The sequence below is a fragment of the Tursiops truncatus genome, chromosome 1 (genome assembly GCF_011762595.2).
Source record: "Tursiops truncatus isolate mTurTru1 chromosome 1, mTurTru1.mat.Y, whole genome shotgun sequence".
NCBI lineage: Eukaryota > Metazoa > Chordata > Mammalia > Artiodactyla > Delphinidae > Tursiops > Tursiops truncatus.
Window position 1 is genome coordinate 8,572,759 of NC_047034.1, and position 123,922 is coordinate 8,696,680.

Here is a 123,922-nt window from a genome sequence, read left to right on the forward strand (position 1 = left end):
GTGTATTTAAATTTAGACTTATTACTCTATTATAAAATCACCTAGATAAGAACCTTTATTCTTTCAAGAATAAAAAAATAAATCTCTGACATGCTTTCTTGTTTTGGTAAATTAAGGTGCACTTGAAAAATAAAGCTCTAAGAAAAAACGTGTGTACGGGATACTGCTTTGTCTTTCAACTTACCAGAGAAAGAAAAAATATGTCAGTGAGTCAGAAAGATTGTCCTGAGATATTTGCATAGTCTGTTATAGACAAAATTGGTTGGATAAGGAAAAAAAAATTTAGTAACTTCTGTGTGAAGTTGGCTATAATCTCATGGATCAATATCTCTTTATGTAAAATTTTATTAAAATGTATTCATTATTACAAAGCATACTTATTTATTATAGAATAAAGTAGAAAATTAATTCAGTTAAGAAATCTATAATTTCACCACCCAAAGGTTAACCTCTAATCCTTTGATTATTTATTACATACCTTCCACGTAATTTTTAAGCCAAGATAGTATCAAGAGTTATAGTATTTTACCCTGATTTTAACTTTTTAATTCAACAGTATTTTGCTAACACATTTCTTTTCGATAAATGTGTCGTCATTATTATTCTTGATGGCTGCACTAGTATTTCACTCCATGGATGTGCCGTACTTTGTTTAACCACTAGGGATTGTTGGCCATTATACTCTGTGGTTAAGCAATCCTGAAATAAACATCCCTATTTGTAACATTTTTGAGTCCTTGCCAAATTCTTTCTTTAGGATACATTCCTAAAATTAGAATTTCAGGATTAATGGTATACATTTTAAGTGTTTTGACACACTCTAAATTTATCAAGTGAGAATTTCTTTCACCTTAAGGACATTTTCAGGATCCTTCTTGTTATTTGATCATTTTGTACTTTGTAATATAGACAGCTCTCATTTCCCATGCCAATGCGTGTCTTGGATGACCACTAGAGGTCATCTAGGAAATTAAATACCCTACCTGCGACTCAAATTTTTCAGTCAGAGGTTGACCTTTATGGAAATCAAAGAGAAAAATAGTCTTAATGCTTGCTAACTAGAGTAATATTATTAAAGTCAAATCTCTTTCCTTCTGCCATACCACCACCTGCTTTAAAAAAAAAAAATGACTATGTCTGTGGAAGACTCAGCAGCGTCAGATTGTATTTTCTTTGTGGTTGAGAGGTAGTTTATGGCCTTATGCTTAGCACGTTTATTTTTCACAGATTTCCCTGTTTCTTTCACGTATTTTGCTCTTTTATACTTATTTGAATTAGTTTATGTCAAATAGTGAATCTAAGAAATCTTGGAATCAAAATGCCTGGTATAAGGTATTCTGATCCTGTTTTCTTAAGGTGGCAGATATTTTTGCTACTGTATTCTTCCTACCCCTCTGCCATGATGTAGATTATGCATGGATGTGCCAGAGTTTGCTCAGCAATTGGTATTGTTCTGTTAATATACTTTCATCTTGATGGTTATGTCATCATCATTTTCATTCTTGAAGGCTGTGTTAATTATACTTTTTAAACCATTTAGCATACAAATAAAAAAACTGAAAACAAATTTTGTTCTAATAACCTTCTATGGTTACTTTGAAGATAGACTAGAGATAGCAAACTCCACTTAAATATACATGTTCTATACAGGGTATTAGTCTGTATTCTGAACATTTATGTAGCTACTTATGTATCAAGAACGTTGCTACACTGATCAAGTGAACCTCTTAATTTTTCTTCTCTGTCAGACTTAACTTTATTAGATTTATATACTATCTATATCTATCTCTATCTCATAGTATGTAACACATCCTGATATAATATAAATTACATAAAGATTTCATCATGGTTACATTTTTATTATACACATACACGTACAATTTTTTTTAAGTTAAAGGCTATCACAGTTTGTGGTAAGCTAAGTGCTTCATCCTCTTTCAGGGCACTCTGTGGAAGGGATTTTTTGACAATCTTTTACAATATGGACTCATTAAAACACATGCAATAGAACGTGATAAAAGCATTCAGCTTCTCACATTCTAATTCATACTTCACTCCAACACAATTAAAAAAAAATCACACGGTATCACCTGACAATAATCCCTTGGAAGGTCCTTCTTCATGGAAAAGTGGCTTCAGTTTGGGTGGATGCAGGGATGAAAATGACACTGAATTTCAGGGTACCCAGAGAACAGTCAGGCTAAGTTAGGTGCTCATTGAAAACCACTGTGGCAACATGGATGGACCTGGTGATTGTCGGCCTGAGTTAAGTGGTTCAGACACAGAAAGACAGGTGGCATGTGATGTTGCTTATATGTGGAATCTTAAAAAAAAAAAAAGGGTACGGATGAACTTATTTGTAAAACAGAGGTAGTCACGGATATAGAGAACAGACTTGTGGTGGCCAGGGGCTGGTGGTGGGAGTATAAACTGGGAGATTGGGATTGACATATGTATACTACTTTATATAAAATAGATAACTAATAAGAACCTGTGTATAGCATAGGGAACTCTAATCAATGGTCTGTGGTGGCCTATATGGGAAAAGAATCTAAAAAAAAAGGGGACATGTCTACGTGTGTAGGTGATTCACTTTGCTGTGCACCTGAGGTTAGTACAGCATTGTAAATCAAGTATACTCCATAAAAATTAAAAACAAAACACACACTTCTTGTGTGATCTTGTTTTCTCCCCTATGCTCTTCTACTGACAGTGGCATAATAGTATGAATGTTCTTCAAAGTTCTCAAAATTTTTTTCTTAGGATCTCCCTAGACTCTTAAAAATTATTGAGGCCCCCCAAAAGCTTTTGTTTATGTGTATATTATATCTAGAGATTTTTAGTGTATTCACTTATATCTGAGAAAATTTTTAAATATAAGGATAATTTATTTAAAATAACAAACCCATTACATGTTAACATAAATGACATTTTAATGAAAAATAATTTTGGGAATATTCTGGCGGTCCAGCGGTTAGGACTCTGAGCTCTCACTGCTGAGGTCCCAGGTTCAATCCCTGCTTGGTCGGGAACTAAAATCCCACAAACCGCACAGTGCAGAAAAAAAAAAAAAAAAAAAACCTTATTTTCTAAAACTAAAAAGTAACTTTAGTGAGAAGAGTAACTTTTTTTTTTTGCAAGTTTCTTTAATGTCTGACTTAATAGAAGACAGCTGGATTCTTATATCTGCTTCTGTATTCAGTCTGTTGTGACATCACAGGTCACACAGCCTCTGGAAAACTTTACTGTGGGCTCATGAGGGAATGGGAATAAGACGACAAGGAATGTCTTTTTGTTATTATGAAAATAGTTTTGACCTCGTGGTCTCCCCGAAAAGATCTTGAGCACCCCCAGGAGTTCCCAGATCACACTTTGTGAACCACTGTGCCAAATTATAAAAATACGGGTATCCTTATATGTACATCTTTCTTGTGGAAAAATAACATTTATGGGAACTGTTATTGCAGGGCGGTATTGGAAAGTCACAGACTAGGGTTTGAAGAGCAGCTCTGCCATTCAGTTGCTTTGTTGTCACAGGAGAGTCACACTTCTCAACCTTAGTTTCCTCATGTCAAAAATGAATATCATAATATTTACTTCATGGAGTTGCTTTCAAGGACAGGCATCTAAGCTACCTACTATCGCCTATGTTTTTTGCTATTACTGAGAACCTGGTGGGCTCTGGGTTCATTGATAAAGACCCCTTTCTGGTTCTGCAAAGTAGAAAACCTGGTCTGTATTGTAGTAAATTCAGAGAACAATTGATTGGCTGGATGTGTGACATTGGGACATGTGCAGATAAAGCGAGCGCTGCTGCTACGTTATCCCCGTGCTGGCGGGAAGACGCACAGGGGTCACGTCCCTGGGGCACGGCCAGAGGCAGCAGAGGTGGGATGAGAATCTGCAGCTCACCCCCAGATTGTGCATCCCTACCCTGTACCATGCATAGCTTCTCTAGCTAGCATTTTGATGTCATACTTCAAATTATGGAATCTGAATCTACAGTTTGATTCTTGTCATTTTCTGAGTACATTTTACATTATGGAAAAATTATTAAAATTTTCATCAATCACTACTTTGTGTACTCATGGATATTGCTGTATTTACTTTCACTGTAATTGCTTTTTTTTTTGCATCTGGTTTGATTTTGTCAGAATTTTATGTTACTGATTGTGTAGCTATCTTCTCAAGATGTCCTTTCTATAGAGTGTCTCACCCTCAATTGTGTAAGGAATAATTTTCAGCATGATTATTGTCCAACCAAGATGCGGGTTTCTCAATTTTTAAAAATTTATTTTATTTTTCTTCCATTTTTATTAAGATATAATTGACATACAACACTCTATAAGTTTAAGGTGTACAGCGTAATGATTTGATTTATATACATCAGGGAACGATTACCATTTTAAAAAGTTTTTTAATTAATTTTTATTGGAGTATAGCTGCTTTACAATGTTGTATTAGTTTCTACTGTACAGCAAAATGAATCAGCTATGCATATACATGTATCTCCTCTTTTTTGGATTTCCTGCTCATTTAGGTCACCATGAGCATTACGTAGAGTTCCCTGTGCTATACAGTATGTTCTCATCAGTTATCTATTTTATACATAGCATTAATAGTGTTTATGTGTCAATCCCAAATGACTTTATTACTTTAAATAAAGAGAATTTTTTTCATTTGTTGGATTTCACGAATGAAATACCTCAAACATGTTTTCATTCATTTAAAATAATTTTTAACTGTACTGGACCACCCTATGGTATCAGTGACATCATTCTCCAAAGCAATTGACATTAGGGCAATAGATTTAGTTTGGTTACCTCCAACATATATTCCATACAAAATTGTATTTTTACATTTATGTAGCAATTACACAGCTAATTCAGATCTCAGTGTTTAAGAGTCAGATTAATATTTTTTGATGAGTTTTCTTTTATCAGAGAAGAAACTTCTGTGTACAGCTGGACTGTTAATAGTCATTGTTTTTCTTAGATAAAACTATGTGGCACCATTTAGGTGATAGGTGCGATTTAATTTGCGTTAATAAGGGTCAGCATTGCCATCTGGACCATAAGGAAAGGCCACCTCTTGAGGAAAGAAATGATCTCGTTTCTAAGCTCATTTTAAGAGTTTCCTTTTAACCACATTTATTTAATTATGATATTGAAGGGGAATTTCATTCTTCGAGAGGCAGTTTTAAAAATACTTCATAGTTAAAGTTGGCACAGACGCTATGAAATCACATCGCTTCAGCAGTTTTAAGAAAGCACTGAACAAAGTGTGAGAAGTTAGAGATTGATCGTGGTTCCTGTGCTCGCCGACTCCCATGACTGAGAGAATTTCTGCCTCTCTTTGTCACCCCATCTCCTCTAAGCATTTTGCTTTTAATTTCTTTTTAACCCTGAACTTTCTAAGTCTCACCTCTTCAAGGTTTCTCATTGATCAAAGGCATCAACTTCTTTCTTCCTCTTTTACTAATCCTCTCTAAAACAGACAGACCCCTACCAGGCTGAGTCCAGAAGGTTTCCGGATCATTTGTTGCATGTTTCCGTTTCTCAATGCCACGCCCTCTCCTTCACTGCTCCCAGTCAATCTCCATCCATATCTGCTATAAGGAAGCATTCCCTTTTTGTGTTAAAATTAAAACCCCATTTTATAATGTAGTTTTTTTTAAAAATTGCAGTTTGAAGTATAATTCTTTGTTGTTGTAAACAGGAATCCTGATGGCCCCCCAGTGAGGTGACATAAAATCTTATCTATCAGCCTCCATAACTGGTAGAATAATTACATATCATTTGTATATTTCTGGGGATTAACAAATCAAACGTGATTTTAAACAATTTCAAATATAAGTGATTTTGAATAGGGCAGTTCTAAACATTCAGCTTAAAGAAATATTGAAAAATCTCCCTCTGATGATTTGGTTTACATATTGGTGATTGGTTTTAATTGTAATAAATTATTTCAGCCCCAGACTAGACAGTAAGAAAGACAACACAGATGGCAGGAGACAGGAGACTGTGCAGATGAACAATATTTTTGATGTCCTGAAAGGATTACTCATTTTACACCTGGGAAAATGACTAAGGATTTTAAAGATCTCTTTTCCCAGGAATAGCAAGAAGAATTGCCTTTAGAAGAGCCATGCGGAAGGCAGGGATTTTAGGATTTCTCCACTGAAATCCCAAGGGGAAAAAGGACACTAGGCACAGTCTTCTAAAAGCTATAATGCAGGCACAAAAATCACGTCTTAGATTAACACAGCCTTCCATGAGTGGGAGTCAATGTCTTTAGTGATTACAATTGCAAACAGTTTATTCTGTCAGATAAATGCGTTTTGACAGGGTGAGGTGTACAACGAATTTTTCCTTTGGGTGGCTCCTTAACTTGTCCTGATAGGTCTGAAATAGGAAGGAAATGAGAATTGTCACATAAAGACTGAATGGCTCAAATGGAGTCAGTATGTTTCCTCCTAAAATACTTCCAGATTCATAAACTCTTTTGAAGTACGAGAATATTCCAAAGGGTCCTTTCTTCATGTCCAATCCAGACTGAATTGAGAACATCCTAGAAGGAAACACTGATTCTTTTTTGGGAGGAAAAAGACATCTATTGTTGATTCATCAGTTAATCTATTCTTTCAATCAACAGCTATCTAGTGAGAACTTACTATCTACCAGCCATTTTTCTAGTGCTGGAAGATACAGTAGTGGGTAATAGACAATACCTCTGCCTTCTTTTGGCTTAGTTGAGGTGACTGGATGCTTGATGGGAGAAAGACAACTGGGTTGTTGCCAGTTTCTGACTTCAATAAATTGTGTTGCTATAAAAATTCTTGTATGCAGCTTTTGGTTAACATATATATACATCTCTTTGGGGATTATAATTAGGAGGAAATGTTCAGGATTGTGGAGAAGATGTATGTTTTTAGCTCTAGTCAAAGGAAAGATGTTCAGAAATTTCCTCTTCAGTGATGTCACATTGGTAGCTTGAAATTGGCTATCAGGGGAGTATTTACATCACAGGCAATACTACAAACCAGCAGACCCCCAGCCCCGCCCAACACTCCCCTGAGAATCAGGTGTTCAGTATTTACTGGCATTCCACTAGCTTTAGTAGCTATTTTCTTACAGTTTTCCAAATTTGTATTTACCAGTTTTCCAATTTATACTCCCATAAACAATACAGAATTCATGTTGTTCTACATTCTCACCAACATATATGATCTCAATTTTAGTTTTAGCCATCCTGGTGGGTATGTAGTAGAATGTCAGTTTGAGTTTAATGACACTTGGAAAAGTTTTGAGTTATTTAAATTAGCCTGCTATCTGGATTTGTGAACCTAGACGTAACTTTTGTGGGCAGACGCTTCTCAATGAAAAAAGGAAAAGTTGAACAAATCATTGAACAAACAAAATTACCTGAAACTCATGCTAGAGGAGAAATGCTTTTCTTCTACAGAAGGTTAGAAATGCTCCTTAAGCTTAGATGTTGTCATTCATTTAGTGAGATTTAAAACTTCATTTTAAACTTTCTCACTACTTCTTTTGCTTAGAAACTTCTGGATTTTGATATCAAATGAAAGCTACAAATGCCCATTTTAAAAAAAGACATGGTGTGATGTCAGTATAAAAGACGAATTTCTTCTTTACTCCTACTTGTGTGGTCCAGCGGGATGACAGATGACCTGAACAACAGTGAGCTACTGGCAACCGCATTACATTGCGGTTGCCAAACCACGGGACATCAACTTTTTCATGGGTTTTTCTGGGGGAGAGGGGACTTTTCAGCCTGTGTTACTGCTGCAAGCAGCCTTCTAACTGGTGATGTGTGGTGATTGCTCCAGCTGCTTTAGCTTTAGCTAAGTTATATGTTCTTCCACACGAAGCAACTGACTGATGGTAGCAGAACTTAAAATAACTCAGTGCATTTGGAGTTGAACAGTTAAAACCTCTTTTAAACTGAAACAGCATTTGCTACTATATTTGAAAATGATCTATCTATCCAGTCGGACAAACACAGCATATGCTTTGTGTTACATCTCCTATTATTTCTTTCTTAATTTAGTAATGGAAAGTAAGTGAAGGGATATAGGAATATATAAATATACACATTTTCAAAGAAGGGACACATTCGACAAAGCACTGGGGATATTATATCCAAGAAGGAATTTGAATGCCACACTGATATGAAAAGTGGAAGTGGCATGGATGGAAAAATAAGTTCCAAGACCCTGGTAATATAATAAAAAGATACTGAGGAAAAACGTATGGAAAACTATATGTAGCGATTCTGGATCTTGCCACTTTCGGTGGGGGGCACCTTTAATTTATCTTTTGTCCTAAAACGTTTTGCTTATCACATTATGTTGTATAAATAAAATTGCAGGACAACTCTGTTAAAAAAAAACACAAAACCTCTATTGACTTGGCTGTGCCGTCTTTGCAAACACTTGTGTATTTAGGAAAGTAAATTATTTACATGGAATTCTTAGGGATTTTAAAGCAGATGGGATGTGTCAATGGTTTGAATCTAGAAACAGATTCAGGAGCTAAAGTGTTAATGAACATGAAGGCATAGCTCAGAGATTCTGAGGTTAAGAGGAGGTGAGGGTGGTAGAGGACAGTGTTTTCGAAGCTTCTACCAGTAACTGCACACCTTGACCTGTGTCCACACAATCTTTTTTCCTATCTTGTCTCTCAATCTTTCACTTGTGCTCTGGGCCCCATCCATGCTTCTCATCAATAACTCCTCTCCCCTGGACCAATCCCTATCAGAATACAAACATGCTCTGATCTTTCCTGTCTTTGGGAAAGAAAACCCAAACCTTCTAGGTTTCCTCCACCAATCTCCCCCTCTTAGCTGAATTTGAGCGAGACAGAGATGTGTCTTTTTCCCTGCTGGCTGTGTCTCCTACTCATCCTAGCGGGAGTCGATATTGACTCTTCTGTACTATTTTCCTGAAATTAGCTATAGCAAGCGACACCCATTACATTGTGGTTGCCAAACCACAGGACATCTTCTGCCCTTATTTTCCTCTGCTTTCTCCACAAGATAGCACAAAAGGCCCTCATGGTCTGACCCCTATGTCTTTCTCCAGCTCATCTTTGTTCTCTCCTCTTTGATCACCAGGCTCCAGCCACACTTGTTTTGTCTTAGATCTTTGAACAAGTCTGGCTCTTTCCCTCCTCAGAGCCTATACGCTGCTTTCGTCTTGGCAGGAGAGAGCTTCTTTCCACTCTGTGCATGATAATTTCTCACTCTTAGGTCTGAGCTTTAATGCCGTCTTCTTAGAGATGCTCCCCTGACCATTTTATTTAAACTCATCCCCCTAACTCTTCTCTCTCTTAGCTACTTGTTTCTAGGTGGCACTTACAATTTACTTTATATACTGTGTATTTATAGTCATGTGCTTACTTCTCATTTTCACTATCTTCCTTACTAGAATATAAACTCCATAAAGACAGGAACCATATCTATGCATTGTTCACCGTGGTATCTTTGTTACCTAGAACTGTGCTAGGGATTATCTATGAATGAGTAAAACTGGAACGAAATTAATTACAGTTTATATTATTACCATGCTATCATTCCAACAAATAGGTCTTGTTTTGAATTCAAATAGTTAAATGAAAGATGGTATTCTCAACCATTTTTTTAAAGTTTCATTTTTCTGGGCTTCCCTGGTGGCGCAGTGGTTGAGAGTCCACCTGCCGATGCAGGGGACACGGGTTCGTGCCCCGGTCCGGGAAGATCCCACATGCCGTGGAGCGCCTGGGCCCGTGAGCCATGGCCGCAGAGCCCGCGCGTCCGAAGCCTGTGCTCCGCAACGGGAGAGGCCGCAACAGTGAGAGGCCCACGTACCGCAAAAAAAAAAAGTTTCATTTTTCTTATATATGATACTTCTATAAATAAATTGTCTTTTCATTGAATTTTCATCCAAAAAATTGGGGTAACATTTAAAAAGCTTTGGATTTCATCGTAACACCCCACTTAACTGAATCTGAGTGCATTCAATTTAAATTAAGTAAAAGTGTGCACATTTATACACTATGAAAGATGCTAAAATCCCCTCACTCTCAAATCCACTCCTCTCCACTTGGTGACTTTGAGTTCTGCCTTCCTTCTGAGCTTTAATGTCACATGATTTGGGTCACTCCCCTAAGTCTTCTTAGCTTGCAATTCCCGGTGTAATTGCAGCCAGAAGTTCAGGGTAATTTGAATGCTTTTGACAGGAATAGCTTTGGATAATCTTTTATTAATGTAATTAGCTTGGCTTAATTAAGGGTCAAATCTGAGGGGCTTTTCCAACCATTGCTATTCTATATTCTGCTTTAAATGCTTTTAGTCTTTCCCAGGGTAGTTCCATTCCAGGACGGATAAATCCCGGCAGGACGTTCTGATCTGGTTCTGCCCCCAGAACACACAAACAGATAAATTCAACTTCAGCTCCACAGTCCTGGTGTTTTTGACTTAATCTTTTCCAAGCCTGCATTGTAGAGACGTTGCTTCTGCCCTGTTTTCATTTTATTCTCTCAGCCCCTTATTTTCTCTCTCTCTCTTTTTAAGCGCTAAAATCAGAACATTATCTTCAAAAGCTATTGATAACTACATAATATGTCCAGGAAGAGAGGAAGACTCTGACTGGGACACAGGGATTTTCCATTACTCCTCTCCTTCGGCACAGAAATTCTTAGAAAAGAGCTTCTTATCAATTAGAACTTTTAGTAAGCGTAGACAGTTACAGGATAGGAAACACATGAAAGAGTCTTCATAGATAGGGGAAGAACCTGGGCTGCTGAGAAAAGGAGGGCAGGTTGAAAGACCATTGAGAACAAGAGTTTGAGAGCGGCAAATTAATAGGAACACTTGGAATAGAAGAGAAGGTGAATTGCTGTGTTGACGTAAATAATGAACATGTAATATACTCATTCTTAGAGTTTCTTTGTCTTCATTTTAGTCCTACCATATACCTATGACACTGCGGACCATGTCCAGATTTGGTGGAGGACTTTCTTATTCACGGGAAGAAAAAAAATGTATGATCCTGATGAAATACTCCTTGCCTTCATGTCTTTTCCCCTCCAATTCATATTGTACCACGATTACTAAAACATGCCTTTCATCACGTCACTTTACTATTTGAGAATCTATAATGGTTCCTGTTGTTTCTTGTATAAAGTTTAGCCATATAATCCCATACTTTAATCACATCTAGCATTATTTCCCACTGCTTTCCAAATATACTCTTTGCTATCTCCCTTACTCCGGACTACTTCTTGGCTTTGTATTTCTTTCACACACACGTATGTTTAATAGCAACAATAAGATCACTGGTAACCTACAGTGGATGACACAAATATAAATAAGCTATGTTTAATAATTTAGTGGGGGGTAAAAGTCCTAAAACTACACAAATAACTATTTTCATGTAGTTCTTTGCCTGGAAGATCTTTCTTTTCTATTTATTATCATTATAATGTGAATTCATAGTGTTCACAGTTTTTAATCCTTTATGTTGTATGGTCTGTGATGATGCTTCTCAAGCTTCCATATGGGTAAGAATCATCTGGAGAACCTAAAAAAGAAGAAATTTCTGGACCTTACTTCTGAGGATTCTGGGTCAACATGTGTGGGTTGGGAACCTAGAATCTGGATTTCTAACAGGTTCCCAGGTGATGCTGATGCTAAGGGTGCAGGGGCCATACTTTGAGTCACTCTAGTTTATCCAAGGACACTAAGAGGTAGATGGTGTTATCTCCAATATTCAAGTGGGAGAAAGATGCTCAAAGAAGCACAGTTGACTAATCAATGATCCTATGACTGATAAATGACAACATGGGGACACAGGTACCCTGAGCTGTGATCAAGTGTTACATTCCAACAATTTTGAACTATTTCTACTGCATCCTACTGCCTAGGCACAGTTTACACAGCTTGGAAAACTTAACTCTTATTCAGCTAGGCAAAAAAGTAAAGGCTTTTGTTTGTGATCATTTTATCATTTATGATACTTACTGCCTACATCAGTAGTTCTCAGAGGGCAATTCACAGAACCTGTAGGCTATGGAAATCCTTTCTGGGTGTCTTAAAGGGCAAAGCTCTAATAATAATACTAAATAATACATAATAGTACTAAAATATTATTTGACTTTTTCATAAGGCTGACACTTGCAAGCATGGTGGAAAAAAATGGTGAGTAAAACTACTGGCACCTAAGCATGAATACAGGCAGGGGTACCAAACTGTACTAGTAGTCGTTGTCTTTTTAATTGCCTACACTGTGGTTAAAAAATGCCGGGTATGCCTAAGAATATCTTTATAAAGCAGTAAAGATTATTAATTTTATTAAATCTTGACCCTTGAGTGCATGTCATTTTAACATTCTGTGTGTCAAAATGGGAAATGGGCATAAAATAATTTGTGCTCCACTCATAGAAAGAGACAGTAGATTGGTAGATGCCAAGGATGGGGGGGATGGATGGGGGAAATGGGTGAAGGTGGTCAAAAGGTACATGCTTCCAGTTATAAGATGAATAAATTGTGGGGAGGTAATGTACAGCGTGATGATAACGATAGTAGTTAATGACACTGTATTCTATATGAATAATTTGTGGGGGGGTAACGTACAGCCTGGTGACTGTAGTTGACGACACTGTATTCTATATGAATAAGTTGCTAAGAGAGTAGATCTTAAAAGTTCTCATCACACACACACACATTTTGTAAGTATGTGAGGTGATGGATGTGTTAACTAACCTTATTTTGGTAATCATTTTACAATATATACATGTATTAAATTATTACACTGTACACCTTAAACTTATACAATGTTATATGTCAGTTTGTTTCAGTGAAGCTGGAAAAACATAAAATACTTTGGTTGCATACTGAAGTATGATGGTTGTCTCGAAGAAAAGTACTTATGTGTGTTTGAGTTACCAGCAGAACTAGCTGCTTTTTTCATGGAGCATCCTTTTCACTTGCAGGAACAACTGTCAGGCAAACTAGAGCTATTCTGATTTATTAGGCAGGCATATTCTTGAAAATATATGAAATGAGTATCATTTTAAGAAGCAATTGACATTGTTCACAATGAAAAAATTTGAGGTTTCACACAAAAATTAGAAATTTAGAAAATTTGTATTCATGATCATTAGCTATAGTTTGCCAATACCTAAAGATTTTTCTAATGAGACTGGTAGTGATATTAATGAATGTCATCTTTTGAAACTGAGTAATGAAATGAGTCAGCATTTGGAAGATCTGCATAGCTCAGTGAACCAGTACTTTTCAAGTGACTAATGCATTATGTTACCAAATCATGCACAGTTCTTGAAAAGGTCCATTCAAAGTACAAGATAGACCAATGACTTCTAGTGTAACAGAACAGAAAAAGTTCATGGATATGATTTCCAATTTCACATTTTGGTGTTGTGTCAAAGAAGAATAACCACAATTATCTGAAAAGGCTATTAAAATACTTCTTCCTTTTCTAACAATGTATCTGTGTGAGGGCACATTTTTACCCCTACATTTCCAAACAACATATCACAACAAACTGCATATAGAAGAAGATATAAGGAATGAACTGAATTCTATTAAAGCCAGAAGTTAAAGAGAATTGAAAAAGTGTTCAACAATGACACTCTTCTCGCTGATGTATTTTGTTTTGGAAAATGTAGTTGTTTTAAAATAAAAATATGTTATTTATCACATACAGTTGGTTTATTATTGTTATTTTAAGTCAGTCAGTAAACAAATATTTTAAGCTCTTAATTGTTTTTTAATTTGACAAATATCATTAACTGAAACCTAACAGTATAATGAGGTTTTTAGACGAAAACATTTGAGAATTGCTAGCCAATTCTATGAATTTTGGTCATTAATTACACCCAATATGTTAGTAACAGGAAAGTAGAAATATCCTAACTTAAAAAAAAATCACTTAGATTTAGTCTTTGTGAAAATTAAAAGGAATTTTTGGTTGTAATGATAATTGCCTAGAATAAAGAATCTATTATGTAAAATACTTTTAATCATTTTTAAATTTGTCTTTTTAAATTAATAATACAAACACATAAATTTAAAAAATAAAATTATAATTTGAGTCCTGTCCTAATCTTTACTACTCCCAACTGCATTTTTAAAGAAATTTAGTTAATTTTATTATGATATATACTTGCAATAAAATCCTATGCAGCCATTAATGTTTTTCCTGTAGGGAAAAAAAAAAAAGGCAATTAGGTAACAAGTATTTTGCCTATGTTTTCCTCTAAGAGTTTTATAGTGTCCGGTCTTACATTTAGGTCTTTAATCCATTTGGAGTTTATTTTCGTGCATGGTGTTAGGGAGTGTTCTAATTTCATTCTTTTACATGTAGCTGTCCAGTTTTCCCAGCACCACTTTTTGAAGAGGCTGTCTTTTCTCAATTGTACATTCTTGCCTCCTTTGTCATAGATTAGCTGACCATAGGTGCGTGGGTTTATCTCTGGACTTTCTATCCTGTTCTATTGATCTTTCTGTTTTTGTGCCAGTACCATACTGTTTTGATCACTGTAGCTTTGCAGTATAGTCTGAAGTCAGGGAGCCTGATTCCTCCAGCTCTGTTTATCTTTCTCAAAAATCTTCAACAGAATACTGGCAAACTGAATCCAAAAACATATTAAAAGGATCATACACCAAGATCAAGTGGGATTTACCCCAGGGATGCAAGTGTTCTTCAAAATATGTAGATCAGTGTGATACACCACATTAACAAACTGAAGAATAAAAACCATATGATCATCTCAATAGATACAGAAAAAGCTTTTCACAAAGTTTCACAACACCCATTTATGATAAAAACTCTACAGAAGTGGGCATAGAGGGAACATATCTCAACATAATAAAGGCCATATATGACAAACCCACAGCAAACATCCGTCTCAACTGTGAAAAACTGAAAACATTTCCAATAAGATCAAGAACAAGACAAGGATGTCCACTCTCTCCCCTTTTATTCAACATAGTTTTGGAAGCCCTAGCCACAACAATCAGAGAAGAAAAAGAAATGAAAGGAATCCGAATTGGAAGAGAAGAAGTAAAACTGTCACTGTTTGCAGATGACATGATACTACACATAGAAAATCATAAAGATGCTACCAGAAAACTGCTAGAGCTCATCAATGAATCTGGTAAAGTTGCAGGTAAAGTTGTAATTTTATACAAAATTAATACACAGATATCTCTTGCATTCCTATACACTAACAACAAAAGATCAGAAAGAAAAATTAAGGAAACAATCCCATTTATCGTCACATCAAAAAGAATAAAATACCTAGGAATAAACCTACCTGAGGAGGCAAAAGACCTGTACTCAGAAAACTATAAGATACTGATGTAAGAAATCAAAGATGACACAAACAGATGGAGAGATATAACACATTCTTGGATTGGAAGAATTAATATTGTCAAAGTGACTCAATTTTGACTCAGATTGACTCAAAATGACTCAGATTCAATGCAATCCCTATCAAATTACCAATGGCATTTTTCACAGAATTAGACCAAATAACCAACCCCTCAGGGAAAAACACATGAAAGGGTCTGCTTTCTGAGGAACCCAGGTTAAGACTCTCTGTATTTCTAAATAACTTGTTCAAACTTATATCTCCTGATTTTTCACTTTAAGACATTATGAATTGACTTTTTCATGAAAGATGAGGACCTAGTGGTTTTACATTTTCATTCACCACCCAATATATTTTCCCCCACTATCCCCTCTATATGTTCCATATGAATATCAGTGTTTATATTATTATAATTACCAAAATATAATTCATAGATGAGTCATATAGTATATTAGAATATATTTCTTTTCTTTTAAGTTACTTAATTTTTATGTACCTATAACTAATTAAACCCCACATTCTCTGATAGAACATTAAAACTAATTTCAATAGAGTCAAACACACCAAGGAATCTATTAGCTCAATTTGTGTGTGTGTGTGTGTGTGTGTGTGTGTGTGTGTGTGTGTGTGTGTGTGTAGGCTCATCCTTTCTGGAAACCTTCATATCCTCTTGCTCAAGTCAGAACTTGCTCTCTAGGTTTGCTGCTGAGCTGTCAGACTGGAGTATATTTTCACCATCATTATTAGAACTCATTTCACCCTTGTTTCTTAGATACTCTGTTTTCTGAATTTTATGTTGTCATCTTTCTTGGATTCTTCTCTTGCTTTTGTAGAACATATATCCAGTAACTTCCTGAGAAAGTATCTGGGAGGTAAATCTTTTGAGATTGCACAAGTCTGCATAAGTCTATCTACATTTACATGTTGATGGTCTGGCTAGGTATAGACTCCTAGGTTGACCATGCAGAATTATGTAGGCTTTCCTCCATCATCTTTCTATATTCCTCTTGAGAAATTTGATGGCATTCTGACTACTGGTTCTTTGTAAGTGACTATTTTTCTCTCTCTGCAAGCTTTTAGAATCTGCTCTTTACCTCAGGTGATTTGAAATATGAGGGTATGCCTTAGTGTGTGACTAGCTGTCTACCAAAATCCGTTCTTCCCTTCCATGTATAGAGTTGAAGCTGCAAAGAGGCTGATAGACGAGAAACCTCACTTTCCAGTTCTTTGTGAAACTAAGTGTGGCCATATGACTAATTCTCACTAATGTGTATGTTAGCAGAAGTGATGTGTGCTGTTTGGGGGCCAAGGCTTTTATGAAATAGGTGTGCTTTCCCTCTGATATTTCTTTCCTTTCCCATAGGCTGATGGCAGTGGTGAACTAGGGGATGGCAGAGCCACCAAATGGAATGACCATGGATGCCTGAATCATCCCATGGAGTAGACCTCCTCCCCCTCCTTGGCCTCCTATGTGACTGCGATATAAACTTCTATGTGTTTGAGCCATTATATACAAGGCTCAGAAACATACACAGATGGTCCTTGACTTATGGTTCAACTTGTGATTTTTTGACTTTACAATGCTGTGAAAGCGATACGCATTCATTAGAAACTGTACTTCGAATTTTGAATTTTGATCTTTCTCCAGGTTAGTGATATGTGGTACAATCCTCTCTCGTGATGCTGGGCAGTGGCAGCCATGGGTCCCAGTCAGACATGCAGTCACGAGGGTGATTAGCCAATACACTTACAGCCATTCTACTCTTCACTTTCGGTACAGTATTCAATCAACTACATGAGGTACTCAACACTTCATTAAAAATAGGCTTTGTGTTAGATGATTTTGCCCAACTGTAAGCTAACGTAAGTGTTCTGAGCCCTTTAAGGTAGGCAAGGCTAAGTTGTGATGTTTGGTAGGTTAAGTGTATTAAATGCATTTTAGACTTACAATATTTTCACCTTAGGATGGGTTTATCGTGAGCCTAACCTCATCGTTAAGTCAAGGAAGATCTGTATGTATATTCAGTCCAAAGCTCTTCCTGGGCTACTCATTCTTCATGAAAAAACTTTCTGTTAATTTCCCTGGAAAGTAACATTAAACTTTAAGATACTAAATTCTTCACTTAATCTATAGAATGTATTGCTCATATAAGTTGGAAACAAACTATGTGAATCAGATCCATCACTAAATTAATTGCTTAAGCTCTCCTGCCAGTTGGAAAAACCTCACTCCTGGACCTAGTTTTCCTCCTACCTGACCTAGTTTTCCTCCTAATTCAAATTAAAGAAGAAAAATGTTGGCTGTAGTGGATTAGAACCCAAAACACAACTTGTCTTTGTATTGTTCCACACAAATGTCTTTTCATTAATTCACATTAAGTTACTTGAGGCAGAAGCTATGTTACATACTTCTTTTGTGTACCCTATCACCCCTCCAGGAGTAGTTTTTGAAGTTTTTTTCTAACCCATCAGTAACAGAATCTCCTGTCAAATATGCACACTTATTGAATCAGAATATCTGTGGAAGGGCCTTGGAATCAGACTTTTAAGTGTCATCCAAGGTGATTCTCATTGCTATAAAATTTGAAACCCACTGCCTTACGGGGTGCTAGGTAGTTTAGATACTTTTGAATCTTTGTTTAATTAAGTTAACATTAATCCTAAAATATATATCACTGAAATTTATTTATGTAAAAAGAATTATGACAATTAATAATCATTAGGCTTTGATAAGCAGAGTCTCCCATGATGCCTAAGTAATGATTTATATAGCTTCAGAGAAAATTCTTCAAAAATTGGGGCAGGAGGCTTCCGGGAAGATGGCAGAAGAGTAAGACGCGGAGATAACCTCCCTACCCACAGATACACCAGAAATACATCTACACGTGGAACAACTCCTACAGAACAGCTACTGAACGCTGGCAGAAGACCTCAGACCTCCCTAAAGGCAAGAAACTCCCCACGTACCTGGGTAGGGCAAAAGAAAAAACAGAGACAAAAGAATAGGGACGGTACCTGCAACAGTGGGAGGAAGCCGTGAAGGAGGAACGGTTTCCACACACTAGGAGCCCCTTCGCGGCCGGAGACTGCGGGTGGCGGAGGGGGAAAGCTTCGGTGCCATGGAGGAGAGCACAGCCACAGGGATGCGGAGGACACAGCGGAGAGATTCCCACACAGAGGGTCAGGCCCGACCGGCACTCACCAGCCCGAGAGGCTTGTCTGCTCCCCCGCCGGGGCGGGCGGGCGGGGCTGGGAGCTGAGGCTCGGGCTTTGCGCCGGGAGAGGACTGGGGTTGGCGGCGTGAACACAGTCTGCAGGGGGTTAGTGCGCCACGGCTGGCCGGGAGGGAGTCCGGGGAAAAGTCTGGACCTGCCGAAGAGGCAAAAGACTTTTTCTTCCCTCTTTGTTTCCTGGTGCGCGAGGAGAGGGGATTCAGAGCGCTGCTTAAAGGAGCTCCAGAGACAGGCGCGAGCCGCGGCTAAAACCGTGGACCCCAGAGACAGGCATGAGACGCTAAGGCTGCTGCTGCCGCCACCAAGAACCCTGTGTGTGAGCACAGGTCACTCTCCACACCCCGCTTCCGGGAGCCTGTGCAGCCCGCCACTGCCAGGGTCCCGGGATCCAGGGACAACTTCCCCGGAAGAACGCACGGTGCGCCTCAGGCTGCTGCAACGTCACGCCGGCCTCTGCCGCCGCAGGCCCGCCCCGCACGCCGTGCCCCTCCCTCCCCCTGGCGTGAGTGAGCCAGAGCCCCAGAAGCAGCTGCTACTTTAACCCCGTCCTGTCTGAGAGAAGAACAGACGCCCCCCGACGACCTACATGCAGAGGCAGGGCCAAATCCAAAGCTGAGCCCCTGGGAGCTGTGAGAACAAAGAAGAGAAAGGGAAATCTCTCCCAGCAGCCTCAGAAGCAGCAGATTAAAGCTCCACAATCAACTTGATGTACCCTGCATCTGTGGAATACATGAATACACAACAAATCATCCCAAATTAAGGAAATGGACTTTGAGAACAAGATTTATGATTTTTTCTCCTTTTCCTCTTTTTGTGTGTATGTGTATGCTTCTGTGTGAGATTTTGTATAGCTTTGCTTCCACCATTTGTCCTAGGGATCTATCCGCCCGTTTTTTTTTTCTCTTAATAATTTTTTTTATTTTAATAACTTTATTATATTTTATCTTACTTTATTTTACTTTATCTTCTTTCTTTTTTTCCTTCCTTTCTCCTTCCTTCCTTCCTTCCTACCTCCCTCCCTCCCTCCTTTCTTTCTTTCTACTTCTACTAATTCTTTCTTTCTACTTTTTCTCCCTTTTATCCTGAGCCGTGTGGATGAAAGGCTCTTGGTGCTACAGCCAGGAGTCAGTGCTGTGCCTCTGAGGTGGGAGAGCCAACTTCAGGACATTGGTCCACAAGAGACCTCCCAGCTCCACATAATAACAAATGGCGAAAATCTCCTAGAGATCTCCATCTCAACACCAGCACCCAGCTTCACTCAACGACCAGCAAGCTACAGTGCTGGACATCCTATGCCAAACAACTAGCAAGACAGAAACACAGCCCCACCCATTAGCAGAGAGGCTGCCTAAAATCATAATAAGTCCACAGACACCCCAAAACACACCACCAGACGTGGACCTGCACACCAGAAAGACAAGATCCAGCCTCATCCACCAGAACACAGGCACTAGTCCCCTCCACCAGGAAGCCTACACAACCCACTGAACAAACCTTAGCCACTGGGGACAGACACCAAAAACCACGGGAACTACGAACCTGCAGCCTGCGAAAAGGAGACCCCAAACACAGTAAGATAAGCAAAATGAGAAGACAGAAAAATACCACAGATGAAGGAGCAAGATAAAAATCCACCAGACCTAACAAATGAAGAGGAAATAGGCAATCTACCTGGAAAAGACTTCAGAATAATGATAGCAAAGATGATCCAAAATCTTGGAAATAAAATAGACAAAATGCAAGAAACATTTAACAAGGACCTACAAGAACTAAAGATGAAACAAAAAACGATGAACAACACAATAAATTAAATGAAAAATACTCTAGATGGGATCAATAGAAGAATAACTGAGGCAGAAGAACAGATAAGTGACCTGGAAGATAAAATAGTGGAAATAACTACTGCAGAGCAGAATAAAGAAAAAAGAATGAAAAGAACTGAGGACAGTCTCAGAGACCTCTGGGACAACATTAAACGCACCAACATTCGAATTATAGGGGTTCCAGACGAAGAAGAGAAAAAGAAAGGGACTGAGAAAATATATGAAGAGATTATAGTTGAAAACTTCCCTAATATGGGAAAGGAAATAGTTAATAAAGTCCACGAAGCACAGAGAGTCCCATACAGGATAAATCCAAGGAGAAACACGCCAAAACACATATTAATCAAACTGTCAAAAATTAAATACAAAGAAAACATATTAAAAGCAGCAAGGGAAAAACAACAAATAACACACAAGGGAATCCCCATAAGGTTAACAGCTGATCTTTCAGCAGAAACTCTGCAAGACAGAAGGGACTGGCAGGACATATTTAAAGTGATGAAGGAGAAAAACCTGCAACCAAGAGTGCTCTACCCAGCAAGGATCTCATTCAGATCTGATGGAGAAATTAAAACCTTTGCAGGCAAGCAAAAGCTGAGAGAGTTCAGCACCACAAAACCAGCTCTACAACAACTGCTAAAGGAACTTCTCTAGGCAAGAAACACAAGAGAAGGAAAAGACCTACAATAACAAACCCAAAACAATTAAGAAAATGGGAATAGGAACATACATATCGAAAATTACCTTACATGTAAATGGACTAAATGCTCCCACCAAAAGACACAGATTGGCTGAATGGATACAAAAACAAGACCCATATATTTACTGTCTACAAGAGACCCACTTCATACCTAGAGACACATACAGACTGAAAGTAAGGGGATGGAAAAAGATATTTCATGCAAATGGACACCAAAAGAAAGCTGGAGTAGCAATTCTCATATCAGACAAAATAGACTTTAAAATAAAGACTATTAGAAGAGACAAAGAAGGACACTACATAATGATCAAGGGATCGATCCAAGAAGAAGACATAACAATTGTAAATATTTATGCACCCAGCATAGGAGCACCTCAATACATAAGGCAAATACTAACAGCCATAAAAGGGGAAATCGACAGTAACACATTCATACTAGGGGACTTTAACACCCCACTTTCACCGATGGACAGATCATCCAAAATGAAAATAAATAAGGAAACACAGCTTTAAATGATACATTAAACAAGATGGATTTAATTGATATTTATAGGACATTCCATCCAAAAACAACAGAATACACATTTTTCTCTAGTGCTCATGGAACATTCTCCAGGATAGATCATATCTTGGGTCACAAATCAAGCCTTGGTAAATTTAAGAAAATTGAAATTGTATCAAGTATCTTTTCTGACCACAACGCTATGAGACTAGATATCAATTACAGGAAAAGATCTGTAAAAAATACAAACACATGGAGGCTAAACAATACACTACTTAATAATGAAGTGATCACTGAAGAAATCAAAGAGGAAATAAAAAATACCTAGAAACAAATCAGAATGGAGACACGATGACCCAAAACCTATGGGATGCAGCAAAAGCAGTTCTAAGAGGGAAGTTTATAGCAATACAATCCTACTTTAAGAAACAGGAAACATCTCGAATAAACAACCTAACCTTTCACCTCAAGCAATCAGAGAAAGAAGAAAAACAAAACCCCAAAGTTAGCAGAAGGAAAGAAATCATAAAATCAGATTAGAAATAAATGAAAAAGAAATGAAGGAAACGATAGCAAAGATCAATAAGACTAAAAGCTGGCTCTTTGAGAAGATAAACAAAATTGATAAACCATTAGCCAGACTCATCAAGAAAAAAGGGAGAAGACTCAAATCAATAGAATTAGAAATGAAAAAGGAGAAGTAACAACTGACACTGCAGAAATGCAAAAGATCATGAGAGATTACTACAAGCAACTCTATGCCAATAAAATGGACAACCTGGAAGAAATGCACAAATTGTTAGAAATGCACAACTGGGCAAGACTGAATCAGGAAGAAACAGAAAATATGAACAGACCAATCACAAGCACTGAAATTGAAACTGTGATTAAAAACCTTCCAACAAACAAAAGCCCAGGACCAGATGGCTTCACAGGCGAATTCTATCAAACATTTAGAGAAGAGCTAACACCTATCTTTCTCAAACTCTTCCAAAATTTAGCAGAGGGAGGAACACTCCGAAACTCATTCTACGAGGCCACCATCACCCTGATACCAAAACCAGACAAGGATGTCACAAAGAAAGAAAACTACAGGCCAATATCACTGATGAACATAGATGCAAAAATCCTCAACAAAATACTATCAAACAGAATCCAACAGCACATTAAACGGATCATACACCATGATCAAGTGGGGTTTGTTCCCGGAATGCAAGGCTTCTTCAATATGCACAAATCAATCAACATGATACACCATATTAACAAGTTGAAGGAGAAAAATCATATGATCATCTCAATAGATGCAGAGAAAGCTTTTGACAAAATTCAACACCCATTTATGATAAACAGCCTCCAGAAAGTAGGCATAGAGGGAACTTTCCTCAACATGATAAAGGGCATATATGACAAACCCACAGCCAACATCGTCCTGAATGGTGAAAAACTGAAAGCATTTCCACTAAGATCAGAAACAAGACAAGGTTGCCCACTCTTGCCACTCTTATTCAACATAGTTTTGGAAGTTTTAGCCACAGCAATCAGAGAAGAAAAGGAAATAAAAGGAATCCAAATCAAAAAAGAAGAAGTAAAGCTGTCACTGTTTGCAGATGACATGATACTATACCTAGAGAACCCTAAAGATACTACCAGAAAACTACTAGAGCTAATCAGTGATTTTGGTAAAGTAGCAGGATACAAAATTAATGCACAGAAATCTCTGGCATTCCTATACACTAATGATGAAAAATCTGAAAGTGAAATCAAGAAAACACTCCCATTTACCATTGCAACAAAAAGAATAAAATACCTAGGAATAAACCTACCTAAGGAGACAAAAGACCTGTATGCAGAAAATTATAAGACACTGATGAAAGAAATTAAAGATGATACAAATAGATGGAGAGATATACCATGTTCTTGGATTGGAAGAATCAACATTGTGAAAATGACTCTACTACCCAAAGCAATCTATAGATTCAATGCAATCCCTATCAAACTACCACTGGCATTTTTCACAGAACTAGAACAAAAAATTTCACAATTTGTATGGAAACACAAAAGACCCCGAATAGCTAAAGCAATCTTGAGAACGAAAAACAGAGCTGGAGGAATCAGGCTCCCTGACTTCAGACTATACTACAAAGCTACAGTAATCAGACAGTATGGTGCTGGCACAAAAACAGAAATATAGATCAATGGAACAGGATAGAAAGCCCAGAGATAAACCCATGCACATATGGTCACCTTATCTTTGATAAGGGAGGCAGGAATGTACAGTGGAGAAAGGACAGCCTCTTCAATAAGTGGTGCTGGGAAAACTGGACAGGTACATGTAAAAGTATGAGATTAGATCACTCCCTAACACCATACACAAAAATAAGCTCAAAATGGATTAAAGACCTAAATGTAAGGCCAGAAACTATCAAACGCTTAGAGGAAAACATAGGCAGGACAATCTATGACATAAATCACAGCAAGATCCTTTTTGACCCACCTCCTAGAGAAATGGAAATATAAAGAAAAATAAACAAATGGGACCTAATGAAACTTCAAAGCTTTTGCACAGCAAAGGAAACCATAAACAAGACCAAAAGACAACCCTCATAAAGATGTAAAAAAAAAAAAAAAAGAAAAGAAAAGCGAAGACGTGCCAGCTCGCACCTCCTCTTCTCCAAGGCCTGCTTGATAGTTGATGGAGGAGAGGTGGGTGTTCACTCTGCTATGATTTGCCTACAATTCACAGACATGAGAACAGCCAAGTCCTAAGGAGTTTGGAAGTAAGAAAACCAGGCAAAACTCAAACTCATTCTAAAATTTCTTCTTAGATTTCTGTCTTTCTGTGGAGAGAAGATATCCTACTAATTCCATCCTTAAGGATACGGGAGCATCTCTTCTTGACATTAGGATTTTCCCAAACCCAGGAGTTATATGTTTACTTACTTTCCACTTCCCATATGTTGCTTAAATTTGCAGAATCAAATGATAATTATTAGCTAAACTTCACTCTCATTATAAGAAATCTAAATAAGTATTACAAAGCTTCAAGTCAACCCATAATGTTTATTTAGCATTTATTTGACTAACTGCTGTACTGTACTTACTTCACACGTTACAAATTCTCTATCACAGAACACAGGTCTTTGTTTAAAGTTCTTGGTGCATTTTCCTCAACCCAGGTCACTGGGGAGAAACATTCTGTGGATCCTCAAGATAAACAATCTTATTTGGGAAAGGGATTCTTAGCTGTAGTCATTCTCTAAAGCCTGGAGATGTGATTTCCCTTCTCCATCTCTTTTTTTCCTTTATAAATTCCTCTCTTTACCCTGGAATTCAAGAATTTGAGTACCTTCTCCAGCCTGTCTGACCAGCATCCCAAAGTCAACATCCCAGTTAAGCCCGATTCCCTACGGCTTAACTGCTGCCGCCCCCCAACGGGACCCTCACACAATCTGTCCTGTTAACAGGAAGCAGGAGCTCCGTGCTTTCCAGCTACGCAGGCAGAACCAAACAAGCAAGCGAACTTGTTGCCTCTATAACTATCACACACCATACCCAACCATCTACTTTCAAAATATTCCCAGAATTTGACCGCTTGTCGCTCCTCCACTGATACCACACTGCTCGAAGCCCTTGTCATTTCTTATCTCAATTCCCGCAATATCCAGTGATCTGGTCTCCCCGCCTCTGCTTCTACTGCGTACAGCCTATTCTCCAAGAGCAGAGAGACGCTCTTAACACGTAATTCACCTGGTGTCCCTCCTCTGCCCCAAAACGCTCCAGGTCTCCCGTGTGTGTCAAAGGCCTCACACCTGCCTCCAGCGCCCTCTCAGCCCTGCCTGTTGCTGCGGGCCCCCTCATCTCTGACTGTGCTCGATGCCTCGTCTCCCCTTGAAAGAGCACGCAGGACACTACTGCAGGGTTTTCTTGTTTCCTGTATGGAGTGTTTCTCCCCAGATATTAACAAGGCCAACTCCCTTGTTTCCTTCAGGTTGCTGCTCCCATGTTACCTTGCCTGAGACGTCTCTGACCACTTGCATAAAATAGCAAATCCTGCCTCTACAGGATTATCCCAACACAGCCTAGTCACTCTACTTTGCTTCATTTTTTTTTTTTTCCTGTATCACTTATTCCCGTCCATCTCATCCCATTCACTGAGGGATGGCCCAATGCTTTGCTCACCCTGTATTCCCTGTGACTAAAACCATGCTTGTCACTGGCACGAAGTAGATAATAAATATTTGACCAAAACGTCTGCCAAGTGTCTTTTACCCCCCGATGTTGCCTGGAACCTACATAGTAAGAGCCCTTTCAAACTAGTGAAATTTTTCCCTAGTATTTAGTGAGTGTGCCTTCCTGAGTCTGTTTCCATTTTTTCCCCTATGGTTCTTCACATTAAATATCCTAAACTTGTCTTCGAGGTGCTTTCATTTTTGCTACCATCTCCATATCTTTGGGTTTTGCTTTTCTAAAGATAAATAACGACTATGACACATATTCCAGGCCACTAATCTGGTCCTCGAGAGGGGCCATTTCCCTTTTTCCTACCACACTTCAGTGCGTCAGGTTTTTAATTTCTGGAAAGTTTATCTTACACCAATTTCCTCACGTGCTTTTTCAAAATTAAAGTTGTCCTTGATCTCTACAGCAATTCTTTTTTTACCACTACCCATTTCTGAGGGTTCTTTCTCTCTAGATACCGGCTACTTAAGTTTTATGTAGACTATTTTCCTTTGTCAACTCATTCACCCTTCGGCATAAGTCAAACTGGGATACTCTGAGTGCCGTAAACCTGTGAGCAATAGAAGCCAGTGACCTGGGCTTCCGCGGGCTGATGGGGGGTTAGCCAGCAAACTGTCAGCCCCCAGCAGAGGCAGGAGGTCAGTCTCCTCCAACTCATTTCCTCCGTCTACAAGAACCTCCTCCTCCCAGCCTCGCAGGGAGACACGGAAGTGAGTCCGCCACGCAGCAGCCCAGCAGGGGCTTGGGAGTGGAGTCTGCCTGGTGCCACCCGTGTGGACTACACCACTTTCCAAGTCCAGGGAACTCTGAGAGCGAGGCTCTCACATCTTCAAGCCATACCCCTAGAACCGCATTCACGTTGAAGATGAAAGGTGCAACCAAGTTTAAACGTGGGTGGCAAGGGGTAAGTACAAGGTGACAGGATGAAGATGCAAGCTAGGGAGTAAACAGTAAGAACGCAAAACTCACGACACTGGGGGAGGTTGTAGGAGAACGCGTATGAATGGGCAGTTTCCCTGATGGGGGGCAGGACGTTTAAACCATCGTTGACAGGAGGGAAGAAAAACAAAGAATGCTTATTATTGTGCACACTTGTTTGTGAGATACAGTTCCGGAAGTTCATGGCTTCTGCTTCCTCTATCAAGAAGAGGTAGGGTCACTTCTGGGTAGAGACAATCAAGTAAAGCAGGATCACAGCTGGATCATACTTAACTAAAGATTTGGTGGGAGACTGAGGAAGGAGGAAAAACTTGCAATAATATCAAGAGAAGGCATAAAACCTCATGCTAACAAAGAAACCGAGGAAAGAAACAGATTCAGGCAAGATTTAGATTAGGCTCAAATGAGCATCGAACCCACTTCATTGTAGGAAAAGAAAGCTGACATCATTCGAAGAACCCTCATCCAAAATCCATAACAAAGCAAACTGAGGAAATAAAGAGGCTCCCATAGAATAAAAACAATGAAAACCCCTCAGGAATGAAAAACCCCTTCCAACCACGAGTATCCCCAGGGGTTCCTTCTCCCAGCACCCTGCATACAGTCTGGGAACTGATCCCTGTGCTCTCCCTTAGTAGGGAGCTGCGAGTACCACCGCAGGGGGTGGGGGTGGGGGTGACCTCGGAAGAGGGCAGAGCTCAGGTCTTCCAACAAAGATTTTACCATCCTCAGGATTGCTGGGCTCCAGAAACTAGGAGAACTAGCCTCACAGGGGAGCAAAGAGGGGCAAGTCTCAGAGTAGGCAGGAAGCCCACAGGCAGAATTTGCACTTAGGAACATCAAAGCTCTCATAATCTGTGCTAATGGGACAAATACATAACATTTTTAAAGCAACTTGGAGGGGGTGTTGAAATGATCTATACCTTTTTATTTTAAATCTCAAAAAAATACCTAAATGTACATTCACTGATCTCTTGATATAATGCCAAGGTTTTTGTTTGCAGCGTGGATTCTTTAAAGCTTGTGCACGATCTTCTTGCCATCAACGTGAGTCCCTAGCCTGTGGCTGTCCTCCCTGTCACCCCAGTTCTTGTCATTCTAGATTAGTTCAACACTCACATTAATAACCATTGCCTCACAGATCCTTGACTCTTTATCTCAAAGATCTCCTCCTATCCCGGCTTCTTCCAAGGTCTTAACTTTTTCTCATCAATATTCTATCACCTCTGAAATCTTGATTTCACACATCCCATCCTCTGGCCTTCTCATCTTTCAGGCTCACTTTTAGCTTCATTTCACTAAAGGTTTCAGTTCACGGTCGGTGCCACTTTCCCCAATCCACTACCTCCTTTCCATCATTTATTCCTTGAAGGGCTTACTTAGATCCCGTGTTCTGGTCCAATAATCATCACCTTGCGAGCATCTTTAACTCCCTGGCCTGCTTCTACTTCCATCAAAAGTTAAAAATCTAACTATTTGCTTTCTCTACACCTGCAGGTAAATGCTGCTGGAGGGGTGGGGGGAAATATATATCTCTCTCTCTCACCTTACAGGTCTTTGCCTAGTTTCACTTAAATTTATGACTGAAACCCCAAAAGGATACATCACTGCCCAAATCCTGCTATATTTGGAGTTCCCAAATAATTTCTTCTTTCTCCTCAAATTCCTACATCAACTTGCTTTAAACTACATTAATGCTCCTCAATTTATTTTATTTCATCATCAGTAACTCTTATTCTTCCTTTTTGTACTCAGTGGTGCATTATGGAATAAAAATACATAACTAAGAATACAAATTCTTTAAAATCAAGAACACCATAAACATTAGCGATGCCCAACTGTGCTAAAATAACTGAACGAGCACGAACAAGCTCATCTGATCTCCCCCAACCATCAACACTGACTTGACAAACCTTCACATTATTCCATTTTAAAGAGAAACATGTTCATATTATTTAACAAATTTAAAAAGGAAAATCGATGCCATTACCACATTTACATCTTTAACACTGTGAACTGCAGGATGGCAGCTCTTCTGTGAGTATACATTACCATATTTTATCACAGTGAATGTTGTATGACCAAATGTGTTTCCATTTGGATTTTTTGTAGCAAATGAAGCACAGCCCAATAAAACATCCAAATGTGATAAACAGAATCTCTCAGATGCCTTCTGTTTCATATGGCCTCAGCCCTACTGACATCAGTTACGTGATATAATTCAACATTCTATAGATGAGGGTGAATTATAAACTATTAATAATTCTATGCCAAAGGACCTACAAATAATGATGAGACAGACTCAACAACACAGCCTTCTCCAGAGCTATTTTTTAATGTTTTTTATGGTCATTTAAGAAAATTGAGAGGAAAAGTCTTCTAACCCACCATAAATGCTGATCATTATACAATCAAATAGGAAAAGTGTTTTAGAAAATGACAGAAAAAAAGCTTATTTGGCAATGTGCTGTTATTTATATACTAGTACCTTTAAGCCCTAAAAAAGTTCAACATTTACAACTCAGGCTATATCTATTTTAGTTATGTGAAAGCTCACCCAAGAGCAGATGATCAAAGGAACAGAGAGCAGAATAAAATACATATTTAGTGGGCACTTATGAATTGGATGGAAATTAAGTTCGAATATGGCCCATTAAACTCTTCATTAAAGAAATTTTGCTGCAGAAGATTCACATATTATTACTGGCACCGCCACTATGCTGCTGCTGCTGCTGATTTGATTATGTGGGAGTACAGTTTGTTTTGAATCTATTAAATGTTAAAATCAGGATGCTCAAACTGTAAAGATAATGTCATTTACCAGGATACACTCTTAATTCTATTACAAGGATATAGGAAATGTGACCATAACCAAGCTATAAGTTCAGCCGAGCACATAGCTTATCTTTATGAAGAACTACGAGTCTCTGTATTATTTAACTCATTAACAGAAAAGGTGACTATAAATGTACTTAACTCAGTAGTTTTCAAAGTGAAAACTTACTGTATTTATTTCCGAAACAGAGGAATACTATGCCTGAAAAATCCGATGAATCATTTTATGTAAAGACTTTCATCATCTACACCCTACCCCGCAGTACAGTTTCTGTCTTCTTGGCTGAATGTGATTCTTCTGGTGGGGCATGGGGGCACGGGGAGGGTAGTATTAAAGTACCACAAAATGTTTTATTCACAATTAAACAAGAGACTTAAAAATCCACTGATGTTAAATCAGAATGAGTACAACACTTTACCAGGTTACACTGCCCAAATTTAAACTCTACTCAAGAACCACTTTGCTTGAGAAATAATAAAATCGGTGGCTAGACAATCACTTCTAGTGCCTACACCATGTACATGAACCACATTACATATTAAAGCACTTTAATCAAACTTGGAGGTTAAGTAGCTTTTAGTAAATGTAAAGTGGATAGAAATGGAATTCAATGGCAAACAAAATTCTCAGAGATAGGTCATTTACTTAAATTTGACATAGTATCACCCCACTTTTTGAATTTTGGCAATAAAACTGGTTTTATTTCATTAGCTTTACTCATTTAAATGGCACGCATTTATAACTCCCAAGATACTCGTATAAACACTACCTAAAATAATACATAAAAAACCAAACAGATCAATAACCTGAAAGTGTTATTACCTATTATGCATTTACTAAATATAATTCTTTATACATCTATTATACATTTTTAATTTTTCCTTAGTTATTATTCCAACATATGAATATAGAAACCATGCTGGGGTCAATATATATCCAAATGTGGCAATGAGTTGGCCAGAACATATAGGACATGACATTTCAAAATTTCTAATGCAATTCTTATGTCAAATTCAGTCATTTCTCCCCTTTTTATTTCTAAAGTTAATATACCATGGTTAGAGTAATCAGTTGAATATCAAATCCAAGTGAATCATAAAAGTTCAGTCACGTAATATTAAGGCTAATGTGATTAAATTTATTTTTCATGTTTCCTTTAATTTTGACCAGCTTTTGTAATGGCTGCATTTGTAATATTATAAAGTAAACTGTTGGTCTCAAAAAATTTTATAAACGAATTAGTTTGACAACTAAGACTCATATAATAGTTATCTGGCAAAGTGGCACTTTATTCCTGGCCACATATGTATATCTTATCATCACTGTTCCTACTGTTGACACCAATAAAATGAAATTGTTATGTAGTAAGAAATATGGCAACTAAATACCCCTCCCCACCCTCCAAAAAAGAACAATGTCATCACTTTAATTTTATTAGGAGTCACAAAATTTTTTATTTAGGAAAAATATTTCCTTCAATGTTTATTAGATAATGAATCTTATTTAAATGAATAATTTACTTTTACTTTTCTGTGTAGACCAATTAAAAAGTATGCCTCTTTCCTTTCATAAGCAAATTCTATTTGTCTAATTCTGCATGGCAGATAAGAAATTAATACTTTATTTCCTTCTACCTTAAAAATTAATTATGAATTTTCCTCATTATGAATTAGTTATTTCTGTATGGACTGTTGTCACGCTGCTGTTAAAAAAAAAAGTTAGTAAAGGATATGAACACATGGGAAACAAACCATAAACTATAATACTAGTTTATAAGGAAATATATTAAACATTGTTTAAATATTAAACAGCAAAATATTCGTATATTAAATAAATAAGACTTGAATTTGTCTTTTGGAACTATAGGCCAATACCACCAATAATGGGGATGGTCTAGTGCAAAAGGTGGCCACAAAAGAAAAAAAACACAAAAAACAAAAATAGGAGGAGACGACACAACATTTAATACTGGCATTGTTTTCGTAACAAATTGAGCCAGTGATTTTCGATCCTTTCTCAACATAAAATACCTGAAGAACAACTTTTTAAAAATACTGATGAACAGGTCTCATCCCATACAAATTAAATCAGAAACAGGATTCAGGCAACGGAATTTTTTAAAGGCCCCCAAATGATTCTAACGTACAGTCAGGGTTGAGAGCTGCTGACTGAAACCCACAAGCTTCTTACTGTTGCCTGACTCAGAAAAGGTGTCCTACGAATGAAGAAAAGGCGCTTTCTTTTACTGGTGAGACAAGACAAGGGTGTCTCCAGTTACTTATGGGTAAGTCAAACTTACTAATGCATACTTCCTTTCCATTAAAATATCTGCATAGGACTCTTCATTCCCTACAGGGAATTACAATTACAATTCTGTATTTTTAAACTCCAAGACCAAGTAGAGTCAAAGTACTTTTTTGTAATAAATCAGTTACACTGAGAATCCATCACTCATTCGTGCACATAAATATGTACTGAATGCCTACTGTGTGCAAGGCACTGTGACAGGTGCCGCTACAGGACCTGGAGCCATGAGAGGATGAAGAGTGATGGGCTGGAAGCTTTTTTCCTTAGAATTAACGGCTATAAAATGAATTACATGGACCTAATTAAGGGAATGAAGGTCAAAAAAAAAAAAAAAGGAAAAGACAAAAAGTACATACTAAGGGTTTGATTTTCAAATACATGAAACAGCATATTTGTACTTTTCCTAATGTTATTTCCAGAGCCTCTGAATACACGTAAGGCAAATTCAAGATAGAAAAATAAACCCTGTTTAAAGTAGATGTTCCCAATTTTAACCACACTCTATAAATTTCATACATAAGTATAAATACTAAAAATCTTTATAGAAAGGTAGTTCATGTCCACTTGTAGTAGTCTTAACAAGTAATCTTACATTAAAATATTACAGATTCTAGTCCTTGACTATTTCATCACGGAGAAAGTTTATACAACACAATTTATTTTGAAAACAGATTTATATGCTGAGAAATTCTAATGTGAACAAATTTGAGTTTTCTTTTCAAGAAGAGAGGATGCAGAGAAGGGAAGAAAGGGGTGGGGGGCAGAGTCTGTTCAAACCTTATAAATATCCTAAAATCTAATAATTTAAAACGCTGACTGCTTTCTTCCTCAGGAACCTAGTGAATTCCATATGAATAAATACTTTTGCTGTTCATTATTGGCATGGACTTTTTTGGTTACTTAAAAAATAAATATTAAGTGCTTCTCATTTTTACGATAGCATTAAATTTCAAAATGAGGCTAGGTAATGTCAGCTTAACATAAGAAAGAGCTAAATGTATACATAAAATATGTTAACCTATGAGAGATTCCTGGGGTGGGAAATGACATAAGATGAATGATCAGCAACAATTCTAGTGGCAAAAACTCTTTAGGGGAGTAAAGGTTCCAAAAGCTGCTTTTAAGTAATAAAAGGTGGATCAAGACTCAAGAAAAACGCTCATTCGTTTTACCTTGGATGCAACACTCTGTCTAACGTACAGAAGTAGTAAAATATTTTACTAAGTTAAAATATAGGTTTTATATTTTATACGATATTGAATACGCACATAAAAATACCAGTGTTTTTATCTTGTTTCTGTTCAGACACTTAATTAAGCAAATATGTTCTTTGGTGTCTGGGAGAGTTTATCAATATTTAAAGATAATGGAAGATAAGAACATGCCTAGAAACAGAAGACTCAAAATCCTATACCATACAAAGAATCAAAGGTGGACTTATGAGAAAAGACAGAGTTACACTGCAGTAGGACTAATACATTTCTTTCCCCCAAATCATACTCTGGCTCCCAAAATAAAAAGTACTATAGCCTATAAGGTTTTTAATCTGTGTTTTGAGATTTTTTCAAGTGGAAAGATATCACAGATAGAAATATATCATTCTAAGTTTTAAAATTACCAAAGTCAGTGAGAAGAATGTACATTCATTAAATGTATTCATTTTAAGTAAAGAAGTCTTGAAAAGCCGAACAGTTCAACCAAAGGTGATGAATTGTTCTTGATTTTTCATTATTCCTTTTTAAATAGAGAAAGTACAGATATAGTACATATACAGGCTGACATTTTGATTCATTCAAAATAGTCACATCCCTTTGCTTGGTTTTGGAAGTTCCAGAGATTAAAATTAATACCATTCATAACACACTATTCTCAATAAAAGGAATTATAGAGCAATGAAAAATCAGAAGATGGCTTAGAGAGCCTTATAACCTCTACATATACACACTTTTGTAACCTGTATTTATTTTCTAAAGAAACAAATTTTAAGTAATGCTATTTTAACCAATGGAGAAAAAAATTCTATCAAAATATACAATTTCCATTACAGACTAGAAGGCTAATATTAAAAAAATAGTTGTAAGCCAAAAAGTTTGCTTATATGACAGGCATCATCCCTTTGAAGCATAAATCATCAAATAAGGTTTTATAAAAGATCGATCTGTGACCTTCTTCATTGATAAATTCATAAAGCTTGAGTCCCAGTCTCTAGATCACGGTGTATCCATGCTTCTTAATCCAGATTTCCAGAAAAGCGGGAAAACAAGTAATTCAGAATCTCAAGTGGGATTTGTGCTTTACCATGTACCTGAAAAATAATATTATAATAGGTTATAACGATTATAAGAATTCTAGAAGTTTTAGAATATTACATGTAAAAATAAGTTGACATTTTTTAAAACTTAAAATCAACACTGGAATAGGATGTTTTGCTTTCTAAAAAATGGATACTGTAACCTTTGGGAATATAAGGATTTCTGAAGTAAGCCAGAAAAAACACTCCTCTTAATAATTTCTATAATCTAAGAGCTTCTGGCTAGAATAATAAATGATTCTCTTTAATATATTATCAATTATAACCACTGGGTTAACTCAATCACCTATGACTTCGAGGAAACCCATAATATTCGGTGAGAGACCAAGAAAGTTACAGATTTTACAGAGCACCTGAAATGAGAACCACAGATTCAGTGGTATTGTGATCACATGCTGTTGTTAAATTTCCAATTATAAAACTGATATTATTGCAAAGGTCTTTAAGAACTCAATTTATACTAGTAATTAAGATATATTCAAAAACTGAACTCCTTTCATGAGCAGCCAGCTACCCATAACTCAAGTCCAGAGTCAGAGACCTTTTGGTGCTGGCAAAATACGAAGGGATCACTTACTTAGTCCAAGTTCCCTGGACAGACAGAAAACAAGGTTCAGAAAAGTCACATGGTTCATTCAAGCCGAATCACAAAATCAAGACTAAAATCTAGGTCTTCTGACTCAGATTTAGTGCTCTTTCTACTATAAGCCCTTTCTCCCTTTGTTCAAGTCAGTATAACCAAGATATTGGTTAATTATCTATTTTAGATCAACAACAAATTAGGCAATGTCTTAAAGGGGCTTTGGGGGATACGGTTCACAACTTTAAGGAACTTAAGATCCAATAAGGAGGCAGGAAAATTACTAAAATAAGGCAGAAGTTAAGTGCATTTTAGGATCAGGATTACCTATCCAGGGTTTCCCAGAATCGTAAGAAAACTGGTCTATCCAGATGACGTTTGTGATAGCTGAGTTCTAATACTGTTACATCCCATTTCTGAACATTTGGATCCAGACGAACTTCATCATATTTGAGATGGAAGGCTTTAACTACAGGGGGGGAGAAATAATACTCTTTATTCAAACTGCAACCAAAATTATAAAAATATTTTATAAAAGAATAAAAATACCCAAACACAGACATTAATCAAAAAAACTTAAAAAAAAAAAAAGTCAACCTTTCTTCCACCAACCAAAACTGTATTATAACCAAAGTGATCTTTGAAATAAGAGGCTGAGCACTGTAGTATCTCCCAAAACATTCAATTCAACAAAAATTTACTGAGGCTTATACATGCCAGCCACTGGGGACTGAAATAAAAAATGAGGTAAAATAAAATGCATATGATCCAGTGAAGGATAAGAAGAAGAAAAAGACTACTCACATACAGTATGATAAAGGTAGTAGAATATCATAGGAACACAAGAGAATAGTACCTTTCCCACATCCTGGGATTCAGAAAAGGCTTAGATAGGCAAGGTGGAGTAAGAATTACACATAGGCAGGGTGGAGTAAGAATTACACATAATTACACAGAAAAGTGATCCAGTTAACAAAAAGAACATGCTCAAAGAGAAAAAGGTTTAGTCTAGGAACTAAAGAAATTTAACAAAATTGCATCATGCAAAGTAAGGTAGGGAGAAAAAAAAATAACACAGGGAATGAATAAAAGCTAAGACCATAGAAGTTCAGAGCAATGCTGGCCTTGTAGGCCATATTCAGGAGTTTGGACTTTTACCTAAGAGATGTAGGGATTCACTGCAGAGTGTATAGCAGAGACTGATGATACAGCATAGTAATCTAGAGGAGAAAGAGATTTGCTCTACTGGGAAGAAGATACACATATGACAAGAAAGATTCAAGAGATAATTAGCAAGTGAGAACTAATGGAACTTGGTGAGAAATGAAAAAGGAAGAAGAAACAACTGGAAGGTCTCTGGAGAAGGTTATCTGGAAGTAGATATTTGCATGATATAAAAAGAGAGTCTAGCAAAGATCTAGAAGAGGAGGATTTCAGGCAGAAGGAACAGCTGATACAAAGGCCCTTAGAAGCAAGCTTGGAATGCCCTACAAACAAGAACAACTTTTGTAGGCAACGTCCTATATGCAGAACCTATTCAGCTATGATAAGAAATCTGAATTTTATTCCAAATGTGATAGTAAACCACTAGATAGTTTGGAGCAAGGAGGTGAAATTATCTGATTTTCGTTTTCAAACGCTATCTCTGGTTGCTGGGGAGATTAAAGACTCTAGGACTAAACTTCCCAACAAGTGTCTGCTGCCAAACGTTAAAAGGTGACCATAAACACTGACTTTGAATCTTCTTCCTTGATCGTCCCGCTGGACCATCCTCACCAGTTTATTATTGTATTTGCAATCAGTTTATCATCAGTGGAGTGTTAGTTTTACTTGTGTACATGGAAGATGTTTACCTTTTCTTTCCATTTTTTACTTTTTTTCTAACATATAAGATATGATCATTACTATCACCATTATCATCTACTATTAGGAGTTTCTAAAGAGAAAATGATTGTTAATTTTTTTAAGTAGTTGATTTACAGATTGCTTGTTCCATACTGCTTGCAGACTTACTGGCTTTTGATGTTAACTACTCAAGGTCTAATTCCTTGATGGAAATACAAAATAAACCATTTGTGCCCCCAAAAAACACATAAATATTACTTCTAAATTATTTGCTTTCATAAATAAAGGTGTCCTCATTGAGCACATTTATTTTGAATTTAATTCAAATTAATCAATTTAAACCAATTCATTTAAAGGGACTATCCGTTATGGATTCAGAAAACTCACTTTCAAAAAAATTATTATTTATATGTGTAAAAAATATTTTTTAAGTTTCTTTAAACTTTTAAATTAAATGAAGTCAATATTTGAATACTCTCTATTGTGCTTACTACATGTTTCTCTTTTCTAATGTTCTCAGTATGATTTGCTTTAAAAATCATTCTTAAAAATACATGAGTTATAAGTTTTAAAATGACTTACCTAAAGCCTTATATAGGGCTTCCCTGGTGGTACAGTGGTTAAGAATCCACCTGACAATGCAGGGGACATGGGTTCAAGCCCTGGTGCGGAAAGATCCCACGTGCTGCGGAGCAACTAAGCCTGTGTGCCACAACTACTGAGCCTGCACTCTAGAGCCCATGACTCACAACTACTGAGCCCACGTGCCACAACTACTGAACTGAAGTCTGTGCACCTACAGCCTGTGCTCCGCAACAAGAGAAGCCACCTCAATGAGAAGCCCACGCACTGCAATGAAGACCCAATGCAGCCAAAATTAATTAATTAATTTAAAATAAATAATAAAGCCTTATATAAAGGCCTATAATCCCCTTTACTAATTTCAGTAAATTTAGTTTACACAGTATTTATTTTTCCAATAGAATACACAACTTTTTAAATTAAAACAATATCAGAGTCCAAAAAGGTTAAGTCACAAATGAGGAAACATATGGTTTCTCTCATCATACAAAGTATGTTATTAGCATGAAGCAATGGTGGCAAGCAAACTTACACCAAGACACCATAAAACATCTTTTTTTTTTAATTTTAAGGTTTTATTTAAGCTAGTTTATCTAAAATGTATTTTACCATGTAATCAATATAAAATTATTGATGAGATATTGTATTTTTGTCCTGTATAAGTCTCTGAGATCTGGTGTATATTTTACACTGACAGAACATTTCAATTTGGACCACCCAAATGTGGCTGGTGGCTTCTGTTTTGGGCAGTGCAGGTGTAACCAACCCCAGCAAGAACTCAGCTGCCAGTCTAGGGAATTCCCTGGAGGAATTCCAGTAAGTCCAGTCATAAAAGACATAATTTTTAAGCCTCAGCAAAAATAGAGGAAACAAAGTTCTTCTTATAAGAAGCCAGTTATCTGGGGAAACAATGAACACTAAAGCAAAATACTTCACACAATTCAGAATTGTTCATTTTTTGCAAACTGCATGAATGTTGTCAACGCTTTTTTGCAGGAACAAAGAAAGAAAAGAAATAGAAAGGTGCTCTTAAGTAGTATTTCGGTAGATAAATGATGGCATGTCAAATGACAAAGGGACAACATAATACAGAAGATTAAATGAAAAAGTTTTCACAATGATTAACTCAAAAATTTGAAGAAATCATCATTTAAAAATCTTGATCAACAAATGTATGTAACCATTTCAAGCATAAGAAATAATATTTTGGGGAATTCCCTGGTGGTGCAGTGGTTAAGAATCCGCCTGCCAGTGCAGGGGACACGGGTTCAAGCTCTGGTCCGGAAAGATCCTGCATGCCGCGGAGAGCTAAGCCCGTGCGCCACAACTACTGAGCCTGTGCTCTAGAGCCCGCATGCCGCAACTACTGAGCCCGCATGCCTAGAGCCGGTGCTCCACAACAAAAGAAGCCACCACAATGAGAAGCCTGCGCACCGCAATGAAGAGCAGCCCCCGCTCGTCACAACAAGAGAAAGCCCACGTGCAGCAATGAAGACTCCATGCAACCAAAAATAAATAAGTAAATAAATTTTTTAAAAATAATAATATTTTTTAAAAGCTATATCTGGTTACAAGCTCAAATCTCTCATAATTTTGAAAAGATTTTATTTGGAAATCTTATACAATCCAATATTTAAAATCTTTTCTAAACCTTTGTATTTTCTTACTGTGCAATATGAAGAAAATATAATTTTTTTTTACCAAGTACCCTCAGTTTACTCCTATGCTATATAGAGATTATCATTTTCTATGTGGGTTATGGGGAAAAGGTGAGGAGCTAGAAGAGTCAAGAGTTAAATGCAAGGAGACCAGCTAAAAGCTAAGAGGTAACATATTTCTAAATTTCTGGCTTAGGCAAATTACTAAAAAAAAATTGACTCAGGCAAAGAACAGCTTGGGGATTACAGAGGGTATAAGACAATAGATTCCACTTGGAACAGGTTGAGTCCTGATACACCGATGGGACTTCACAAGGAGTCACCTGGTCATCAGCGAGATAGGCAGACCCAGAATATCAAGCCAGAGACATAACTTTTATAAACAGAGGATACAGATGGTAGCTGAAAGCTATCAGATCTCCTTGAGAGAGTATGTGTAATTATAGGAGAAGAGAAGCGGGAACACAAATATGTCACTGAAAGCCAGAGGAAGAGCAGCTAGTGTCTGAGAAAATGTAACAAGCCCTCAGAAAAGAACATTTAGAAAGGAGGAAATGGATCGAGAGTAAAATTCTGATAAGGAGATCAAAAGTATCCAATATTTGGGTCACTGGTGAGTCTGGCGGGAACAGTTTAGTGGGCAAGCAAGAGAGCACAACTACAGTAGCCTGAGAATCAAACAGAAAGTGAGTGAGTAGAGACAATTCTTTCAAAGGCTTGGCTGTAAAAGGAAAGGAGAGCCAGCTAGAAGAAAAGGTGAGGTAAGAGGAAAGGGTTTTGTTTCATTTTATGATGCAAGGGGCAAGAGTACTTTCATTGTAAATGCTGATAAGTAAAGAAGGAAGGCTGAAGAGAAAGAAAACTTCTTGGAAGAAAATTATTAGTGTTAACTTTTTAAAAAATCTCTAAGTTCTTATCTAAATTTCTGAAGACTAACAATCTGAACAAAACAACAATGAATTTAGAGAGCATTTATATCTTGAAGACATTCTAATCATTTTTTATTACAGTATTATTCAACAAGGCAAGCAAGTAGGTAAAACACAACAAAATTAGTGTTCACTGACATTTTGCTTTCATTAAAACTCCCATTCTCTCTACATCTTTGACTTCTATTTATCAAACCTGTGCATTACTCAGGTTTCTGAAATAACATAAAAAGCTACCATCATATTAGAATTCATTTTTAAAACTGAATGAAGGCAGGAGAATAAGTGATTAAAAGTTTTCAAGCCTGGGCAGTTTCCAGCCTGGAAGAATGGTGGTACCACTAACAAAAACTAAAATTGATTAAAAAAAAAAAAAAAAAAAAAGCTGGGTTTCACAGTAGCATAATCTACATTCATAATAAGTAAAGTTGTTATTTCTAACAAACATACCTGTTTCATGAGGATGCTTTTTAAAAAGTAATTTTACTAATGTTACTAACTTAAATGGGTACTCAAATTAAATGATAATCAGACTATCCCTACCAATAAAAAGACAAGCTTAGGGCTTCCCTGGTGGCGCAGTGGTTGAGAGTCCGGCTGCCAATGCAGGGGACACAGGTTCGTGCCCTGGTCCGGGAAGATCCCACATGCCGCGGAGCGGCTGGGCCCTGTGAGCCATGGCTGCTGAGCCTGCGCGTCCGGAGCCTGTGCTCCGCAACGGGAGAGGCTGCAACAGTGAGAGGCCCGCGTACCGGAAAACAAAAAAAAAAGACAAGCTTAAATTCATCTACTTTTGGTATATCAATACATACCAAAATATGGTCAATAAAAGACATAAGACACATGAAATCTATCCATTTAACAGGTATCTACTGAATGCTTCCCAACGCCATGCTCTCTTCTGTGCTGATGATACAACAGTGAACGAGGCAGATAAGGCTGCTCCCATCCTGGAACTGGCATTCTAGCCAGGGAAGACTACAATACAGATATGAAAATAAGATAATGTCAAGCAACAGTGAGTGTTACCACTGCAGTAACTGGGAGGAAGTAACGGCTACTTCCAGGGTGGTCAGAGAAGGGCTCCCTAAAGGACAGAGTACTTACTTGGCTGAGACCTAAATGAACAGAAAAAGGCCAGTCGTGCAGCAACCACTCCAGATAGTGGGAGTAGCAGGCGAAAGTCAACCCATTTAAAAACTGGCTAACAAAGTGAATAAAAGTGTAGGGACACGCAACAATATTAATGATTTATTAATGTTATGGGATAGGCAATATCACTGTTAGATATAAGTACACAGAAAATATTAATGTTCCAAAAAGGCTTTAAAATATTTCACAGGGGCTTCCCTGGTGGCGCAGTGGTTGAGAGTCTGCCTGCCGATGCAGAGGACACGGGTTCGTGCCCCGGTCCGGGAAGATCCCACATGCCGCGGAGTGGCTGGGCCCGTGAGCCATGGCCGCTGAGCCTGCACGTCCGGAGCCTGTGCTCCACAACGGGAGAGGCCACAACAGTGAAAGATCCGCATACCGCAAAAAAAAAAAAAAAAAAAAAATTTCACAGGTGCTTAAAAATTAAAATATGTGGTACTTAACAGGAATCTTCTGGTATACACATCACATGTGCATAGCCGGGAGGGAGGGAGGGAGGAAGGGAGGGAAGGAGGGAGGGAGGGAGGGAGGGAGGGAGGGAGGAAGGAAGGAAGGAAGGAAGGAAGGAAGGAAGGAAGGAAGGAAGGAAGGAAGGAAGGAAGGAAGGAAAGCAAAAGCATTTCTGTATTAGATAAGCAGTAAAAATAAAGAGACTCTTACTTTTAGCAAATATGTCGACTGGTGATCCATCAGGCAAAAGCCACGGCCAACCTTTGAACTGCCATGCAGGACCTTGCACAAAAACTGCTACAACCCGGTCCCTATAAATAGAAAAGAGGGAAGGGAAGAGTGGAGGCTGAGTATCTCAAATATTCTTGGTTACTATAATCCTTATGGAAAGAGTCTCATCATTATTCCTGCAATAGTCTCCTGTCAATACTTCTGTGAGGCAAACACAGTACTGCATTACCATAACTTTTCATTATAATGTTACCATTAGGGTACATAATGATTGCTACATTTCCCATGTGTTGTTTTTTACACCTAAGTCATTTAAACATAATTACATGCACAGTCCTATACGTGACCCTTTTAGCCTTTTATCTCTGCCCCTTCTATTAATTAAAGGGCCCATTTTGCTTATGCAACAGGTAACAGTAGTATATCTGTTAATTGAAAAAGTTAGTTTTAAAAGAAAATCATTTAAAATTCAAATGCATCTTAAATATTTCACTTTAATTAAAAATGTTATAAATTATAATAATTTGCTAACCATTTTATAAAGCTCAAAGGCCTTATTTTGAGTTCTGATTATCTGGAAAATAATCTGAGTACAGAAATTACCTAAACTTTTAAACGTTTTCAATTGTTTTATAGCTGTTTCACTCACCCTAAATTCTCTAAGTTTTTTCTAAAGCAACTTGTTTTTCCCAGCCATTCAACTTCATTTTCCTAAAAAACACAAATCTCTTTCTAGGCCCTCATATTTCATTAGCTTCCAGAAAATTTAATTAAACTGAGAAATTGTAATAAGTACAAAAGCCATACACAGTATAAGCCTACAACTAAAGAGGTGGGAACAAAATCATAACATCAACAATAATAACTAACACTCATTAGATTTACTACGAGCATTTACTATGTGCCAGTGATGGTCTAAGCAGTTTACTTATGTTAACACATTTAACCTTCAAAACAACCCTGTGAGGTAAACTATTATTACCCCTATTTTACAGAAATGCACAAGCATACTAGAGAACAGTCCACTAGCCAGAAGAGAGAAGGAGGGAGGGGAGGAGTGTGGAGAAGAGAGCAGAGTGGGAGAGAGGGAGGGAAATCAGTGATTGATCTTGTGCACTGGTTATGCTATTGTCCTGTATGGGGGCTAAGAAATCACATGAATAGCCAACTCAGTGTTACAATGGAAAGAGTTCTGACCTTACAACTCCCTGAAAGGGTCCTGGGAATGCTCAGAGGTCCACAGACTACACTTTGGTAATCACTGCATTAGATGGAGACTCTGTACATCCAACAGAATATTAAGCCAAAGTTACCTTCTATTCAAGTTAAAGACTTACAGCAGTGATCAAAGTTACTATGAAAAACCACAGCTTAAAATTCTTAACCTGCTCAAAATCTCTAAGGCTAAAATTCAACCTTAAATTAGAAAGTTCCTCCTTCATGGGATATATGCTCCATACTGCCTAAACCATCTTTGGTAATGGAGCACACTATTAAATGGCCTCTTAATTTTATGATGTAACTTGCACCATACAATAGTTGAAGGTCCAAGGTACCTGCCAAAGTAAAGAGGATTTGCTAGACAGAGGTCCCCTAGATCCTAGTGTGTCTCATAGGGTTAGCAGGTGAGCTGGATAATAAAAATACTATTCCCAGTGAACTCCTGAGAGGACAATTAACAGAGAACAGAAGAAAGGTAAGGAAAATGTTATCCCTGGGTTATGACACCAATGGCTAGGACCTCATATATAACTCAAAGTATTTCTGTTAGGTACTAAAGGAGAATTCTAATACAAGAACCCTTGATTCTTTAGTAAATTTTTAACATACTAATATTCTCGATGGCTTGACTTCCTAACATCTGAAGACTAATAAGTACTTCAAAGGTAAATTTCAGCTAATGCATCAATGTGTTACACTCTCTATATCAGAGAGATGCACACTTAGACTTTGTATTTTTACTCTGGCTTAGATTAATTAAACAATTTAAGGTAATTCATGTATCTGAATTTATACGCACTTTATATTACAAAGATTGGGTTGGCCAAAAAGTTCGTTTGGGTTTTCCGTAACATCTTACAGGAAAACATGAACGAACTTTTTGGCCAAACCAATAGCTTAATATTTTATTAAAGGACATTTTAATGCAATAAAAGAGCTGAACCGGGGTGATGTTATTATTTTTGTTAAATTATTTCCTTACAATAAAAGTAACAATGCTTTCACTTATCACTTCTTACTAAAAAATTTGAATTCTCCAAATCAAAAATCTAAAACATAGGCCCTCTAAAACAACATTAGTCTATTTGAAAATTTTGTTCTAAAAGCTGATCCAGAATAAATGGACAAGTGGAAAGAATTTTTACTCTCCAAGTTTTCCAGAAGTTTGTGTTTCTTATAAGTAAAATAAAGTTTAGACATCCAAAATATATTACTTAGGTATTACTAGAATGTTAACATTACTGATGACCAAATTAGACATTAACACAGGTTTCAAGGATAGGTTCTATCTAGAACTCATGATAAAATCTGATACTTGTTCATTACACAAAAAATTAATGACTTTAATGACTATGTGAAAAATACAGATTAATTTACCAGTCTTGAGGCATTAGTTTAAGGGGCTGGTCTACTACTCTGTAAGGAACTGTGACACTAATTGCAGTGCCCCCTGGTTGCATCTGGTCTTTTCTTCTCTGTATTAGAGTTTCATTTTCTCGTTGGCAGCCTTGTTTCTTCTTTTCATCTGATGGGACAAACCTTTCAAAAAACAGAAATGATTCCACAGGAATCGTTAAAAAGAAAAGAAATCGTATTTTGAAATGATTTTTTAAATAATGATAGTTTTAAACCAAAAACATTATTTTTTGATATAAACCCACTCCACATGTACAGATCATAATGCTTGAAGAGTATGGGTCTTTACTTCCCATGCCAAGTAGAACTCAAGCTCACTTAGGCCAGAAGTCAGTATGTGTGTGTGTCAGTCTCCCACACAGACACCCAATTTATATTCCTTCATCTAGCATTTAGTATTCCTCAAGATTAAACAACCACACTAATCCTTGATTTCTCAAATGCTAGTAAGAGGCAAATTTTACTATAACTCAAAGGTCACTTGAAATGGAGTTGACGTGGCTAGCTAGGTGACTCAGTCTACCCAGGAGCATCAGCAAACACCCCTTGCCACATGGTAGCCACCACTCCCATCAGGATACAGAACATGTGCAACAGACCAGAAAAGTTTCCTCTTGTACCTTTCAGTAAATCCCCATCCTCCTCCCCCAACAGGAAACCATACAATTCTGCTTTCCATCACCACAGATGAGTTTTGCCTGTCCTACGAATTCATATATGCGGAATCGTACAGAATTGTACTCTTCTTTGCCCAGCTTCTTTCATTCAATTTAATGTTTCTGATATTCATCCATGCTGAGGGGTATATTGGTAGTGAACTAGCAATGAATTCTTTTTTACTGCTGAATAAGATTCTATTGTATGAATATGCCACAATTTGTTTATACATTCTCCTGTGGTACATTTGGGTGGTTCCAAAATTGCGGTTATTACAAATAAAACTACTATAAATACTCTGGTATAAGTCTTTTTGTGGACGTATGTTTTCACTTCTCTTATATAAATACCTATGAGTGGAACTGTTGGATCATTGGGTATGTTTAACTTTAAAAGAAACTGTCAGAAAGTTTTCCAAAGTGGGATAAAGTATGAAGAACATTCTAAAGGCATCTCTGAGCTAGCTAGCAAGAAGTAAAGAACTCTTGGGCCAAAGACTGAGTAAAGTAGGGAACTCAAAGAGGTTAGAATAACACTGCAGACTTCTTTCCATCCACGGAAGGCACTGGCAAACTAATTAAACTTAAGCTTTGTCTTTTATTGACACTATATTTCACTAGACTCCTGGAAGAGGAAACAAGGCCCATATTCTGCTCAAGGTAGAGAATCTAACAGAAGTTCCTTCTTACATAAAGCTAGGACTCTGGGGGTTAAGTTCAGTATAATATAAATAATGTAAGCTAGAAATAAACCCACTGCCCACCCGTTTTCCTGCCCCCCATGTCCACCCCAGCCCTAACCAACACCCTGACAAGTGCAAGAATAATCAAATCTCGGAATTGCAAATTGGACCTCACTTGGAGTTAAAGCAAGAGTTAACAACCCTGACCACAGTGACTGGTTCAGAAATAAATGTGTTATACAAGCCAGGCAGATAAGACTTAATCCTGGCATTTTTGGTAACCTGGAGTTTCTGATGGTCATCTTTGCCCCTGAAGCAGGAGAACCTGCTTAAGAGACAGAGAGACTAACTCCTGATCACTTCATTTAGCACTGAGTCCAGCTGTGTCAGAAGCTAGGACTAGTTATATTGAGCTAATAAATTATTTTTTGATAAGGCTACTTTGAGTTGGTTTTTAATACTTACAACAAAAAGTGCTCTAATGAATACAACCAGCAATGATACACAACTGATTGGATGGATATTTGTGATCTGGAGAAATATTTTGATATCCACTGACTCATCCAATATTTGCAATTTATTTATTCCACTTTGCATTCTATGAGGGTGAAGGAGTATGGGTGATATGATTAAAGTCATTACTGTTTAAACAAGAACAGTTCTAGTAAAATAATTTTCTTAGTATAAAATGCAAATGAGTTGATATACTGAGGTTAAGTTCCAGATTTTAAGTTTACGTTATTTTGAAAAACAGAGCAATTTTATGGATATGTCACAGATTAAAAATATAGTTTTCAGGAATTCCCTGGTGGTCCAGTGGTGGTTAAGACTTCACCTTCCAATGCAGGGGTTGCAGGTTTGATCCCTGGTTGGACAGCTAAGATCCCACATGCCTCAGGGCCAAAAAACCAAAACATAAAACAGAAGCAATACTGTAACAAATTCAAGAAAGACTTTAAAAATGGTCCACATCAAAAAAAAAAATCTTAAAAAAAAATATATAGTTCCTTTCTCCTAAATAAAAGAAGCTGAAATCGGGGTGGGGGTGGGGGGGAATTAACAATAATTTCTGAATGTTAAACCTCAAACTGAGAATTTAACTTAAAGCAATGTTAGATTGGCTATGCTCCCAGGTGCTTAGCAGACACAAACACAAATCTTCATTCTGGAACTCAAAGAATTTCCACAAGAAAAAAATTCCAAGGAAAATGAACAGAAATTACTAAATGAAAACCATTAAATGAATATTAAAAAAAAAAACCAAAACTAAACACACAAGGAAATGAGGTATAATGAATGAAACAATAATCAAAAGAAAATGATTAGTAAGGACTTCCAGTGATGCAGCTATCAAAGACCAAACCTGTAAAACAAGCCTACAAATACGTACAGGGAAAAAGAAATTATTTTTAAAAAAGAGAGAGAGACCAAAGATTTGAAAAAGAACTAAACAGGACCACTAAAATAGAAAAAATAAGATATCTGAATTTTAAAATGGAATGACTAGACTAGGGGATGGTCAAAGAAACAAACTACAAGTTATACCTACAGAAATGATCAAGAATGCAGGTGACAGAGCAACAGATGGAAAGTAGAACTGTTTAAGAGACATGGATGATGAAATGAGAAAGTCTTAAAGTATGTCTCATTTAAATCCCAGAAAGAAAGAAAAAAGGGGAGATGAAGGGAGAACACACAGGTAATATCTAAAGAGATAAGAGCCAAGACTTCCCAAACTGATGAAAAACACAAATCCATAGATTCAATTCTGAATCCCAAGGTGGGATATATAAGAAATCTACACCTAGGTACACCAGATAAACAAATTTAAAATGATCTTTAAAATAATAAGATAAAGCAGATTTCTTTAAAAGGACTGATTACCACAGCTGACCTCTTCATCATCAACAAAGGAAGCTAGAAGGTAGTGCAATAATACCTTCAATGTAATAAGAAAAAAATTAACTCCTCTATGGTTTTCCAGAGTGGTTGAATCATTCTGCACTGCATGCGGCAGCAGGGAACACGAACTATTTATGGTCCAGTGTAAGCTCCAGTAAGCGTTCTGCCTGCTCTTCCCCAGGCCTTAAGTGGTTCCCTCACATGTGTGTGCTGAACAGTATTTGACTAATGCAAGGGGAACCCTCTGCCTATCTCTGGAGCACTCTCTCCGTGCAATCTTTCCTCTTTGGAACTCTGCCCTGTGAGAGGACCATCGTGGCCAGAGTCACAAGTGCCATCCAATCAGTTTATTTTAAATAAACTTATGGTCCCAGTGAAACTTCTCTCAAGATCATGTTTTAAAATGTAAAATGTGCTTTTTCATATTTCCATGATACAACCTTAATTTTGTTATTTAAAATGTTAAAGGTGAAGGCAGGTTTTATTTTATTTCGTTTCATTTACTTAATTGAAGGGCTAGAAAACTGAAGAATCCTCAATTTTACATGAAACCAAACAGAATCTATGCCAACATGAGCTATGGGTTACAGCCAGTACTATAATTGTGTGGAGGAGGTTTCAATTATGCATTAATTACATAGCAAAGCCTCCAGCTGACTCAAGCTGCAGGGGAGATGTCAGCTGCAATGAGGTGTTAAACAATGAAGGGAGTGTTTTAAACTGAGGAGAAAAATTAGGCATGATCTATCCAAAGAAGGTAGTCTTGTTAAATTGTTTGGCTTCTCTGTAGTAAGGCTAAAGAGAAAGATGCTAAAATTTAGTTTGTGATTTCCATGCACTACTTGCTATCTTTATTATAAAATAATATTTTATATTATCAGATCTATTTAAAGAGATGGGCCAAAATAATTATATTTCATATTCATCCAACTGTAGATTACTTGAGGACCTGCAGACTGTAGATTATCTGAGTAATCCACAACACTGTCGGAATACTAAACTTCACAAAAAAAGCCTAATAAAATATAAAAATATAAAACCTAAAAATTCCTTCTTTCCACATTGTTATTAGGGAAAGGTTCACTGAAAATTTCACTCAAAAGTACTAAAGAAAAAACACTATATGAATACACTTGTATGTGCCAGTTACTTAGGTTTTTATACAGCTATTTAAGTCACAGGCACTCAAAATTCAATTCTGCATTTGGTAAAACCTGGAATCAGCAAGTATTACAACTTATTTTGTTACTCATTTTTAATTAGTCATAAGTTATTTAGAAGCAGCATGATTTTCTTTTTGGAGGTGAGGTTGTTTTGTTTCTTTTTTAAGAATCGTCATCGTTATTTTACTGAGAAAGTTAAGCATCTGGAAATTTTAACACAGGATATAGATTTCCTCTTCACTTCTTCAACTATCTTTTACTGATGTCTAGGTTAAAAAAGTATGGTCCCTCCTCCTCCCTCTAGGACGTATATACATCTAATTATTTAACGTTCATATTACTTTTTTGGTTCTTTAACCAGAATTTGGAAGTGAGGAGAAGACAACCTGAATTTGTTTTAGAACCTCTTCAAGCTCTTCAGCTGGAGCAAAATAATTCACGTTAAAAATTAATACAATAATACCTTCTTCGTTAAAACTTTAGTCAGAGTTTCTATAATTTTCCCCACAGTATTGATATAAAAGAATATACTGTTTTGAAATTTATATTTGAGACTATCTGTAAAGCCTATAGCACTGAAACTGAATTTTTGCTTTCTCAAAATAAATACTGCATTAGTAACACTAATTCTCAACAATAGTTCCATGTCCTATGAAAAGAACAGTTTAAGAAATTACTTACTTCAGGTCCTGTAGAAGGTCCTTTGCATTAAGCATGGTTATTAAAGAGGTGGTAGCTGCAGGAATTATGATAATGGGTGTTCGAGATCCTATAAGGACAAAATTTTAAAGGAGCAAATATGTTATTCAAAGGAATTATAGTTACTTTCCTAATTATAAGTTAAAAGTTTGTAAATTTGTAATTTTAACTCCTTTGAGCTAAAAAATATTTTAGTCAGCAGTGATACTCAGAATATTTAATGATCAGGATGACTTGAGCACTGACTACTCAGAACAGACACCAAACACAAACATTTGGTATAAATGCACAAGCATGCAATCAGCCCTGATTTTGTAAGCTAGCTTACTCACGTTTACTTTTTTAAAGTAAGTTTAGAGTCACAGGCACAACCTTACCTTTCTTCTGATTTGGGGGAGGTCTGGCTTGAGAAACTGTAAGAAAGAAAAAAATTCAAAATGTTGTTATGAAAATCACATTCTTATTTTCAAACCTACAAAGTAAATAAGGCCTAAAATATCTGTATTTATATATGACTAGTTGTAGAATTTTTAAATGTATTGCAATCTTCTTAAATAATATTAAGTTATTTCTCTGCTTCACAAAACCACTACAGTGCCTTAGCACTTCAACAATCAGTGGTCACAAGGAAAGGGGATACATGGGCATTGGTAGGCACTGAGTATCTACATTCATGGATGCTTGGATCTAGAAAAGGAAGCAAATAAATAACTTCTGAATTAACTGATTATACTGTAATAAATGCAAAAACAGAGTACTACAAGAGCATCTAACTCTGGGGGAAGGGCTGGGAGAGGGAAATGTACTTAACCGCTGTGGAGGAAAAACAAAGACATTACTGGGGACTAAGACCTAAAATATTTACCTTTTTCTCTCTTTTTAAAATTTTTTGGGTTTTTATTAGCAGAAGAAAACATTATAGGCAATGAGTCATGTAAAGGTCTTTATTCTGGAATTGCCCGTATTATCAATAATTTTGAATACATGTTATAAAAACATGAATATTTGTATCTTTTCATTATTTGTATATACAATGGACTTTATAATACACAAAAATATTTGTTGGCATAATAATGGCAATATCAGCCTAGTTCAAGATTAACATATTTTACAATAAAAAGTGATGTATGTTCAATTTTCAGTATTTATTCATACAATAAATTTTTATTGACTGCCTTCTACATGCCATGTGCTGTGCTACAATTAATTTTTTTAAATCACACACAAAAAAATTCAACAATTTAAAATTCTAATTCAACATTAGTTCTTAGAGATACCACTTTTAAAGGAAAGCACACACATCTTTGGAATATGTTCCATTTTAAAAGCAGTAAAATGCTAAATTTTAACTAATACTTTGTACTCCTTTATATAGCTATTTCATTGTGAGAAAATATTACGTAGTCCACAAGTATGATTCTTCTAGCCACAGAAAGCAGAGAAGGATATATACAAATACAAGTTCACACACATATTTATTATGGTGTTCTCATCTTTCTTCTTCCTGAGAAAAAAATACTAAAACTTTCTTAAATTATTTTTAGAAATAGTACTCATGGATACATCTGACATGTATACATGGATACAGCTAGATAATGTCATCTGGAATGTAATACAATCTCAATAAATACTTTGAGTTTGCTGGCGGGATACAGGAATGATGGGATGGACAGAGAGATGGATAAACTGTAGACGGGAGCTGCTGAATGACTAAGGAGAACAAAGAAATCTTCAACTGAAGTACCACTGATTTGCTAAGGGAACCCACAATGGACCCTGGAATATAGGAAAAGATTCTCTCAAATCAAGGCTGAGAAGACTTAATGTAGCAAAAACACAAAGTATAAAAGCTCACATATTAAAAATAAACTTTAGGTGTTTAGTAAAAAAACAAATACAATTAAGGACCAAGACAGGGACATGAAGATGAACATGCTAAGGATAAGCTTGATTTAAAGGATGGGGGAGCAAAGAGCAGAATAATACGAGTCCACAAGGAGAGTGATGGAGAGCAAGAGCCTGTACTCGGATGATCTCGATTCTATCCCCACTGTGCTGCTTCACAGGCAAATTACCCCAGCACGCTAAGATGAATGCCGCTCAGCTTCAGTTGTCCCCAACCATAAATCAGAGATAACAATTTCTACATCTTGATTCTGTTTTAAGAGTCTTAAAAACATCAAGGCAAGTTGTCCAGGTCCTGGGCCCTGGGCATATTTACCATTCACTGAACCTCGTGGCCCCCGCTGACGTAAACTGCCACTGCTGCTTGTGCCTCTACCACTACCACTGCCTTCCGCAAACGCAATGACCAATTGTTTACAAGCTGAGAAGAGGCAACTACTGTTACTATGTTTGATTTCAAATATAATTAATATTCTTTACTTAAATATTTATTCACAGCCTATGTACAAGGCACTCTGCTAGGTTCTTATTTTTATGATGATAAATAAAACAGAAATAATCCCTGCCCTCAAAGACTTTTCAGTAAAATAGGGGAACCAGACCATAACAAATAGGCAAACAAACACATATAAACAAATTTGAATACATAATATTAAGGAGCAAAGAGAATATACACTGATATTAAAGTGTCCTTTAGACAAAATGCTTAGAAAAAGCCTCTCAAAGGAAATGGCATTTAAGCTGAGGTTTGAAGGACAAAAAAGAGCCAACTTGCAAAGAACAAGTGAAAGAACAGTCTTGGTAAGAGGTAGGAATGTGGGCAAATGCCAAAGGCAGGAAGAAACTGTCATGCTTATGGAACTGCAAATGTGCAGACAGACCATGGGGACAAAAGGAAGAGTGGCAGGAGATGAGGTTAAAAATACACATAGGAGCCACTTTATGTATGGCTTTCTAGGCAACGTTAAGTTTGTTATTTAAGTGCCACTGGAAAACCCTGTAACTTTTAAGCCAGAAAGTGACATAATTTGATTTTCACATCACACCTTCTGTAAGGGAAAAACAATAAATTTAGATAAGGGATCAAAAGGGGGACAACCATGGGGCTTCCCTGGTGGCACAGTGGTTGAGAGTCCGCTTGCTGATGCAGGGGACACGGGTTTGTGCCCCGGTCCGGAAGGATCCCGCGTGCCGCAGAGCAGCTGGGCCTGTGAGCCATGGCCGCTGAGCCTGCGTGTCCCGAGCCTGTGCTCCGCAACGCGAGAGGCCACAACAGTGAGAGGCCCGCGGACCGCAAAAAAAATAAAAATGAGAGGGACAACCGTGAAAGCAGGAAGCTCAGTTAGGACTATCACCGATATTCTATAGTGGTGCTACCCAAATTATGTGCGGTTAAGCATAAGGTTTTTCTGTAAACTTTCCAAGGTCAACTAAATAAAATACAGTAACAATGAACAGGTAGAAAACTGGCCATGCACCTGGATGTTGTGCCAGTACTGTACCCTCAATTCCTATCTGTATCTTGTTAGGGACCAGAACTAAACAGGTAATGGACTAATAACAATACTTTAAGATGCACTAGTCTACAGAAATGCTGGTGGCTTAGACTTAAGTTGTGGCAGTGGAGATACAGAGAATAGATAAATCTGAAATACAGAAAAGGTAAATTTGACAGAACTCACTGACATATTAGATGAGAGGAATAAGCAAATGTGAAAAATAAAGAGTAACTCCTAAGTCTTGGACTTAAGAAACAGAGTTGATAGCAGTGTCATTTATTCATGAAGAAGCAGAAGAATGTGAAGTAAGACATCTTGGGAAAAATATCAAAGAGCAAAGGTTTTAAGGTTTAATCAGTTTTAAGATGCCTACAGCACATCCAAATGTTAAACAGTTAACAGATGATACCAGAGGTAGGAAGAATTAGGGACAGAAGTTTGAAAATCATCAGCACATAGATTTAAAACTATGCAATGGGGTAATCCAACCAACACCTAGGTTACAAAGTGGATCACTGAACAGGGCTAACTCTCTCTCTCAATCTCACATGAGCAGTAAGCAGATAAACTAGAGTTACAGAGTCATGGGTACTCACCTACCCATTTCAGAAGACCTATGAAACAGAAGTAAAGAATGAAAGATGGAGAAGTGAAGTATGTGATGTACACGCATTAGAAAGAGGCAGCAAGAGCAGGGATATGTGCAAGAGATTCATGTGGCTATAAAAGGAAACAACATTAAGTTCCAGGACTGTAGCTTATCAAAGGCTTGTGTTTCTTAATTCACTGGAAGGCATGTGCCTCTTGTTAGTTATATTCCCTAAATGAATGTTTAGAAGTTGGGAATAATTGTAAACACTTTAAAATATTAAATTGACCCAGGGACTTGCCTGGCACAATTAGTGCTAAATAAATATTTGATGAAAGAATAAATAAGAAAAAATGATCAAAAATGGAACACCATGGGACTTCCCTGGTGGTCCAGTGGTTAAGAATCCGCCTTCCAATACAGGGGGTGCGGGTTCAATCCCTGGTCAGGGAACTAAAATCCCACATGCCTTGCAGCACAGCCAAAAAGAAAAAAAAACAAAGGAACACCATCCTTGAGTTCCTTCACTGAAGGAAAAAAGAATAGGTAGTTCAGTCCCCTATTTCCAAATAATTCAAACTCTACCTAACAAATAACAGTATAGATCTATGCTGTCTCATGTATAACGTTACATTGCCAGAAATGTTTTGTGTGGTTTTCTTTTATTTTTCAATTTAAAAAAGATAATCCAGGTGAACATGCCATATATTGCACAATATGCCTTCAAAATTGGGCATCAGCAAATACATTTAACAATCTGCAAAACAAAAATTCACTGATCAAGACAAAGATGACAAACTGCTAACACCCACTCAAGTCAGGTCTTACTGACAAATGAGCATTAAAAACTTATAAAATAATAAATCACTGCTTTTGGAATGGTGGGTAGGGATTGTGGACCTATGGGAATCAATCAGTGAGTAAAAGAAGAGGAGACCTCACATGGATGGGCATCAGAGTATTTGTTATGAGACATTAGATAAGATTAATTTCAACCATTTTAATCACCATGGCAGAACAATCGAAAAAGAAAGATGGAATATTAGGAGCTGAAAAGACCCACAGCTCCTTACCTCACATGTGACCTTCCCCAGGACCACATAACTAACTAGCTGGTAGAACCCACCTCCCTTTGCTTTATTACATGGCACATTTGAACAAACGGGTTTACTCAGGTATTAGTGCCACCCCTACCCCTTTCCTTTGTCTGCCTAATGATTTTGAGAAAATGTGAAATGGAGACAGTTATTTATCACACAGCACAAAACAGAGTTAGAATCCTCAGGTGGTGATTTCTTCCTTTTTATACCATTTCTGAATTTCTCATGTGATCTTCTTTAGATTGACCAACTACAGCCTGCCATCCCCCCCTTCCAAGGGAAAACAAATAATTCTGTATCTATCATTCAACTGCCTTCACAATATTCCTCTACTTTGCAGGCTATACTCCTTGGGTCCAACTCAGTCTGCCCATTCTTATTTCCTTGAATTTTTTCTTCATTCCTGAAAAGAGCTCCTTTAGCTTCTCCTAGTTTCTGGCACTGAGTACATGGAAGGCATTCAAATAATATTTATTAAATTTAATTGCTCTTCCTTATATTCTCATTAACAGCTTTTGGTATGGTCTTCTCTACTGAAAAATAGTGCCATGGTCCTGTCATCTGAAAGAAATTACATCCAATGTGCTCCAAATTTAACAAAGATTTCAAACAAACCCGTCATTTAAAAAAAAAGTAAATACTAGTCATGTCAAGACCCAGGTTTATGGATCCAAGACACAGTGAAAGAGCCTACAAAACCATCCCAATATAAACCTCTTAACATCATGCTTTTAAAGTGCTTCCAGAAATTTGAATACCTGTAATCTACATAATTTTAGAATTAGCCTATGTGCGAATGTACTATGAATAAAAAGATATACAAATCTGCACTACTGACACTAACAAACTGAAAAGGAAGATCACCCAGTCAAATTCCTGACTGTGCCTTTCAATTCTTTTCATTTTCTTCATAGCCACTTTTAACAGCACTGATACTATGCTAAATGTAAAAATAAAACAAATGAACACTAAAATCAAACCCAAAACACCTAAAATGAATATAGCGTTCATATCTACATGCATTTATAAAGGTCAATCTTTTTAGGTACTAGGAAGAGGAAAAGAAAATACTGCTAACATACTGGGTTGCCAAAAAGTTCGTTCAGTTTCTTCCATAAGATGTTACAAAAACCCGAACAAACTTTTTGGCCAACCCAGTAACTTCAATACTACCCTTGCTTATTAACATACATATTTTAAAAAATGATTATGGAACCTAATATGCTCAATAACACAGATATCTGAAAATCTAAACATCAAAGCTGCTTATCAGTCTATTAAAATTATGGTTCTATGCTTCTGTAGGAAAAAACAAAAATCACATCCACCATACTATCATGGAATTCAAACAAGGAATTTGATGGGGGAATGGGTACATAATAAATAGCTTTTCAAAACATGTTTTTAAAATCTTAAAAACCTTTTCTTGAAAATTTTCTTTAACTCTTCAACTATACCTATTTACTCAAGTAAATGTTCTTATACTAGTTTTGAAGTATTTTACATAAAATTTCAATTCCTTCAAAGCATTATACATTATCAAAATTTTTCACTGTCATGATTATAGAAAAAACCAAAAAGTTTTATATTTTTACCTGGTCTTGGTACCGGCTGTGCTGCAGGAGTCTGAGTCTTACGGGCCGAGGCACCCTCCTTTAAAAGAATAAAAATGGGTATGTTAAAGTTCCTTTGCATGATAAACACTTTCATTTAATTACTGCAAAGAAATTCCATATCTCTCTCAGTCACTCCACAAAAAAAAAAAAAAAAAAAAAAAAAAGGAAAAACCTCCCCTTATCTTTTATGCTATTGGTTGTGAAGCAGTAAGAGAAATCTTTAGCGGGAATATATTTAAATTGTTACCATTCAGTACTTATTGTAAGTAGGCAGTATTTTTCAAATACTCAATGATTTGCTTAATTGCTGGCAATTATAATATTCTCAGAAATGTCATTACCAGTTTAAAAATCAAGTCAATCTTTTTTTCCCTTAAAGAGTCTCAAAATGAATAAATGATACATAATCTCACATGTGAAAGATGAAAGTGTTACCTTGAGTTCATTTAAAAAAATGCAAATATTTCAAATTAAATGCGTTTTAAAATATTCAGGGGAAATAATCCATTTATAAAGATGAGATTTGTTACATTTAAGAGTAGTTGAAAATATCTTAAAAACTGAATAACAAATCTCAACTAATTACTAAGCATGTAATATATACAAGGAAATATGCTATGTATTGAAGTACATCAATTATATACTCAAGAATAAATGCCTCTGAAATGCTTAAGATACTTCAAAAGTTATCTATATATTTAGTGCAATAGTTTCAATCATATTCACACTAAATTCTTCATTAAACCATTTTTCTTTATAGAAAGCTACAAGTGTAAATTTCAAAAACAACTAGTAACTCATGGAGATTTTATTCTAGTTGTATTCAAGTGAAGGAAATTTGATAAATATCATGGAAGTTACATAAATCCATAATAATAAAAATCACTACTACAACCACAGAAACATTTCTAAAGAAGTCCTGCTAAACAATGTTAATTTTAATCATATTACATTTTCTTCAAAAATTTGGAATGGTAAAATCATTTGGAATGATAAGCTATCCCAAAGCATCTTTTTTTTTTTTAATGATATAAAAATTAGTACCAACACAGAGAATGTATTTCACTTGGAATTCGGTGGGATTCCCGGCATTCAGTTAAAAAGCCAAAGAAACCATTCTTTACTGCAAAAAATAATAGCAGCAGAGGCAACTAGCAAAAACTTTTTGGGGAAAAAAGGTACCCGAAGACAGCAGAACATCCTTTTCCAATATTTTCACTGTTATGTATTTAGTTATACATTGTGTGGTTGAAACTGAGTCACTCTGGATGCCGGTTTCATGGATGTGTTAAGTTTGTGAAAATTTGTCAAGCTTACTAATGATATGGTCATTACACTACAAGTAAATTATATTCAAGTAAAATTTTAAATGTAAAGAAAGTGAGTTATTATTAAGGTGGAGAGCATATTAAACATTTAACTTCATTTAACATGCTGAAATTTCTGATTTATATTTTTCTCTAAGTTCATGTTAGGGGACACAACGGCTTTTACTCCTCTTTGTAAATCTAGTACCTAGAACACTCAACAAATGTGTGTCATATTGAACTGAGTCTAGACTTTTAAAAATCAGAAGCCAAGGGATAATCATTAAATAGAAATTAACTAGACATTATATAATAAAATAACAAGATTAAGCTTTAACCATATTACTTTTAAATCCTTATATGTAAATACAGACTCACTGGGTATGGTTTAAGTACACAGAGAAGGAAGAAAAATAAAGGAAATGAGACAGGAAAAACAATGAGCACACACATATGGAGACCTCTTTCTGTCTGCATTTGACTATAAGGCTGGTTGAATCCAAATCAAAGCCCTCTTCACCTGAATAGAGTAGACTTAGATCAAAATCACTAGAATACAGCACTAGAATGGAAAAGAAAAGTCTTTTCCATTACAAATTATTACCCTTAAGTATTTCTGTCTTCAAAACTAGACCCCTTTAAATATCAATAATGGGCATTTTATGTTTACCAAGTAAGCAATCTTTGCTTGATGACCCCTTCCCGTTCCAAATCATTCCTTTTGGCAATAATCCCCTGGTTCCTGGTCACTGGGCAAGACATATGTCCTGGGCTAGGTCTACTGAGAGTTCTTCTTTGATATGTGTTTTATAAATTGGAGCTCGCCAGTCACAAGGCTATAAGGAGGTTAAGTCTAAAATTACAGATAACCGTGTCTTTTGACCCATGGAGAAAACCCATCTGCAGAAGGACATAATGAAGTTACTGTTAGGGAAAACACTGACTGAAACCACCCACCCTGGCCAGGCAAGGACAGTAACAATCTACATGAGTTATTTTATGACAGAAGATCCTGTAAGGAACACGGAACTAACAAGACACCACCAACCGGAAGAATATGGGAAAGGTCAAAAGGACAGAGATGCCAGTCCACATGTCCTACCAACCTCCCAGAATCCTCCTCACTGGAATCCATCTTGGCTGAGCGGTTCCACGTGCCACGAGAAAGGACCCTGTGTCAGAATGATTGGCCAGAGACAACCTGGAAACTAATCCCATCACCATAAAGCCTGAAACTGCAAGCCACGTGGGAGAGCAGTCCTCCTGGGTCACCTTACCCTCCTGCTCTCCGCCAGGACGCCCCTTCCCAAGAAAGTCTCTTGCTTTGTCAGCACGCGTGTCTCCTCAGACAATTCATTTCCAAGTGTTAGACAAGAGCCCACTCTCGGGCCCTGGAAGGGGTCCCCCTTCTTGCAACATTACCAGCATACAAGAAAACACATGGAATACAATATCCCTCATAATATCTGGCCTGTAAGACCTATTCTCCTGCTAACTCTTCTTGATTCTAAGAGCCATTAAAATCCCTCATCTCATTCTATGCACCCCACACAAACAATTTTTGTCTTAACTAGTTGAGCAGAATCTGTTAATTGCAACCAGAAGAGTGTTATCTAATTTTGTTTTCTCAGATTCACTGAAAATTCTGAGTTGCCAAAAGTCACTATGGTATAACTTCGCTTAATTCTGAAGTAAACACACACAAATAAGCTCAAACGCACACAATCATACACAGCTATGACACTTCAGTAGGCTGTGGGCTCCTGGAATGAAAACCGGGAGACCTTCACTAATCACGTCGTTAGTTCATGGCCATTTCTAGGACGCCCTAGCCAATACTAAGAGCTAAAAGCTCATTCTACTCTGACCTGCATTATTTTGAAATAAATTTGTATAAGTCATTGCATAAAGGACCTCAGAAACCATATAGTCCAATCCCAGCACCCTTTACTCTAAAGATGAAGAGACAGAGGTGAAATAGTTTTTCAAAGGCTACATAGTGGTATATCTGGCATATATTAAGAAACAGAAATAATAATTGGCAGTATCATGGAGTAAACCGACAGTTCTATATTTTTAAAGATATCTGGATTGGGGGGAAAATACTACTCAGCTGGGAAAAGAAAAGTAACAGCACAAAAACAACTAAAAGAGCTGACAAGTTGTGCCAACTGGAGAGGAAAACCTGCTTTCTCTTAAAAAGTCAGAATCATTACAATTTCACTAAGACTTGATGCATTCTGGAAAAGAAGTAACTGATAAAAAGGGATGGGGGAAATAGTGATAGAATCATATTTGCAAAATGTGACAAGACAAAAACAAAGTAAACTGTTTACAGTCCTTCCTTGCCTTCTTTTAGCAAATGAGATAACCTAAAATCTTCTGGTATTGGGAGACAGAACAGTGGTATTTGCTGTTTAAACAAGTAGAAAATAAAACCATAATATAAAATATCATAAGAAAGAATATTTGTTACAAGTATCAGTATGCAAAATATACTATATTTAATTTTGAAAATTGCTATTTATATGAAACTTAATGAAATACTGAAATTGCTTAATGAGGAAAACATACAGAATATATATGCAGATTCTAGGAGTTTATAATCTACCTCTTTGACTACTGTACTTATGAGAGGAAAAGTAATATGTTTTAAAAAGTAAACAAATACTAATTTACAGTTGCATGTTTTTTCTTTTTAAAAAGTAACTCATTCCCATGAAATCTGGATTTGATATTCAGAATTCTCAAGTATCAGGATTTTTTTCTTTCAGCAACTGAATTTTTAAGTTCACTGAGTGAGTCTTCAAGTATTTTGGAAAAACTATGTACAAAAAGGAAACTGCAACTCTGAGCAAATCACAATGAGGCTGAAAAGCACTAAAGGTTTCAGGAACAAAACACTTCAACACAAATTTTAAGTAGACTTGTCATAACCTGGGGGTATATGTATACAATGTTTGCCAATACAGAAAATAGCTGACACATTTCTAAAATATAGTATAGTATATCTATATAGGCATATCTCAGAGACACTGCAGGTTTGGTTCCATACTACTGCAGTAAACTAATATCACAATAAAGTGAGTCACAAAATTTTTTGGTTTCCCAGTGCATATAAAAGTTATGTTGACACTATACTGTAGTCTATTAAGTGTGCAATAGCATTATGACTTTAAAAAATGTACATGCCTTAATTAAAAAAAACTTTATTGTTTAAAAATGCTAGCCATCCTCTGACAAGGAGGGTTGCCACACCTTCAATTTATTTAAAAAAAAAAAAAGCAAAGCACGTAGTATAATAAAACGAGGTATGCCTGTTAAATATATAGATTTGATACCTCTATCAAATTTCTCATTATGCTATATAACTACTTGTCTACTTCTTACAACCAGACCATCAATTACTTGAGGTCAGGGACTGTCCATCACATGTCCAATGCCTGTTATAGAGAGCCTGATGCATGGTATATATGCTTAATAAATATACATTAAGTAATTAATTAAAACAAATCCATACCTTAGCATTACTGATTCACTAGTGTTATACTGGTTAAACTGCTTTAATCTGTTAAATGAAGATGGTAAAAATATCACAGAAGATTACTGAAACAAAATTTATTTATTCATTCCACATACTTTCACCGAGAGCATCAAGTACCAAACAAGAAACTGGGAATGCAGCAGTATAAACAGAAGCCACGTGGTCCCTGCCCTTATGAGATTGGCAATCTAACGGAGGAAGCCAGTGACTGAATAAATGAAGAGAAGTTGAAAAATTAGAAATATAATTACATATGTATTTAATTATTCATAATGTGCATATATGTGTATTTGTCTGTAAGTGTGTATGTGTGTATTTGTCTGTAAGTGTGTATGTATGTCTGTGTGTCCAGCTCACTGCCCAAAATAAAGAGAGACTAATAACTGTTAAACCATCTTCTTTCCATAAAGAGACATTCTCTATACAAAGATAAGAAAAGAACTAGCAAACCAAATTCAGCAGCATACTGAAAAGATTATACGCCATGACCAAATGGGATTTATTCCTGGAATACAAGGATGGCTCAACATATGGAACTTAATCAGTGTAATAAATCACACCAACAGAACGAAGGGAAAATAAGCTCATGATAAAACTTCATGATCATCTCAATTAATGCAGAAAAAGCATTTGACAAAAGTCAACATTCTTCCATGATTTAAAAATTAAAACCCCTCAACAAACCAGGAACAGAAGGAAACTTCCTCAACATCATAAAGGCTATATATATATGTGTGTATATATATGAAAAATCCACGGTTAACACCATACACAATGATGAAAGACTGAAACCTTTTCCCCTAAGATCAGGAACAAGATGTCCACTTTCCCCACTTCTACTCAACATAGTACCTGAAGTTCTAGCCAGAGCCATTAGTCAAAAAAAGAAATAAAAGACATCCAAAATCTGAAAGGAATTGATAAAAGTATCTCTTTGCAGATGACAAGATGTATATGTAGAAACCTAAAGATTCCCGGGGTGGGGAGGTTGTGCAGGGAACAGATGCCCTACCACAATTAATCAACTATTTCAGCAAAACTGCAGGGCGCAAAATCAACACACAAAAACCCACTGCGCTTCTATACGCTACCAACGAGCAATCTAAAAAAGAAACGAAGGAAACAACCCCATTTGTAATGGCTTTTAAAAAATCAAATACTCCAGAATAAATTTAACCAAGAAGCAAAAAAACTTGTACACTGCAAATTACAAAGTGTTGCTGAAAGAAATTAAAGCCATAAATAAATGGAAAGACATCTATGTTCATGGACTGCTAGAATTAACTATATTAAGATTTCAATACTACCCAATGCAATCTACAGATTTAACACAATCCCCGTCAAAATCCCAAAGGTGTTTTTGCAGAAAGAAAAACTCATCCTAGAATTTATACAGAATCTCAAGGAACCCCAAGGAGGCAAACTAATTTTGAAAAAGAAAAAAGTTGGAGGACTAAAACTTCCAGATTTCAAACCTTACTACAGAGGTACAGTAATCAAAACACTGTAGTAGGGCATAAAGACAGACCTATACACCAATGGAATAAGACAGCCCAGAAATAAACTTTCACATACATGAAAAGTGCTAAGTCCATGCAATGGGGAAAGGACAGTCTTTTCAACAAATGATGCTGGGAAAACTGGATATGCACATGCAAAAGAATGAAGTTGGACCATTATCTTACATCATATACAAAAATTAACTCAAAATGGATCAGAAGCCTAAATTTAAGAGCTGAAACTTTAAGACTTATAGAAAAAATCAAAGAGTAAAAGCCTCATGACATTAGATTTGACATCAGTTTCACGGATATGATACCAAAAAGTACAGGAAACAAAAGAAAAAGATAAACTGGACTTCATCAAAATTAAAAGCTTTTATGCATCAAAGGACACTATCAACAGAGTGAGAAGTCAACCCAAAGAATGGGAGGAAATACTTGCAAATCATTTATTTGATAAGGAATTAATATCCCAGACATTTGGTTATAATATTATTCTGGATGTGTCTGTGAAGATGTTTCTAGATAAGATTAACATTTCAGTCAGCAGACTGAGTAAAGGAGATTGCCCTCCCCAAAGGAGATGGGACTCATCCAATCCACTGAAGGGCTGAACAGAACAAAAAGGCAAAATAAAAGAGAATTCACTCTGCCTGGCAGTGGTCAAGCTGGGACATGGGTATTCTCCTGCCTCAGCCTCAGATGGGAGCTTACACCAGCGGCCCTCCTGGCTCTCAGTCCTTCAGGCTCAGACTGAAGCTATACCATCCCATCAGCTTCCCTGGGTCACCAGCCTGATAACTGTAAATTCTGGGACTTTTTAGTCTCCCTAAGCACATGTGCCAATTCCTTATGATCGATCTATCTATCCTATTGATTGTTCCTCTGGAGAACCCAAACTAATACAGCAATAAAAATTTGGATCAAAAGAGAGGAAACGAGAGTGAGACAGAACACAAAATCTTTAAAGAGGTATTCTTTCATACTGGGAAAATGTCAGGTTTTTAAAAATTGTTTATCTGTAGATTAAAAAATTACATCCACATGAATGTAGATGAAATGTTAATCACAGCACTGCAATTAGAAACAAACCAAAGCATGTGTACTGATCTCCTTTAACACCAAAGTCTATAATGATCACATACTTTCTGGTACAAATGAACAATTCTTTCTCACTGAGTTTTAATAAAAGCATTATCATTCTCACTTAAAACTGGCAGAATTGTTTTTATAGTGGCAGAGGGATACGGGTAAGGTAGAAGGTCCACAGGCTCATTTGTGTAGCTTATGGATCCATGGACTAAAAACAAATACACTGATGTTAACTAGAGACAGAATAAATCAGTGCAAAAAAAAAAAAAAAAAGCTTGATTTACAAGTCTTGAGCTCTAGGTTCTAGCTTTGGCCCTGCCACATTAAGAGTAGACCTTTGAGAAAAATCACAACCTCTCAGGGTCTTAGTTACCTTGCCTGTAAAATGAGGAAACTAGATTTTTAGATGACCTCAAAGGTCCAATTCTGCTCTGAAATTCCATTATTCTAATGTAAGTAATACCTTTTCAATAGGAACAATGCCATTACAGTACAACCCGAAGGGTCCAATTAACTGATTAAGTTTGAAGACATAATTCAATGTTTCTTCAAACGCATACAGCTCATAATTTTGCTCTATAGCTTATAAATTTGCTCTTCTTTTGTTTCGTGTGAATAAATAATATTCTCCTGACCAGCTCCCTCTATCGAAGGTTACATGTTTGGAATTATATTAATTTCATTGTTTTGGGAACCAAAGATTATAGCTACTGGCAATACAGGTAGAAAGGGAAATAACAATATTGTAAGCTTTAAAAGAAAATATTCAATGTTTTACCATTTAATGATTCAAGAAACTGACTGAGGAAGCTAAAATAAAACAGAGACCTGTACATACTTAACTATCTGAAATCACACATACTGAGACAGGCAACTGAAATGTCATGAAACATTATAAATTCCAGAGATGTTAATAAATACAAATTCTGTGAAAAGTTACAGAGGAAATACAGATAAAACTCAAAGTCTACTATGAGGATATTTATGAAAAAGAAACATACTCAATATGTTAATTAATAATCAGGGAGACACTAAAAAAATGGAGGGTACAAACAGAAATATATAAATTTTCATTTTTAAAATTTTAGTTCACTAAAACTCAGGAACTGTATTATTTGTGAGCCCTCTTTTTATTTATTAAAAGGGGATAAAATATTAGAAATACATAAAAATTAAACAGATAAAAATGTAACATAAAACCAACTACAGGGCTTCCCTGGTGGCACAGTGGTTAAGAATCCGCCTGCCAATGCAGGGGGACACAGTTCGTGCCCTGGTCCGGGAAGATCCGACATGCCTCGGAGCAACTAAACCCATGTACCACAACTACTGAGCCTGCGCTCTAGAGCCCCGCGAGCCACAACTACTGAGCCCATATGCCACAACTACTGAAGCCCGCGCGCATAGAGCCTGTGCTCCACAAGAGAAGCCACCGCAATAAGAAGCCCGTGCACCGCAACGAAGAATAACCTCTGCTCGCCACAACTAGAGGGAGCCCACGCGCAGCAACAAAGACCCCATGCAGCCAAAAATAAATAAAATAAAATAAATTAATTTTTTTTAAAAAAACCAACTCCAAAAAAAAAAAAAACCAACTCCAATTGGGAATATCAAAAGTATCAAAGCAGTGAAACTGAGTGAGACCACAGTGAATTGTACAAGACAAACTCTACCTGAAGGGAAAAACTGTAAATAACTATATAACATTTACTTCTAGTTATCTGTGCCATCTTTATAATGATTTGTGTACCCATCAAGTCTAGAAATCTCTTGAAAAAAAGGAAGCTAATGATGCAGTATCTCATATGCTCCTGTAATTTGTGTATATGCTTAATGTATTTGCTGAAAGTAAGTGAATCCGTTGGGCATCCTCTAAGAAATTAGGGAGGGGAAGAAATCAAACCCTAAAGTCAACCCTTACCCCTTCCTAATCCTATAACCTTTGCCTGTCTCTTTTGCAAAGTTTTGAAAACTTTGCAAAGTTTCTTTATACTAAAGTCCCTATTGCCAACCAGACCATAAACAATCATTCTGAAGACAGCTACGTTACGTACATGAATTTAGAATCAAGTATACTCAATGTTCCCAGGTCATCTCAAAGAGGCCCTTTGGGGAAAACATTCTATTTAGTTACTTCTGTCTTTTGCATTCGTTCCTTATCTACTAAAGCTATTAAATAAGAAGCATTTTTCAATATTAATAATTTATATTTGAGTAACTATGCTTCTTTGTGAAGTTTTAGTGCACTTGTAAGTTCTAACATATTATATCTACCTGAATTTACAAACGGTCACACTTTGTAATGAATTAATAGTGTTAATATTTTTAAATACTCATGTGCTGGGGAGCAGGGAGTCAGGAGTAAGACGCCTGAAACAACTTAAAGGTGCAGACCTAGTAGGCTTCACAACTCTATGTAAGAAATATTTTACACTGACCCCTCTAACAATTTAAAATTAAATGCACAGGTAACATTAACCTATGTATGTAAAATTTTTAATGGAAACCAATATCCTAGCAATATACTCTGTATTACAATTATGCTTTAGATTCATTTAAAGAACACACACACACACACACACACACACTCTCTCTCTCTCTCTCTCTCTCTCTCTCTCTCTCTCTCTCTCTCTCTCTCTCTCTCTCTCTGAGACACTCAGAAGGCCTTGCTGTTTTCAAAGATTGTCTCCCACACTATAGACTACCTTCCCTGGCCACACTCACTAAATGCCCTTCAATTATTTTGTCAGCCAAACACACCTTCCCTCGTAAACTTCTAGAACACCTCCTAGAAAAGTAGTATCAAGCCCAGTACTGCCTTCATTGATAACCCCAGCTCTAACCTCTAAGACTATTCCATGTGTGTCAAACAACAACTGAAAGATTCTAGCTGATTCGTGCTAAAAAGAAACAGCTATGCTACTGAGAAACCAAAGAACAGGGGCTTCCCTGGTGGCACAGTGGTTGAGAGTCTGCCTGCTGATGCAGGGGACACGGGTTCGTGCCCCGGTCTGGGAGGATCCCACATGCCGCAGAGCGGCTGGGCCCGTGGGCCATGGCCCCTGGGCCTCCGCGTCCAGAGCCTGTGCTCCGCAGCGGAAGGGGCCTGCGTACCGTAAAAAAACAAAAAAAACCCAAAGAATATACAAGCAAAAAGGCATACCTCGTTTTATTGCACTTTGCAGATACATTTTTTTACAAATTGAAGGTTTATGGCAACCCCATGTTGTCAGATCATGGTTTTAGCATTTTTAAATTAAGATATGTACATTATTTTTTTTAGACATAATGCTATTATTGCACAAAGTATACTGTAAACATAACTTTTCTATGCACTGGGAAACAAAATGCATGTGACTCACTTTATTGCGATTTCACTTATTACAGTGGTCTGGAATTGAACCCCAAATATCTCTGAAGTGTGCCTTTACTATTTTTTTTAAATTAATTTATTGGCTGCGTTGGGTCTTCATTGCTGCACGCAGGCTTCCTCTAGTTGCGGCGAGCAGGGGCTGCTCTTCGTTGCAGTGCACGGGCTTCTCATCACCGTGGCTTCTCTTGTTGCGGAGCACGGGCCCTAGGCGCACGGGCTTCAGTAGTTGTGGCACGTGGGCTCAGTAGTTGTGGCTCGCAGGCTCTAGAGCGCAGGCTCAGTAGCTGTGGCGCACGGGCTTAGTTGCTCCACAGCATGTGGGATCTTCCCAGACCAGGGCTTGAACCCAAGTCCCCTGCATTGGCAGGCGGATTCTTAACCACTGAACCACAGCGAAGTCCCTGCCTTTACTATTAAAGTACTTGCCAAATTACTGCTGATTTTAGATGCTTACATTTTCCCTTAGGATCATTAACAGTTTGTATGAATTAAACCAGATAAAGGTGTCTACAGTTAGTTTTGAAAGAGACTTTAAATTTAGCTCTGCTTTCAAGTCTAAAGGAATTCTTAAACAATATGAGAAACTGCAGCACAAGCTTGTGAAAACTGAAGGAAAGAGTAAGGCAGGCAAACACTGACACTTGTGGTCATTCTGAGATTGCTAATTTGCAATCAGCTAATTCCTGCTTTGAGTTCAAAGAAAAGCAAAACTGGTTCATAAATCTTATATTAACTTCAAAGGAAAATGCCACATTCTTAATAAACACAATAATTTTTTTTCAAAAATGGAAAACTACTAATATTAAATAGCCAAAAATATGCTATTTGTCCAAATCCTTTATGCAATGAAAAAGATGTCATCTGATTTTGAGTCAAAACAGTCAAGAGATATAAACTCCAAGCAAACACTGCTACGCAAAATTGCTGATTGATCTCAATAAAATTAAAATTGGTATCTAAATAACTGTGTCAAATGGAATTTTTCAGAGTAGTACGTTGGAAATTACACCTAATCCAAAACATTAAGATTTTTCTCCAGCACTGGAAAAAGATAGCTAGTTCTTCAGGTGAAATAAATGGCTTGCATTTAGGGGCTAAAGAGTCAGACTAAAGCACAAACAGGAATGGAGACTAATGTAGGGAAAACCAGATTCATGTTCCCCTCCTCACATTACTCAAGGCTATTAGCTCATTCTCAGTGAACAGAAATCACCCACCATGGTTGAAGTGTTCTCCCCACAACCCTTTCTCCCTTGTTCTTTTTACCAAGGACATTTAGTTGAATTTATATAGATACATGAATAGTATAATACTTGTCTTTCCTATTACATATTGAACAAATCTGTACCTGATTGATCATGTAATAATCACTCAGATACTATTAACAACATGAATAAAAAAGTAATAATTATTTCTGTACCCAGTAGAAACTAAGAGTTAGGAGGCATAGCAAATCCTGCCTTTAAATTCTGGCTCCTTAGGGGATATTCTAGACATGCCCAGGAAAATCCTAAAATGAGCCTGGACAATGCTGGCCATAATGCATATATAATAGTAATATCCATCTATTTTCCCACCAGGGATGTGTTCTAAAATTAAAAAACAGACCTATGCAAGTAAAAATTACAAGACATCTATAACTATAAAACTTAACAAAATAGCTGCCAGTTTGCTGAGTCTGACAAAGAAATCTGTCACATTTACTGAGAAAGTTTAACCATAGAAATCAGATGTTAAAAGAAATCAGACTAAAGGAAGAACTTCTACAAGCTTGCCTGTCATACGATTTTTACCATTTCTCTTGGCTGGAAACATGCAGGTTGCTAGAAAAAGTCACTAAAGGAACTTTTATCTCACGTCTGCTGTTTTTCTGTAAAGTTCCTAACCAGCTTAACTTAAACATAAGAAACAGGATGCAGTTGTACCTAGAAGTTTAAAGTAAATTCTGATTCAGTACACAGGTACCCTTTCATTAGCTTTCAGGAGTCTCCTTTGCTGTGTAAACACTTTCCCATCACAAGCACAGTTGAGACAATAGTCCACTGGGAATTCAGGGGCCTAATACTGCACCTAATACTGCAGGGAACCACTAACCAGCAGGTTACCTATGGAGTTCTCTTAATAATCAAGATCCATAAGAAATCCAGTGGGCATCAAAAAAGAGTCCAATCAAAAGAACAGCCACAAATAATTGCTTTATCCTTCCTGGAGAAAGGGCAGGGAATGTAACTAAAACATCTTTGTATCTCTAACATTTAATAAGCTGTGCCTAATTGCAAATGTTGGCACACAGTAGTTGATCAGATATGTATTTGCTGATCAAGTGATTAAAGCAAAAATACAAACATCCATTTATACTGCTATGAATGATCTCTGGGTATGCTGTGCTAGTAATAGGAAAGAAGTCCCACAATTTCTCCAGCAGTGCCATGCAGCATAATAGTTAAGAAGAGAGGATAAGGACTTATTAATCTTGCTTTAATTCCCAGCTGGACTCTTTCTCATCACTAATCATCTGATATTTGGGCTTATTAGTTTACAACTCTAAACACTGGTTCCTCATCTTTAAAATGGGTATTACAATAATAAACAATTATGAGAAAAAAAGTCATTTATATAACAGCTCAAGTAGGCTTAGCACACAACATGAATTTAGTCACTGCTGCTAGTTGCATAGTCAAATCCTACGTCAGGAATTATTGATAAATAATGATCTACTACAAGCCACTTATACTTTTATAAAATAAGTTATTTTAAGTAGGCACTTAAGCATTACTCTGCCACCTAAGTCTAATTTTTTTTTAAAAAAAAAAGAGTAGTTTTTTTTTTTTTAATAAGAGTAGTGTGGGCTTCCCCGGTGGCGTAGCAGTTAAGGATCTGCCTGCCAGTGCAGGGGACAAGGGTTCGAACCCTGGTCCAGGAAAATCCCACATTCTGTGGAGCAACTAAGCCCGTGCGCCACAACTACTGAGCCTGTGCTCCAGAGTCCGTGAGCCACAACTACTGAGTCCGTGCACCACAACTACTGAGCCCGCACACCACAACTACTGAGCCCGCGCACCACAACTACTGAAGTCCACATGCTTAGAGCCCGTGCTCCACAACAAGAGAAGCCGCCACAATGAGAAGCCTGCGCACCGCAACGAAGAGTAGCCCCCGCTCACCACAACTAGAGAAAGCCTGTGCGCAGCAACGAAGGCCCAATGCAGCCAAAAAACAATAAATTAATTTTTTTAAAAAGAGAGTAGTGAGCATGTAATATGGGTGGACTTAGGGACTACATGCCAAGAAACCTAGGTTTTAGTTCTCTCCTTCACACTTAACCAGAAAGAGTCAAAGCTCTAGGCCTTACATTTCCCATTTATAAAACTCTTACTGTTCCTTCTAACATTTCTAGGAAAATCACATATACTCCTTTAAAAAAGTCTTAGGATTCCTAAAACTACAAAACACATTTCATCAGCTATACTAAAAAACATAATGAGGACAAAAAAATTTTTAATATTAGAGAAAATGTAAATCTATATTTGAAATAACACACATTACTGGGGAAGATAGGTGGGATGAAAAATATACGACTACAAATATACAGTGTAAGTTTCAAAATGGTAAATTTCTATGAGTTAAGGTCCCTAAAGTCTCAGAGGAAAAACTGATAATTCAGGTTATTTAAAAAAAAAAAAAAAAAGGACAATGCCCCAGTACTTGCAGAAAAAAAAGCAGCAAGGTGCCCAACAGACTAATCATACAAAATATTTAAGAGTGAATATCTAGTGTTTACTGAAAAATTTGCTTGATGGCAAGTTACTAAACCATCCTGAAATATTAGGACAAATAAACATGATTAGTAAAACCTCATTACCCACCAAGAAGATCCTGTACAAGTGTGCTTTATCCATTACATCATTTTGAATTCCGCCATACATGTAATTTTAAAGAAAAAGAAAAAGAAAAAATAAATGCTGACATTAAAAAGTGATTAAAAATAAAGTTTTGCTGCCTTCAAGAACACTAGAAACTGCACAAGAGTGAAAAAGAAGTGGGCTATCACAACACGTGTCAGTAAAGCAATCCACAGCAGCTGATTTACATAAATCCTAGAAAATGGTGGGGGGAGGGAGGGGGGAAGATGTCTACTTTACTGATTAAAAATGGTCTACGAGCCGCAACTAGATATTAGTAAAACGAAAATCAGAACTATTTGAGAAAAAGAACTTCAAGGGAAGGAGTGCACTGAAGGGGTTAAATTACACTAAGTTACATATCAAAGCTTATATTGCTTATGCCCTATAAAATCACGTAACATGAAAACCAACATCTAACACTGAAAACATTTAGAAAGCCCGTGCTTGAGCATAAATTAAAAAAAAAAAAGGAAATAAGCTGGAAAAAGATAAAATTATAACCATTCATTTCATAATCATCCCATTTTTGTATTATTCACTCATCACTACACTTACACTGAATATATATAATTTAGCACATGGAAGCAAATCTCTAAGCTTCTCCCTACCTTAGGTTTTTAGTCAAAATGAATGCAAACAATCACGTGGGATTCAGCCAAGCAGTGACGTTAAATTCTGCTCTGTCAGAGAGAGCATCTGTCAAGCCCACATTTAAACTGCTGCCTGCCTGTGCAGCAGCTGAGGAACCCTGGATTTCATATTACAGACTATAACCCTGGTAAAACTGCTCAAAATCCTTCCTGCAGCTGCCAGGCAACAACGAAAGAGAGTTAAATCCTGTTCTTTTCCAATACAATCGAAGCACTCCATTCTAGCTCTGGCTGCTTTTGATTGCAGCTCAGTGTTCTTACTAGAAATATGGATACTGAGAAGAGAATACAGCACTGCATTGTCCGGCCAGGAAAACAGCAGATGTAAAAAGCTTCAATGCATCAACTGTCAGCAAGAGTCGACAGTGCTCCAAACAGAACGAACAACCACAGCTCTTTTGTTTAAAGAAAGAGAAAGAAAATGAAAGAAAGGAAAAACCGCAGAAGACTAGGACCCATATGAACAAGAAGGGGAACTCGAAGACAAGCAGACAGATGGACACTCTGGACACTGTGAAAAGCAATCGCAGGAGGCAGACTGCTGGGGGAGGTGCGCATGTTCGATAGCATCTTGGCTGAAGTGATGGCGTGCCAAAAGTATCTTCAGTGGGCATAATCCTCGCCTCATAAATGCCTGACCAAGGAAGGTATGTTGATATCTTGTTTGTGATACTCATTTAAATGTCTGTTACTTTTTTATAGCCCTGGAGGCACTAATATCTAATAAACAAGTTCATACAGTTCACTGTCCTTGAAACTATGAAAGGGTTTCTAAATATATGATTTTAAAATCTGTCATTGCTTTATTCAAGTAAATATGTAGCTTGCAGTAATTATGTATTACCGAAAAGGCAAACAGTAACAAGATGTGCTTAAAGGCTTCTCTGAGAAATTAAAAATCTGAAGCCCTCTAAAGAAAACATAGCAATCCTCTATCAAATTAAGTCAAGTTGAATCCTTATCCAATAAATTAAAGTGCTCTCTTAAAAATGGCCATCGAAGAGGTCAATGCAGTGAAATTCATTAAATAGTATCAAAGATGATCTTAATATTAAGAGCTTTTTCAGTCCTTTTAAAACAAAATCTTAATATAGAACAGTTTTTAATAACAAAATGTTGCCTCCCATACCCATCTCCCTAAATAAAGATAACTTACCAACTCTGAAACTATCAACAAATTTTAAGTACCACCGAGCTGTAAGATACTATAAGGAAAGCATTTGCACAGGATCACAGAAGGCAGTGTGCATTTATGCACAGCACACCACCTCAGGAGATTTGCATGCTCACGAATACAACTTTAAACAAAGAAATATCAATACTTGCTAAAATTACCCCCTTTTAAAATAGTGAGCTTTTATTTTAAGCAACAGACTGATTCTAAATGATCAAAATATAAGACTGGTTTTGGTGATCATTTTTAAAGTGAAACTCAAAAACATAATATGAAAATACTCTGTCATAAAAATATCCATGTAACAGCAATACAAGGTCAAAAAATTAAATTTAAATGTAGCCACTGTGCTTCCAGGTTATATAAATATGTAATGATGAACTAACTGGCATAGTATGTGTGTGCAGGGCAGAAATAAATCTAATAAACTATTTTAGTAACAATCATAGAATAGCAACTCATGGCTCAGGAACTCGGGTATTTCTAAAATTTTTTACAGATCGTCAAAGATCCTGATTTTTGCTCAATTTTACAGCACAACTCAACCTATTATTTAATAATCACAAAAGGCAAACATTTTTAAGACATATGTAGGGATTCCATTCTAAAGTTAAGATTAAACAAGTCTATCAGGCCCTATTATTATTAGAGCTCAACATCAACTCTCACTCACAGTATGAATTTTTATTCCATTAAGGAATGAAACCAGATGGTATTAAACAAACAAAAAAAATATGGTTGTAAAAAACCTCAAGTCTCTCTTAGTACCTTTATCTCTCAATGTTAAAGTCACCAATTAAACATTTTTATAAGCTGGCTATCTCAAAACAAGAGTGTAGAGTTTTTTATTCAAGCACCCCTTAAATCTAGAACTGTTCCCACAGACTAAGATATTATCACTTTTAGAAGCCAAATAATAAAAACAGCATGTGTGTGTGTGTGTGAGTGTGTGTGTGTGTGTGTGTGTGTGTGTGTGTGTGTGACAGAGAGAGGGAAAGAGAGAGGGAGAAGTAACGGAACATTTTATAGTAACATCCTCTCCGTGAGCGTCAATCCATAAGATGTAAATACATATTAATCACTTGATAATATTACCATAAAAACCCATAAAAGACAAATCAAAGCTATTTCTACGCTGAAAATGTAAAAGTGCAAAACTATTTAGAATGTCAAAATATTTTAACTTTCTGGTCTTGTTCCCACTTCTTAAGAATTAATGTACAACAGGCAGTAACTGGAGAATAATTTTATCTTTTAATAAAAGGAGGAATAGTTACTTTAATTGTACTTTCTTTTTAACAGTAAAATTATGGTAAATATCTGAAAAATGTTTAATAAAGAATTTTTTTTAAGGCTAGACACATGCACTACATTTACCAACGGGAGATTAAGAAATGAGTATATATGGATTTCAAGCCTGAGCAGCTGGATATTTACAAACATACAAATATCATGAATTTACATTAAGATGCATCTCTATCACCTATCGCTACAAAATCACATAGGACCATAAACTACATGTATGCCAGGTTACAATATATAATAATTTGCTGTTTTCTGTAACATTGAAATACTTTAGAAACATCACTTCAGGTATAATGTTTTCATAAAAATACAATTTACTAATATATTTACCTTCATTCATTTTTTCAGTCCTTTATTCAAACATGCATTCAAACATCTGACCTTCTATTTATTGCTTCTTAAACCATCAAGTTTACACTTTTAAAGGATCTAAATGATTAGACTTCAACCAGTTTCCAAGCATTCTATATCAAGAGAAAGCTGACACATTTAATTTAGCTTTGGAATGTTTAAAATAGATTATCAAATAAATTTTAAAAGCAACTTTTGTTTCTTTTAAATTTACACACATTACCCTTGTATCTACTGGCTTCTTTACGGGGTGGAGGGAAATTATTACTATTTATCTAATATTTCATTTGAAAATAAAAGCTTAGAAAGAGTCTCCTCATCTAAACAGAATGGCCAACTATTTACAAGTGTAAGGAGGAGAAAAGTGAGTTTCTAAACCAGAACACTCAGCTCTGTTATTTTCAACTGAGCTCACCACAGAACTATGTTTTACTGGTATGGTGAAGTGTCTTAGTCTTCATCAGAGCAATGTGAAATTAAAATCCAGGTAAATAAATTCTAATAAATAAGTAGATTCTATTTTTTTTAAATCTGAAAACTTAAGGAAGAAAAACACTGCTCCTATCTCACAAAATGATTAATGTAATTTCTTACATTTGAGAAACACCATAACTTCTAAAAGCACTACATAATCTCAGATACTAGAAATCATCAAAAGCTAGCGCCTGTACTGTTACGCTTCAGAGATGCTCGAATCCCCACCTGCTTGCTCCTCCTAGTGGCTTCTGCTAGAACAGGAGTCTAACACTTCCCATCAATATTTTCAAAATACTTTACATTATATGAGTGCTATTCTAGTTATTCAATTATATGAGGACTTCCATGTAAATGCCATTATTTTCCCCAAATAATTGAATTTTTTACCGAGGTTAAGCAAATTTGGTATTAACCATAAACCTTTCAATATCACAGGCTACAAAAACACATTCATATGTGTATATATAATTTCAAATAAACAAACGCTCCTACAATAAATGTTTTTAATTGACCAGTTTTCTTTTACATAAAGAAACAATTTTCACAATAAAAAGTTGATAAAATTACACAAAAAGGTTTGTTTTCTCTTTTAATAGAATTCAAGCTACAGCTCCTTACCCATCCTTTACCCCCACGCCTTGATCCAGAAAAATAACAAACTGAAAAAACATGAACCAATTTGTGCTATGCACTAAAAAAACTTGTTCAAAGACCAGTTCTTAATATGTGGCATCGTGAACTTCCCATATTGACATCTCATAAATTTTTTTTTCTAAATGTAGGGCTCTAAGTGTCATGCTAGCAGAAGTCCTAAAAATGTAAAAAATTCTCTACATGCAAATGTAGAACACAGCATAACTCAAAAATCTTTTAAGATGCATTTTGTGAAATTTAAAATTTTAAATAGTTGGGGATACAATAATACCTAGTGTCTGTATTTTGTAAGAAATCTGAAAAGACTGTTCAAAGCAGTTCTTTGTTTTATTCTAACATGGAGATTCAACTGAGATACGTGATAGTACTCTGTGAAGTCCACAGATAATTAAAGATAATTAGTTGCTATATTATAAAAATCAATCATAAATCTAAGTAAGGACAATGATCTCTTGAATACCTCATGTCTGAAGTGGAAGGTTAACATGAGAAAAGAGTACTTGCAAATATCCATCATTTATTACTGTCTTAAAATCCTGCACTGAAGTTACTGAACCCTGAACATTAATTCTGACAGGTGCGTCTTCTCACTGACTTTCTCGACACAGTAGGGGCCAACGGAAACATGCCAAGCAGTGTACTGTGACTAACAAAACTCTGCCATAATCAACCTTGCACCGTCTGTCCCACAACTGATACATGACCATTTTACAAAAAAGGCCGCTGACTGTGCACCATACCACCAACGGTATGTCAAATCAATTTTAATTAATGCCAATAAATTTTCCATCTGGTCTCAGGCCTCCTTACATGGCCTCTCTCAGGGATCTAGCAGCATTTTCCTCTTCTCCATGCATACAACTTTTAATCTTTAACTTAAGTCAACAATTCCAAGTGACCAGAGCTACTGAGATAGATGATGAAATAAGTGGAAGAAAATCAATCCATTCACCTCTCTTTAAAGTGGTCACTGTGCTCCAAAGGTGTATTTTTAAAGAAATTAATCCTGTTCTCACGATGTTACGTTGCCAAGGGAAGACAAATCATAAACGTTGTTCCTGGGTTATCCTATTTTCACAGCTTAAAAATTTCCATGTGCCCTAATTTTATTAGTCTCTTTCAAGCAGTTCTGTGATATTTCCATTCTGTAAACGTTTATGCTTCATCTTTATAGAATGACTGCGAGGGAGACGACGTGACAGCATTAGAAAATGATTACCAAAGAACAGTACTGATTCAGGAGAAGAACACAATCTCAGCCACCGATCTCTCATCCACTACTGGATATTAACAACATGCTTCAGTGGAGAAGAAGACACTGCTGCTTTGCAAAGATGAGCTGGAATGCCAAGAGGTCTCTGTTCCGTACCCATCTTATTGGTGTACTTTCTCTCGTGTTTCTTTTTGCTATGTTTTTGTTTTTCAATCATCATGACTGGCTGCCAGGCAGAACTGGATTCAAAGAAAACCCTGTGACATACACTTTCCGTGGATTTCGTTCTACAAAAAGTGAGACAAACCACAGCTCTCTTCGGAACATTTGGAAAGAAACAGTCCCGCAGACTCTGAGGCCTCAAACAGCAACTAACTCCAATAACACAGATCTGTCACCACAAGGAGTTACAGGGCTGGAGAATACACTCAGTGCCAACGGAAGTATTTACAATGAAAAAGGCACTGGACATCCAAATTCTTACCATTTCAAATACCTTATCAATGAACCTGCAAAATGCCAGGAGAAAAGCCCTTTTTTAATACTACTAATAGCTGCAGAACCTGGACAGATAGAAGCTAGAAAAGCTATTCGGCAAACTTGGGGCAATGAAAGTCTAGCACCTGGTATCCAAATCACACGAATTTTTTTGTTGGGTGTAAGTATTAAGTTAAATGGCTACCTTCAACGTGCAATCCTGGAAGAAAGCAGACAATACCATGACATAATTCAACAGGAATATTTAGATACATACTATAATCTGACCATTAAAACACTAATGGGCATGAACTGGGTTGCCACATACTGTCCACATATTCCATATGTTATGAAAACTGACAGTGACATGTTTGTCAACACCGAATATTTAATACTTAAGTTACTCAAGCCAGACCTGCCTCCTAGACATAACTATTTTACTGGTTACCTAATGAGGGGATACGCACCCAACAGAAACAAAGACAGCAAGTGGTACATGCCACCAGACCTCTACCCAAGTGAGCGCTATCCTGTCTTCTGTTCTGGGACTGGTTATGTTTTTTCTGGAGATCTGGCAGAGAAGATATTTAAAGTTTCTTTAAGCATCCGTCGTTTGCACTTGGAAGATGTATATGTAGGGATCTGTCTTGCCAAGTTGAGAATTGATCCTGTCCCCCCTCCCAATGAGTTTGTGTTCAATCACTGGCGAGTTTCTTATTCAAGCTGTAAATACAGCCACCTAATTACCTCTCATCAGTTCCAGCCTAGTGAACTGATAAAATACTGGAACCATTTACAACAAAATAAGCACAACGCTTGTGCCAACGCAGCAAAAGAAAAGGCAGGCAGGTATCGCCACCGCAAACTCCACTAGAAAAGACAACTTTTTTTTTTTCCCAAACGTGCGATCTGTAAAATATTGCTAAAGCATGTATAGTTAAAACTGATTACATCCATAGGACAAGTTTTAGTTAAAACTCATCGCATAAAGGAATCCAAAAATATTTTTTTAATTTCTGAAGAAGGTAATTCTTAAAAATACAACACGATATAACAAAAAGGTATCCCAAACAATCTACTAAAAATCCACATAAGGGGATTCTGTGTATTAACATGCAATAACAGGCGTGCATACATCAATGGTTCAACTCTTACGTTAGGGGCCAAGAAGGTGTATTTGCATATGTTTTCCACATAAATTTTAATTTAAGAAATGGATACAGTCAAAAGACTTTGGATTCAGTTTTTCATTTCAATATAATTAAATGTAAATAAAACATTATTGTCAATTTTAAGGAAACTTTATAATTGTGCAAAGGACAAATTTTGACCTATTCTAGGGTTCTAAAAACCATATTCCATGCAATAAGATTTAGTTGAATTATTCCATAAACATATTTATAAAGTTCAGATGTTTCATCAATGCAGTTCTCATCTAAGTATTTACTTTTTAAAAACAATTGAGATATTCATTTTCTTTTATCAATACGCACATATACTGGGGGAATTTATTTTGACATGACGTGATAAAATGTGAAAAAAAAAATCAATGTGTCTCAGGCTCACATTTTTATAAAAAAAAAAATTAAATGTTTCAAAATAGAACATCTGTTCCCTCATTGGTGTTCAGGGCCAAGCTAGAACTTCAATGATTTACTCAATCAACCAGTTACTGCACTCTCAAGGAGCATCACCAGTTAACTTCAAGCATATCTGAAAAAATCTATCATTTTCCTCTAACTGAAGCAAAAGTGATTACTTACAGGCACAAAGAGGATGCACTGTTGAAAAAAGATAAAGGATAAAGAGTGCAGCGGCAGTTTCATTCAATACATTTTAAGATGCATGTCTGCCAAACTGCAACATATGGGAAGTTTATTTCCTGACAGCAGGTGTACACATGCCAGTACTTAATCATTTTACGGCACCTACTTCTTTCTCTGAGTGCCAAGTTTACAAACCTGCAGTTTTTAATTTGGTGGATGACAAATATTCTGCACCACTGATTAAAAACTTTCTTGGGAGGGATGGGGGAAAACTACAAATGTTTGATGAACACTTGATTCTAGGATGAACAATGTATACAACGCACTTTTATCAAGTTTTTAATAAAAAAGGTAAACAAAAAACCTTTACTGAGTGTTATGGTCCAAATGCTTCACAATTTGTATGGCTCCATTATAAATTTTAAAATCAGGAAATACTAACCCATTAATTTTAAAAAGGTGTTTTTACTTTAAACAAGTGTATAAATTTATCAATCTTGCTCAGTGAGGATGTCACTTATCCTAATTCTAATAACAATCATTTTCATCCTTGATTCTATTCTGAAGAGTTATCCACCAAAACAGAATTCTAACATGTTACAGTTCAGAACCACAGAGACTGCTTCAGTACTTATCATTTAATGCGTTGAATTCTATTTATACTCAACTTATCTCCCACTTTCAGTTCAGTTGTCTAAGTGTTCTATTCTACATAGAATAATTCTGAATGTTGAGCTAAATAACCCCCCAGCTCTTGGTAAGGTCTGTTTTTCACTTAATTTATTCTGTATGGTTATAAAAAGACTAAAATTACTAAATACCAAAATTACTAAAGAAAGGTCACACATAAAAGGATAATACCAAATTACGTAAGTGTGATGAAAGACAAAAGGAATCCTTCCCTCAGTATAATCCTCTCCTTAATACTTCAGAAGTTTTATTTCTTAAAAGTATATGTATATGCATGTATGCATCCACAGGTATGTACTCAGATACAATCCAAACACTATTGTGTACAAATTATTATTACAGTGCAGTATCTTTAAGAGATAGTATTTTCCTTCCAGAAAAATTCAAGTCTAAAAAAGATGACTTGGAATCTCATGACACTCCAAGTTCTCAAAGAGCACTGAATCAAATAACAAGTGTTTTAGTACTGCTGAAAATCTTTATTTTAAAATAAGTATTCTGCTATTAATTTATTTTTGACCTTCCATTCTGAATATGCAAGCTGACTTCAGCAAAATATGATTTTCAAATTCATATTATGATATTTAAAAATACAGTATTTAAACATCTCACCAAATATTAATTGTGCCTTATTCATGCCCAGTACTATGTAATTTTTACTATGCATGAAAATATAATTTTAAATGACAGCACTTGCATTTGGTCAAAGAAAAAAATTACAGGAAGGAACAACCATGTAATCTTTATGCTCGAAGTGTTACGAGATATTGTGGAAGATAAAAATACCAAAACTTTCAATACTTACTAGTTTATTTTGATCAAGATTATATAGGTGATGAAATTCTAATTCAAGCAAAAAAATTTTCTTTCTCCTCTGATTATACAGTACAATCACAAAAAATCAACTGGAGTCTTATTAATATCTATTACCAAAACCCCTATAAAAATAATACCAACACAGCAGCAGGAACTATTTACTGACTGAGAGTACGCTGTGTGCCTGGTACCGTGTTAAAGCACTTTACACACATATCTCGTATAATCCTTATAAGTAACACTAAGAGGTAAGAAAGACTGGTACAAGAGGTTAAATACCTAAGATCACACAGCTAGTAAAACAGCAGGGTTCCACTGCAAAGACTCTTAACCATTATGCTATTCTGCTACATACTTCACATATGACTCCTGCTAGAGGGTCTAAAAAGCTAAGCAAAAACGGCCTGTCCTCTCTTCTATTCCATGCTTATTCTTCACCTTTTGCTAGGATCTCCAGGCATCACAACTGTTTTCTCACACTGGAGGGACGCCTGATGTCAGGTGCAAATAAAGAGAAGGAGAAGGAGAGGAAATCTGATCCCTCAGTTATTTTTTCTTCTCCTTTTCAGTTGCTGATGTCTGGGGGCCAGAAACTCAGAAAAGCTAAGAATTACTGCTTATCTCTTGCTCCTTTGGGCACTGAGACACATCTGTAAACAACAGGCAGGTGGCACTTAGAAATTATGTAAAAGGTGCTTCTTTTGAAGTACAATTTGATCATTGTTAGTAGTCAAAAGTAGCACCGCATTTACTCACTCTACTGGTTAGTCGCCTACTGTTTGGTGATGAGGTGGTAAAACTGATTTATCCAGCTGGTTCAGGTTTGTTTTCAGTTTTTACTGCTTAACTACAAAATTTGACTATTAAATTAACACAGATTTAAGAAGCCAAAAAAAAAAATCTCTACCATACCTATATTCTAACACACCTCACAGAGTATCAGTGTATCGCTTAACATGACTCTCGGAAGACGGGTAATGTGCATCAAATACTAACAGGGGCCATTCTAAGTTTCGGCCAGGAACCTGTTGCTGCGCACTCCATCAGCACACACACACACGCCCTTCCCCAAGCACGATATAACTCTACACCTTACTACTTTCAAGATCCGATTTGCCAGAGAAGGAAGAAAAACGTTTCTGTATTTGCAGGAAGTGTTTCCCCTTCCTCCACCAGCAAATGCCTGAGCTAAAGGACAACTAGAGTGAAAGCAACTGCCTCCATCTGTTTATTAATCTAATTATTTCAACTTCTCACTGAAGCCTATAGATTCTCAGTCTGAATTTCACTTGAGAAAGTATCCTAAACGTTGAAAAATGAAAATAAATCAATGGCATCACAAAAAATAAATGTTAAGTAACAGAAAGCTATAACATTATATGCAAAATCTTAAATTCATGCTTGTATATGTTTTTAATTAAATGTTTAAAAGATACTAATTTATACAATAAAACTAATAAGGGTTGTTTGCTTCACTGTCATACCTAAAATGCTAGTAAAAACATATATTTGAATATAGATAATAGAATTAGCATGAGATTCTGATGGCAATGAGAATTTTCTAACATACTGGCAGATTTCCTTTGGGGAGCTACCCCACCCTCAAATAAGAAAGTTCTAGGAAAACTTTCAATCAAGACACCCTGCCTTGCACTAGCCAAGATAACCAAAGACCCTCTCTTATTGCAATCTGAATCCTGAAGGAAACAAACACACGCACACAAAGAAAATGACTGGAGCTGATTCACTTGAACTTCAGCACCCTGCAGAAACTACCCACTGATTCTTGTTCTCTAGATCCCAGAGGTGCTACGGTTCCTGTCCCTTCTACCACTTGATTCTTTAATTTTTTGAACTCACCTATAATATTCTGATACTTTTTTTTTTTGGTTTCAGTTAGTCAGAGTCAATTTTTAACCAAAGAATGCTAAGTGACAGAAAACCTACCACTAGCAAATGCTGCAGTGATAAAGTCGTTCCTAGGTTCTATGATGACTTCAGAATGCTCTATAACACCATGCCCTCTGTGTGCTTTGCCACCTGAACAAGTCAGGAGAGTAAAGGGATCCAAGAACAACTTTCTGTTAAAGAAAACAGGCTGAAAATTTTAGAGCTGTTCATAATCCATATTCATGGCCAGGCCTCACAAGAAAACAAAGTAGTTTTTGTGCATATAACATAATATAGCGGAGAGCATGTTGCTATAGATACCTTATTACTGAAGAGGGATCAGGGAAACAGGCTTGGGAGCTGTGTTTCTACAGTCACACCACAGTGGGGGAGAGGCAACGTGTCTCCCAAGTAACCACCAACACGGAAGTAACCATCAGCACAGCTGCCTGAGCCCCCTGCACTGTAAAATGCTGTCTAAGCTTAGAAATGAATGAACAGAGAAGCCTGACCATACCTTCACATCTGCTGTTTAAAACTATTCCTTTATCAGAGATCTTTTCGTCTCCTGATAAGGCTAAAGAAAAAAAAAAAAAAAACCTACAACCTTCTTCCTGGTAGATTTATGTAAAGGAGGGAAGAGAATGAATGACTCCTCTACACTGAAAAGAGAAAGCTAATAACTGGGCCAAAAAGACAAGTAAAGTTAATTTTTACAAAAATAAAATGAATTTCTTAATCAAAGTTCATAAGCATAACCCCAAATTTAAAGTATTTGTATGTCTGAGTGTCTTTAAGTACACACATTTAACAGTACATTTAAATCCAGTTATCTTCTCTCATCTCCAAATTTTAAAACTTTTAAAATAACATTTCCTGTCTGAGTGAATGGCTATATCCAGTCAGTGGCCACACGAAAATATCCAGAGTCATCCTCACCACTTCCTTCTCTTACTATCACCCGTATCACTCTATCCCCAAAACCTGGATTCACAGGAATCCACCCACTTTTCTTCATCTTACCGCTCTAGTAGTTCAAGTGAGCAAAACTTTTACAACTGGTTTCTTCACAGTCACCCAATCTGCTTCCCATATACTACTGCCAGAATGATACTTTCAAAACCACAAAACTATTCACATCATCCCAACGCTTCAATGGATTCCCAATGTTCTTAGGATAAATATCAAAATCCCTGAAATCCTTGGATAGCAGCAGGGCCCATGAATGACTCTCTTCCTTGCTAAAGTTAATTTCTCTACCCAATCTTTTGATCTTACTGCTGCCTTTTACTTCACTCCATAATGTATCCTCTCTTCCTCAAAGCAATCAACAAACAAAAAGTCCTAGATTAGAAACAGTGAACTAAAATTTGACTCAATAAAAGAGCCTCCCCTTTTTTGTTGGCAGCATTTTCATCTTATTTGAAATGAAACTTATTTTTAAGGTGTCAAAATCAATTTTTCTCTATAGTGAAAAACTGATTTTGAAGCCTTAAAAATAAGTAAGACTCAACCACTGGCTTATATATGGGCTCACCCACACTGCAAATAAAGCAACATATAAGTAAATATATGTTGACAAAAAGAAAGTACAAGTATTCTGGAAATAATTACTATAATCAGTTCCACAAATGTGAAGGTCCCTCACATGACAGTGCATTTCTAAGCAGGGACCATGATGCTGAAGAAGATCAAGAAGTGTTAACTTTCCTCAATAGAAATTCAATGCAGATGAAATCCCTAGGATCACTTCCCAAACAGACCAGTTTACCATGCTATGTTCCAGAACTCTAACACTAGGTTAATAGAAATTCTTGAGTCCAGTCCTCCTTAGCGTTGAAGAAACATCCAAAAGGCCACTCACTTGATAAATATTTACTGAGAGCCTAGGCATTAATACATGAGCTGTAGATACAATGATAAACAAAAACAATCATTAAGTTGCTGCCATAATACTCCTTTGACAGAGAAAGCCATGTAACAGATCTTCATACAAGTAAGTGGAAAGGACAACTATGATATCTGTCATGAAGGAAAGATACACAGTGCTTTGCAAGCATATAACGGGAACTGACCTGACCTATGGTCAGAAAAGCCTTCTCAGAAGAATCGTTTGTTAACATCTAAGAAATAACTAGATGTTAATCAGGCAAAAGGGGAACAATTCCAAGAAGGAACAGCAGGTACAATGGCCCTGAGGTTAGAGTAAACCATTGCACAAAAATAAAGAGGAAGATTGGTATGAGCTGATGCCAGAAAGGTAAAAAGAGAGAGAGACAGGTAAACCCTCATGAAGACTTATAGTACCTATTAAAATATGGCTTTTAATCCTGAAGCCAATGAAGATACAACAATACTTGGAAAATAGAAAAAAAAATTGAGGCTAGTGAATGCCTAACAGCTCCTCTCTTCTTTAGTGTTTGAGGCATCCTGGCTGCAACATGAGAACAGAATGAGGAGACGCATGAGTGATACAAAAACACAAACTAGGAGACCACTGCATAATCCAGGGAAGATACAGAAATAGTTGGACCAGGAAGGACGGTAGTGATCCGGAGATAAGAATTCCAGAGATGTGGGGGCTTCCCTGGTGGCGCAGTGGTTGAGAGTCTGTCTGTCGATGCAGGGGACATGGGTTCGTGCCCCAGTCCGGGAAAATCCCACATGCCACGGAGCGGCTGGGCCCGTGAGCCATGGCCGCTGAGCCTGTGCGTCTGGAGCCTGTGCTCCGCAATGGAAGAGGCCACAACAGTGAGAGGCCTGCGTACCGCAAAAAAAAAAAAAAAAAAAATTCCAGAGATGTTAGCAAGTGCAGTCCACAGGCCTTCACGACGCGTGGACACTTGCGGTGAGGGAGAAGGCATGAGTGCCAAGGCCTAAAATCCTGGCCTGGGCACTGAGGGCATGAGGAGAGAGAAGACGCTGTACGAGAACCTGATTCGCCAAGGATAACATAATAAAGAGCCACTGAAAAATGTATAGAAGGATTGTCAAATGGCACTGAGGGCCTATATATTACAAAGCATCAATAACAATAATAAATCTTAACTACTACTCTACATGCATATGAAAGGATGCAAAGTAACTAAAAATATACAGATAACATGGGCTTAAGAATCACTCATTCAGGGGCTTCCCTGGTGGTGCAGTGGTTAAGAATCCACCTGCCAATGTAGGGGACATGGGTTCGAGCCCTGGTCCTGGAAGATCCCACATGCCACAGAGCAACTAAGCCCATGCACCACAACTACTGAGCCAACGCCCCACAACTACTGAGCCCGCGTGCCTCGAGCCCGTGCGCTCCAACAAGAGAAGCCACCGCAATGAGAAGCCCGTGCACCACAACCAAGAGTAGCCCCCGTTCGCCACAACTAGAGAAAGCCCACGTGCAGCAACGAAGACGCAACGCAGCCACAAATAAATTAACTAATTAATTTTTTAAAAAGTCATTCATTCAATACTTTTCAAGCAACCCCTATGTGCCCACTACCCTGTTCTCAGCACTGGGGAGATGGTGGAGGGCAACAAGATGTGCTTCCTACCTTCGGATCTTCATATTCGAAGAAAATTGTTAATGTAAACAAATAAATAAGATTACTAGCAGAAAAAAAAGTGGGAGGTCTTCCTGGAAAAGTAACCTTTAAACTGAGATCTGAATTTTGAGGAGCCAGTCTTATTAAGAGCAAGAGGAAGAATGATCCAGGCAAACAGAAATACAAAGACAACGGCCAGGAGGTTGAGAAGAACTTGACATGTCTGTAGAAAAACAGAAAAAAGCCAGTGAAGCAGAACTCTAGAGTAGAGAGCTGTGGATAGAAATCAGAGGGGCCCCTAATATGGATGGGAAAAAAATTCACAATTTTATTTTCACCAACCTCTAACAGAAACTGACATTTCCTTCTTTCATGAATGAAGGCAACAAACCACAGTACTATTAATAACAGTTCTGACTTTGTCACCAACAGAAATCAAGTATTTTCATATCACATTACTCTTACAGATATCTTGAAATACTGTGTATGGTCATACTTTAAAATTCTGGAATTTATTAGATTTGTCCCTAGATCTTGTTATATAATGCATCAGTAAAAGCAACACGAAGTTCAATACCATGTCATAAAGTTATGTTTCTCAAAATTTTGATAATTTTATTTCAATAAATTGGTTTTCTTTGTTATCTTATGTATTTTATTTTATGCATTAAAAACATTATTCAGAGAGAAGAATCATAGGATTCGCCAGTCTACTAAATAGGTTCATGGCACCAAAAACAAAAATATATTACGAACTTCTAATCTAGAATAAAAGACATATAGGACTCCTATCAACTAAATGCAACTATTGGTGCTTGTTTGGATCCTATTTCCAACAAATGAACTGCAAAAAAAGATTTTTCAGAAAAATCAAAGAAACTGGAAAATGAACTGTGTATTAGATGATACCAACAATTAATTTTTTTTTGTTATATGCAATAATGCCTACATTAAAAAAAAAAGTCCATGTTTTTTAGAAGTGCAGAGTAAGTAGGAACAAAGTGTCAGTGTCTGGGTTTTGCTTCACAGTACTTCAGGAAAAAAGGGAGCTGTGGAACAGCTGAAGTAAAAGTGGTTAAAAAATAATTATAGAATCTGTGTGATGGGCAGATTTTAAAAATCATACAGTATTTTCTCTAATTATACTTATGTTTGAAATTTTTCATAATTAAGAAAAATGGGGGGGCTTCCCTGGTGGCGCAGTGGTTGAGGGTCCGCCTGCCGATGCGGGGGGCGTGGGTCGTGCCCCGGTCCGGAGGGATCCCGCGTGCCGTGGAGCGGCTGGGCCCACGAGCCATGGCCGCTGGGCCTGCGCTCCGCAGCGGGAGGGGCCACAACAGTGAGAGGACCGCATACCGAAAAAAAAAAAAAAAAAAAAAAGAAAGAAAAGAAAAATGGGGGGTGGAATTCAGTAACTGCTTTGCAAAACAGAGCCCCTTAGAGGGGAAAAAATTGCAAAGGGGCATTGTCTGTTGGAAGAAAATTAGAGAAAGATGCTCCTTTCTCTGGGCTGATGATGTCCTAGGCCAGGCCACCTAACTTGAGGAGGGTGCAAGCTACCTAAGGTGTTTTCCTCTTTCTTCCCCCATTACGTTCAGGGAAGACAGTAGGCATCATCAAAACTTGCTTTGACATTATTCATTATTCATCTCGTGAGTATGCACCACCTGTCTACTGGCATTTATTTCAAAGAAAAAATAACCTATTTCCCATTATATCAACTGTCCAGGCCTAGAAAATTAGCCTTTGATCAAACTAGCACATCCTGACGTTAGAAACAGTGATGGTTTAGGAAAAATAATAAGTTATAGTCTTAAGCTAATGAGCACTGATTGCGTTTAGTTTTCATACTCAGAAGAACCTGACGATTCAGAAGAACATGGTGGGGGAAAGGAGAGGGAAGCTAGGTAGTTGCAAATGCACGTAAACGATGCGTGCCAGGCCGCCGTCGTTTTCACGACTGGTAGAACGTTTAAAAATCTGGACGGGGTTGGGGGTGAGGGAATGCTGTACATATTTAAGCAATTGAACCATGCAAGATGGTTCCCAGGTTGTCAAAAAAATGACGGTAACCAAAAAGAAGCCCTCTCCATTTGTGTAATATTAAGAAGTGGACTGTACACCTCTCCAGCTTAGTGTATTTAAGGCAGGCTCTGCATCGGCAGGAAGGTGGGCTTGCTAATCTCTTCTCGGCAAGCCCGTTCCACCTTCCTGCTATCCTCACCTGTCATCTAACTCAGCACTCCCTCATCAACTGCTCCTCTGTCTTAGTAGAAGTGTTTTCTCAGCCTGACAGACAAAAAGCCTTATAACTCTGTTTCCCAAATATCATATGCTGTCACAAACCAGGAGGATGTCTTAGCAAAAACTGATACGTTCATTCATTAAGAGAAATTTTCTTTAAAAAAAAATACCAAATGTCCATTCTATTTGGCTTTAAGCAATCAAAAGTTCCTGATTACAGGGGCTTCTCTGGTGGCACAGTGGTTGAGAATCCACGTGCCAAGGCAGGGGACACGGGTTCGAGCCCTGGTCCGGGAAGATCCCACATGCCGTGGAGCAATGAAGCCCGCGCACCACAACTACTGAGCCTGCGCTCTAGAGCCTGAGAGCCACAACTACTGAAGCCCGTGTGCCTAGAGCCCATGCTCCGCAACAAGAGAAGCCACCACGATGAGAAGCCCGCGCATCGCAACGAAGTGTAGCCCCTGCTCACCGCAACTAGAGAGAGCCTGTGTGCAGCAAGAAAGACCCAACACAGCCAACAATAAATAAATTTTAAAAAAGTTCCTGATTACTGAAGTTTTATTAATAAAAATTTAATTCCTTCAGTACCAGGAGATAAATCTTACAGCTTCTCACTGCTGTCAGTCTAAAATCCAAATCCATCAGTAATAATTTTCATTTAATATTCCTGCATTTCCTAAGATAAATAGAAATAATAGTTTTAACTACAGTACACAGGCAATGGCCACTAGGCAAATGTCTCCAACATTTTTTAAATAAGTCAAATGCAACAGAATGAGATGTTAGTCCTAAAGCTGAATCAGTCATCTGTCCATCTAAAGAACTACATCGTATCCACTAGGAGATGGATTAGTCAGACACACCAATAGGATGAGAAGTCAAAGCCTATCTAAGCAGTGACCAAGACTAAAGGTTCCCTGGCCTTTGCAGTACATCTTCCTTTACTGAAGAGATGCAAATATCATTATCTCTGATCTCCAAGTAGCTTCTCTACTGGGAGAACGTGTATGTGCTGGATAGAGGAACTGAATGCCCACTGCCCTTGGCAATTACATTTCTCACTCGAAATTAATTAATCAGCATTTAGCATTTCAAATGTTACTGTTTCATAAGCTTGAACAATCAATCAATCTCTCCCGGTATATTAATATTACTCAGTTTCTCAGCCGTTCTCTGGGCCATGGCAAACTACTAAGGAAATGCCACCCTATTAGGCAACTTGGGATCCACACAACTGATCTTTGCAGGGGAGAATAATGTTCTGCACAGGTGTTCAACACCAGCTTTGATCTGTTACATCACAAAGACGGTGGTGAAAATTCTTCAGGTACTTAGAACCAGACTGTATGTCTAGGGATTGGTCTTCAGTGATCTACAAGAGGGTTCCAATGTAAAATATAAATGTAATGCTACCAGTGTGCCATACTGAAAAACGTTTTTGTAAAATCTACTAACCTGTGACCTTTACACTGATGTTTAAAGCTTTAAAAAAAAAAACTATAAAAACTTTTCAAAAATACTAATAATGACTCAGGAAGTTTAGAAATAAATCAAATGTGTATCACAGGTCTCCCCAAAATTGGCATTTATTACCTTATTAGACGGTATTAAATCAATTGTATCTATTACATTTAATCCAGATAAAGAAAGAATGTTTCCCCAAACAATTTAAATAGTTAAGCTTTTAACATTTATTTTTCCTGTTAAAGTAACTTTGGGATGGGGGGAGGGGAGGATATCATAATATGTACTAAAGTTATTGATGAATTATAATGTATCCACAAATTTACTATCAGAATGGTTGGTTATTATAACGTAGCTCTCCATGTTAAAAGCAAACAATTCCTAAGGACACTATGAAGTATTTTGTACAGCCTTTTAAAATAAATTATAATACTCCAATCATATCAGAAGCTGAATTTTTTTTGGGGGGGTGGCGTTTATAAAGAAAACTAAAAGCCTTCTACATAATAGAAGTTAAAATTCTTCTGAAAGGTCAAAGAGCTGCTTAATTTTAATTCTCAAACTTCGTATATTAAAATATATAAGGAACTGAATTTCAGGATGTTTATGGCAACACACATATAAGATAGAAATGACAAAAAGACACTGCAAGAAGACTGAAGCACCTATCTAAAATATCAAAATTAGGGGAGATAAATGATTAGTTTGATAGTGTCCAGAATTCACTGTTTGTAGATGACAATAAAATACTGAATTAACTCTTTCTGTCTTAAATGGTAATTTGTAAAAATGTTAAATTGACTTGATTTCAAAATAATTTTGTGTTTGATCTTATATACTTCTGCACAAACCTAAATGTTGAGGAACAAATGCTTTTTCAATAACATAAAATATGATGTCAACAACGAGACAATTACCTGAGTTCTATGGTATAACTTTTGTCTCCAATTAAAACAAAAATAAAAATCTTAAAAGCTTTAATTCCTTAGCATTTCAAATGAGTGTGTCTTCAACTTATTCACAGTAAAGCACCATTCTGAAATTTCAAAAAAAAACTTAGTTCTAAACAGTAAGATTTATCCGGACAAGAAGCAACTAAGAGTCTTTAAAAAACAGATATTTAGGGCTTCCCTGGTGGCGCAGTGGTTGAGAGTCCGCCTGCCGATGCAGGGGACACGGGTTCATGCCCCGGTCCAGGAAGATCCCACATGCCGCGGAGCAGCTGGGCCAGTGAGCCATGGCCGCTGGGCCTGCGCGTCCGGAGCCTGTGCTCCGCAACGGGTGAGGCCACAACAGTGAGAGGCTCGCGTACCAACCAAAAAACAGATATTTAAAATAAACGTGGGAACAGTCACTCACAGAGGAACACGAGAAGCAGGAAAGACAAGAAGAACAACACTAAAAGAAACATCCATCAAGAAAAAGACCTGGAAAAGAAACCAAAACTTAGAATTAAAGATCAAATGAGGTTGGCAGGGTGTGGGACAGAGAGGAGGGGAAGGGATGAACTAAATACACAATCCAATGAGTATTAAGAGAAAAGCACTAAGACACTAAGAAAATAAAATGTGAATGTGGGATTTATACAAAAGATTAGAAATTCATTGAAGATTTAAATCAATTTATGAAGACCTAGAAATTGAAAGAGCAAACTAAAACTCAGCCAACAACAGCCAACAGAAAAGTACCCAACAAGAAAATATCTAAATACCCAATTACAGTATGTAATTAATATACTGTTTTTTAATTATGAACAAACGGATTCAAATCATGTCATGATATTAAATATTAATCTTTTTTCCTCAAATTAATGAAGAAAAATATATAAAATAAAATCATGTCTAAGTTAAAGAACAGCAGTGGTTAGTCTAAAAATACACTGAGAAGTTAGAATTTAAAAGTGATGAAATATGTTCAATAATGATATTAATTTTGTTAAAACTGAATAAAGCTGTAGTGATGAAGGTAAATAGAAATTAGAATAAAAGACTATATTGTAGTATGTCCAAGAGAGAATATTAAATTGAATGAAAATTAAAGTTTGGTTTTGTGCACATCTGAGTCATGTATATAACTGCAGCATTTCATATGGAACTACAGTGAAAAGAATTTATATAATCAAGCTGAAATTTCATAGTATAAATTTTTATCGTATTAACAAAATACCATTATATTTCCAAACTGGCTTCTGTTTTCTCCTGTTCTCACAATAACCAATAATAAAACACTTTGAAACAAAGTGACGTTAACATTATTATTAAAAATTATACAATGGTTTTCTAAATTACTTCTAACATACGTGTCAAGAATAACTTTGTCTATGCTTCTTTCAAAATAAGTCTCAGAAATTGTGTGATCATGGCATTAAATATATGGTCACTGGTAGAATAATTTTAAAAGGTATGTTACAGGCATTATTAAAATTTTAAGGCATTTTGGATAAACCGATAATTATTCTTTAATGAAATGCAAAGCTAAATTAATGGAGTTTAACTGTATATGCTTACTCCAAAAGCACCATCCATTGTGCAATGGATTGTCAATAAATCTCAACAAGATACATAAACTGAAAGCAACAGTATAAAAAAGCAGTATTATAAAAATAACTTTTACTTTATAGGCATTAAAATTCTCTGACAATTATTAATATGATCTGTGCTATTATTCATTTTTTCTAAGTATATCAGCATCAAAATGCTGATCATATGCTGACAAAATATTAATGTAAACTGAGATTTTAATACCTTTAAGAAGGTATCAATGTAAGGAGATTAATACCCACCCAAATAAGTGTTCACTCTACATACCACCCAATTGTTTTTTATTTTCTAATTAATTTTTTAAAATTTTTATTGGAGTCTAATTGATTTACCATGTTGTGTTAGTTTCTGGTGTACAGCAAAGTGAATCAGTTATACCTATACATATATCCACTCTTTTCTTTTTTTTTTTAAAGATTCTTTTCCCATAAAGCCCATTACAGAGTATTGAGTACAGTTCCCTGTGCTATACAGCAGGTTCTTATTAGTTATCTATTTTATATATAGTAGTGTGTACACGTCAATTCCAATCTCCCAATTTATCCCTCCCCCCACTTATCCACCCAACTAATTTTAAAAAGTGTGGATGAACAGAGGCTCTGTATTATTCAGTGTAAAAAGTTCATAACTACAATTAATTCAGTGCTACAAACAGCACTGAAAGAATAATGCTGAACTAGGTACACCTGTGCACATTTGAAACCCTGAAGACCTCAGAGGAGGTTATTATAATACCACTTTTCAGATGAGAAAACCGATGCCTAATTTGCTGCAACAAACAGGCAAAGAAATCATAATATTGTATGATTACAATATTCTTCTCTCTTCTTCTGTCTCCGTTATATGGAGGTATGCGCCAAATCTACAACGAGCACAACATTATAAAAAAAATTTTTTTAACCCAAAAATCTGGAAAAATCACTTGGGGAAAACTACTATAAAAGGGATAGAAGGGAAGTTTTGAGTACAGAGAAACAACATTGTCCAGTTTAGTGATGAAATCTTAGAAAAGTCTATGAAAATGCAGATATAATAAAAAATAAACTATGCACAAAATACTAATATGTTAACAGTTAAGTATTACTTCATGTAACAGACAGTAAAAGTATAAAGTTGACTTTCAAAAGCTTAAGACATATAACGAGTTACTGACAGAAAACACACAATGTTTGGTTTGTTTAGAGGGTACACCTTTATGTTGGTCAGGCTGACATAGGACAGAACCACCCCAGTTCCCTGAAACAGCAAGAGAGGCAACAAGTTCTGAAAATTATTTCAAGTGTAATATAATATTCTCGAGCAAAATAATATGCCAATCTAAATGTAGAATGCAACAAATTATAAATTGTAGAAGTAATATTCCTACTTATAATTCTGTGACCATCTATTAAAATCTCAACAGTTACATACTTTTTGGATCAAAGTAAATAATTTAAATCTAAGTAAATGACATTTCTTCCTATATATGAGCCCTAACAAGTAAATGGAAAAGCCTAACTAGCTAAGCTGTCACACACTTAAAACGATAATGTCTTTGTAGCAATTTTCTCTCCAAGGATAAAGAACTTTACCTTAAGATAAACACACACAGCTAGAGTAAAAATATCCCAGTTACTGGAGAAGAAAAGGGTTCTCATAATGTTTAAGTAAACTAGTCTTCATAGCTTTGAATGAAAATTGTATCATTAAACATGTAATATCAAGTTCATCACTGAAGCTACAGTTGCCTACATTTACACATATGACAAGCTGAGATTATACATAAAATTATAAATTCATAATAAAAGTAGCCATTATTTATCTGTTGAGTCCTTTTTGTGTTGAGCACTTTACACAGTGCCTGTTTCACTCATCAATAATACTGTAATATAAATTCTAATATCTTTATTATAAAATAAAAACAAGACCACTGATAGAAAGGTTACATAACCTTCTCAACTTCATTAGTGGTGGAATGAGTGGAAGAGCTGAGATTCAAAGCCAGGACTGACTTCAAAGCCTTAAATCTGTGTTTCCAAGTGACTGACTTCTCTTTAACAAGCTAGCACTGCCTCTATTTAGAGCAGGGATTTCATACTGAAAGGCCAATAGGGCCTAAGAAGGTGGTGTAAATAAGTGAAGAAGGCGACAGAAAAGACCAGAGTGGCGAGGCCTGAGGCTACCGGGGGAACACGTCCCAGGTGTGGAAGGTGTCCTGCTCAGGGGACGTGGGTCTGCCACGCTGGACTGTGGGCCCAGCGCCCAGTCATGCCAGAGGCCTCTCAAAAGAAGCTGGAAATCCAGCCTGCTTACGTGACATACTCTGATTCTTTAAGTGTTAGTGAGTAAAATAAACCCTGGAATTACTACTGCAGTAAGCGTGGGGCCACATTTAGACTGGCACAACGAATGGCCCCAGAAGCGTGCAGAGAGGCCCTGGCACGCACAGACAGGCAGGCTGTACCTACCTCTGGAAAGAAACTTTCCCAGAGGCATCCTTCGAGTCCACACAATCACCAGTCTCCTTCCAAATCTTTCTAAGTGCCATGCTCTTCCCACCAGGGCATCTACTCCTGCCTTCTGTTCACTCTCCCTAAAATGCACTTTCCTGCAATCTTCAAGTCAGCCTCTACTCAAACTCTGGATCTCACTTCAAGTACTACCTCCTCAAATGAAGTGTTCCGACTCCCACAGAAAATCCTCCAACTTTAGGTTCTCACGGCACAATGCATCTGCACACACGTGGCACAGTCATAATTTCACATCTGAGTGACTGACTGATGTGTCTCTCCTCCAACAGACCATTAAAAAAGCCCATACGCATATGTCTGGTTTTCTTCATCTTCGATGTCCCTGCACCTAGCATAGTACATGGCATACAAAAGCACTCAAGAAATATCTGCTGAAGGAAGAGTAGAGGGAGGGAAGGGAAGGAGAGTCTTGAGTAACAACGTCTTAATCAGCTACCTCCATCTCCTCCTGGCCCTGGCTCTAGGCCCACCTCCAGAGAGCACTGGTACTAGCACACTCCCGTAACATTTCAAGCAGGGATGAACACGTTAACTGACCACCAAATGAGAACGAAGCAAGCTTTATAGAACAGGGAATGGGGCGGTTACTGATGTATGTATTCCTGCTTAAGAATGTAACTTGGAGGAGACTGAGATTCTGGATCCTTCTCAAAAGTGAAAGTTGACAGTGATAATATTAGACCTCTAACACAGATACTGAAAATCCACCCAAGTTTACTTACTATCAAAAAAATGGTTTCCCAAAAGAGATCATAAGAACTACGATGTCTGTTGGAGTCTCTTCAAATAACGACCTTAAAGGGAAGCTTTTGATCTGTATGATTTCAGAGTGCAAAAGGTTTCCTCAAAAATGAAGACAGCAAGGTTATCGAGAGTCAATGATATTCAGTAAGAACAGAGGAAAGAATAAACAGAGGCTAGAGCACGTGGCCTTTCCACGTGAACATCAACAAGCTAGATTGGGAGATTAAAATAAAGTAGTTCTTGATAAAGGATTTCCAAATCTTTATAAATAATAACAATGAACTGTGATCATATCTTTCTTATTCCCTCTCCGGTGGAACCACAGATAAGTTCCTTGCTACTACCTAACAAAAAAAGGTCTTCATCATCTCCCTTATTTACTATACAATGAAAAGCATTATCAAGTGGCATTTTCTTAGTCTAAAACGGCCCCTTTCACTGAAGGAATACATGAAAATATATTCTGATGTCCCCCATACTGAACGGTTTCTACTCCCAAACCACGACTCCTAAGATAGCTTCAATTAAACTGATTCTATGCAACTCTGGTTCTTTGCAGTATTCTCAACAGAAGGGAGGAGAGGGGCAAACTTGGGGGTTAAACAAGCTTGGGAAAGAGTCCATACTCCTGTGTTCCAATTAAGAGATTTATAGGGGCTTCCTTGGTGGGGCAGTGGTTGAGAGTCCGCCTGCCGATGCAGGGGACACGGGTTCGTGCCCTGGTCTGGGAAGATCCCACATGCCGCGAAGCGGCTGGGCCCGTGAGCCATGGCTGCTGACCCTGCGCGTCCGGAGCCTGTGCTCCGCAACAGGAGAGGCCACAACAGTGAGAGGCCCGCGTACAGCAAAAAAAAAAAAAAAAAAAAAAAAAAAGAGAGATTTATACATTAAAAACGATGAGATTCCTATACCACAAAATCTGCTTAATCCAGTATTTCTTAAACATTATAGAACCCAAGTGACATATTTTGGGGGAAGTGTCCCAACCCAGGAAAGCCCTCTAACTACTCTTAGAGGTGGTGTGTCTCTGTATTTCTTGGCACAATTCAAAAGCTATACTTTACAAACTTGTAACTTTAAGGTACCTGAGCTTCTGTTCCTATAATAAACTTCAACAAATTATTATCTTTACAAAGTGTTACAAAATATACTGCCTGGGCCCTAATTTCTATAGATTTCAATAACTTATGGTTCTTATGAAATATTATCAAAACACATACCCCTTCCTTCTCTGTAACAGATACAGAAAAAAACTCATTTGTATGAAAATTTTCTAGTCTGCATAACGTGACTTATTAATTTAGTCTAACATCTAAGAGAACTCTGGTGTCTTGAACTTAAAAGACATGCAGATCAATCCTAATGCAGATTGAAACTAATCTTGGTAACTCTGTACATCAACCAGGCATATCAAAACCCTGAAGAACAATGGTAGCAGAGCTGCACATAAATTAGAAAGGAAGTCACATCTGTGCAACAAAGCCTTTAACATACTCTTAACTGCTTGGTATGTCTGGGTGGATCTCATAACAGAAACTTTCTTAACTGGAGAATGAGGTAGAAAGTTGGTGAAACTTGCAAGCTCACAAACAGGTAACAGTTTCAAAAGAAAAAAAGAGGAGGAAAAAACATTACACTGAAAGGATAAGTTTGAGATTCAACTAAAAAGAAACAATTATCAGAGTAATTTCAAAGCTTTCAGGTTCAAAGTTCTCAATAACAACTGCTAAATGAATCAGGCCACAAGCAGCACAGAGATGCAAACTGGGCATTAAAATATCGGAAGTACTAACAATTTGACCATTTCTAGTCTTTCTGCTGCGTTCCTACACAGTGTCTTTTTGTGATTAGTTCTGTAAAATCACACACCATAGAACTGTTCGCCTCTTATATTTAGGAACAAAGACTTTGATAAGGAAGTAGAGCCTTATCATTCACACATTGTTTAATTAAGAAGCTGTCCTTGGATTTCAGAAAAACTGTTCTGTAAAAAGCATCTATTAAAAACTATCACTGATTTTACCAATTGCTCGGAAGCTCAGTAATGAAATCAATTTCATGGCATTTTAGATGAGACAAAAGTAAAACCAACAGCAGCAACAGTTAACCACAAAAAAACTTATTTTGATGGCTACACCAGGGTAACAACATCAGTTCCATAATTCACTTGGGGAATGGCGAGGAGGCAAGTTCTGACCCCAAGAAAAGGTCAATAAATAAATCTTTAAGAATTTAAGTTCAATCTTACAGCTATGAGTTACCTTTTGAAGTCAGGAAGACCTAGGCAGATCTCATAAAATCGGTGTACCTATTTTACCACCTTCCCCTCACCCACTCGACTCTGGAGACACTGGCCTGCATGCTGCTGTATGGGCCTCAATCCTGACCCTGCGTGTCTTTCATGGAATGCTTGTCACCAGGCTCTGGCTCAACTGTCACCTCCTCAGAGAGGCCTCTCTCACTCCTTTCTGTAAAGAGTCCTATCTGGCTTATTCACAGCAACAACCCTAGCAACCAGAACACGGTCTGACACAAATACTCATAAGCACTTGTTGAATGAATAATGCGTCCACGTACAGTTTCAATAATACAAAAACAAATCTGATGACAATTTAAAAGTAAGTGTTTTAGCAAAATACATATAAAGACAAATATCAGTGCAGAAACTAAAAAAAGAACAAAGACTCACAGATAACAAAGATTATTGCATAGATTAGTGGTTACCAAAGGGATAGGTAGTTGCGAGGTGAGTGAAATGGGTGAAGGGGTCAGCTGTATGGTGTATGGTAACTAGACTTGTGGTGGTGATCACTCTGTAGCATACACAGATGTTACTACAATGTTGTACAACTGAAACTTATTTAAAAAAAAACGGGCCTTGGTCAGATCACCTAGAAATAACCATCTTTAGGACATTAAAAAAAAAAAAGAAAGTTTGCCAAAAGTGAGCCAAAGGCTTATAATCATGGACGTCATGTATTTGGCTGTGTCAAGTATGCAACTTGCAGCATGACATCAATCACTGCAATCTGTCTTTTTAGAGCGTAAAGCGTTACTTTTTTTTTTTTGTGGTATGCGGGCCTCTCACTGTTGTGGCCTCTCCCATTGTGGAGCACAGGCTCCGGACGCGCAGGCTCAGCGGCCATGGCTCATGGGCCCAGCCGCTCCGCGGCATGTGGGATCTTCCCAGACCGGGGCATGAACCCGCGTCCCCTGCATCGTCAGGCGGACTCTCAACCACTGTGCCACCAGGGAAGCCCAGCGTTACATTTTAATAACATGAGATATTATGGCAAAGAACTCTCCCAAATTGAATCTCGTAACTCCTCACTGACTTTAAATTCTCTAACCAGGTAGCATACAATCTACTTGCAAGTTAATCAAAGCAGCTTTTCTTTACACTCAGTTTAAAAAAAAAAGACACCCATGAATCAAATAATCACCCCACAGCTCTGTCAGCACAACTGGTCATTAAAGATAAATGTATGAAATTGAAAATGTTGGAGAACAAAGATTTCCTTCAACATCTGCTACTCACATAAAATGAATGGAACAAAAGAACCTCTGCATTCAGAGTGACTTACCGTTACAGACTTCAGCGTCATACCATGATAGGTGCCCATAGTGTCAATTTTGAAGCCTTCCGTTTCTATAAAGAAAGGGAGGTTACCATTAGACTTTACATATTTCATGATAAAGAACAAACCTAAAGTAATAATCTACATTATATCTGACAGTTCAACAGAATGACAAAGCCTTGAATCTACTATAGATATAAAGTTAAATTATATACTTGTGAAGTTAGAAACTTTAAAAGGAGTACTGGTCTCCAAAATACATTCAATACACACCAATGAGCCCAAAATGCAGAAGCTGGTTAGGACTCTAAAACCATGTTCAACGGTCATATAGTTGGTTGGAAATATCAAAAATTAGATTGAATAAAATACTTTATAACCCCCAAATTATTTAGTCCTAATATTCAACTACAGCACCACTAAAAGCATCTAACACCATGAGACCTCCTTAACTTATAAAAAGCTGTGTTCCAAAATTACAATCATCAGCATATGTTATGTAACTCACAGAAAAGCAACGTTGTAAATAGCGACAGGGACTCCAGGACAGAGGCCCAATATACCTTTCTGTGATGGCTCAGATATTAAATATTTTACACACTGCAAGCCATATAGTCTCTGTCACGACTCCTGAATTTTGCAGTTGTGGTGCAAAAGCAGGATGAACAACATATGTAAACAAATGAGCACAGCCTGATTTGGCCCAAAGAGGTTCAGATTTGGTCTGTGGGCTCTAATTTGTCAACCCCTACTTTATATAATTCGTCCCAAAAGAAAAACATTGCAGTGGATAAAAGAACACATTACTGTCTTTCTACACCATGGATTCAGTACATGCCTTTATCCAGCAAATGAAACCAGCACACAAAATTCACTGTATAAAGACAACAAACCCTTTAATAAACTTAAATGGAGATTTCAGATTATGCAGGAAAAAAATCGTAAATGATAAACTTCTAGTTGCCTCTAACCCATTTTTTCACGAATGAAGTCAAGATACATGAAGATCCCAAGAGAAGTTGCGCTGACATCAGGCACCCCTCACTAGCCATCTTACTGATGCAGAAATGGTTCACTATTGAATTAGCCGTGTTAGCTATCACAAAACAAGTCCTCACATGCCTACTCTAAAATCTATGCTTCCCAAGTTCTCAATGTATACCTTTATAAATGGGGAAATATGATTTTATATATAGAATTTCCATTCTAAAATAAACTTCTGAGAAACAGAATTAAGGCTACTAGCAGTAAATATTTATAGATAGCTTATTACATATACCAGTTACTATTCTGGGGACTTCATTAACTAGTTTAATCCCCACAATAACACTAAAAGATAGAGACTACTACTAATGCTACTATTAGTATTGTAATGACACACAGGAGGAAACTGAAAGAGACTGCACTTAAAGTAACTTATCAAAATTATTCTGTAAAATGCTGGACAGTATTTTTAGGCTTTGAAGGCCACACGATCTCTGTCGCAATTCAAACTGCTGTCACAGCACTAAAGGAGCCACAGGCAACACAAAAATGAATGAGTGTGGCTGTGTTCCAACAATACTTGATTCACGAAAACATGTACATGGTGGCACAGACTTGGCCTGCAGACGTTAGTTTGCCAACCCCTGCCCCGAACACCAGGCCACAGTGCCTCTCAAGTTCAGCACGGCCACGGTAAGGGGAAGACCAAAATTAAGTAACTTGCCTTCTTTTCCTTTGAATCTTTCCTGGTCGTACCTGTTGTAGGCAGCTGGAATAGGCTGCTTGGTACGCAATGTGGGATCCTGTAGAAAAATATAATAACTATGAGTTACATGTCAATATTGTTTAAATTGTTACTTAATACTCATAATAAAAAAACACAATAAGGGTATTGTTTTCTAAGCCTTCTTCTTCTCAATATTTGAGCCAATAAGACAAAAACAAGGAGTAGACAAAAGTGGGGAATCATCTGAAGCTGATTTTCAAGATACTATTTACTGCTAGAAAATTACCATCCCTGCCAGGGACAAGGCAAAGGACCCCAAGTAAACGTGCACAAAGGCACAAAGCAAAATTCTTAGACATTGCAGAAATAAAATCGGTGTACTTAGTAATTTCATTCTAATTACTTAAATTTCTTCACAAATTAATAAACTGTCTCCAGTCATGAATTATTTTTCTTTAACAAAAAAAAATTTTTAATGCAAAGCTTATTGGGCTGACACTTTGGAGCCTTTTAACTGAATTATTCCAATTATTAATCCTTATATTAAATAAATAACAATGACAATAAACCCATGTATCAATGTACAGTGTAAAACTGAAGCTAACAAAGATGTTTTTTAAAAATACTGAGAAAAACTTGCTAATCTAATGATGTATAATTTAATTCAAAAATACTTTATATAAAACTCAGTCTGTAATAATCTAAAGAAGCAGATTTAAAGAATATTCCCAAAATTGCTTGGGAAATTCATGGTATTCATAAATACTGAAATATGCTTCATTTCGTTACAACAGGATGCTACCGCTATTATTATTCCAAATAAAAGATACTCATTCAAGACTGTCACTAGGTATACACTTCTATTGTGAAATGCCAAACATTAAAATTTTCAAGTATTTTAATGATTATGGAAACACAGAGAATATTCAGTCAAGAAGATAATGGCCGAACTGTTTTAAGATTTGACATAAGTTTCATGCCAGCTGCTATTCAAGATGTCAACCAATTCATGACCATAGGCGCCCTGTGTTTCACCATAACGTCACCTGCCCCACTACCTGTCTGACTCATCTGTATGTCCCGTTAGACTACAAGCTCAAAGGGGCTTTCGTTCTTGTCCCTCCTGTATCCTTGTCAGCAAACTGCCTGACAAATAAGAGGCACTTAAAAACTTGCCAGAAAGTCACCTCAAGTGTTCGTCTAAATACCGGCAAAAATTCACTACCTCTAAAAGGGTAAACACCAAGGATTTCATGAACAAATAAAACTACTAGTTCTTGCAAAGACTGCATTAGTACTCTACCAAATTTTGACATACTTTCAAAAATTCTATATAAAAAGATTTTATTTGCATATTATTTTTCCTTTGCTGAACCTTATGAAACTGGCTTCATAGATTTCACTTATATGTGGAATCTAAAAAAGAAAACAAATCAACAAACCAAACAAAACAGAAACAGACTCACAGATGTAGAGAACAAACTGATGGTCACCGAAGGGGTTGGGGGGAGTTGGGGCAAAATACGTAAAAGGGATTAAGAGGTACAAAATTCCAATTACAAAAAAATTAAGTCACAGGGATGCAATGTACAGCACAGTGAATACAGTCATTAATACTGCAATAACTGTGTATGGTTAACAGACGGTTACTAGACTTACGGTTCTGATCAATTTGTAATATATATAAATGCAGAATCACTATGTTGTGTACCTGAAACTAATATAACATTGTATGTCAACTATACAATAAAGAAGCAAATAAATACTCTAAGATGTTTTCAAAATTACAACACGGAATAATCGCTTTCATTAAAATTACTACATAAGCAGCAAAACATTCTTACCACAGGTGCCGCATTTGGGGCCGGTCGCTGTTCAGGTGCACGCCCTTCTTCTCTGGCTTTTACTGATTGAAGAATTGCAAAAATATTCTTGGAAAAATTCTGAAACAAATGGATTTTAATTATTAAGTCTGCTTAAAATTAAATATCCAAAAGCAGTAAGTTTACTTAATAAACAATTTCAGACTCAGTTTTCTTCCTATCAATTCTTCCCTACTACATCATAATGAGGTATGATTACTACACAAGTAAGTAAGAATCAACTGCTACTAGGAAATTCACCCAAAGATCAATTATTATAAACCCCGTGTCACTCACTTATTTTCATTTTACTTAAAGTGCATAACTGGCTATAAATTCATTCATATTCTCCATTTATTCAAATATGTAACCAGGAAACAAGTTAATATTAAAAAAATAAAAATATGGCAGATTTGTTGCCAAGGGGGCTTCTTAATTCTAAAAGAAATTAATCCTTCTGAAAGAAATCAACTACTATATTCTCTTCTAGGTATAATAAACTCCAGTGCTAATTTCAGACTGCTATAATTTTTATGAGATGTTGAAAGTTTTAAGATACTGTTTGTTAGGACTCAACATGCACTTTTCAAAGTTTTTAAGTTGGAATGCAATTTAAAAATTTAACTTAACTTTTGCACGAACAACCTTAGCAACACTGAACAAAGCTGACGAATCTGACTCCTCCTTCTTTCATGAAATATTCTTCTTTTACCTGAGTCTCTCCCTCAGTTCCCTTGGGGCTCATCTAATTCTGCCTGTCAATCACTTATCATTTTAAGCAACATGTTATGACTATAAGCCAAACACCTCGCTTGGCACTCAGACACAATGACAACTAAGAGAGACGTCGTCCCTGTCCTCGTGAACCTCAAGTGGTTTCTCTTCTCTATACAATTAAGAATACTGTTTCTTTGGCTTGGACAGCTTGTCCCTCCTAATTACTTTTTACTATTTAGGTATCATTCTCTCGTCGTGGTTCTAGACCAAGTTAGCTGCCCTTCTTGGGTAGCATCCCTATAATGTCATATGTCACAATTACTGCTTATTTAATTATCTCTCTCCTATTAAAGAATATAACCTCTGTGAAAGCCAGGACCAATGCATCTCTAGTGAGTGCCCACCACGTGCCTGGCTGGTAGATGCTGAATAAATATTACACAAATAAACATGTATACAAAAGGAGAGATAGCCTGAAACATAACTTAAACCATTGCCCCACTAATAGTACTTACAAGTTCCTATAATTCTTTAGGACAGCAAACAAATGTCTCACAACCCCTTCCCACTCTCGAGAATTATGGCACACCCCAAAGAGTTTTATTATATAGGTTACAATATTTATCACATTAGAAATTTAAACTAAAATATTTTAAAAATATTAATTCCTACAAAAATGAGGGAAAAAATATTCCACATAAAAATAACTTGTTTTTATGAAAAAGTATTTTCCAAAATGCACAAAAAGTAAGGACAAGGAAGAGTGGCACTATGTTAAATTTAGGAAACTGTTAAGGTCTCAGTAGCAAAAAGAAACCTCTCAAATTCTAATTTTCTCATGAAAGTTCACATTTTATTACTGGCAACAAATACTGTCAGTTCCATTTCTTGAATGAACAGGCTTTCTTCCCTCATTTTCGAAAAAATGTCAAATGCACAAGTGCTCTTTGTGGAGACAATCATCAGATTTTGGGATGCAGGAGTGCTTTGTATGCTCTGATTTCATCACAGAAAATACTAGAAAGACATATACTCAAAGGTTAAGATTTAATAAAATTAGTAAATTTTCAAATTTCACCAAGGACATCATTAGTAGGTGAAGAACAAAATGGCTACTAGCAAAGTTTGGTGCCAATGCTTTGATTCATGCCAAGATGCCAGCAGTTAACCAACCACTGCTTTTGCACCAGCAGTGAGAAGGTCAACACAGTGACATATGCAAATAAAATCTTAATCCTATTATGAAAATAGTTGAAAATATGAAAGTCAAATTTCATTACTTTAAAAATAATAAAGCATTTCATGAGAGACACAAACTCTATAAGAATCAATCAAAATGTTACTAGCTATCTTTGTGTGGTAGAATTACAGGGGATTATTATCTTCCTTTTAGTGATCTCTTTTTATCAATCTTTCAAAGATGAACATATACTTGTGTATGTAAGTTTAAAAGCATGTTTTAAACAGTATTATAAAATCAGGCTGCCTTTTTGTAGGGTGTTTGCAGTGGTAATATAACTACAAAAGTATGTAGTTACATTTTTCATGGAATTTTAAACCTGTCTTTTATTTCGGAAACTCAGAAAAAAAGAAAGCCCTGATACCTGGTAATAATGAAGATCTGTCAAAAATCACAGGGGCTTTCAGGGCTATAAGTACCTAAAAAGGTTTTTTTAGAGGGTTTATTTTAGAGTTTTGCAGATGAGAACAGTATACAGAGAGGGGTTTCAGTTAAAATTGTTGCTTTTGACTTTTAAAAATGTTCATACTCATAGAAACAAACCTAGCTACCAAACAGTTCTTCTAGTATTAACTTATTTTTAAAATTACACATTGGTGCCAACAACAGTAAATTATATTAGAACACTAAGTTTTGAAATGATGGTACAATCCTGCCACCTAGAGCTCAAAGAAAATTGTTCATTTCAAACGTTACAATGAACGTTGGTAGAACAATATAAGTAACAGTATTTAACTATTAGCCATACTAGGCAGTGAAAATGAGTATCAACAGATCACTTTATTTTAAATACAAAAATGAAAGTTTACTCACGTTCTCAAATTTCTCTATAATTCTAAGCTCTGGAGAATGATTCTTAACCTTGACCTCAGTACTTTGTAAAACAAGTCAAAGTACAAAAGAAAAAGAATTCTTTCCTTCATATATTCTTTTCTAGTAGCTTTATTCCTACTAAAATGGCACAGTAAACTTAAGGCCAGAATCCAAAAAGAACTGCAAAGAAAACCAGTCTGCCTGGACCAATGTTAAAGTTCACTTTCATCAGTAATCTCATAACTTCTATAAACCTTCTCACCAAATCACCACTGTGAACTGGGCATCAGTGAAGAATTAACATTTAAGGGAAAATTCGGATGTGTGGGAGGAAAAGACAGGTGAAAAGAGGTAAGTGAAACAGAATCAACGCAACCTTTTTGGAGATGTATTAAGATACTAAACATCCAGTATCTTTCAACTTATCTTTCAAAATTTAAAGTACATATCTCCTTTAATCAGCAATTCACTTCTAGGAATTAATCCTTTTGCTATATAGACATAAATGCACAAAGGTGTATGAACGAGGATGTTTTTTAATGCAGTTTTTGTAATCATGAATAGGAAGGGAAGGAGACAGGGAGAAGGGGAGGAGGAGGGAGGAAAGGGAAGGAAGAAAACCCACAATCCTGTAGCAAAAAACAAAACAACTCCATTAATAAGGAATAAACATCCACCTAACAGACTATAACGTATCAAACACACTCAATACATGTTTGCTGACTGATTTTCGTTAAGTTCTCTACTTTGTGAGGAAAAAAATTAATAACGGCATTAATGATCAGAGAGCTTGCCATCAATATTCCTTGTTCATTAGGTTTAAGCAAAAATCTCATCAACAAGAAAACTGTAGATCTCTTTGGATTTACAAATGAGGTGAAAATAAAGGGACTCACGCTTTGTATCAGACTTTTTCATCAGCTTCTCTGGTGACCAACAACCAACCACATGCTAGAATGGAATGGTAAATATGGCCCCTTAGAAGTCTACATTATTACCGATCTGTCAGATATGAACTTGAAACTTCCTCCTCATGGGAAACTTTAACCAGTTTTATAACCAACTGTAGATGAAACACACACACTGACTCTAACGAACAAATAAAATATTTCAATTACCTTTCCTGTGCTCTGTAAGATAGTTGTTCGCGTCCTCCACACCCTTTCTCTGCTGACAATATCTCGGGTCACGTCTACTTCAGCATCCACAAAACTCCTCTGTTTTAGGGCAGTTATATCATCATCTAAGTCAGTCTTGATGGTAGATCGTTTCTTAGCCATAATTTTGGCTTTGATTGCAGCAATTTTTTCCACCGACATAGCTTCGGACAAAGACCTGAAAGCAATTTCTTTCTTAATATTCACAGCAAGGATCTCTTGAGCATATCACAAAATATTCTGTGACATTTTTAAGTTCCTGGTAATAACACTATAAGTGGCAATAATTAAGCTTTCCTTCTTATATATAAAACTGACATATTTGATAACTTATAACCATGTAAGAAAGAGACCCTATAGAAATATTGCACTATAAGCAAACTAGTAATTTCTTAGAAGGAACAATGCAAAAAATTTTTCACATTTTTTTTAACCTTTTGCCCTCCCAATCAGAGAATTTTGCACAAGCTGATCACATACCCTGGGACATCCCTCCCTCACCCTGCCTTTAAAACTACTTTGCTGAAACCCTTCAGATTGTTTGGGTTTTTTGAGCACAAGCCACCCGTTCTCCTTGCTTGGCCCTGCAATAAACCTTTCTCTGCACTTCCCCCCACCCCCCAAAAAAGCCCTTTTCTATGAGACTTTTACTTGCTAACCCTCCCTCCCACCCATGCAACTTATACAAACACACACACATATGTGAGCATGTGCATGCACCACCCTAGAATGGGGGTAAAAATTTTTCATTCCGTGAAGAATTCACAGTTTAGGTTTTCCTCGAAACTTATTTCAAGGTTTCAAATCTATATGCTACAATGTACAACATATCAATCTTATAGATGACAGAGGCTTTTATATGCCACATAAACATATACTCCTTTTAAAGCCTAGAAGATAAAACCATATTTTGAAATTTTCTTTTTCTTTCCTTTATTTTCAAATAACATGTGAAATAGCAAACAGAGCCTATGCTTTCAGAACTATTTAGAAAACAAAAAAGACAACAATGAAAGTATAGATTTCATTAAGATCACAATCTTAAGCTTAGTGTCATTTTTCAAAATGTAAAACAAGAAAAAGAGTTTGGATACCTTAACAACAGTTGATAAAATTATTAGTCTAATCACAAGATGACAATCTTGAAATACGTTTAAACAACATGTGGGAAAAGGACAGGAATTCCTGCAGGTTTAAACATGGTAGTATTACATAGTATGTATTTTATTTACATTAGGTATGAAAGTACTTGCTCAAAGTATATGCTCAATATGCATTAGTATTTGACTCATTTTACATAATAATACACAACTTTCCCTTAAAATCTAAAGCATACCAGCATACCTTGAGCCAAATTCAAATACTTTTCTAAACTATAATCAAACGTGCATTGGACAATCATTGGACTTGTACTTCCAGCCAAGATGAAGTAACAGGGACTGGATTAACTCTCCTGTCTTGAAACAACCAGTCAAAATACATGAAACAATAGTTTACACAATACATGATATCAAGCAATGAAAGACAGTGATCTCTGACAAATGCAAACTAAATAATTAAGTCCTATGAAAGCTGCAGTTTATGGCCTTGAAAGTTTCCAACATGGCAGAGGGAGGAGAACCCAGGCAAAACTGTATTTCCTGATCTGAGAAAATGGTCCTGGGATTCTTCCATACGCAAGAACAAGGCGTATGGAAACTCATAGGCCAGAGTACCTGAGAAGAGAGAGCTGCACAGAAGGTCCCCCTCGAGTATTCCAGCAGAATACTGATTAGCACATAAACAAGTGGAAACTAAAGCTAGGAACAGAACCACCAAGAGTATTAGAGGGAACAGTGTCCAGCACTCACTCAGGATGAATAATAATACCTGTTGCCACCAGCCAGACTGAAGACCTCATATTCCTGGGGCATTAGGTAGAGTACTCAGAATGGTCTCGACTTCGCAGTGGTAGGGAATAACTACTCTAAATTAACATTGTTCAAATAACAAACCTTAAAGTCAAGACTCAAAAGGAAAAAACTGTTTCCAAGTGATTTAACTGTGTCCCAAAACAAAGCTGAAGAAAATTTAGAAGAATACAAAAACATCTAGCACTCAACAACATAAAATGCAAAATGTCTGGTATCCAAAGATTATAAGGCATATAAAGGAACAGGAAAATACAAGCCAAAATGAGGAGAAATCTAAACCAAAAACACTATAAACTGACACAGACGTAGGACTAGCAAACAAAGACATTAAAAGAATTAATGCAACTATTCCATATGCTCAACAAGTAAAGACATGGACTGCATATTTAGCCACCTTGTAGAGATAAAAAAAATACAATGTTGGAGACTACAAATGTAATGTGAATATAATTACAAAAGAAAACATTAGTGAACTATAGAAATTATCCAAAATGAACAGAAAAAAGAATCCAAAAAAAGAAAAGAACCCAAGTGAGCTGTTGGACAGCTTCCAGCAGAATACGAGTAATTAGGCCAGAAAGAGGGAAAAAGAAAAAAATTTTTAAGAAGCAATACCCAAAATTTTCTAAATTCAATGAAAATTATGAACCCAAAAATCCCCTCAAAAAGCTCAATGGACCTCAAGCACAAGAAAGATGAAGAACACTCCTCCAAGTCATGTGATAATTACATAGCTCAAAACTTGCAATACAGAAAATTTTTAAAGTAGTCAGAGAAAAAAGGGCACATTTAAAGAAACAAAAATAAGGATGACAGATTTCTAATCAGAAACAATGCAATCAAGAAGGCAGCAGTACAACATCTGTAAAGTACTTTAAAAAGACGTAGCTTGGAATTCCATATCCAGTGAAAATTTAAAAAAAAAAATAGGGGAAATAAACTTTTTCAAAAATAAAAATTAAGTTGAAAGAATCACTAGCAAACCTGCACAAAAAAGAAATGTTAAAAGAAGTCTTTTGGGGGGTGGGGTGAGAAGTCTTTCAGGCAGAAGGAAAAAATATGGGTACACAGGTCTACAACAGTAAAGAAGAGGCATGGAAATTTTTTTCTTATTTAAATCTCTTTAAAAGATAGTTTAAACAAGAATAAGAATGATGCATATTGGTGTTTATAACACATGTATGAGTAAAATATATGACAGCAGTATCACAGAGGCCAAGAGGAGGGAACTGCGAGTGCCTTCTAGCTGAGGCTCCGTGCTTACTCACACGGTGATGGAGCACGGAAGGTGGACTGTGACCCTAGCAACCACTCAAACAGGACAAGAGCATAAACTAATCAGCCAACAAAAAAGACAGAAGGGAATTACAGCATGTATTCATTCAATCCAAAATTAAATGAATTTCCTTTCTGGGGGACAAAATTTTAGTCCCCCAAAAAGGAAAAAAAACAAAGAGACAAACAGAAAACAACAGCAAATTAAAACTAGAATTAAGCATATCAATAATCATGTTAAATGTAAATATTTAACACATGGTACTTTACATAAAAAGTTTATTAATCACTGCTATAAACCAACAAAAGATTTCATGATAAACGAGTGGCTTGGATTATAATTTTTAAAAAGGAAAGATCAATATGGTAACAGAATCAAGAAGCTTCCAAAAAGCATAAGTAGCACAATGGCTTCCAATCCTCCCATCATAAAACATGCTCAAGCATCTTCTGAACTGAAGGCAATGAAGAACACATGTAGACAGCATACTAATATCCCTTTTTTCCATGTATACTTACATATACCTAGACTGTTCAGTTTCTACTAAAGAAATTCTTACCTGATCTGTTCAGTCTGTACAATCCCTTCTTTGTGACCCTCCAAACGAGCAGCCAATCTCTCTTTATCAAGGCGTACACACTCTTCATCCTGAAAATAATCACTCAGTGAATATTTTAAATTTTTATTTAACTTGTAGAACAACAACAAAAAAAAACACTGCACATAACTTTTCCTTACCCAAGTTCCCACCTATAAAGTCCCAGACATCACTGGCCTTTGGTCAATTTTAAAATATTTTTAGTTACATAAAGAGAACAATAATAAATATATGTTGGATCATGTAAGATTAAAACTGACTAAAAGCTTACAAATAAACTTTAGTAAGTTTTTTCTATGATTAAGTGTTCTTCCCATAACATATCATAGCTACTTTTATTCAGAAAGATAACATACAACAAATAAATTCCTTCTCTTCAGGGAAGTTTATAACTAAATTTTATGAGAAGGCTTTGCCACAGTCAAAAATTTCATTTTGGGTCTAGATTTTTTTCATCTGTTGCCCCAGGTCCTGAATCTATCAGCACAGAACAAAACACCAGAAGTGAAACTTTAATGGTTTTCAAAGTATGTTCCTCAAAACATCAGGAGCTTCCTACAAAGTGCCCAGGAGCCACTTCTTATCTGAATTCAACTTTGGTAGCTCGACTTTTACCTCATTTAGATATTAGAATCTCAGGTAAAAGTCAGTCTGAAAAGTGTTCGGTTACTTAAAAACAAAACTTACTAATTCTGATCTAGTTCAATGCCCACATTCAACAGACACGAAAACTGAGAACCAGAGTCAGCGTCTATGGCTAACAAATATGAAATTGTATAAAAACCATCAGTACGTTCAAGAGGTCCAGAGAGATGTGCTCCAATTGTGTTCTAACCATGTAAAACTCGAAACAGGCATATTGCTGAGATGAATGCAAAGATTAATATTTTAACAAGCACATTAAATTCTTTCCATTTGTAAGAATGATTTAACACGTATTACTCAAGTTCCTTCGGAAACTGATTTTTTTTTTTTGGCCGCACCGTGCGCCTTGTGGGGATCTTAGTTCCCCAACCAGGGATCGAACATGGGCCCTCAGCAGTGAAAGCAGGGAGTCCTAACTACTGGACTGCCAAGGAAGTCTCAGGAGACTGATTTTAGAGACAACTGCAGCCTAGGTTTTAACCAGATCCTAAGGCTTCTCTCTGCTAGCATAGTGCCCAGCAGGTCCTCAATATAGATCTGCTGAACTGAAAACTGTTCATGTAATATATCAATAGCTATTTATGTAATTTATTTTAACCCTACAAATGCTCTGGAAAGCATTTTATGATGCTATTTCTTGCTGGTTTCTAAAGTTACCAGATCCTAGCAATTTTGCATTTCTGATATGTTCAATTTTTTTCCAAATAATTAAACCATGAAGTTCACGTTTTTCCAACTAAATGGTATCTCTAAATTCACTTTTTTAAAAAATTTATTTATTTTTGGCTGCGTTGGGTCTTCGTTGCTGTGTGGGCTTTCTCTAGTTGCGGCGAGTGGGGGCTACTCTTCGTTGGGGTGCGTGGGCTTCTCATTGTGGTGGCTTCTCTTGTTGCAGAGCATGGGCTCTAGGTGCGCGGGTTTCAGTAGCTGTGGGTCGCAGGCTCTAGAACGCAGACTCAGTAGTTGTGGCGCACGGGCTTAGTTGCTCCGCAGCATGTGGGATCTTCCCGGACCAGGTCTTGAAGCCGTGTCCCCTGCACTGGCAGGCGGATTCTTAACCACTGCGCCACCAGGGAAGTCCTAAATTCACTCACTTTGTACAAAGTGGGTTATAACTTCCTTACACATAAAGAGAGTTGGGGAAAATTTCAGTTTTACTGCCACAAAATTTGTACCCAGGATAGTGGACTAGGTAGGAGCCACAATGCCTGGGCTCTAATCCCAGTTTTGTGCACCTCAGCAAGTCACTTGTCTCTGAGCCTGTTTGCTCACAGATGACATGCACAGTACTGCAGACTTCAGGAGGTGGTGGTTAGGATTACATGAGTTAATGACATACATAAAGTACATACAGTATCACCTAGCACAGAATAACAACGAGCTAATTATCACCATCATCTGAAAAACATCGTGTCTATGTCTCAGAGTATCCTTAAATAAAATTATGTATCTTAGCATCAAATTTTGTCAGTGATTCTACTGTATGTACTTACCAACCAACCCTGTCTCTGCAAGTTACCTTTCTGATCCTTAATTGTGGATGCTTTGCTGTTCATGAAGCAGGCAAAAGGTACAACTATTTGATTTTTATATAAGTGTGAAATGACAAAACTTAAGTTTCTAGTAATGTTAACACTACTGGTGACCCCAAGTGTTATTCCTATACTGGTCATTGATATATAGCCAGTTCAGTCATTTCTCAGATTTTAAGTGTGCCTCTAATACATGATCCTCGATTTTCAGAGGGTTTATATGCAACTGATCTAGGGCTTGTTACAAATTTAAATAAACAGTATTGTACTCATACAATTTAAACTCCAAAAGTTTAATTGTCTTATGCAGTATACGAGCTGGTCAACAAATTTTCTTTTCAATGTTAACTGCATTGCTTACAGGGTTCTATTTAACATGAACTACCCTTGTTTACCAATACTAATATTCCACTTGCTGGCTATAAAATGCTACCAAAAAAACATATAACCTGATATGTCAATATTGGAAGAAGTAACTGGAATAAGGACTTCATGTTCACGCCTCTTCAGAGTGGAGTAAACTCCTACACCACCTTATTCCAGAGGTAGGCACACCACAACACAAAGGCCAAATCTGGCTGGCCATGTTTCATAAAGTTTTATTGGAATACAGCCTCGCCTGTTCATTTATGCATCGCCTGTGCCTGCTCTCACACTACAGCAGCAGAGTGAAAGAGCTGGACAAAGACTACAAGGCCCAAAAGGCCTGAAGTGGCTGCTATCTGGCCCTTTATAGAACAAGCCTTCTGACCACTCATCTAGGCCAACACTTTCATCGTAAGGGTATAAAGACAAAGAAAATAAAGTGATTTGTCCATCACACAGCTTGTATGTGAGAGATCTTACACGATAGCTCAAGCTACTTACTAATCAACTGTTCATTCTAATATTACCACTTTTCCAGGAAAACAAAAGTTCTGAGCACTACTATGAGCAAAGAATTCTTACTACTACATGAGTCCAATCTCCATAAAAAACCTGAATCACTTAAAATAAAGTTCCATTACCTCAATTCGCGGTTTTTTTTGCTTCTGCCAAAACTTCATCTGCAGCTCGTTTGACTGTAAGGAAAAAAGAAGTAAATAAACATATAGTTTGGGGACTGGTGTTTGAAAGTTCAATATAAACACGCAACAAGACATACCTTGAGTAGATCTCTGCAGACCTATTTCTAGAGGGGCACTTCTGTCTATACTGGCCGATGTTGCTGAAGATTTAAAAAGATTTCTGTGAGAAAATAAATATTTGAAGACAGGTATTGGATATATTTACAAGTGAATGCTCAAGATTTGTTATATTTCTTACTTTATATATGGTTATTTCCCTTAAAAAATGTTTTAAAGCAGGCTTGTAAAAGCATTTTATTATAAATGATTAATCTGTATTAGAAAGTCTGTAAGAGGACAAACTATTTTTGACCATTTAACTTACAAACTGAGATATCTGACTGAAATCAACTTCAAAGAATATACTCCAATATCACAACACATGTATGTAAAAGTGTATGTAAACATAAATAAAAACATAAATGTATACATATATAAGGGAACAACATTAGAGCACAGCTCTGAATGGGGTGGTGAGAAGTGAGTCACGTGACAACGCAGAGAAACAAAATGTAACACAGAGGGAACAGCAAGTGCAAAGACTCTAAGGTTAGAAAAGCTAAAAGAACCAGGAAGACTGGACTTCTGAGGGCAGAGGAAGACTGGGAGAGGATGAGGGCACAGAGACAGGCAGAAGCACAGTCGCGAAGCTCAGGAAAGGAGGATGGGCTGTATTCTAAGTGTGACGGGAAGCCACAGGATGGCCTTGAGCAGGTGGGTGACACAATCAAGTTCAGAGGCTTTTTCAAAAATAGGTCCCTCTGAGTGGTGAGCAGAGGCTACACTGTAGGAAACAGTGGAGCGAGGACCTTCAGGAGGGCTATGCAATGGTCTAAAGAGGAAGGTGGAGCGGGGTGGGCGTATGATGGTAAGAAGCTGTCATACTTTCAAAGGTAAAGAAAGGACTTGCTGATGGAATGGACGTGAGCTGTGAGAGAAGAGAATCAAAGATTTCTCCAGGGTTGGTGGCCTAAGCAACTGTGTGAATGGGGTACCATTTACTGAGACGGGAACACTGGGAGAACAGACTTGCTGCTTCCGTTCTGTCGGTGGGGAGAAGGGAAGGCAGGACTCGGCACTTTATTGTGGATATGCTACATTTCACATGCCTGTTAAATACCCAAGGGAAGATGCTGACAGTGAATTTCTAAATGTGAAGCTCAGGAACACATCAGTTTTGGAGATAAGGAAGCAAGAAAAAAAAGTGAGGCAGACAATGAGTGGAAAGAGAACCTCCAGAGTCTGGTGCCCCAAACGCCAAGTCAAGAAGGGCTTTCCAAAAGGGACTAAGCGGTCAACAGTATCGAAGGCTGAGAGGTCAAGTTAGCTGCGAAGCGGAGAGACCAAAGGATCTGCTAGTCCTTAGGTCAGTGCTGAGCTCATAAGGGTGATTTGAGTGAGATGGTGAGGAAGAAAGTCAGACTGGAGTAGATTCAAGAGAGAATCAGAGGCAAAGAGGAGGCAGTAACACCACACAACCCTTGCAAAGAATTTTGTAATGAAAAAGAGAAGACAAATGGACCAGTAGAGAGTAGGAAGGTGGGGGACAGGGGGGCTCAGAGAACTTTTTTAATGAGAGAGACCACGGTGTATGTTCTAAAGGGAATGGTGCAGAAGAAAGAGAACTGACGATGCAAGACAGAAGCAGCAATGTGCAAAGGCAGAGTCTCTGAGAGTGCGAAAGGAGATGAAACCCACACGCAGGGAAGGGGTGACTGGCCCCAAGAGTCAGGTGCATCCACTATAACAGGAAGGGGAAGACAGCATGTGGACACAGCTGCAGGTAGGGGAAGTTTTTAGTGGGAATCCACGATCTCTTCCCACTAATTCTTATTTCACAGGGAAAAAAAAAAAGCAACAATGTCTATTTAAGAGTGAGAGCAATTAAAAAATTACTCACATGCTTCACCATTGAGATATCCAAGTAGATCTTTTCGGTCAGGTCTTCTAACCACCGGAATATTTTCAGTCTAAAGTCAAAATTTTAAAATAGATATCAAATCAATAACAATTATAAGAAACTTGGTAAAGATCAACATCCTGTAAAGTCTGAATTTTATTCCAACATATCTTGATAACATATATTTAGAATCCTGTTTTTTAGAAAATAATTAGGCTGAAAGAACCTAATAAAATCTTGACAATTTTTAAGCATATTAATTTTTGGTAACTTTATCCTCAAAATTCCAGTAAGATATACAAAAGATAAGCATTAGAAATGAAACGATAACCCTATCCTCTTTGAAATACCAATTACAGTCTTTTTTGTCCCTTGGCTTATTCTAAGCATTTAATTTTACTCATAATGTTTTGCTTTTCGGGACAAATACCATTTTAGTCCCATTGCTTGCTCATTTTATTCAAGGTTTCCAAAGTGCTTTCTTTTCTCACACCCAAACTAGACCTCCTCCAAATATGGCAACTGAACTGTTTCAAGTAAACTAAATGAACCACTAAAACTATATTTTCATAATTAACAATAAGTACATGTTCCAACAACATATACTGAGGAAAAGACAGGCTTTTCAATAAATGGTCCTGGGAAAACTGGACAACTACATGCAAAAGAATCAAACTGGACCACTTCCTTATACCATATACAAAAATAAACTCAAATGGATTAAAGACTTAAATGTAAGAATTAAGAAACAATAAAACTCTTAGGAAAAAACATAGGCAGTGTGTTCTTTGACATGAGTCTTACCAATATTTTTTTGGATTTGTCTCCTCAGGCAAGGGCAACAAAATAAAAAAATGGACTACATCAAACTAAAAAGCTTTTGCACCATGAAGGAAACCATCAACAAAATGAAAAGGCAACCTTCTGAATGGGAGAAGATACTTGCAAACAATAAATCCAATAAGGGATTAACATCCAAACTATATAAAGAACTCACACGACTCAACGTCAAAAAAACAAACAACCCAATTATGAAATAACTAAGTCATGGGAATGTAATGTACAGCACAAGGAATATACTCGATAATACTGCAAAAATTCTGTATGATGACAGATGGTTACTAGACTTATTGTGGTGATTAATTCACAATGTACATAAATGTTGAATCACTATGTTGTACATCTGAAAATATTTTATTACTGTATATTGACTACATTTAAACTAAAAAACAGAAAAAAGAAAATGATTAAAAAAAATAGGTATGTGTTGCTTAGGCCCAGGGGAAAAATCAGGAGACTATACAGAAAAATGTTAACGACAGTTGTTTACTTTCTACATTACGTATCTCTTTTCTTATCCTTGAGTGTGTATAAATTTTGTAATCAGGGGAAAAAAATTGAAAAATTACATCTGGAAAATGTATCTGTTGTGCTACATGAGTAGTTTTCCTTTAATCTCCTATATTAGCAATTTGTAAAGAGGTAAGCAAAACAAATAAAACTGTATACTTTAGGCACCAAGTTATCCTTGGGCCATGAATTCAATGAATTCTATCATTACCACAATTTTCACTACCATTTTTATAATGTAAATTAAGGACAGCAGAGTACGGGAAAAACATGTGGTTACGGGATTATACAGTTATAAACCCTTTGTTACTTTATATAAGCAACAATGAACAAGAACCCTTAATATCCCTGGCTAACTATCTTATATTGAGTACTGACTATACTTCACTGCAGCTAACATTCTGCACATGCTCCTCAATGACAGAGATAAACTACATTTAATCACTTAAAATTAATCTGTTTTTAAGAAGTTAGGTTAAAATTTAATTTCTGCTGATGAGTATAAACAAGAGCCCACCGATTTTTTTTGTGCTTGTTTTTAAAAACTAGTCTACATGGAATATCATAAATAGTTAAAATATCTGAATTGATTTTCTTTAAATTACTGTGTCTAAGTATTATAACATACTTCATCATTTGGTCACTAATGAATTATATATACGTTATCACCAACAAAAAAAAGTATGAGTCTATTCACACTAAAATAGGGGCTATGAGTAGGAAAAACTCATTTCAGAAATGGTCTGCTCACAAGAAAGAGCAAATAATACAAAGGAGTTAGGAGAAAACAAAATTTGTAGAACCCTAGACTTTTAGAATTCTGCCCTTTCGATCTGTCAAATATTTAAGAAATATAATAGTTAAATCTTACGTGACCAAAGGTCCTAGGGCTCACAGTTAACAATTACAGAATCAGTTACGTACTACAGCCATTCCCCAGAGACGTAATCTAAACCTATACCAAGTGTCTGGATTATCTTTATTACCCCAAAATGAATGGACTTATCCAACAAAACATTCTAATTAGTGCCTGATTCAGTTTTTAAAGATCTAATATGAGCTCACATAGCTTTATAAAGCGAGATGCTGATATTTTATCTATTTCCAAAGTCTTAAATAGTTTCACCCTACATATTACTTTTTTCAACACATACTTGACACTAAATATATATTTCTTGTTCAGAAAAGCAGTGTTCATACACTCAGATGCAGAAAGCAGGCATCTTTCAAGCATCTGAAAACGAATTTATCAATTAAGTATGAAAAAAGTGTATAAAATTGATTAAAAATTCATTTTAAAAAGCTGTCTACTAAACTTGGTTCTTTTTGATGCCAAAAAAATTTTTTTTCCTTGCAATTAAACTAGATTTCTGAATATCAAGGTCCTTCCACAGGCTCATAAATTTTTTAAAACATCCCTACAAACAGCTTTGAAACTTCTGTTGTTATAAACATTACTCGCATCTTACATGTAAAAAACTCACAGATTTAAAAAATATGCATAAATCACAGTGATCTATCTAATTTTGACCCTCCAGGAGACTTTCATATAGATACAAACAAACTTTTCATTCTTCTGATCTAAAACCCATGACGGAAGTTATCCACACCAAATGATACCAACTATCAAATCAAAAGAGTTTTTAAATGAATTCTACTTACAGCTGCACGTCGGACATAAACAGGATGAGATAGGTGCACATTATTAAGTAGAAATAAGATAGAATCCAATGTGTAGTATTCTCTGGGTTGGCCTTCCTTCCCAGTCCTGAAATGATTAAGACAAGATTTTTACTCACAATTCTAATATAACTCCTTCAGCTTCATCATATGTATTAATTTATCTACACTCACTTTGCTATCCAACGATGGATTTAACATAGCTAACAAAGATACACGTAGAGTATGAAATTTAGTAAGTGCAACTGTCATTTGGGCAAAAGGAACACAAAAGTAGATAGTGACAAAAAGCAAGAAGTAAGGAAAGCACACCATATTCATACTTTATTACTACAGACTTTTTAGAATTTGGCCCAGTTAGGTTCTGGGCTTTGTCAATAAAGAGAGAAACCTAATCAGTTAGCCAGGATCCATAAGAAAAAACAATCAACCTGATTAAAAGAAGCACAACTACGACTTGTGCTAAACTTCCAAGATATGTATCCTGTCTCCTAAGTAAGATACTGCTGAACAACGCTCTTCAACACAACAATTAATTTCAGACATTTGAGTCTTATGACATCCCTCAAATTAAGCCAATGATGTAAAACCAAAACTAATTCTACCTGTAATAAAACAATGTCGTCTAGGAGTGCAAGCTCTATCATTGCAAGCACATACTATTACTTGCTCAACAAATGTTAGTGTCCAATCCCACCCTCCCTATTACATTCTCTCCATCTAGAAATATCAACGTGTTATTTAAATTCATCTGAATACCGCCCAATACAAACAGCCCCAAACCTACTTTTCTAGCCTCTGTTTCCACTTTTCCTCTAAATCAATATATTTCAAACCACACACCACTTATCAATCGTTGTACTGTGAAATATAATATATGAGTCACAACCTGGTATTTCTTTATGATATGTAAGAACAAAAAATAGAATGCACTGCATTCAATAAGAATAAATTTTTTAATGTTATGTACATGTGTGTATTTACATATGCACACAGAATAACAGTAAATGAAAATGATGGTATTGGTGTGATACACTGCTGTGAAAGTTTGAAATCTACTATTCTAAGCACTCCTTTCTCACTACTTGCTTCACTGAATGGCTGTCAAAACATTTCCTTTCCAGCTCTCATGCCTTTAACCACACAGTTCCCTCATCCTGGAACACCAAACCCACCATTTCACCCTCAGAATTCCTAACCATTCCTTAAAGCTTATTCATTTGTTCATTCACTTATTCAAGAAAAATCTGTAGCATGTCTATATGCCAAACACACGTCCATGAAACCTTTCCTAACACCCCCAGGTAGAAGTGACTGCTCTTTTAAGAGCGGGAATGAGATTCTTATCAAGTTATGTCTTATCTCCTCTACTCTCATCGAGGTAACCTCCTCTGAGGCACCGACCCAGCTCCTCACAATTTTTCCTAGTTCTCAGATTGAACAGCCTCGAGTACTCAGCCATTTTTTAAAGAAAAACCAATCAGTTAAAAACCCAATCAGCCCCTAGCTCTTATGGGCGGGGCAGAGGGCTCCTAACCTCTTCTAGTTTGGCACTGCCCAAATCAAGTTCTTTTCCCCAAACTCTTAAAAGTTGTTTTTAAAACCCAATCAAATGCAATTCTGTCTGGGCAAATTCCTTCTGGAAGAGAAAAAACACAGAAAACTCAGAAGGATTTCTCCATCAACATTTCACAAAGCTAATTAAATCGTAAGCCCTCGAGGACAAAAGATAAAAAATAAAAAAATTAAAACCAACCAACTAAACTTCCCCTAGCTTTTCATCAACTCTTCCTAAAGCACACTGCTCCCACTCAATCAAACAAAATGAGTATGGAAGTTCTGGCCCAGGTTTCCAGCTATCCAAATGAAACACCACTGAGAGAGACATCACTCAAAAGGCCCCCAACGATGATCAGACATCTCTCTCTCTCTCTCTCTTTCCGTAATACATATGTATATATCTATATCCTTTTTCAGAGTCTTTTCCCATTTACTTTTCCCATTACTCCACTTCAGCAGTAACCTTCTCCCTGAGGAAACTCCTGCCTTCACCTCCAACAGATTCTGACTACTCTTCCAAAGTCACCGAATCTCTTTCCCGTCCTAACTTCAGAGTTGGTTCCCTTCTCTCTGCTTGAGGGAATCGGGAAAGGAGAAAGAACAGATCAGGAGCTGCAAGGGGCCAGCAGAGACAGTTACAGAGCAGCCGCGTAGAGAAAGGAACAACTAAAGAACAAAAAAGAGACTTCTGGGCACCCGGCGGTGCGATTCTTTCTACACCTATGCACGCAGCCAGCACTCGGCACACACGGGCAGAAACAAACCGCCACAGCACCCTCCCCCGACGCTCAGAGGATGGACCGCTGCAGACAGCTCTCCTCCAGCTCCCTCCTCACCTACAAGTGCAACTTCTACTCCTGGGAAAACTTTTTCTCCGGAGCACCGGTTTTCCTCCATCCCCAAAGGGAACGGGGGGAGGGGTTCGGAGAGAGGGGGCCCGGGGGCGCCCAACTCTGCCCCGCCGCCCCCCGCTCCCGGCCGCGCCGGACTCACCCCCAAACCACGTAGTTGGTCTTCACATTCTTGGGCCAGGAGAACTCGCCGAAGATCACTTCGTCCCCTTTCACCACAATCTCCTTCTTCTGAATGTTGTACTGTCGCAGGACGCTGAGCACGTCCGCCATCTTCGCCCCCCTCGCTGCTGCCCGCCCCGGGCTCCGCCGCCGCCGCCGCGCCCGCCGCCCTCTTCGCCTGTCGCCTCAACCCCCGCCTCGGCCGCCGCCGCCGCCGCCGCGAGCCAACTGCAGCCGCACTGGCAGCGGTCCGCGCCTACGACAGCAGCTGAGGAACGAGCCACCCAGGCCGCCGAGGACCCCGCGCTAGCAGGCAAGGCCCCGCCGCGGACTGCCCGCGGAGAACGCCTGATCTCGCGACGCCAGGGCCCCCAGTGCCGCCGCCCGCCGCCAGGAGGCGCCGCGCCCGCCCGGGAAACGCCCCTCCCAGACTCCCACTCGGCGCGGGGCCGAATCCCGTCCCGAAACTCGGAGCGCGGGGACGCCGTGCCCACGTACGGCGCACGTACAGGGCGCATTGCCCGGCGCACGCGCGCGGAGCACGTAACTCATCCTCGCCCTCCCGCCCCGCGCGGCGCGTACGCGGCAGGCGACAGGTGCGCGCGCACCTGCGTGGAGGGTCTGAAACCTCCATCTCTAGAGGGCGCACTGGGTGCTCCACGACCCACCTGGAGTGTGGCCAGTGGCTCTCGGGTCTCTCCTTTAGTCAGGATGGAGTTTGGCGAGAGATTTGCAGAACTGGGATTACCTTCCCAGCTAGATCGGTCCCGCCTAGCAAATGGCCTCTAGGTCTTAGTGATTAAGCCCCCTTTGAAGGGACGGGTTTGGCGGGGGGTTGTTTTGGGGGTTGTTTTTTTTTACGTGTTTTTGGTGGACTCGCATAGTGGAAAAGACCGCGTCCAGTGGAGATCAATCCCGGGCACTGGTGTTTGTTAGCTGCCTTTTGACCTTGGGCAAGTTACACACCTTCTCACAGCATCAATTGGTTAATGGAGAAAATGGAATTAGTATAAGAAGGTGAAAGCACCTAGCAAATCATCTAAATATCATAAATGTTGGATCTTCCCCCTCAATTCCTTGGGTGGTGACTTTTTCCATCCTGTCCCCTTCTCCCCGCCAACCCCAAAGGGCTACATTTAAATGGCTCCTTTCCAAGATGCTGATAGGAAAGTTAGAGAACACGAACTCAATTTATTGATAGAAATTCAATATACTGTGGCCTGTTTACCTTAATTGAAACATATCCCATAGGCCATTTTTTTAAATTTCTCTTACTATAAGCAGAAAGGAAAAGAAGGCAACTTTGTGATTGACATAACCAAATTCTGTTACCTGCTTTGAAAAGACTCGATTCTCGTTAACTGCCTTACAGAGACATACATAGAAGAATGTGGTTCATTTTTTTCTTCTTTTTTATTGCGGTACGCGGGCCTCTCACTGCTGTGGCCTCTCCCGTTGCGGAGCACAGGTTCCGGACGCGCAGGCTCAGCGGCCATGGCTCACGGGCCCAGCCGCTCCGCGGCATGTGGGATCTTCCCGGACCGGGGCACGAACCCGTGTCCCCTGCATCGGCAGGCGGACTCTCAACCACTGCGCCACCAGGGAAGCCTGTGGTTCATTTTTCTATACACTCTCTAGCCATTTTGCAACTGAATTTGAGAAATTTTGGATATTCTGCAAATGTTCCCATTACTATCGTATTTTCCTAAACTTCACCCCAAACACTCAGGTTAAAAAGAACTTTTTTTATTTATCCCCAGCTCTATCTACTCTATTTATACTTGTATCAGAGCACCCAGTACTACTTGACTGCCTCCCCTACAAAACTAAATGACAATAGACCTGTGTCATCCTATCAGAGTGTCTTGTACATTATTTGCCACGTTGTTGGCCCCTTAAAAAAATGTTAAATCAATAAATGTATAGATGAGTTCAAGGAAGTCAAAGGGCCGCCAGGGAAGCCCTAGCCACTGTTTTCAATAATAAAATCCTTCATTTCTGATCCAGGAATCTCATGTCTTTTGTCATCATCTATGAAACTGATACAAATTAACTTGTCAGCTTTCAAGTACAATAAAATCTCAGACCCTTCCCAGTCCTTGACCAGGAGTTGGCAAAATTTTCTGTTAAGGGTTGAATAATAAATATTTTAGCGCTTGTGGGACATATATGGTCTCTGTTACATATTCTTCTTCGTTTGTTTTTTTGATTTGAAACAATCCTTCAATTTACAAAAATCACTTGTAGGGCTTCCCTGGTGGCACAGTGGTTGAGGGCCCGCCTGCCGATGCAGGGGACACGGGTTCGTGCCCCGGTCCGGAAAGATCCCACATGCCACAGAGCGGCTGGGCCCGTGAGCCATGGCCACTGAGCCTGCGCGTCCGGAGCCTGTGCTCCGCAACGGGAGAGGCCGCAACAGTGAGAGGCCCGTGTACCAAAAAAAAAAAAAAAAAAAAAAAAAAAAAAAATCACTTGTAGCTTTCAGGCCACAGATGGGATTTGGTCTGAGTTTGCTGGCTGTTGTTCTTGATACATTTATTGGTCAAACAAAGTTGGGCTTTTTGACTGTTTGCTATAAGGAAGACCATACATTATGTGTATCTGTGCAGTATCTCTGTAAGAGGGTGTTAGGATTATTATAGGCTTTGGGACTGGTGTTAGGTAATTTGGGGAAACACTTAAGGATGTGGAGCTTTGCTCTTCTTTGGATCCTGTCAGGAAGCAAAGGTAAACTTATGACTGTGTATCTTAATTTTCTCCAAAGCAGGGATTGCCAAACTTTTTCTGTAAATAGCTAGATGGAAAATATTTTAGGCTTTGCAGGTGAACTATGGTCTCTCTCACATATTGTTCTTTATTTTTATTTTCTTTTATTTTTTTACTTTT

At 37.1% G+C, this 123,922-nt stretch overlaps 2 protein-coding genes across 3 annotated transcripts; one reads left to right on the forward strand and one right to left on the reverse strand.

The window, feature by feature from the left end:
• Nucleotides 1-29,144: 29,144 nt before the first annotated feature.
• Nucleotides 29,145-121,281, reverse strand: CDC73 (cell division cycle 73). The gene is given in 18 exon segments (XM_019920526.3): nucleotides 29,145-34,279; nucleotides 35,193-35,334; nucleotides 41,692-41,792; nucleotides 44,311-44,472; nucleotides 49,435-49,522; nucleotides 49,830-49,865; nucleotides 56,141-56,198; nucleotides 98,970-99,034; nucleotides 100,672-100,750; nucleotides 102,519-102,617; nucleotides 106,425-106,641; nucleotides 110,212-110,300; nucleotides 113,435-113,452; nucleotides 113,454-113,488; nucleotides 113,572-113,634; nucleotides 115,434-115,503; nucleotides 118,446-118,551; nucleotides 121,017-121,281. Coding segments are annotated over 18 exon segments (1,596 nt in total). The 5' UTR covers nucleotides 121,148-121,281; the 3' UTR covers nucleotides 29,145-34,242.
• Nucleotides 71,653-79,285, forward strand: B3GALT2 (beta-1,3-galactosyltransferase 2). 2 transcript variants are annotated; one of them, XM_019920527.3, is made up of 2 exons: nucleotides 71,653-72,181; nucleotides 76,670-79,285. In XM_019920527.3, exon 2 carries the CDS (start codon nucleotides 76,791-76,793, stop codon nucleotides 78,057-78,059), a length of 1,269 nt encoding a protein of 422 aa, XP_019776086.2. In that variant the 5' UTR covers nucleotides 71,653-72,181; nucleotides 76,670-76,790; the 3' UTR covers nucleotides 78,060-79,285. The 2 variants fall into 2 exon arrangements, with proteins under 2 accessions (XP_019776086.2, XP_073656325.1); XM_073800224.1 differs by lacking the exon at nucleotides 71,653-72,181 and adding an exon at nucleotides 76,112-76,243.
• Nucleotides 121,282-123,922: the final 2,641 nt, after the last annotated feature.

Coding starts and splice junctions, on each gene's coding strand:
- B3GALT2 (XM_019920527.3), top strand. CDS start 76,791: ATGCTTCAGTGGAGAAGAAGACACTGCTGCTTTGCAAAGATGAGCTGG.